The 144179-nt window shown below is 39.9% G+C and overlaps 2 protein-coding genes across 4 annotated transcripts; one reads left to right on the top strand and one right to left on the bottom strand.

The window, feature by feature from the left end:
* Positions 1–18030: 18030 nt before the first annotated feature.
* dclre1b (DNA cross-link repair 1B) lies at positions 18031–24376 on the top strand. Of its 2 annotated transcripts, XM_042491955.2 has the most exons (5): positions 18031–18469; positions 18551–18771; positions 20035–20200; positions 20400–20582; positions 21601–24376. In XM_042491955.2, exons 2-5 carry the CDS (start codon positions 18574–18576, stop codon positions 22911–22913), a joined length of 1860 nt encoding a protein of 619 aa, XP_042347889.2. In that variant the 5' UTR covers positions 18031–18469; positions 18551–18573; the 3' UTR covers positions 22914–24376. The 2 variants fall into 2 exon arrangements, with proteins under 2 accessions (XP_042347889.2, XP_042347888.2); XM_042491954.2 differs by having other exon boundaries at positions 18031–18771.
* Positions 24377–41564: 17188 nt separating this feature from the next.
* On the bottom strand, positions 41565–137661 carry cpne5a (copine Va). 2 transcript variants are annotated; one of them, XM_042491461.2, is made up of 21 exons: positions 137148–137660; positions 120789–120829; positions 119924–119970; positions 112849–112952; positions 111702–111741; positions 110729–110743; positions 110494–110570; positions 88826–88889; positions 83895–83998; positions 83541–83645; positions 79641–79682; positions 79208–79283; positions 74775–74828; positions 74105–74166; positions 61142–61188; positions 59047–59228; positions 56365–56492; positions 54325–54427; positions 49805–49862; positions 49573–49646; positions 41565–47719 (listed from the first exon to the last, which is right to left on the bottom strand). In XM_042491461.2, the coding sequence occupies exons 1-21, from the start codon at positions 137255–137257 to the stop codon at positions 47531–47533; spliced, it is 1722 nt and encodes a 573-aa protein (XP_042347395.1). In that variant the 5' UTR covers positions 137258–137660; the 3' UTR covers positions 41565–47530. The 2 variants fall into 2 exon arrangements, with proteins under 2 accessions (XP_042347395.1, XP_042347396.1); XM_042491462.2 differs by lacking the exon at positions 110729–110743 and having other exon boundaries at positions 137148–137661.
* Between the last annotated feature and the right edge of the window lie 6518 nt (positions 137662–144179).

Genomic DNA, 144179 nt, shown 5'->3' with positions numbered 1-144179 from the left:
TCCAAGATGCTTCAACACGAGAGTCAACAAACACATGGGTGACGTTTTGCTGGCTACTTCCTTTATTTTTCATACAATCTCTGTCCTTAACCTAAGCAAACCTCATCCACGGCAGTGTCAGATAAACAGTGATGGAACCGATTTAGCAGGCAGTAACAAATGGATTTGTCCTGCCAACAGGGACATCAGATCAGAAAAAGCCAGTTTGTTAAAAATAATCCCAATTAAATTATCAGACAACCTGTTCTGTTGTGTAATGCGGAGGACTCGCCTGAAACATGGCAGCAACCACAGCAGAGCAGAATTAATTGCTTATGGGCCCGATGTCATGTCATTCTGCATAATATCAGCTGTGTTCACACCAGAGCCGAGCAGTATTTAACATTTAACCCCTGTTAAACCGTGGTTGTCAGCACAGCTGTGAATCCAGGTCTGTTAACCCACATTGACCCTTTTACGTCAAGGGTAAAAATAGATTTTTATTAGGTTGTTGCTTAAGTGTGGAAAGGGTAAAAGATTTACCTAAGACAGTCCTGCCTCTTTCATTATTTAACTGATGCATTCCTAATGAAGCACAGAGTTTGGATTTTGGTCAGTAGTTTCCATCTCACAGCTTTCCAGGAAACATCTCACTTATCTAGAATAATCAAATGCTCTTCTGTCTAGCACATGTTTGACTTCCATACCCATAGGTCAAATTGAGTTAATTAGTTATTGCACTGCAGAGCACTTGAGGGAACACATGATCTAAAATCAAATCAACAGCAGTCGACAGGACCACTCCTGGATGTACCAAAGACAAAGAGCCCGGAGAGAGCACACAAACGCTCTAAAGTAAGCAACGTAACGGGACAAACCTGCTAAATTATAAATGACCTGGACAACTGAAAGTGCAAGTTCCCTTAATGGAAAACTTTTTAAGCAACACTGAGAGAGACAAGGAGAGTGGGAGAGGGGAGAGAAATCGCTCTTTAAAAACGGAGCTCAGTATCTGAGTGGAGAGTGGTGGGTTTGGAATAAATATTTCATCCCTCTCTCTCTCTCTCTCTCTCTCTCTCTCTCTATCTTTCTTTATCACTCTCTGTTTCTGACAAGACAAGTTCTGCTCGAACAGAGTGTCTGCCTTTTGCTGAGGCGTTTTGAGGCCTTGGCCACATCCTCAATCTCAGCCCCTCGCTCCCACTGAGACCAATCACAGGTCACGCCTGCCTTCAAGTCATGGCAGCCCTGCGCTGACAGCCAGCCAGTTGAATTTAAGATGTAGCTTGGTGGGGATTTCTCTCACCATTCATTTATACAGCCTCCTTTTAACCACACTACTGCATTCCCCTACCTCTTTATTTTTTAACCTTGGCTGTTTTTCTCTCTGCTGTCTCCCACAGGCACCGTATAACTTCTTTTCTTGCTTCACCTGTCCGGCTGTGTGATGTTCTTGCTTCAGTTACTCACTCCACTGACCCTTCTTTACACTTGCTCTCCATCTTTTCATTTCTATGCCAACGCTACATACAGTTCTCCACCTCCTACACCCAGCCACCCACAGACACACATTTTTGCACTTTTAATCCTGTGTTTTATGTTTCACCAGCTGCTGTCACACACTGTAAGCATTGCGCTCACGCTGGCATGAGGGCGTTGTCAATTAGAGGACGGCTGTAATGTAAAACTCTGGGGTGCTCACAACAGGAGGCTAAGCGTCATCTCAATCAGAATACAATCAGGGATGACACTTAGCTGAACCGCAAATCTGACAGCTAATCCCTGACGTGCCATCGTAGAAATGCCAATTTAATGGTGATGGTGAAATGTGAAATTCCTCACATCTTTAGAGGTGTTTCCATTTTATTTCATTTATTTTGTGTGTGAATATGTCACACACAAAATAAATGTTTAAAGTAAGTAAGTAAAAAATAAATAAAATAAATAAGTGTTTTTGTTTCCTTGCCAATATTAGCTCATTATGCCACATCCCCTTTTAATAGCCATTAGAGAGCACACATTAACATTTTCAACCCTGACACGGTGGCAGGTGTAACGAGCAGCTGTATTCCTCAGAGAGCGTTTCCTGTCTCGGCTCCATCTCTAACAGCTCCGAGAGTCACTCCGCTTGTCACACTAACCGGGAGGAACCTTGTCTTACAAAACCATCACTCTGTCTCTAGAGGGGGGAAGGGAGGCATCTCAAGGCTGATGGCACACGCTGCAGCTTTTTTCACCACAGGTTATCCAGTGGATGAGGTGACCAGCAGTTGCAGATAAAGTCTGAAAAGTTTTTTTACTTAAAAGTTAGTGAAGTGCATAAAAAAAGTGCTGCGGGAGGAGTAAAGTCAGCGAAGTAAGAAGTAGATTAAACGGATAGTTTACCCAAAAATAAAAATTCCATCATTACCTACTCACCCTCATGCCAATGGAAAGTTGGGATAAGTTTTGCAGTCCACAAAACACTGCAAGACGTTCACAGAGAAAAGGTGTTGCACTCATCTGCCAAAGAATTGAAGTAAATGGTCACCAGGATTCATAAATTAAAAAAATACGGAATAAAACCACAAAATGTCTCCATACTGCTCGTATGAAGTAATTTAATTGTGCTGTCCTGACGTACCAAGTTGTTTTGAAAAAATCACTGGTGTCTTGATTTTAGCCTTATTGTAGCCTGTAGCCTGTAGCTCTTAGGGTTGGTGATCTGTTCACATATGCGTGCTCGCTCAGCACTAACAAGGGTTCATGGTATCTGCACGCCAGTGTTCACATGCTAGCTGGAAGCCTCCCCCAAACACAGTACTTTTAAATTCAATAAATGGACTTGTCGCTTGCTGCTAACTCCACAAGTCTCTCTCTCTGTGTTAGGAGGCTTCCAGGTAGCATGAAAAAACTGGTGCACAGATACCATAAGCTTTTGCTGGTCTCGTGTTAGTGCACATATGTAAACCTTGCTCCCACGCTGGGGTACAGGCTACAACAAGGCTAAAAACATGGCACTAGTGACGTTTTTCAAAACAACTTGGCATGTTGGAGCTTCAGGACACTTGGATTACTTCAGATGAGCAGTATGGAGATATTTTGTGGTTTTATCAGTTGTTTGGGAGCTTAGCACAATGCCTTTTCCCCATGAAACTCCGGCTGTGTTTTGTGGACTATAATAATTCACCCGATTTTCCATCAGCATGACGGTGGTAATGAATGAATTTTCATATTTGGGTGAATTATCCCTTTCAGTGTGAAGTCAAATGTACTTTTTGTTTTTTATACAATAATAATTATAGTTACAAAATCCAACACATGCTGCATAGCTACAAACATGAAAAATATATATACATAAAATGCATACATACGGAGAGTGCTCTAGATCACATGAATAATGAATTCCCACTCATGCGGCTCTCAAAATGGCCTGTCAACATGGCAGCCTGGCATGCCAGTAGGAGGATGCTGAATATTGGATTGCATCTCTCATCGGTGCGATCAATAACTGGCAGGTCAACGTCTCTATGGTCTGATCTGACGCACTAAGAATCAAAAGGATATTCAAGGTTATGATAGTACACCTTCACACTAGGTGAAAGTGTCAACTGCAAAGATAAAAAAAAATAAGTGGTACAATGCTGGAGAAAGAAAACAAAGTTACAGTGAGGAAAGGAAAACACAAAAACCCTGTAGTCATTTTTTTGCACACCTAAGTGTTTCTGCTCTCTTGCTGCTCCCCTCTAGCTCTTACAATGAGAAAATTTGGCCTTAAAGGAAACATTAAAGCAAAGGCAGAGTTTTTGATTAAGTACGATTGCAGTCCTCCCTCGTGGTCTTGCCTCTGTGTGACATTAATTGTGAATGGACTCCTTAATGAGTCAAATGATGTGAGGTTATGAGAATGTGGGGGAGTTTTGTGCACCATCCTCTTTCAGATGGAATTTGATGACCTTACGTCGTGTTTCCACATGGCTCTGTGTACAGATGGAAGTCAGTCAGAAGTCCATTCATTCCTATGTGAACCTCTGTGATCTCTGACTTGCAAAACACTTTCCTTTTTTTCCCCCGGTACAGAATTTGCCTAGAGTGTGTTGAAAAAATGTTTAGTTTTGCTGCAGATTTAGGACAGACAGTATGCATTTCGCCACAGGAGGTTAGCATAGAAACGAATAAACTAACAAATTTATGAAAGTAATAAAGCTTTATATATTAAGAGTGCATACATAGTAAATTACATCTTTTAACAAAATATTTCACAAAACTGGCTACACACCTGACGGACTAATCTCCTTGCTTATTTGTTGCAATGCATTATTTGTCCTGTTTTTCATGTTTTCAACGACATAAAATACATCAGTATAACCCCCTCTCAAGAATTTTCAATCTTTAAGCTAAAAAAGGCTGCTGCTGACATGTGGCTAAATGAGACTATGGAGCGTAAACGCAAATTATGGACTCACAGCCTTGTTGTGGTGGTGACGTTGAGTCATGTGACTGTCGTGTCGTTTTTTTATAGCCTAATGCTACCTTTTAACTTCAGCCGATAGCACAGTTAAAAAAAAAATCATAAAAGTGGTGTTTATTTGTGAAGATTCACTAAAAGAACAAAACATATAAGTGTCATTAATTTGGTTTCTCACTGCTTATTTTCAACAATTACCCATAATCCAATGGGAACCAGGGTGATGCTAACTTCCATGTAAGCAAAACTGTGTGGAAACATGGCGTTAGAGAACATGTGAAGGAGATTATGTTGGTGAACATCTGCTCTGCACTTGTTATCTGGTCCTATTTGAAAATGTTGCCTCTGCAGGACTTTGCACGTCAACCTGAAAAACCAAATTCCTAAAAAGCTTATTTTCTATTACTTATGTTTGCATACAACTCTCGACCTCTGTCTATCTGCATAATAACTGGCTCAGTGAACGTCAAACAATCCACTGACGTTCTTGAGCACAGAGATAAGGTTAACAGCCCTGAAAAAGTGCTGAGGTGCTGAGTTTTCCAGACATCATTTACCACTCCGTCTTTCCCTCTCTGTTCAGTGGGCTTATCTTTTCCTGCAAGGCGAACAAGCACATCTCCCCTTCTATGATACGCTGAAAGCTTCTGATGATTTCTAAAGAATATCACCGGCATGAGTTGTCTCACTGGTGTGAGTAATTTATCCACGTAAACAACATGGCGAAGACTCTTGGCTACAACCCGATACTGAACGAGACTGTAATGAGCTGCAGCATCACAACATGCCAGGGCTTGTTTGCCATCTTTTTAAAATATATTGTTCCTTCTAGTAATTTAGTTTTAACAAGGGACACATACTGAGCCGCTGAATTTAAAATGGGCTTCAGTTTCACACTTGTATTGATTTTTCCAGCTGCAATCAATAGAAACTATCGAGGTCTTTTTTGCCTCAATAGTATCCTGATGGGGAAACAGATGTTGTGAATGAACAATTGGAAAGTTTGGCTCACTTAAAATTACCAGAGAAAAAAAGTGTGATAAAGTAAAAGTCAAATAACCTACAGACTCCCAACTTCTTGATCCCAAGCTGTTATCTGCTCTGCAGGAAAAGGCCGGAGCAGAGATTTTGGCTTTTACTGTCTGAGCTCTGGACATTCAGTCCCTGCAGTCGCAGTCTGAGAAGATACTAAAAATATCTGGGGCAAATGTCTGAATCCTGTTTTAAGTTAATTCACTCCAACAGAGTTCGAGGCGTACAGCACTCTGCCAACTGGGCCTCATAAAATGATAATGAGAACGCTGCTGTCTGCTGACAATGAGATAGACGCAGCAAACGCAGATGCACAGGCAGCAGATCGAGCTGCTTACTTCACTGTTTGAAAAATTCTGCATGCTGGAAAATGTATTTGTGAGCGTTTGTCTCTCTGACTCAATGTGTACAAAAAAAATCATATAATAATATTCCGTCAGAAGTGAGCGGTTTCTTCTGCTGACACTGAGCACCGCCGTCTGCTGGGTGATGGAGGCGTGCGCCCTACTTCCTTCTTCTGTCACATTTGACAGGAGCAAAAATCAAAGCAGCAAATTAATTTATCATAACCTGCCTATTTGGAGATGGTGTTTAAAAAACTCAAGAGCAAGTGCTCTACTAGCATTAATGACGTGAGCTCCAAAGTGTGCTTTCTGCTATTTCTGTAATCTCCTCTTCTCTCTGCTGCAGTCCCTAGTGAATAGCAAACATCTTTTGTTAACACTTTGAGCCCTGTGTTAGGACCTGAACTCTCTGGGGGCGTCTGAAGGTATTAATATTTCACTCCCTGTAGATAAGATGGATCTTAAAAGACCATCAAACTGACAGAGTGGGTTTATCTAAAGGGTCAGCTGACACAACAAATGGAGAGGGATGAACGTGGATCCAAACATTTTGATCTCAGTGGAGGAGAGTATGGAAATTTGCTGCCTTCATTCAGCAGCAAGAAAAAAAAAGGCTTCCTACTGTGTAAACTAGAGTCAGGCTGTTACTGTGACTGATTTAAAATGAGGCAAGAGCAGTATTTCAAGTAACATAATAATAAAAGGTCCTATTATCAGTACTTTTTAGAATGGGATTAACAATGGATCACATGACTCCTTGTATGTAAAAGGGGTCACCCATCTTACCAGTAGAGACAAACGCAGAGAGAGTTATCAGCTGACTCTGCAGCAGCTAAAGATATTTCCCTCAGGAACAGCAGAGGCCAAAAACAGAGTTAAACAGGAGAGTAAATATTGGACTTAACATTCATCAGGTGAAACACAAACACGACTATAAATGAATGATGATGTCGCTGTGTGTCTGCTTGATGTGCAAAGAAGCAGCTGTTTGCTAACATGTGCACCATAATAATAATAATAATAATAATAATAATAATAATAATAATAATAATATTTTCATAAAATTGGTTATGCCCTCTTTTTTCTTCATTTTAATAAGTTTTGAGTACTTATTGTTTTTTTTTGTCTGCTTTTAGAGTACTCGTCATCATGTTTCTACACTAGACACAATTTTTCCATAATAAACTTAATGACTAAAAGGGAAAGTTTGGTATATTACAACGTAAATCCATATTGTTTTGTTTCCAAGTGACTAATGGGAGCTAAGACTTTTTTAAACTAGTCCAGTATTGAATGAGAGGGGAGCAGCCCACATCTGTAAAGCAGCTGCAATGTATGCAAACCGCAGACATACAATATCAGTGTTTGTCCACTATAAATATTTGCGTTTGCCACCGACAGGCTCAGATTGTACTTACAAGTGTCTGATCATACTATGAAAATGATCCTACAGAGAGAGAACTTTTTGTTAAAGACTATAACATTGTTATTGCCTAAACCCACCAGACTCCTTTTAAATAAATAGAAATTTTATTGTAAAACACATTCGAAGTCCACAGACACAGAATAAAACTAACAAAAGCTGTCTTGATTCTTCTTCCACAATCACAAAAATCACCTATACTGCTTTGGTAGAAATAATCTCTTAATTTTTCAAGTTAGATGGGAAAATAAGCAGGCAGCTGCTGGGGACAAATTCAAAAGGAAGATGCCCCAAATTGTGAAAACAATTAGATTCGGAAGATCCTTCCTCTCAGAGCAGAGGACGAGATCAGCCACTATATAACAGGAATGGTTAACGATTGTTATTGCCATATTATGCCACTGTTTGTGTTTTGAAAGCGCTGCTGATGTGTATGTTATATGTTACACTAGAGGCTGATGCTGTTGCGTTTAACGTCATGCCCGTCATGCCTCATTGCTCTGCTATTCTGACATGCCATCTAAAATTGCACACTGGAGCACCATGATGCCGTTTGGCTCTGTGTAAAAACACAAAGGCGGCACAAAGAGGGGACTTTGTTGTGATCTTGAAGGACGATTTCTGTGTGCATAGGACAACAGAAACAAAACCGTGGACACACAGGGCCAGGTTGAAAAATAACAAAGTTATCCTTTTAGTTGTTAACTGCACACCCTGATAATGACCTTTGATTTGCCATTTTAAACCCAAACAAAGAACGCCTTGTCGAAACACTGTGTTCTTATCCTGATAATTGAATGTATTTGAGGCTTCACTTTTTATTGAACCTGTGCGATCTGCTGTCAACTATCACACTGCTCAATGCTGCACTGCCTCAGTGGATTTTTAACTTTAGTTCAGTCTTTGAAGTCTGTTAAAACAGACAAGAGGTAATGGAGACAAATGAAGTCTTGCTGTTTAGCCTCATTATTGGAAATCACTCTTGCGAATAAATGTGCAGCTCTGTGCATTCAGACTTCAGAGGGAACGTCTGCCATGTTCTCATTTATCCTATGTACAGCGGTTTACCTCATGGTTGAGTCATTTTGGTAATTTCAGCTCATCTGAATGACAAATACTCATTTACAGCTTATTGGATACACAGTCTAATGCAATCTAGAGCAATAAAAGAACAATAAAATGCAATAAAAGATAAACTTTGCTTGAGAAGTGCATTATGTAAGAACTGAGTTTATTCACCATATTGTGGTGATGTATTGAACTGCATTTTATTTAAAGACATTTTTAATTATTTGTCCACCCCTGTTTATATAGGGGGAGGATGAGGGTCACAGAGCAGTAGACGGGCGTTACAAACTAGCATAGCCTATAAACGCTGTGGTATGTGGCATTGGTCAATGCCAATAAACATTAAATAAATTGGAAACACCTTTCAATACAGTGCAGTCCAGTACAGCATCACCACTAACTAGAGCTTTAAAAATGACCATAGTGTTGGACCATAATGTGTCTGTACACAGTGTATACAAAGACTGAACATTAAAACCTCCACCTTCAGATGCAGTGGATTCTTGCAAAAGCTGCTAGGAGAGGAGGACCAAGACAAACCGGACTTTTTCACAGATTATCCATCTCACGCACTACTGTCAGAACATAGTTACAGTTTTAGCAAATGCGACAAAAAGTAATTAAAAAAAAAAAACTTACTGCAGCAAAGGTAGGACCTTTGCAGTCATGTACAGGAAGTGCTCAGGACTGTCACAAATGAGTCTGCTCTGATTTACCCTTCCTACCTCGGCCTTTGTCAGATGAAGACCTCCCAGCACGACCTTTAAAACTGTTGTATCAGCTTTATCGGTGCACCATGAAGTCCTAACATGTGCACTGATTCACCTCAGTTTACACTGGCTGTAATTGATGTTGAGCAGGCCATCCATAAGCATTAAATATTGGCATCTGGCTGGGGCACAGGAAGAGGGAGAGAGATGAGATAAAAGAGCATTTTTCATTCACTCTCCTCTCTGTGGTGGAAGCACTCTCAGATGTTTACCTGAGCATTTTTCATTTTTCTTTTTTTTTTCCTGAGTGCACATCTGGCTCTTTCAAAATCTATCTGCACTTCACTTTGAGTTTCACCAGCATCATTTTTAAACAAATTTTAAAAGAAAAAAAAGCAAACAAACAGAATTTAAAACAGGTAATCAAATATGAAGGTCCATGTATCATGCTAAAATGTAATACTCAAAAAAATATATACTATATATTTCTCTTGAAAACAATAATTCTCTTTAATATAACCCCCAATGCCAATCTCCGTTTGTGCAATTTTGAGCCTGCGGGATGAGACAAAGTATAATGCTATGTTTGTGTTTTCAAAACAATTAGCACTGCTATCATGAGGACATTAAAATGCATTGTATATTTTAGGATGTGTTTAAAATTAAAAAGGAAATTGTGGTCTAAGAACCAGGAAAACTGTGAAGCCAGATGAAAAAGGTTGCAGTTGGAAAAGACAACACAGACTTCTGAAAAAAAGAGAGCAAGAATAGAAGTGTCTTGGGAAAAAAGAGAGGGAGAGATGCCATAAAAGTGTCTTTTATGTCAGCCCAACTGGAGCTGCATGAATAATTTCAACCATTCTCTATTGCACTGTGTGAATCCACAGTTTTGTAAATGATAACTACAGCATAACAAAAAAGTAGGTTAGCCAGAAAGCCAAGTAAGAGGAAATTCAGAGGTATCATCCTGTTATTTATGTGCTGAAAACCCTGCCATCACTCGTTTTAGTTTGCCCACAGCCATTTCATAGCACCCAAAATAAATAGCAACCACTCGTCTATGAAGCCAAAGAGCTGCAGCACATATTCACACTTTGACTGAAGACTCTATTTAACCCGTATTTTCAAATCTATTGCCCATCAGAGACAGAGTGCATTAGACTGCACTTAAACCATGACTGACTTCTTTCTCCGTCTTTCTGTGCAAATATACTCAGCAGCCTAATCCTGGCGGGCTGAGAAGAGTTAAACTGCTATCAAAGCGAGTAGTGCTGAGCTTATATTTGATATTTACTGACTTTACTTTGCCTTTAAGTGATTGCAAACTGCACAGACAAAAGGTCATGCTGATCTCTTTAGCAGCACATTTAGAATAAAAGGCGGTGAATCTCTGGAGCCTAAAAGGCCCTGTGACAAATTAAACATCCCTGTTTCTGCAGTGCTTGTTATTGCTGTAATATGTTCTTTCATTGATTATGTTGATTATGTATGAAATATATGAAATGATCCTGTAACTGTTCTTACACAGTAAATTAATACTAAAGAGACAGTGCATTGATTGTCTCATGGTCCCACGTGAGTACTGCTACTGTTTAATTTACTGCAAATCAATCTTTAGCTGCAGGTACGTGGGAGCATCAGCTAGAATGGCTGTTTTTGCCACACAGTGTTTATAATGAGTCAGCTAATGAGGAGTTGTTACCTTCAGCCTTGCACCAATTGATACACTGATACCTGGATTTTCACCAACCTGCTGTTTTGCCCCATTAATATACTATACAGCAGGGGATACTCGCATTGACTTAATACACTTAGACTGGGCTTCAAGCTTAATGCGTGCGTGCGTGCGTGTGTGTGTGTGCGCGCGTGTGTGTGTGTGTGTGTGTGTGTGTGTGTGTGTGTGTGTATGCGTGTGTGACCTGGTGCCTCATTAGCAGCCGGCAAAAGTGTTGTTCTGGTGGTTTTCTGCTTAACCCATCAGACTCTAATAGGCCTAAACAAGGTTACCCCCATTTTTCTGCAGCTACTCAGTCCCAGTTCCTTCAAGGATGCCGTCAGCAACTCACCAACAAAACACACCACACCTCCACAGTCACCTTCAATAGCAACACAACATTTCCCCATAACTATTCCCATAGGGCGATATTACAGGGAACATGTGGAGCGAGAAAGGTAGCAGCCACAGTTGAGTTTTCTGGCCGCCTCTTGAGGCTCATGACAGTGTTGGGAGGCGATCGAACCGCTCTTCTGCAGTAAATGCAGAGCCTGTTCCATACGTGCATTATGCACATGGGGAGCACTTTGCTAAATCATGAGCAAACGCATAATTTGTCATGCACAGTGATACAGTGAAGCATATTGCCGCCCTGCGAGTACAGTTTCTCAGGGGCCCTTATCAATTATTTATCATGTCTTTTATTACAGTTTAGTGTACAGGGGACCACTGGCACGAACAAGCACTTCTCTAGATCTGTGGCATCTGTAAGGAGTAAAAGCAAAATTACAGTAGTCACATCCGATAAATCGGAATTACACAAACTCTGAACGTTGGTCTTTCAACTTCCCTTAGACACTGATGTTCTTTGACATAACTACCTCACATAAAGATGTGTCAGCGCAGCAGTCTAATAAAGCCCTTTTCTTAACCATGTTCACCCATCCTGTGCTTTCACTTGAGCCTGGCAGGCAGACTTAGAGCTACTTGAAAACCCATTTTTCACGACTGAATGAGTGTCTCTCTTCCGAGCGAATGATGCTCTCGCTGCAGATTTTCTTTTTTTTCAATCTCTGGGCCATTGCAGTAATGCACCTACAATATTAGCTCTTTGTTGAAGAGAGTAAAGTTACTGAAAAGCCTTTGAGTGCTTAACTCCTTTGAATCAATGTATTTAAATGTGATCGCGGGGTGATCAGTCACTCCTCACTCGTGGAAAAATAAATGATTCACAGCTGATGTCCTTGTTGGTATTGACAGTACATTTGTGAGGAGTTGTCAGCTTGTTGTGATGCGAGCAACAACAAGAACTTCATTCAATAAACTAATCTGTCTGCTTCAGAAAAACAAACAAACAAAATCTTGGAACTCGACTCAGATTTTTGCACAAAAGCTTTTACCTATTGCTCAGGGCAGGATAATTAGTTATGTCTGTGCCAGAGAGAAATGGAGTATTACACACAACATTACACAACTCAATACAGCACAAGAAACAGACTGGCCGTGTCAGTCTAGTAAACATTACTATAATCACCGTTATACACCCCGACCTTCAACCTATTTGAGTTTTTAGTCCAATGCAGAACAAATGATTTTGTTGTGCATGTTTTAACATTTAAAGGTCCAGTATGTAGGATTTAGGGTGATACACTGACAGAAATGGAACATAATGAAATAAGTATGTTTTCTTTAGTGTATAACCACTTGATGATAATAACTGTTGTGTTTTTGTTACCTTACAATGATCCCTTCATATTTACGTAGGGAACAAGTCCTCATCCACGGAGTCCACCACGGACAAACGGACACTCACTCTAGATGGAGTCATTTGTATTTCTGTGTCGGCTGCTGTAATCACAAGGCCATTGAAGAACAAAAGAAGAACAAAGTCGGCATACACTGATTTTTAACGTGAAACTGCTTTACTCAGGGTTTTTACCGGTTTAAATGACCAGTCTGTTTATTTCTTTTTAGGATCAGAGACCTCTGTGGATAATTCAGCTCCTGTTAAAAAAATCTCCTGAACAATGAAACTGAAGGAATTCTAAGCAGGAGAAGTTTCAGCTGTTTGCAATCTGCAATCCTCACTACTAGATGCCACTAAATCTTTTACTCTGCTCCCTTTAAGCAAAGACACCACCCATCGGTAAAGCAAAAGAGGACTACATGTTTCTTGTGCAATTTTCCAATAGTTCATTGTTATTCTTTCTCATGAGCCTGAGGATCAATATCAATATGTTTACTTCCCCCTTCAGGAGCACAGGTTACATCTGTTTTGATTAAAGTCTGACATGGCTGATAAATTGGCCAAAGCTCAGCTCCTGCTCATAGATAGAGAGAATTAATGACCGTCTCCAGCACCACTCAGCATCTATGATGCTGATGAGGATGGCACAGTCTAAAGAGCTTTCAGCCCTCGTTGGCTGTGATTTTTTTTTTCAACACATGCGTCCTACCAAGAGAAATTCAAAAAGACTTGTAGCCTCCAGGAAGACAATTAGAGTCATCTTCCTCTCAGTATGCAGCGTTGCCGTGACAGCAAGCTACGAGTACATTCCTCTGCATAATGTAGCCCTGAAAAACTGCACCCTCCGCTGGTCGTCAGGGATCCTCAGCAGGCTGACAGCCTGCAACACCACCCAGCCCACTCCTAAAAGTCTAATGAACTGAGCTAATCAAATCAGAGGAGCGAGGGAACCAACTGGCTCTCATAACCCACAGTATATAGTGGTGCGGCATGGCTCGAAGCCTGGACACAAACAGCAGCTCCTCCACCTCTGACACCAGGTGTAACAGCAGTGAGGAGAAGACGTCTGTAATGTCTGTAAAAAAGGGTTAACAGCAGTCATGCTGCTGTGCTGTAAGTGTGAGTGCCAAAGTGTCAACATGACAAAAAACAAAAGCACAGAAAGAGATCTCATGAAAACCCTACTGAGGATGACAGAGTAGAAGGGGATCAAGTCAGAGAAAACAAAAAACAGAGAGAGAGAGAGACACTGGTGGAACAACAGAGTGACAGAGAGACAAACGGAGAGAGACAGATGGAATAAGTGATAGCGTGAGCCAAAACGAGAATGTGTGTTCTCACCAGCTCATTTTGGCCGGCAGCATGCTCTTAGCGCCCAGAGGGCTTCTCACACGTGTCCATAAATATCTCCGCAGGAATGTGTATACAGCATCACTGCATCATCCCCGGGGATGTGAGAAATAAAGCTGCCACTGCTTCCGACTGTACATATGTGTTGACTCAGATGAATGAGGGCAATGGAAATAATTCATGTTGCTCATTATTCACGTGTGATCAATGAATAATGGCACAGAAGAAAAGAGAATCCACAGAAAATCTTGTGGAGAAAATGTTTAAATTTCACCATAATTAACTTGGTCATCAATGCAGCTGCGGAGAACCTCAAAAAATTTCATGCCCAAAGTGCCTTAAACTCATTTAAAGAAACACTGTGTAAGATTTATGGGGATTTAGAGGCATGGCAGTGAAAACTGCAGATTGCCACCAGCTGAAACTTTTACCAGTTAGAATTCCTTCAGTTTTCATTGTTCAAGAGATTTTTACTGACAGCTGAATTATCCGCCAAGGTCTCTTCCTTTCTAAAATAAACAGACCGATTGATTCAAGCAGCTAAAAACACTGATTAAAGCTTTGTTTTACTTTCTTTTGTTATATTGCCTAAGTATACATTTGCTTTGCTTATCAATTACTTTGTATATTCTGTTTTTAAAGGAACAATATAAATAAAGTTAATATTTTATTATCATTATTATTATCATAGTTATTATAAAGCAATTTCACAATAAAAAAATGTGTGTTCTTCATATGATACTTGTCACAGAGAGGCTGCTTACTACTGCCGCTGACACAACAATGCTAATATGAGACTGAACAAGAGCGTGCAACGTGGCTGATGGTGGGGTTGAGGACATTCTCCTTATGTACATATAAGCAGCTCATTCTAAGGTAATGGAAACATGACAATTCTTATTTTCAGGTGATTATACACTAAAGAACACTTGTTATATCATAGTAAATTTCTGCAAATATATTCCCCTAAATCCTACACACTGTACTTTTAAACAAGTTTCGGTAACATGGAGGAAAGAAGAGAAAAGGTCACATTGACTTATGAGGTCAGTAAAAGTGTATCGGATGTAAAGCATTGCTGTTGGTAACAGCAGTGTCAGATCACAGACTGTGCAGCCATCTGCCTCCATAGCATCACTGCTGCTGTCTGACAGCACTTTTGTTTTTCTCTGCATAACAACATGACAGAGAAGACAACTCATCCTCCTGACCTCAGCAACCTTTGGCTTGACGAATGTAAACACTGCCGCTTTTTTTTTCTTTTTCAGTCTTACCGCTGTGTTGAAATTCGTATCATTCTGAAGAATAAAGTACTGATGCACCTTGGTTTTGTGCATTCTGGTATATAAAAAAAAAAACATGAGTTGGTGCTAAGATTTTACATGTTAATGAGGATGCTAAATCATTTGTGGGAGTGTTGCTGACTGATAACATATGTGGTACACATTTTGTTTTCCTTGGTGTATTATGATTTATCCTCAAAGCCTTCAGAGTCTGGGCTCATGGATATACAGTATATCGGGAATATTTTCCATATGATCAATATTTTACTCAAACTGCAGCACTGCCCCTACACTGCAGCTGTTTTTACTGTATGCTCCAAATATAACTCTGCTCATTATTCACATGCCAAAATGTAAAATGTATGAAGGTAAAAAAAAAAGAATCCATTAACTAAATTGCAGCACAAGAATGGAGGGAAATAACTGACAAATACTGCTGGGTTATTACTCTAAAAATCAACTCTAGTATCACTTGGGAGTAAAACTGTAATCAATCACCCACTGACTCACTTGTCTCATGACTGTATAAAGTTGTCTCACACAGTGTGCAATAATCTAAAGGGCACCAAGTTGTGCAACTTATCACAGAGCATAAGATGGGAATAGTAACAGGCGCTCCCCTGACTGAGCTCGACCCACTCCTGTTCAGTTAATCACCCTATATCTCTGACATAGGGTTTCCATGGGGTGCAAGTGTGTGTGTGTGTGTGTGTGTGTGTGTCTGTTGGGTAGATAGATAATTAACTGTAAAGCAGAGTATGATTAATGTGCCTCTGGATACGAGCTGAGGACGCACGCTGTGTGATAACAGGAATGTGCTGCAGCAATCCCAGGTATAATCCTGAAAAGTGAGTAGTGTGCGAACGGGGGTGGGGGGGTGCTACAATGGGTCGCTGTCACCATAGCAACGCCCCCATTTAGCAGTAACCACCCTTTAGTATATTGGAAAATAATTACAAATAAACAAATGTTACAGATAGTTGGACGTGATGATGCACAGGACAATTACACGCAGGATTATATGTGTTCATAAAAGCATCTCACCAGATGAGTCAGCCAAGGTTTTAGAGTGGAAGCAATCCATCATCTGATATCACAATCAGATAAAAACACTAGTTTATACAACGTAATGCTTTGTGTTTATTTTCCATAACAGAGGAGAAAAAAAGCTCCCATATATGTGATACAGAGTCACAATTTGTCATCCTATGGATGAAAAAAGACAGTGTTATGTAGAGCTTAACCATGTATTAAAGGTATGTTTGTGTTTTGAAAACTAATACAAGTATAAATCAAAATGAGCATGGAAGCCAACTGAATGGATGAATTTGTTGCACAAATAATATTTTCAGTTCTTTCAGATTCTATCACGATGTGAGCATCTTGAAAATAAATATCCAACAGACTAATTTTCTGTTTAAAAAACATCAAGTCAAAACTTTTTCCTATCTTATGGCGCCATCTTCTGGAAAGTTATCTACAATTCAATCAATTTCAGGGTGATGCTCCTTTATGTACATTTACAATCAAACCACCTTTTTGAACATCAGTAAAGTCAGTCTTAATAAAGTGCCTCGAGAGAGTCAATCGATTCTTAATTTGAACAGTTGGCTTTTACTGATTTGAGGAAAGGACTTTAAAAAAGTGTGTTACTGTAGTCAAAAAAAGTTTACCTGAAAATCTTTCTAAATTAGAAACCAGATAAATAAAGGTGTAATCTGTCAATGTTCATTTCTTTTGTGTTTCTTTTCCTTTCCTGCAGCAGTTTGTACAGGCTTTTCCTTGGTCTTTGCAAAGATATTAGTGGTTTTGTTGTATATAACACCTCTTGGCGAGTCAAAACACTAAAGTTAACGGTAACAATGTTGGGGAACTTACTTTGAGAGCACAGCTCCGCAAGCTACCAATTACTTCACACTGGAAGAAACTGAACCTCAGCAAAGCTTTCCTCAAGAGCAATATATTTTTGATTACAATAGTAGTTTAAACTACATTGCAAAAAAAATCTAATTAGCATTATATATGTGATGTGATATTAAAAATATATAAATATTATGCAAAAAAGTTACATGCCACAAAAAAGCCTAAAAAAGAGAGAAAAAAAATAGCCACTCAACTGAGTTTACTGCAAAAGCACCCACTTTTCCTGAGGTCATAAATAAACTGAAAATAGTCCTTATTCAGGGGAAAATGCAAACGTCAGCCTTGGTTTCATTAACAATGTCCATCAGAAACTGCCTTTCAGAAACCAGAGTCCAAGTGGAAGTATTGTACCAAGCAGAATTACTCAGTTAACCAGGTAACTTCTAAAATACCATACAACAACTTATTTGAATTTGTAATAAATAGCTAAAATAAATACATGTGAATAATCATGGTCAAAGGGTTTAATAACAGATAAATTAAGGTAAAAAATAATTCCTTTTATTTTATTACCCCAAACTGTCTTTTCAGCAGTTGGCACACACACACACACACACGCACACACACACACACACACACACACACACACACACACACACACACACACACACACACACGCACACAATTTAACTGTACCAGGATGAAAATATGAACTTGATCTACCAGCAAGTTACAGCAAAATATAAACTACTTACTACTTTTAAGATATATGAAAACTATGTTTTAATCCTGACTTATTGTATAGAATTGACTTAATACTGCAATCACTAAATTTCATAAACTTGAATCAATTTGACTCACTGTAAATTTGAGTTTATAGTGAGTCATAATTTTGTCAAAATGTATGTTTTTTGATTTACTTTGAGTCAATATGTCACTTAATATGAGTTTTTCTAGTCATTCTTAGTAACTGTTTCTGACGAAAATGTGCTCCCAATTCAATGTCTTTAAAGTAAATTAGGCTTCTAAATGCTGATGTTTTCATCGCGGACAGAGGAGGACCTACCTGTCCGCTGACCTCCAGGCGGCAGCAACAACGTCCAGGATGGCAGCTACAGCACAGCACCATAGAAGAAGTAGTACGGGAAGAGGCGTTGAGCGCTGAATTGAAAATAGCCGCGGGTTTCGTTAGCCGCTGTTAGCGCCGTAACTGTGAACATGAAACGACAACCAGCTGCTTGTTATGTCTAAAGTTGGACAGGATATTTTTCAGCGGCAAAATAATGGCGTCGCGAGACAATAATGAAGGAGTATTTGGCCGGATAATGCTAACTAGCTAACGTTAGCCGCAGCCTGGAGTCCCCTTTTTGGCTAGCAAACAGAATTTCTTTATTATTGCCAACGGTGCCCTTAAATAAACACAAAATGTGTAATGTACGCGGAAACACTATTAACTTTACAAAGTGGATACCTTAGTTTGTGAGTCTCCAACTAACGGACACACAGCAGGTAGCGTGGATCTGTGGACGGTATCATCAGTCTGTTGACAGCTGTTCATGGTGAGCTCACCTGTTAAACCGCTGATTGTAGGATATCCAGCGAAACCTCGGACAATGTCGGTAAACGGGAAAGTCATCCCGCACACCCCGCTGGCAGTGGACTTCTGGTACGTACGGAAGTGTCCAGGCACTCGGCTCTTTTTCCTGTCCCACATGCACAGCGACCACACGATGGGTTTGACCTCCACCTGGAGCAACCGGCCCATCTACTGCTCCCCAATCACCGCCACGCTGCTCAGACTCAAACTGCAGGTGAGGAGAGCGACAGCAAACACAAATGTGTGATCTATGGGTGTAATTAACATGTCACCCAACTAAAATGTATCACTTTTCCCCCCTTATCCAAGGTAGTTGACTCTACCTGTTAACCTGACTCAATTCTTCAATTATAATTCCGCAATTAATTTATTCTATTTCATATGTGCAATCGTTTTTTAAGGTGTAATAATTCTTTATACACTGTCCTTACTGTGATAATTGCTGTAATATTTCAACTACAGCAATCCTCTGTGCAATTCAAATGTGCAATATTCTTTTAACTCTTGAATGTAGGCTATATTTAACATGTTGCACATATTGTAAGTATGTAAAACTTTATTTATATAGCACTTTTTAAAACGTGTTGTTTTAAAAAGCACTTAAACAAAATAGTTAATTGAGTTTCAATAAATTACAATACAGGAGACAGTAAAATGAGGGACCGACGAGACCAAAACAAACAAATTAAAACATTAAAAATGGAGTTGCTACAGGAAGGCTTGCCTTTAAAAGTGGTTTTTAGCAGACCTTGAAAACAGTCCAAGGACTCTGCAAATCTAATGGACTGGGGAAGATTGTTCTAGAGGGTCGGGGCTAAAACAGCAAATGCACAATCACCTTTTGTTTTGCAGACGTAGCAGAGGAATATAATTGTTCGTCCAACTCTTGAATATATCTGTTGTACATTAAAAAACAAACACTGACCGAAGTGCTTAACAAAGAGATCAAATAAAAGAAGTCATAATATAAGTGCATTAATAACGGCATACAGTATCTTCATAAAAATCAGAACACAAAACATACTAAGACAGGCATAAAATACAAAAATAAAAGTTACAGCGCAGTGAAAGAAATTAATATTTACTTTAATACAAGTTAGTGGCAAAGAGGAAAGTCTTAAGCCTTGATTTAAAAGAACAGCGTGCAGCAGACCTGTAGTTTTATTGGACTTTGGAGATTTGTGGTGCATATAAACTAATGCTGCTTCCCCATGTTTAGTCTTGACTCTTTCGACACAAAGCAGACCTCAGAAGATCAGAAAATTGAGTCTGACAGAACTTTTTCTTGGGCTCAAGTATAATTTTCAGTACCCTGCATCTCTTTTACTTTGTCAACATATTTATTATGACAAACAGTATTACAAACTCGTGTCACGCGCTGAAAATTGGGATGATTAGGGTTGAAGTGGTGTTTAACACCAGTAGACACATTGCTGCATATAGTTATCTTCTGCTAACAGTTTCTATTTCTGCTCAGGTGAAAGAACAGTGGATTCATCCGTTAGAGTTGGATGAGCCGTACTTGTTGCCACTGGATGACATCGGCAAGGAGAGGCTGACAGTCACATTGATAGATGCCAACCACTGTCCAGGGGCTGTCATGTTTCTCTTCGAAGGCTACTTTGGCTCTATACTGTACACTGGTCAGTGTCTGCATGCATGGGCAAAATACTTTATCTGATGCTTCTATGGTGTGGGGAGTATTTCTTAAACTAAGGCTTGTTTCTTTTTACTTGTGTTTTCCAGCAATACTATTGGTATCACACAATGTAAGAAATGCAGGTACTTTGTCTATTACAGAATCATGGGAAGTAACAGTCAGCACTGACACGTTAATTTCAGGTGACTTCAGATATACACCCTCCATGCTGCGTCAGCCGTGCTTGAGGAACAACACCACTATAGATGTCCTGTACCTGGACAACACCAACTGTGACCCCAACCGCACCCTACCCTCCAGACAGCGAGCCACCCAACAAGTCAAAGAGATCATCCGCAGCCACCCAAACCACAATGTTGTCATCGGTAACTTTATTCAGACTTTTTAAAAACACACCTTGTGTACTTGTGTACTGTGCTCTATTAAGTCTGGGACTCTGTGATTTAAAACATTAAGTATGTGACAGTTATTTTTTATTTCACTGTGGCTCTGTGTGCTGTCTTTGATAAATCTTGTTATCCTCACACACTTGCACGTTATGAAAAGTGGCTACAGTTACATGCACACCAGTATTCCCTTATAATTCCAAATATGACATTATTCTGAATTTCATGAGGGTCATATAAACAGCGTTTTCAGTTTAAGTATTCTGAATTTTTACTGTTGTTTGCAACACACAGCCTCCCGTCTGTTTGCAGGAGGCTCTGTGCATTGTCGTGGATACACAAACCAACTCGCCGACAGTTTGCAAATCTGTGGGGTAGAGACGCATGCAAAAGAAAGTCCACATCCCACGTTTCTGGACGGAAGGAAAAACACACTAGCTTTTTAAATATATGAAAGAGGGAGTCCAACAAGTCCACCACTGATAGAAAACAGTGAAAAAAATCATATTTAGATGCAAAAAGAGCAAATGAAATGAAGCTCCAGCTATTCTACTTCTCCATATTTTGGTTTGATAAGCGGCATATTCTGGCACGTTAATCAGATTATGCATGGTTGCATGTAAACAGGAGTGTTGGTGGAATTTTCATCTTCATTAGCCTTGTGAATGGCTCAGTAGGAATATTGTCTTCTTATGAATACGGGCAAAAAGCAGACTATTTTGTTCTGTTGCTTTGCCAGTTAGAATTTTGTGACCCTAAGTCAATAAACAATTTATATTCTGTGTAGCCATCTGACAAAAAAAACAAGGCCCAAACTGTAATGAGGTACAGGGGTCAATGTGAATGTATGTGAGTTACAATACAAAGTCATTAGGTGTTTAGAAACCACAAAACACCCTCTCCACACGCTCACTCTCTCTGCTCTGCTCTGTGACCTTGCACTCTATTGCACTCTGCTGAGGCACAGACCCTCATGCTCTCTTGCGCTGCCTTGCAGGCCTGTATGCGCTGGGTAAGGAGTCCCTGCTGGTGGAGCTGGCGATGGAGTTTAAAACCTGGATCGAGGTGAGCTTTGAGAGGATGGAGACCCTCAGAGCCCTGGAGCTGCCTGACGTCTTTACCACTGACCCAGGAGCCGGTCGTATCCGAGCCGTGGAGCAGTCAGAGATCTGCTCTGCCACTTTAACCCAGTGGAACAAAGAGGATCCCACTCTGGCCATCTTTCCCACCAGCAGGCCCCTGGTCTCCTTTAACCCCAACGTCTATGTGGTGCCCTACTCCGACCACTCCTCTTACCAAGAGCTGGAGGATTTTGTCTCTGCACTTAAACCTACCACCCTTGTACCCATCATAGGAAAAAATGTACCTGGAAGCTTCTCTGCCTTACTGCCCAACAAAAAGCGCCATGATATCCTGGTGCCTGAGTCAGTCCGACACTACATGTTACGACAGCCTGAGGCTGAGAGCCATCTCAGCTCATCAGCATACACCAGCCTGAGGCGCAGACATTTTCAACCTCTTGCTCCCAAAGGGGTGGTATTTGAATCTCCTGTAAGGGGATCAAGAAATTCATGTCAAGAAGCCTGGGAGGCAGAGTGTCTGGAGCAGGACGTGTCTGAGGAAGAGATGGACACAGAAAGTAGTGAAAAGGACTCTGACTGCATCTTTGTTGACCTGAGCAAGAAGCTCAGCCCTGACAAAAACAGAAGAGGGGCTGGAGACATGTGGAGCCTCAACATTGTCCAGACAGTGCCTGAAGAGATGGTGATGGCAGAGTCGGTGCCATTCAGTCGACTCAGCCAGAGCGACTTTGCTCCAGTAGACATCCCGACAAACACCAAGGCCTGCGTGAAATCTGTCAAGACCACAAGAAGGCCTTTAGAGAGTAATGCCAAAATAATAAACAAGATGGCTTCATATAAAAATTTCAGCAGCCAGCATAGCAGACATGGAAATGTTCAGAAGAGCGACACATTGTCAGTCGGTGAAAGCATGTATCATCAGAGCGGACAGGGAATTGATCAGGATGGTTACATAATGTCAGATAACAACACGAGTCAGCACAACGAACATGGAGCAGATCAGAGCAACAGCGAGAGCAGCTTTGAAAACGATTCCTGCTCTTCATCGTGCTCGCAGACTGTGCTGCGGCAGGAGTACTTAGAGGAACTTGAGGACAGTATTTTAAAGAACTGCCCTTTCACGAGGGAGGACTTTGAGGTGTGTGGCCTCGTGCAGCAGAGCTCGGTGAAACTGCTTCCCCTCTCTTCTGTATGTGATGAAAGAGAAGATGACTTCTCCGACAAATAATGTGGCCTGACATTTTTGCCTTGCTTTAGAGGCCTTTTTGTATTGTTTGTGTGAAAATGAGCACTTTAAAGCCAATGTACCATTTTCTTATTGTGACCGTACCCATTTATGTCATTTCTGTCTGTGGTGCCTCCATTTTGTGTTTTGTGGCCTGGAGTTTAGAAAAGCAGACTTGACTGGACCTGTGAAGTGACTGACGGACTTCTGCCCTCAAACTTCATCACTATAGCCTTGGCCTCCTGGACATGTAAGCTAAGAGAGTTTTCAGTGGTTAAACAACCCAGTTTTCCTTTCTGTAATGAAAAAAAAATAATCACTGAATTGCACATTTGGACAGGGTTTTGAAGTAATCTGTAATTGATGTTTTCTTATGAAACATTAGACTAATAAGCAGATTACTTTTTTTGCCTTGAGAACCAACTGTCTTTAAGCACTGGTAACTCTTCATTCTCAAGCATTTGAAAGTGAAAGTCAGGATTTTTTTTTGAGTATTCTGAAATACCAATGAATGGGAAAAAAATGCTGCCAAGTGAGTCAAACTTCAACATCTAAATTCAGTTTTGTCTAAAAGCTAAAATAAAATGAGAAAAAGCACAAAAGCAGCCATGTTCCTGCCAAAGGTTATATCTGCCTTTTTCACTAAAACTTTTATCTGTATGTTTACCACTGTTTGTAAGAAATAGCCTGTTAATGAAAAGTTTAAATTGTCAAGACGGCTGTCAGTTGTTACACTTTTTACTGAGAATCACAGTGTTAAAGATTGGTATTTTGCAGTTTTGACTCAAGAAATTTATAATGGGAAAACACACTCCTTTCTGTGATTGTCTTTGTAATTGTACACCTGTCTAAGGTCTGTGAAATATGATATTGTTAAAAATAAAGTATTTATTTCCTATATATCCACAAGCAGCTGTTGCAGTGTTCTATTTTTATTAGTCCACTTCATTAGTGTGAAAACATTTTTTGGTAACTGCACATTAACATTTCATCCATAGTATATAATTGGAAAAAGTAGTTGCATGCATGTGTATTAAAAAGCACAGTTGCTTCTGACTGTATTCCTACAACAGTTTAAAGTGTGTTTTCATTGGTGTTTTTGTTCCCCATGACCGCATTTGTCAACTGCAGAAAAGCAGCTATTTTTTTCCATGTTTTGATAAGAGGTGACATGAACCAGTGGTGTGCAGCTCAGCTGCTCTCTGTGGGGATTTAATAGCTGGCAGTGCTGAAACCAAATCCATTAGACCACAGTTCACTGTAACTCTTATAGACCTGTGAACATTGTAAAGCAATACTTTGCCTTTTTACCTTCAGCTGTATTCTATTTACAACAAGAAAAATGTGCTTCCTCAGGAGGCCTGATCTCCTGTGAAATGGAAAAAAAATCTGTGATTTGTGTTCAATACAGGCTCCTTATGTGTGAATTGTTTCCTCAATAAATTACACTTCAATATGCAAATGAATGTTGCTTTGGTGTCCCTTTTTTATACATTCACTTTTTACACCTGATAACTAAAGAACTCCACTACAGCACAGATTTTTGTCAGCATCTATTGTTCACGTGTGCTCTCGAGGAGTTACTGCTGCCTCCTGTTGCAATGCTGGTATTCCTCCCTAAGATGGCAGTAGTTTGTTAAAAATACCAGCAGATGCTTTAATTTTATGTCTTGCTTCTCATTTACTTTTGGGTTTCTGCAGCATGTCCAATTGCTGCAAAAGAAGAATCATGTATATTTGGTAGAGAATACCATGCTGAGCAGTAATGACTCAGCTCTCAACAAAATCCCATCCTCCCTCCACAGCTTCTGTATTAACATCATATTGCAAATGAAGATCATAAAAATGTTATATGACAGCAATTAGCACACACTGAAGTGGACCAATTCCATCTGAAAATGAACATGAAGCCTGCTATGCTCTTAATTTGACGGCCTTACTGCATTTGTGCAAAAACTGCATATTTCTAGGATCTCAATATGGAGGCATGCATGCTGCACTACCAGACTACAAAGCAGGACCAGCTGCCACTCATTTTGGCCATCACGGAGAGGTAGTCGAAGGTCTGCATGCTTCCTGGTGCCCTGAGCAACAACCACATCCACTAATGAAACATGTCTGTTTCCTTTTAGAGACCAGAGTCCACACTCCAATACTGAAGATAATAAGTAAGGCAAGAAAAAACTGAACAACAGCTTGTTTTGGAGCACAGTATGTTCTCAGAGCTCTTATACTCAGTGGCCAACAAGGTCAAACTGCTTCAACGACCCAAACATTTTAATTAGGAGAAATGTGTAGCTTAAGGTGCCAATGCCAATTCAGAAACAACAAACGGAAATCCAGAACAAACACAACATTGGAAATGTGCAACACTAAAAAAGCATACTGCAGAAAGCCATAGCAAATACATTTACAGCAAACGCATGCAAATACCTAAACAATGCAAAGTCAAAAACAAATCCAACAGAAAAACACTGCATATTCAGTCAACACAATGGAAGCCCTTCACTCCATGTCGCTATGGTTCTCCTAATGGAAATGTTTTGGGCCACTGGGGCGGTTTTGCGCTTGTCGGCCACAGTACTAATAGCAATGCCGAGGGCTTACTAGGAACAAGCAGCAACCTCTGAGACTGAAAAATAAGGCCACTCAAACTGCCATTGCAGGCTGGCTCCAAAACTGCATCAATCCCCTCAGACATCCATGTTAAAATGCCTAATTTTACAACACAAATAAACATCTTTACAGCCTAACTCCAAAACACAAGAAGGCAACAGCCAAAATACCAAACTCAAGGCTTCAAAACAGCAGTCCACAAACCAGTGGGTCACTTCATGGTTGTTACCTCCCATTATTTTTGCAGTCTATGACCAGCACTCAGTCATTTGCTCTTGTACATTCCCCCTTCATCACCTCCCTACAACTCCAGCTCTACACAAACAGTACATTAGATCCAGCTGTATACACATCTTTAGCTGGCCCTGATCCTGGTGCATCCCATCAGACTGCACTTTGACACAGTACCTTATATAAAGTGGTCTGTTTAGTTCAGAAATCTCAGAAGCACCATGCTGAAACATCAGTCAGCATCAGTGGGTCGTCAGATTGACAGGACCGCAAGCTTGTGCTCATAAGGGATGAATGACCAGCTGCTGCATGGTTTACCCTGCATGTAGGAGGAGGGACATCTGAGGTCACCTACGGGTTCAGAGTAAAAATACTGATCATGAGCAGTGCTCGAGGAAGTTCCTTAAATAAAAGTGCTAATATCACACTTCAAAAATACTCCATTACAAGAAGGTCCTAAATTGTAAGTGATACGTTGTCAATAGTATGTAAGGGTCCAATGTGTAGGATTTAGTGGCATCTTGTGGTGAGGTTGCATATTGCAACAAACTGGAACTACAGTGGCCAACGCAAAAACCTGAAGAACCAGTGTCTGGTTTGTCTTTTCTGGGCTACTGTAGAACAACATGGTGGATGCTGAGGATGAGGACTGGGTCTATTTAAAGACATAAACAGCTCTTTCTAAGGTAACGAACACAACATTCTTTGTTTCAGGTGATAATAAACTAAAAAAAAACAAAAGTACACAAAATTGAATATTTTGACAATAACCGATATGCCACTATATAACAAGTCATTTGGCTGATAACCTATACCGATATCAAAATATACACCTTTTTCCCCACCTAACTTTAGTGATCAAGTATCGTCTGTAGTGGAATTAACATCATATTACACATAATCTTACTGTGAGGGCCCACCAGCAGATAGAGACGTAAAATACAATGTTTTTCAATGTGTGTAATATTCATTCGTTGTGCAAAATAAGAAAAACACTGCCACTTAGGGTTGATTTTTTTTTGTACATGTTCACTTTGGCAATTGAAAAAATAGGCTATATATACGGTGTATTGCTTTGTGATATCAGCAGAAATCATCATGTTGGCCAATTCCAATATTTCATTTTTAAGCCAATATCTGCCGGTACTGATGATGTGCCGATATTATCATGCATCTCTAAAACCCTTTAAGTATGCACACTGGACCTTTAAGTATCCTATTCAGAGTATTTTAAGCAAAAGCATTAAATACAGAAAAATGTAATGTTATACTATTATATAGAATTGGATTAATATTACTGATGTAATAATGTGCAAACAGCATTTTTGCAGTTGTTGCTGCTCAAAGTGGCACTAAGGTTGAAGTATTTTACATAATGACTGTTTTCCTCAATGAATTAATCTCCTGCTTATTTCCTCAATACATTTTCTGAATTTCTTACATTGTCCCAAACATTGTCCAATCAATAGTCCAAACTTAATAAAAATTACTGTGGAAAAAAAAAATATATATATATATATATGTAACAGAATATATAAAAAACAAATGAGCAGCAAATTCTCACATTTGAGGAGCTGAGACTATGAAATGCATTTTTGAGAGAAAATCATAGCCATGGGGAGAAAGGCACCGTCCAATGTTGGAACAAAACCTGCAGCCTCAGAGTTAAAGGGGTGCAGTATTTTCTCTGATTGTTATTGTGTATAATTATAAAGTGGCATGAAAAGAACATACTCAAATCAAGCATAAATACCTCAAACCGTACTGAAATATAGTACTTGTGTAAATGTACCTACAGTAGTTATATTCCACTACTGATGGCTGAGTATTACAGAGGAGGCTCACCAACATAAACCACCTGCTCTACAGGGAATCCTGGTAATATGACTCTGGGATTTAAGGAGCACAAGCATAGATTGTTTGAGTTCCCTGCTATCGTGTCTCAGATTATTATCAGTTGTAATCTTTCTTGACAGCAGAGGGGGGCGGACTCTTGTACTCCTGAGATTGGTTGAATTGTAATCAGGACAAGGCAGCGCCCAAGATTGAATTTGCATTAAGATTCCTGCATATTTTACACAAGCCTGCTTTTCCCCCTGCAGTCCCAAATTCTATTTTCAGGCAGTGCACTCTTTCTGCAAAAACAGAAAACATGTTTGTGACAAAAAAAAACGATGAGTTTGGGAGGAAAAATGCATTTTCTATGAGAGAATATGAAGCCCTGACAGTGAGGCCAGGAAATGAGAGGAAATGGAGTGTCGCATACCCCCACAAGCATCGCAGCAGGGTGTTAGGGCTAAAGTAATGGATTCCTCACACACGCCATTACTTCAAAGTGGAAATCATGAGGATGCTGCTACCTGCGAGGCCAAGCCCTTTCAACAGGAGTAAAACTGCTGTGAGAATTAGGTGACTTGCAATTCACACAACTCTCTCTTCAAATTAATATTTCCATTAAGTTTGGTGGTCTGATTAACAAGGACTCTGCTGACCTCCTCGTGTATATGACAGATTACAATAAGTGCTGGGCAAGGTGTACAGCATTTTAACAACGAAATGCACCCAGGATCACAGTGTGCTTTTGGCTTGGTTTCTTTTCTCCTTGTGTTGTAAAGAAAAATGGAGGATCCTGCTGTGCAATTTACAGCGCTGTTCCAGCAAGAGCTCACAATTCATTCTTCAACTGTTAGTGGGGACTAAAATTTGGTTCCTCTCAAGACCCACAAATAAAAAAGTTAAAGCAAATGACAGCTTAACACAGTAAGCTTCTGTTCCGGGTGCTGAGGCACTTCATCACAGGGAGACTGTAGTTTCACTGTTTCAAGCAACTTAACAAGACATGGCCCACAAAATAAGCACAAAAAAGGCAAGATAAAAAGGGAAATTACTTAAAAAGTGCACATATATATATATATATATATATATATATATATATATATATATATATATATATAAGAATGTATTGAAATCAAATAAACAGCAAATTCTCTCATATGAGGAGCTGAGACTATATATATATATATAAAGATATATATATATACATACATACATGTGTATTTATGTTAGATATTCTATTATTTTTTATTATTTTTCTCTGTAACATAATTTTAAGTATAATTCATTGATTCATTGTCCGTAACTGCTTGTCCTCGTAAGGGTTGCAGTGGGGCTGAAGCCTATCGGAGCTCTCATTAAGCGAGAGGCGGGGTATATCATGGACAGGTCCCCAGAGTATCACAGGGTGTCACCAATTAACTACCTTTGGAACGTGGGATGAAGCTGGAGAACCCCGCGAAAACCCACGCAGACACGTGGAGAACATAGAAACTCCGCACAGAGGCCACCCCCGCCCAACGTCCAAACCTCACCCCAATCCGAGATCGATCCGGGAACAGTGAGCTGTGACTGTGAGGCAACAGTGCTAACCACTACACCACCAAACCAAATTGTAAGTACAAAATTATCATAAATATTGATAGAATTTTCTGGACTTTTTCCCTTTTTTGATAATTTTGTAATTATCATCCCCTCTTTTTTTAAATTAATTTTTAGGTAATTTTCTTTTCTTTTTTTTTGCAATTTGTGGAAAATTCCTTGCCAAGTTGGTCATTGCCTTTCCCCCATGTTTTTAGAAAGAAATCAAACCAAATTGATAAGGTTTCAAAGGGTTAAATAGCTTGTGAAAGGCATCTGAACATAGCACAAGAAAACTGATATTGATCCGGGTTTCAAAGGGTTAATACAGAAAACCCTAAACAGGACAGCAGCATCTGTTCATAATTTCTTTGAGATCTGAGTGTCGATGTAACAACAACTGTATACTTTAAGAACTGACTGTCAGCTTTAAAGGGTATTTTTCCATGTTTTCGTGTCCAAATGACTAAAGGGAGCAACAATGAAAGTGATCCAGAGTGAGAGACACCGCTGCAGCTGACAGCAGCAAAACAGACCGCAACGTAACACGTCGGGTAATTGTGCACCCTCAATGTTCGTCCACTAAAAGTGCTTTTTTTTTTTTTTTCAAGAAAAGACTTGAACTGTTATTACAAGTGTCCGACAATTAATACACATAACTAAATTGACCCTAAAGAAATAGACCTTAATGTTAAAGAGTAAAATCGTTTTTCTTTAAACAGCTCTGAAGTTGACATTGCCAAACCCACAAGACTTGATTTAAGTAAACAGTAATTTTATTACAGTAAAACTCATCTCATTAGAAATTGGTAGAAACAAGACAAAACTCACAAAAACAATCTTGGTTTGTCTTTTTACGGTTTCAAAAATCACTGACTCTGGTTTGGCTAAAATTAACCCTTAAATTGACAGATGTGAAATGTGTGGCTCTATATGAGCTAAATTACTGTTTATTTAATATATTATATTATTAATATATTATATCAGTACCTCCACATTTATACAATTTGTAGGTCATTCTGATAGATATTTGTACCTGACAAACTGACCAACTCGATACTTGACTACATTTATACAGGCTGTAGTTTGTTCTGGTAGATATTTGTACCTGAGAGAATGACTTACTCCACATTTAACTACATTTAAACAGATTGTAGGTACTATGCAAAACCACCAACGACAGGTTAAGTAAAAATAACCTACCTGTTGTTGTTTTTTTGTCTTTACTTAAATTATAAAATGCATGACTTCTGCTTGTAATGGAGTATTTTAATGTTGACATATTGCTAATTGCACTCAAGACAATAATCTCCATACTTCCTTAACAACTGCATGTACTCCTGGTTGTTATCTGCCAGAGAAAACCTTAGCATGAGTGTGGCTTTTCAGCACCATGGAGAGCACCCAGCAAACTTCATAACCACAAATCTTCCCTGACCAGAAAATGAATCTAAAGTATTGTAACCTGGGGCATTTTAATGGTGGGTTAAAAAAAAATACTGTTAACATGAAAATGAATGCATTTCTACAAGGTTGGGTTTTGAATGTAAGGAGAAACATTCATCTACGAAGCAGATGGAGTCCTCACCCCAGTGAGGCATTAAATGCCGACTCCACTGGTCTGAAGAAAAGGACGATAGGACGAGTTAAATCGAATGCATCAGGTTGATACAGCCAAAATAAGGACATTCCTGGAGGCAAAACCAATGAGCAACAGAGCAGTTTTTTTTTTTTTAAATTCAGGCCACATAGAAAACCTTAATCCTTATTTCATTTCCACTTAAACGTCTCAAAATGCCTAGTCAGTCTGCTCTTTCAGCTTCAAAGACGACGCATTTCTGCGTGGGAGACGAGCTCTGGCTCAGACGCTCAGTACAGGTGATAGCAGAGGAGCAGCGCTGGGACTGACAATAAGAAAGCCACTGGTTTCTGCACTTTGTAGTGGTTTTCTCTCAGTCCCTCTTTTCCACACTGTCGCAGGGAGTTGGAACGATGAAGCTGAGCTGTGTCACACCCACACAGCAGCAGAGGCTGTTATCTTTTTGCTCACAGTCTATTGCTATTTCTGTTGCCTCTGCCAGTGTTTTTGCGCGAGGGGTGACACACACACATATGGCGATGTATGTGCTTGTGCGTAAACACGAGGATGAGAAGGAGTAAGAGGGATGAGACTGAGCGCGGCAGTCACAAAACATCTCTGGTGACTGGAGAGACAATCAGAAAAGGAAGGATTTGGGGAGCAGAGGTAAAAGCTGCCAAACTCCAGCAAAAAAGCAATTATGCTGAGGACTGTAGCTGTTGCTTTGAGACTTTCAAAGAATAATTTTTGTCTTTCCCAAAAACCGTCATTAAAAAAATGCTTTCTACAAAGCTCAGCCTCAGACTGGAAACATCAGATTTGTGCATTTATGAAGCTTTTGAGCGTCACAAGAAACGACAGCGCCGCAGTGAACGGGCTAACTCATTCATCACGTTCTTTCACATCAAAAGCGCCTCAATCACACAGCCTTGAATTCTCCAGGAGATTTTTTCCTGTATTTTCTCTGTATAAAAGAAGCAGTCATTCATCACTCTCTCTTTGTTAATATCCCACAAGACCTTAGGAGGGAGTCTACACAGGGCCCAGATCCAGCTGCTTGTGGCTGACTCACAGGACAGTGCTTCCCTATGGGGGGCTCCTCTTTTCTCCTACTGTACTCTTCATGCTCTCTCCTGCTGTGTCTCCTCGCTTCACTCCTTCTCCCTCCTCTGTGCTCTCTCTAATCTCCTTTGCTTCTCGTTCCAGCCTCCCACCCTCTCTTACCTCTCTCTCCGCATGCCAGCTTTTCTCTCTCTCTTTCATTTTTGGAATCACCACTCGCCTTCATCATCAACTTCCTCTCACATATTCTCTTTTGCTCGCCTCCTCTTCTCCTTCCCCTCCAGCCACAGAGATTACAGTCCTGGCTCTGAGTCACTCAGGAGGTAATCTAAGGTGTATAGTAAATACATGCAGAGGGCGCAGCAGCGAGAGCAGCAGAAAGAGCAGCTGTCAGTGTAGGAAGTATTATCTGAGCACTACGTGATACTACCACCTACTTTCACTTATTTGAAATCTCCAAAGCCTTTTTACTGCCTGAAAGGGCTGGTCATGCCGGGCATTCTGTGCACTTTTCAGCTTGTTGGTAAATGGCACACATCAACCAGGGAACGGTTCTCACCGCCGAAATCGTTCATGGCTGCTGGCAGCATCAGTACTCCGAGATGTAACCGCCATTTGATTTGCATGAGATTGAGCCAGCGTGGAGGTCCTTACAGACCTAGGGGGAAACATTATTGAAGGGGGGAGGGGGTGGTATTGTAATTTTGATTTTAGCTGAAGGGAGGGTAGGGGGGTCCATCATTTATTTCTGTCATTGTTGTACTTTAACAGGTTTATCAAAGATTTATTATTGCCTGATATCTGACAAAAAAAACTCTGTTTTCATCTTCAGACTGACACTGCCACCACTGTAAACGATTTCCTTGAGGGATGGGGATTTGATTTTACGTAGCCAGTCACTAGAGATTAACGTCTCCGCCTGAATTTAACGTCATATTAAGTCCACACTGCTGCACACATTTTTACTGGGATTTAAGAGTGGTTAGTAAAACAAACTACAATGTCGGGCGAAGCTGAGAAAAAAAAAGTCAATTTAGAGCAGCCTCCATAGCAGCGTTTACCTCATAATAGCGCTTGCTATTGTTGTTATTACTCCCCTACTGGTAGGAAGGCATCATTTTCTGTGCCTCACAAAACCATTATGTGCCAACAGTAAGGTTAAGGTTTGGTTAGGTTTAGGTACAAAAACAACTTGGTGGTGTTAAGGAAACATAATCTCCATAGTCTACTTACTGGTCACATGGCAGTGAGACCAGAGTGCAAGCTCACAGTACAAACAAAATAAAAGTACAGACAAAATTAGAAGCTTGAGCCGGAGGGTAGGGAATCAAAAACTGATTTAAACCCCTTTTTTTTGGGAAAAAATAAAAATATTACAACCTATGACCTTTCAACAAGGTAAAAGTCAATGTTATTGTCAATTCAGCCATATGTACAGGACGTATAGATGCCGTTTTTCTCAGACCACAAGGGTTTCAATTACTAAGATATGCTGGCGGCCGTACTGCTGCTCAGGCTACTGACACTAAGTCACTAAGTCATGCTGAGAGACGCTGAGTCATGACAGTCAGACAGGTTTGGCAAAGAAGAACATGCTCAGTTTGATACTTCGGTTTATTAACAGCAGTTTTCTAAAAAAACAAACAGTTGAGTTGGGTTTTAAAGATAACAAATAAAGTGCAATTAAAGATGAAAGTTATATGCCGTCCACAGAATACGTCATTAGAGGTAGTTTCCAGTACTGAGCGTGGACACGTAGATGTTTGTATAAAGGCGGCTCTTATGGCTTGTCACGTGGCTTACGGTCCAGACTTTTTGGAGGCAGAGGGGAGACTTGAGCATCCTAAAAAGCCTGATGTATGAAGCTGTTACAGAGTATTTTGGAGCAGGCATGGAGGCTCCGGCTTCTTCTCCCAGATGGCAGGAGACTGAGGAGGCAATGCTGGTGGCTTTGCAGGTTAGGTGGGCGTTGAAAAAGTCCAAGAGGGAGGAGAGTGAGGAGGCGGCGGTGATCTTCCCAGCTGCGTTCACTATGTGCTGCAGGGTCTTGCAGTTGGAGGCAGTGCAGCTCCCAAACCACGCTGATGCAGCTGGTCAGGATGCTCTCAATGATGTTTCGGTAGATGGAGCACATGATGGGTGCCGGGCCTCTTGCTCTCTTCAGGGGAATGAAGGACACTGCTGGGCTTTTTTGGCCACTGATGCAGTATTATTTGTCCAGGAGAGGTCATCCGTGATGTTCACACCCAGAAATTTGGGGCTGATCACCCGCTCCACAGCAGCAACATTCAATAAAACAATACCCTATCTAGTGCACCTAATTTATTTAACAGGAGGCTAAAGCATAAACCGTTCATACTCAATATATCAGTATTTATAACATACTGTATAAACCATATGAAAAATTGTAAAACTTTGACCACTTCAACCTCCCAATAAACACTTTCCGATGTTGAATGTTCATTTTAAAGGAAGAGCTCCTTAAATGAGACACAGTTTAGTTCCTCCCCTGATATGTTTATGATTTCCTCAGTTGTTATTTTAGTCAGTTAATTTCAAGTTTGAGTCAAGTCAGTGAGTTTTGGACTCAATTTGAGTTCTGAGGTCAGTAATCGTTCTTGGTCAGTTTTAAATCTGGGTGCACCATAATAATAAAAGCAAAGGGAATGTGGATTTGTAGCAGTCTTACCGTGATATGGTGTCATCGAAATGAGAAAGTGAAGGACGAGATGTTTCCATCCTCAAGAATGAGGAATGATGACGTCCCAGGGAGGCTGGCAAGCTCCTTCGTCAAGAGGAGAATCAAGAATCAATGGTCCACTTCAGCGTCTCACAAACCTTACCGGTATAAAAAAGCGCTATTACTTTCTGTCATGTCATTGAACTATATGTTTCACCAATCAATGATTTATCACATCATCAAAATCCTCAGTATGATACTTAACATATAGCAATTATATGAATTACATGGTTTTAAAACAGCACAGCATCTGTTTTGTATACAAAGACTTATTATTTTAAACCTTTCAAAGATGAACTATGTTTGAACTGATGTATCATGCACAGAATTCATTTCTTACACACCAATTTTATGACAAATGTAACATTTTATATTTTTCAAATCGTCTCCCTATGCTAAAAAAAAAAAAAGTGTTTTTATGTAACTAGAGCAGCCAGGCTGCAGTGAACACGTTTTCAACACCACACTGTAATAGTTCAAAAGTACTCAACTGACAGAAAAATGAAGGAAATGAACCACAAAGTACATTCGGTTTTCTTTTTCAGTCAGTGTAGGTTGTAAGGCATTTTCTATCAACTTTACCTGTAACATCCCACAGCTGTAAAATTTAACACACACACACACACACACACACACACACACACACACACACACACACACACACACACACACTCTGCCTGCAGTACCGCGTGCCGGCTGTCACACGCAGACTGTCGCGTGCTTCGCTAGTTTAGCTCACACTTTACTCACCAGGACGGAAACTGCAAAAACTATCCGACGGCACACAGCTCCACTGCTCCTGTCTGCTGCCCCTAATACTGATTCATTTCACACACAAATCCATCACAGTTACACGCTGCGAGCTCACTTTCTCATGGGGCCTCACTGTTTTTAGCATCGCCCGCTACAGCTACCTGTTTTGCTTTTTCTCTGCACTGTTGAACGTGCTACCTGCAGGGGCGGGACTTAACTCACTTCCTCCAACAGGTGACTTTACTCATCCAATCAATTAAGAGGCTACTTCAGACAAAATGTAAACGAATTAAGTCTGGCAGGCATTTTAGTTAAACATTTTTTTTGTTTTGGTTTTCTTTAACAACAGCTAAATAAATAAATAAATAAATAAAAATAGAATAACCCTATGTAAAGTAGCTCCCCTGGGTTACAGAAACATGGTCTCATGCCATGGTGACAATAATAAACACTTGGCTAAAACAATAGTTCAACACAAAAAATATAAATTGTATATTACAGATAAACTACCGCTTAACAGTACCTGCACACACCTCAGGGAAGGATAATGTAAAAATACTTAGTTTAGCAATGGTGTTCCGTAAATAGTTATGTTTTGATTTCCATGCCCATGATTGAATAAAAGACCCTTAAAAAATGCTGCACAGGAGTTTTCAAGTCTTTTCAGTAAAGAACATTTTATAAAGTTTGGCTGTCTGTCGTTTGACCTCTGTCAAAGTCTGTTTGCACTAACATGCTTTCATTTGTCGGGCGCTCCACTCTTGTCAAAGCCATTCAATAGAAAACCTTTTTCTGGGACTATAGAGAAACTAATGAGGTGAGTACTACATAAAATTTATATTGGTTTTTGGTGAACAATTCCTTTCAGGTGATGGAACTCTGACTGCCAGCTGTAGAGATGAAGGGAGCAGCAGTCTCCCCAATTTTTTTCAAGCTCAATAATTTAAATTTTGTTGGGGGGTTTGGGGGGGTCTTGCTTTTGAAAAATCCAAAACATAACCATCAGTCCCCCTCCCCATCCCAGTAATTCTCATACAGTCCCTTAAACATTAATGTTCTTTCTTTTTAGAATAGGTTTGTGATTCTCCCTCTTTTCCACAACAGAATTTTTAGAAATTCATAAATATTCAATAACTGTGCGGAAACTTTGTAGTCAAACAGTGACTAATAAATCAGCCAAGAAAGAAAAAAACATATCTCCATCCCTTTTCTATTTTTTATTCAGTGGCTCTACTTTATTTTGTATAAAATAATAGATTTTATTTCAGTTTCATTAAAAGCTTGTGTGAAGCAGTACTGGCCTTATCTCTCTCTCCCCCTCATATGAGTTTCTGCTGTTGTTATCTGCTGTTTTTACAACTGGGGATAAGAAATATAAAAATGTACACCTTTGGTAAGTGGGGACAGCAACTGATAACTACCAGAGGAAAACAAAAGCGCTATCCTCTTCCTGTTTTGAATGTGCAATGGCTGACACGCTTCCTCTGTGCTGTTTATCGAGGCTTCATTTAGCCAGGAGATCGTACTCGGTGGCAAACAAAATTGCAAAGTGACAGTGAGGCTTGTAGGGAACCATCTGATGGTGCCATTATTTTCAAGCCAGTACAATCTGTAATAAACATTTACTTCATTACAATAAGTTAAAACAAAAAAAGATGTTGATCACCACTTTAATTGGTGTTCTAAAATGCCAGAAAACTGTAAAATATGTCCATCACAATTTCCGCAGTGAAATTTTGTCCAAACAATCCAGTACCCAAAACTATTTGGTTTAGTATCAGAGAAGATTAAAACAAAAACCAAAAAAACAGCAAATATTCATGTTAGTGAAGCTGGAGCCAGATTATTTTTGGGCATTTTTGCCAAAAATATGACTGAAACAATTAGTAAGTCATCACCTAGTTGATTAATTGTCAACTAGTTACACCTCTAAATATTTTCTAGCATAGTTTAGGCAGCTGTCTGTCCAGTTTGCAGGCAATTAAACCTGCATTAGCATTCAGACTGGGTGATTTACCCTCTCTGTGTTCTCCTGTTTTGTGCTGGCATGTAGAATCACATAAAATCACCAAACTATCTCTGACATTTTCAAATTCAGAGTTGTTTCTGCTCATAATGGCAATGCATTTTCATGGAGAACAGGCTGTTCCAGCATGCAGCAAACAGTAAATAAGGCTCACTCTGCCAGGATGTAATGATGCTCAGCATGTCCGACTCCCCCCTGAGAACTCAGCACTCTCATACTGTAGGTATTCAGCTCTTCTCCATTTAGTATTTGTGTTGATGTTTTTAATGTGTGTTGTTAGTTAACCCTTTGAAACCTGGATTGACATGCCACATTCAGATGCCTTCATTTAAACCACTGAAACCCAAGCACACTGGTTTGATTTCTTTCAAAAACACTGGTAAAATATCAATCAGCAACTTGGCATGAAACATCCTGCAAAATGCTGAAAAAAACCCAAACAAACAGTGACAAAAAATGACTGGAAAATAAGCTTTTGAGAATCATTATAAAATTATCAAATAACTAGGAAAAGTATCAACAAAACTATCACTATAATTATTATATATTTAAAAATAGCTTACAGGAAAAAAAAATATTATTTATATTTATTTTTTTGTTTTATTTTTTTCAGGTCATTTTCCTGTTTTTTGTGTATTTCTGGTAATTATCCAGTAGTTTTCTTTCTAATTTATTTGCAATTTTTGTTCATTTCCTGTTAAGTTACTCATTGCCTTTTTTCCATGGTTTTGTGAGAAATGTAGCCAATTCGCCCAGGTTTACGAGGCAGAGGACATGGTATTTTTTGATATGAAAATATCTTCACCTTGGTTTATGTAAAACAAACATGTAAAAGAAATTCATGATGTTTATGTTTTAAGAATCTGAATGATGATTCTTTACAATTATTTTCCATATGAGCAGCTTTCCCAGCTGACAAATCTCCAGCACATTATCTCAGCAGTGGGTGGTAATGGGAAACCACCCACCGCTCCACTCCGGCTCCTTTACAGTGCACTGAAAAGTCACTCATTCTTCTAATATCAGTCTCTATCGGTGGCCTAATGATGATTTATAGCCAATACAACTGCGGCCAGTGAGTCGTGGTGGTGAGTGCATTTGTGCTGCTGAGAGAGACCTGTGTTGTAGCCGTGAGGTGAGCGGAGTTCAGTCTGAACAGCAGAGCAGGAAGCTTACAACAGAGCGGTGCACCACACAGTTAATGGGAGCTGTGAGGCTTTAACGAAACCTTCCATCTGTAGCTCCAAATCTAAGGAGAAATAGCTTTATGTTTCCGACCGACCTAAGCTCTGCAAATTGGTGGATGTTGTTCTACCCACAATCAGACATGAAACAGCCCACCTTTCTACTGGAGAACCTGGAGGCTGTTTTAATTGGGCATTGCTGGCAGCGCTGTGACGTACCATGAAGAGATCTGGTTCTGGTTGGTTTCCAGGTCAATAATGAAACTGCAGGTCTCTGATTAGAGCGGGAATAACTTCTGCACACCTCCCTTCCCGCCCTGTTGAACAGATTTAAAACAGACACAGAGTCCATCAAACTTCAAGCTTGCTGAGCTCATTTGAAAGGGTCGTCAGTGGCGTGTCCACACATTTTCTTTTTTTTTTTTTCTGTGTCGGCCCAAGTGGGGCCTTTAAAACATTACAGTGCAATCAAACTGATTTTGTAGCTGTTGTTCAGCTAGAGCAAATAAAACTAAAACAAATAAAGTAATACCCTCAGGTAATCTTAGTTTGTGTTTGTTAAAAAATGCACTCTTGTTATTGCTCTGCCACATTAAATGTTGCAATCTGCAGCAAATGGTTTATTAAGATGATTTAATATCTGTCTTCAGTCATTTATCAGCTCTATATTCTTGATGCAGTTGAGATGTTTTTAAAAAGGCATTAAAGAAGTAAACATTTCATAATTTACTGCTCTGCCGACTGCCCAGTCAGACATTAACCCATACAATGACATACTGCATCATATTTGAGATACTTTGTGTTTACATGGCTTGTTAAAAAAGTCGATAGTCAAATACATTTTATCACTTTTAAAATGTAATATCAGGGAGCGGTTCAACATTTTGGGATATACATTTCGCTCTCTTACTGAGTTGGTTTAAAAGACTGAATCTGAGTTAGCTTAGCACAAAAGCTGAAGATGTCTTTTAAAAAAATCTAATTTGGCTCTTGAAATGTTGCCTGCCAGAACTCCAGAGTAATTGGTGTGGTTAGTTCTTAGAAGAACTGATTTTTGCACATTATACATGTGAAGCGTTACATATAAGTAGGGTATAATTCTATGTCATTAGCTGTTGATTTTCTTCCTGGCTGCCAGTCGGTGGTTATTGTTCAGGCAGTAAGTGGGTGGGCGAGGGAGGTGTTGGCTCTATCTTAGGCTGGTAATTTATGGCTCCAGCTGCTGTCTCCTTCTCCCCAGGTGGACAGCTTGATTCGTCAGCAATGCATCTCATTAGGGGGAGAAAAAACACATTTCTGAGGGGAACACATTCTGCGAGAGGACAGCGCTCATCGCTGATTGGCCACCAAGTCTCTCGGGGGGATAGATGTGTAGATACAAATCAACCATCTTGTTGATTGTTGCATATCTGCGGTGAAAATCTCATGACAGAAGCTTTCCAAATGTATGAAAAAGGGGAAATTTCAAACACTGAAGTCTGTTCACGCAACTGTTCAACTCCAAAACAATAAATTATTCAGTTAGCTCCAAAAAACCCTAACTAAATGTAAGTTAATGTCTGTTTTTAGATGTCTGTCCTTCTGTTTCATACTATCAAACATGCCAATGACTTTAGAAGGAAGAACCCAGGCTGTAATTATAACATATAAATTATTCAAATACTGCGTGTGACTTGTGCAAGAGGTGTTGCTCAACTAATGTGGGTTAGAGAGAAAGTACACAGCAGTGTACTTTCTCTCTATATTATTACCTTTAAATGTATCACCAAGTGGAAAACTAGAATGTAACATAAGTAAGCTATGTCAATATGGATTACTATAGTTTATCCTAAAAAGTCATAGTATATGCTCATTCCCTAAAATGACAGTCATCAAAACTTTGAGAAACCCTGATCTAAGATTTCCTGTTGAGAACACACGACTCAAACAAAAAGCTTCTCTGTCTTAAAGCGTCTGTTTTCCTGCTTTTAGTCCACATTTGCTGCAGTTCTGTTACTGTAGACTGTAGCGCAATATCCCCAAATAAAATTACTTCAGTTTGCTAATTCATAATGGAACACAGATCTTTGTCAAACACACAGTATTCACCAAAGTATAACTCATTTAATTCAAACTAAATTAATCCTAAAATCAAGAATTTTGGGAAAAATTAGTTCTCAATCAGTTTTTTTTATTAATAAAAAAGGGTACAGGAAAATGGCAGATGTCATATGCTGTGTGATATTAAATCAGATTTAAAACAAACAAAAAGTGGGTTAAGTGGGTCTTAACCAGCGGTCATTGAGGGAGTTCCAGGAGGATGCAGAAAAATGGTGAATTGTTTATTTTCGCTATCTAATTCAATGTAGAGGTCAACCCAGTGTAAGTTAAAGTCATAAGACTGACTGCTATGATCAAATAGGTTTTACTTCCTCCGCTATAGTTGACAAATACAGAATTCTACTTTTAATCATATTTAACAACCAAAATCTTTTCAGATGGTTATCAAATGGGGATCTGTGACCATTTTTATTTTCAAATATTTAGGGGTCCTTGACAAGAGAAAGGTTGAACGACTGGTTTACAGTTCTAGCGGACTATTGGATATATGAAAAAAAGGTTGAATGGAGCCTTTTGTGGCTTCAGAAGGAAAATCTTGTGATCTGATGCTACGAGTTTGAAAATCTAAAGAAAAAAAATATCTAGGGGTTTGGAGTTTGACAGAAGTGATCGTACCAGAACTCCTGCTCATACCTGCTTGACACTTGCAGGCCGAGGCTACATCAGCTGCTACTCATATAACACATCATAATCTCAACTGCATTACAGTTAATGTTTTAACAAAGAAGCAAAGAAGTAAAATGCATTGAATAAACAAGAAAATAACTGGATCTGCTGCATCCATTTTCATTCTTATTAAATCAGTTAAATTTTCCACTGTAAGTCTAAATTGCTATAGCAGCCACATGTAAATTGATGGAGCACTTTATTAAAGTAAATTGTTCAAAGTTACCGTTCCATGTTACTCTCTCTATCTCATTAGTCACCAAACACACAAAAAAAACCCATCTTGCATTCTGCCAAAGTTGTCAATATTTTATTAATCTTCAGTTAAGGCAATCCATTACAAAGCATTTCACAAACCACAGTATGACGACAATATCATGTCCAACACCTGGTTTGGAAATTTTTCAGCATGCAAGTCAGAGACCAAGAGAGGTATGTAAACAACCTGGGATAAAACAGGAGCAGTGGCAAGAAGAACCCATACAGTATGTGTCTCATAGGAACAGAATGAAAAGAAACCAGAGATGCAACATGCGAGAGATGACGTTATGCCTAAATAACGCCCCAAGTAACAAAGAAGCTCATGGCAGATGCACTAATTGGGTGAAATGAAGGTAGACTAACAAACTTTCTGCCATTTTGGCACAAACATGCACATCGTCTATAGAGGCCAAGTTCAATGAGTGAACACATTTTGGCTCTGAATATTCTTAAAATGGGGCTTATGTACATAATTAGAGTTCAGCCTCAAAGAAAATTCAAAATGAAGGGATAATCAAGGCCATTTACACCGAGAGAAAAGAACTAATTGAATTGTTGGAACGACATCTTTTAGACTGAAAAATACATTTCATAATAATTTAATGTTTCACAATTGCATAAGTGTCATTACTGTGCTCATTTCATATTTATTGATTATTCATTTGCTTTTGATGGTAGTAATTTTATTATTTCCCAGTGGTGGAAATCTTACAAAAGGAAGGGAAAAAAGGGTTTAGCTTATTATACTCTTAACGGGAAAAAACATTATTTTGTTTAGTAATAATTACATCACATATGAAGACTCTTAGAAATAAAGGTTCCAAGAGGGTTCCCTCTGAAGGGCTGAGGTTCTACACCCAGAACCAGTCACTTCTAAAGAACCCCTTTTTTGAAGAAAGAATTCTTTGTAGGACTATGGGATCCATTAAGAACCCATTTTATCCAAAGAAACCTTTTTTGAAGAAAGGGTTCCTTGAGGGTTCTTTGTGAGACTGAGGGTTTCACTACCATGGTTATGGGCTGCACTAGACCACATCAGCCCTGGCCCTTTATGGTCCTCCTTTGCCTGCTGAAGGTGTTTTCCTTGGCCCCACTTTAAACTGTCAAACTAAATCTATAAGCAGTGGAATGTAAAAGGGTTCTTGGTGGAACCCCGCCTTGGTGGGTTCTAAATTTAACTGTTAGAATATGAAAGGGTTCTTGGTGAAAATCCTGGGTAGGTTCTTGTTAGTGCCCTTTTACACCCAAATTAGCATGTGAACACAGGTTTTTAAACCCACTAAAAATGGACTTCAGACTTCTTTCCCACTGCCAACAGAGCAGAGCGAGAGAGTGCAGCAGACCAGTTTGTCTTGTGTGTGTGTGGGTTGTTTTGGTGTGTCACGTCCAACGTTAAGGACAAGCCTGAAACAATAAACAGGTGAACAATAGACAGCAGCATGGAGGAGGAGCTTCATGGTGGCTACTTGTTTTTCTACGTCTTTTACTTATTAAGTTTCTCTCTCAAACTCGGTGTAGACTAAGTTGGAGTTAAGTTTTAGCACTGCTTGGTAATTTGTGTCAGCTCGTCATTGCATGTCACGGTTTAGTGGCTAAAATTTGGACCTTCATCCGAGTGTTGTGTTTCCATCAATGCCAATTGGTGGTGGAGACAATAAATATCTGTGAATACTGAAGAGTCAGTTTACCCGTTAAAAAGCCAGATGTTAGCTGCTGTTAGCATTTTTTGTTCAGTGTAAAAGAGGTTTCAGAAGGTGAAAAAATTCAGAATAAAACCGCAGAGAGGGTTCTGGGTTGAATCATTACAAGACAGTACGGTCCTCTGTAGAGCCTCTCATTCCTCTTTTCCACCAAATAAGCTCTGGTTCTTGAACTGCTTCCATTCAGGATTAGTTGAAGCTCAGTGCTATCTCGTGAACCTCCTTCATTTTCAGCAGCTTTGAGTTAAAACTTTGTAATTAAGGTAGTGTAATCATCGGGAAGGCACTGAACAATTTAAAAACTAATAAACACTAGTGGCAAAATGGCAGATGGCATTTTTCACTTGCGAGCTTTCGTTCTGTTATTACAAATATTTGTTTATATCCAAAAAACTTGCATGTTGCAGCTGTTGATGGGACCACTGCACACTCTTTTTTCTGACAATGTCTTGCTTTAAGTCTCGATTCATGCCTTCTTCATAATCTTTTTCCATTCTGTGGAATATGACACATCTTCCGATGTTATCACAGTTTGCACCTCAGGTCAAGAAAAACATGCGATTGTTTGGTTCCAGTTGAGAACCAACTTGTCAGGTTCTGAACCAATTTATTTCAGGTCAAAATGCTGCAAACTGTTCAAAATTAGGTGCGAGAACCAGAACAGAACCTGTTCAGTGTTGGTGGAAAAGTTCTTTGTGGAACCTTTAAGAATTGGTTCTAGGTATATATCCCTTTATGTTTGATTCTAGGTAGAACTCCATACCACTTTTCCACTAACATGGTTCTGGTTCTGTCTGCTTCCTGCATCCAATTTTGAACTGCATTTCGACCAAAAATAATTGGCTCAGAACCTGAAAAGTTCAGCTGAAGCCAAAAAATATGAGGTTTTCCTTGACCTGAAGTACAAACCACGACGACATCAGAGGCACGTCATGATCTACGAATTGGAAAGAGAGGACGGAGAAGGCAACAATGGAGAAATCAAGTAATCCTCAGAAAAATAAGAGCATGCAGTGGTCCCAGTAATAGTTGGTTCATGCTTGACTTTTGGTTAAAAATAAATATCTTTAATAACGAAACAAAAGCTCAGAGGTGAGCAATCTCATCCACAATGTTGCGACTACTGTTTACTTTTGCTGCGCACGTTGTAATGCCATCCTCTGATGTCACATCCTTGATTACAATGATTCTACTCATAACTGGTGGAAAAGCAGGCTGGCTATAGATAGCACCAAGGATTTCAAGAATCCTGAACAGAACTGGTTCAAGAACCACAGCTAATTTGTTAGAAAAGAGGTAGAAAAGAGTTCAGTGTCGAGCATATATAAATGTTCTATCAGGAACCAGAGAGGACTCTCAATTAGGAGCAAGCTGAAGAACCCTACGTGGCACTTTTATTTCTAAGAGTGTATGAAAAAAAGTGCACACAACATACGGCCCCAACTCTTCGTTTTCATTTTATCTCACAGACATTAAAAATCACACTCACAGTATATGAACTGCATGCGGACGCTGACTTAACATGCCTGCCTAATAACAAACTGTACTCTTCCTCATTCATTTTCTGTGAGTATAACTTTTAAAAAATAAAATGTGAAAATAAACCACTTTGAGAGCAAGGTTACTTGCACAGTAAATCTATCAGCTATATAAGTTAATAATCCATAATACTTCTTTAAATATATTTCATAACAATGTATATATTCATGATATCCTTTTAGCTTGAATGGCTTTCCATAGAGGTAATCTGGCATTTGTGTGTGTGTGTGTGTGTGTATGTGTGTGTTATGTAACTAAACTTAATGGCCTCATTTAATTTCTGATGAACAAGTGAATCCGGCAGCAGATTAAACACTGCTTTGTCTTCTGAGGGAAAAAAAGTCATCACTAATGAAAAAAAAAAAAAGAAGAAGTAAAAAAAAAAACAGCTGAATATGGATCGGGGCCTGTGACAGAAGGAGTTCACTGCCTCTGGACTGAGTTTCTGCAGTATCATCACACAATATCTTCTCTCAGAGAGCACTAAAGCAATGGGAGTCAGAGAACATTATGCAGCTAACACAGACCGTAAAGCAACATGAGTTACGTAAACACATTTGCTCTCAACACAAAACAAAATATAACAGCTTCACATTCTCCGAGAACAACACAACAACTCTTTGTAAACGTTAGTTCTCCGATGTCATTCAACGAAACTCTCCTAAAGTAGCAAACAAGACTGAATAATGTACGAACACAACGAATCCGAAATAAACTCACTTCTTAATGAAACCCATGAATGTTTACTTTTTTCCTTGAGGCAATGTTAGTAGCCACAGTTGAGTTGTAAACAAGTCTTGACTTTGAATATTGTACAACAAGGCTCAGTGACACTCTCATTATTTCAAAGATCATTAGTGAAGAGCTGTAAGTATAAAAAGTACAGGACACTGGCTGAGACAGCGTGTAATAGTCTTGTAATCTCGCAACAGTTTTATCACCAACAACATTTTCTGTGTGTACGTCTTAAACACGAGACCTGCTGCTGCTGGCAGAATAACACCTGGGTAACTGAATTTGGATATGTTTCCATATAATAGGCACATTTGGATCGAGATATTGAGTGACTGAGAGATACTAATGGAAATAATGGCCATTATAAATTGATAAGATGTACACAACTGGGCCACAGCTGTCTTTAAAATGTTTACACAGTCACTGAAACGAAATGCAGAGGACAAATGTGATTATATGAGATATACATATACATATATATATATATATATATATATATATATATATATATATATGATTGTTAAACTGTATCCCATGTAGTAAAATGGCATTCCAATGTTTTGTTATAAAACAGGGCTGTTGTGCATTAGTGTAAAACAATTCTATCTGGGAACACTCAATTATTTTTAAAGAGTGAAAACAAAACATTTATAAGACACTGAATGAATCAGAGAAAATTGACTTGTATTGTTTTGTGCAATCCGTTATTGTTTTCCTTAAAAAATGTTTTTAAAAATTCAACACCAAAATATCTCATTGCGAGATTTGTGATTGTTCCATTTTCATTCAGGGGAAGCAAATCAATTTAAGGAGGAAGAAAAGAAAGTGAATATTGGTTGACATCAATCTTTCAAAAGTCTGTCTCTAAGGTCAGAGCGAAATCCCAGACAATAAGCTGTAACCACAAGAAATATAATCGAAAGAAACACAAACAGCGAGATGACGAACAAGATATGGCAGCATGACTTATAGTTTATCTCTCTGCATACTAACAGGGAACACAAGTATGTGCTTTGAATTATTCATCCGTTTCTCTAAACATACTGTTTTTATGCTAAATATAAGTTATTTTGAATATATCAGGACAGTCGTTTCCTTGTAAACATTGTTCCTGCTGTTTAAAATAATGTTAAAGCTGCGTTGAAAAGACGACGTGGGGTGCTTTCCATTATTTTCATCGTGGCAGCTGTTCCTTTAAAATATGGTTTTGAGCTTATTATCACTATAACCTTTGTGCTTTTTATTTGGACACTAGTGCATTCTGTTATTATAAATATTAGAAAGACGTATAAGACATGGTGCTGGAAAATCAGTATGGCAACAGCTCACAGCAGGTCCTCTACATAACTGCTTGCAATCAAAAATTATCCATCAGTGAAAATTAGTCATAAACTGTTGAATAGTTTTTATCACATGCTTTTATATTACAGTCCTTATCAAAGTAGAAATGGGGATTTCTTTTTTTTTCATGACACTGGTCACAAAATATAAGATGGAAAACTACAGGGAAAATATGACTTTAATCCCCCTCCCTTTAAACCCCTCTCAAAGGAATAAATCATTTCTGCAATAATTAAATAAATAAATAAGTATACACATGATTTCCTAGTTTATGCACACCGATTTCCAAAAGGTATCACAAACATGATACACACTGTCACATTCTAATATATTTATGCCCTCAAACAGGCTCTTTCTACGGGTTTACTTGTTATCCATTACATCACCACTTTGACAGGTTTGACAGCGAACAACTAAAGGCTCCTTCTACACCGGGCTCCCCTCAGCGCTCTCATCCTCGAGCTCTCCAAGAGAAAAAAAAAAGACTCCCTGATCATCAGCAGGTTCACCCAAAGCAGCTACATTTCTCCAAAACAAAATGGAGTCTCATCATCTTTTTGTTTAGCCGAATTAACATTTATGAAAGGGCCTCATTTCCGTTTTCCCAAAGTGGAGGCAGGTTCCCGCCATTCTTACGACGCTGCCCCAACCCTCACAAAGCTGTGTGTGGGGCTCAGACGGGGTTGGTGTGCGGGTGGTCGCCAGGTGAGTAAGCCGGTGGGACAAGGTTAGGTTTAATACCTCTGCTCTTCATGGAGGAGATCAGCTGGTCAGGGATCTCGGCCAGGACGTCTTTAGCCAGCCGCGCCATGCTCAGCACGTGGTTGCCTGTGCGGTCCATGTAGTCTCTGAACGGGACAAACTGTAAGACATGTGTGACTTTAAGAGGAGAACGCATCATGTTTTAGGGTTTCAACACATTTTCATGGACAAAATTTTAAAAGTTTTCCATGACTTTTCAAGAACCCACACTTCAAAAGTAAAAACAAAATCTTGCCCCTTTGCGCAGCATTTTTTAAACATATCAGATTTGAATTCTATTCAAACATATGAAAAAGAAATGGTGGTGTGCTCGACGACTGTCGTTAACATATGAAAGTCTATGAAAACACGCAGGTGCTCTTGAAGAAAAGGGTCAGCACGTGGGAGGAAAAAACAAACTTCAGGGCGATTCAAATTACAGCTGGCTGGCATGAATAAAAGGAGTGATGGAGCATGGGAAGAAAAATGAAGAAATGTTTGTGATAATAAACAAAATGTCACACATCGATGCCTATTATTGCTAAGTTATGTCCACAGTGCTATTTTACATTATCCCGTTATGTTACATTACTTGGAGGGTTATTCATGGTAGATCACTGTGACAATACATTGCACACAGCAAAATTCCTTCATTTTTCCAAAACTTTGATGTTTTTGACTAATTTAATTACTTTTCCAGGCCTAGAAAATGTGATTGTCAAATTCTATGATTTTTCCAGGTTTTCCATGACTGTGGAAAGTCTGATGTTTGCAACAAGTCTAACAGCCTAAGGACCTTCTGTAGCCTCATTACACATGACAATATAATAATATCATGATATTGTCTTATATTTTGGAAATCGTGATATTGTAAGTGTTGTCTTTTCCTGATTTTAAAGGCTGCAGTCTGAACTTAACCAGACTGTTCTGTTATTTGCCTTAATCCACTTAGTCATTACATCCACATTACTGATTATTATTTATCAAAAATCACAGTCTAAATATTTTGTCAAGGCACCACTAATCAACCCTACCATATTGCTGCAATATTGATATTGAGGTATTTGGTCAAAAATATTGTGATAGTTGATTTTTTTGGATCACGGAAAAATGAACTGAACACAATATGGACTGACAAATCACAATTTCAAACTATTCAATCTAACCGCTGAGTAAAGATGTATGTAGCCACCATAAACCTGATATACAGTTACATTTTTAAGGAGGTACACATAGTATAGAGATATATGCATGGGCTCTGTACCTACGTCATGGCCCCTAGATGTTAACGCACTATAATTCAACCAGTTTTTACCAGTACTGAAGCTACCCAGAGCATGCTAAAGCTTCCCAGGCACTGGTGCTGGAGAAAAGACCAGAGTTATTAAAAACTCAGGGGTTAGTTTTCCCTCTTTTCAGCATCAATGTGTTCATCTAACTTTGCACTTTGCAAATAGATTATGAGAATTCATGTTGGAAAGGTTAACATGTTATCCTGACTGTGGTGCACAATTTAAGACACACTGTCACTGAGGTACAGTGGTTCTTCCTATGTAAATGAAGAAATATGCACAGTAAATGTTTTGAAATCCATTTATTTGCTTTCTTGTGTACAAAGTTGAATTTTGGATTTCAGTGTGGGTTGTAGATTAAAAAAAAACAACCTCATAAATTAGGTTCATCCTCTGGAGAGCACGAATGTGTCCAGTAAATTTAATTGTGATGTGCTAATTGGATATGTGTTTATGTTTATGTTTTGATACTCAATGTGTACGAGTAAAGATTTGTCAGAATCTGAACTACAACATATATTTCAAGACTATCTGGCCACCAGCTGGTAAAATATCTTGATAATAAAAACAAACATCGCCTCAATAAGCATGGCCACTAATGGCGCAAAAATGACTTTTTAACCACTGTGCCTTTAGAAAATGATCCGTGTCCCCCAAATGACAAGCATTAGAAAGGTCTCACCTGCACAATGTCTCTCTCTGCCAACTTTCCCCGCGAGGAAATCCTGATGTCATCACCATCCAGCTCAACCATAGCTACAGAGAAAAGGTTTTTAAAATAATCTCATAAAAAAAGGTGTATTTTCATACCGATGATACTGTGCGATAATTGTTATGGTTAGGAGGGGGACGCCTAAAAAAGAACATTTGACTAAAACAGACCACAAACTGGTTTCTTTAATTACTGTTCTTACCATCAAATTCAGCTTGGCCGACTCCGACAATGATGATAGACATGGGGAGTTTAGCTGCCTGTCGTGAACAAGAAGAACAAACAGTCAGTCAAGGTGACAATACCAGTTATTTGTATTTTTCTCTCATTCTGCAAGTCACTATTAATCTGCCCGCACATTTATCCAGAGAACAGAAACAACAATGGGGAAGATAAAACAAGATAAACATAAGTGATACATTGCATGTTTTCAATTCACTTTCACATTATGTTGTATAGTTTCGGTTGCCAGGGACTGAGAGTAAATACAAAATACATTAATATGCTCACGAGCCCCGAGGTTCTCACAACAGCCAGCATGTAATAGAACATTTTAGCAAACTACTACACAGTGGACACATTTTACAGACAGCTTTTACAATGTGGAATACCAAATAAGTCAAAGAACACAATGTTCTTCACTTTATGTTAACAATGAAAATAAAACAGTGCAGATAACCTGCACAAACATGAAAAAAGTCAAACACTTAATCCATTAAACATCATCCTACACACACATCATTTAGTCTAACACTATCTATGAATCATCTTTGCATATAGAAATGTTTGACACACTGTTAACATCAGCAGATAAGTTCACACGTCCTCCTTATTTAAAGGGACAGTTCACTCCAAAATAAAAAAAAATAAAAAAAATTTTCCTCATACCTGTAGGGGTTTTTATCTATCTTCATTGTTTTGATGCGAGTTGCAGGGTTGGTATTTGGAGATATCAGCTGTAGTGATGTCTACCTTTTTAAATATAATGGAATTAGATGGCATTTGGCTTGTGGTACTCAAAGAACAAAATAGATCTGAAAAACTCAACAACAGAGTCTCTCTCCAGAACTCATGACTCAGTCTTACAAGATAATCCACAGACCTTGTTGTGAGCAGTTTCATTTGCTTTCTACCAAATTACACCCACCAACTGTTCAAAGTGTGCATATTCCTAGCTCACCTAGAACCACTGAACTAGCATAAGTTACAACTCTCAATGTTTACATCCTGCACTGTCACGAGCATGAGCCTCTTGTCCATGAGTAGATTCCTTCTGTGTGAGGGGGAACAGATTGGTGGAATAAAAAAGTTCCCTCAACAGCTCACAACAAGGTCTATGAAATATCTTGAGGAACCAGGGCATGATTTTTGGAAGGAGACACTGCTGCTGAGTTTTTCAAATGTATTTTTTTGGCCCTGTGAGCACCACAAGCAGAGTGCCATCTTCCATTTTGTTGGAGAGAACGCAGACTTCTCTACAGCTAATATCTTTGACACTATGACTCACATCAAAAAGATCTAGACTGATAAGTAGCCCTAAAGGTGAGAGGAAAAATATATATATTTGATTTTAGCACCATTCTGAACAAAACCTTAACCAACATAATAAAGATTTAGTAAGACTTACTTTCCACACTGTTTGTGGTGCACAGGTTTGTCCACTGCATGAGTCTGAACCACAGTCCTGGTGTGGAGAATGTGAGCACTCTGGCATGAATGAATGATATATGCTTGTGGTAGAAATGCATTTACAGGGGTAAAAGTAGGTCAGCTTTCCTGGAAAAACCTCCCGAGGGTAGAGGCCTGTCACAGATAGGAGTAAATAGACTGAGGAGGACCATCCTTTCCATGTTCTCTATCATTATTCTCCGTCCATCCCCTTCCTTGTGACCTCTTGCTCTCACACTAAATATATACATTCTGTTTGCCCATTTCCAGCACCAGAACACTACACAAGCACATACCTATAAATGCCAGATCAGATTCTGTATCCAGAACTGAATTATTCAGTCTACACAATTTGTTACTTTTCTTGTACTGTAAAGTCACTCAGGGGATCTCACTCCATCAATCTGCAGGAGCAAATCCTCCTCTCACTGCACAAAAATACAATACAGACAGACACCTGTTCTCATAACAAACTATTGACTGAGTTTTTAAAAGCACAATACCAACTTTTTACACATCGCATTAAAGGGATAGCTTGGATTATCAGTTTGTATGAGGTCTGTGTATTGCATTCAGAAGATGTCAGTTGGCATACCTACAGGTTTAGAGAAGCAGGCAGGAGTACCTATACATGGAGGCTTAATGTACTGCTGTGGATGGGGGCAGCAGCCCTCTACTTTCCTTAAGAAAATCAATATCAGCTCAAGTGTACACTATATTTAGAATTTTCTCACTGTTTCATTTTGCTGTCAGACAGTGTTTTCCAATGGGGAATTGAAGTTGTTATATCACTCTCTTCAAAACCAGACTCCATTAAGAAAAAACAGCAATTTAACATCCCTAAACAAAGGAGCTGTTCATCTATAGCCGCCTCCATCAGTTGTTTGTTTGTATTATTTGGGTATTTGGGTAAGACTTTTATGAGACTTTGGAGTCACCAAAGTCACAAACCATATAAGCAAACTAATCGATTGAGTCAGTGGTAGACCAGCAACTCCCATATTCAGCAAACTAAAATTACTGTTTTTATCAATAGAGTCTGGTGGCTTTGACAAAAAGCATAGATGGGGGACTGCGGCCACTGATGTTTTCCCAATCAGAAAGGTCTGTCTGATGGAAAGTTTAAGCGCTGAAAATACTCAAAACATAGCATACACTAAAACCTTGGTTTTTTTGGTGGCTAAAATGCATTTTGCTGTTGCCCTCATTTTCCATGGTGGTACTTCCGTGGTGTCTGTTTCTCCAAACTGGGGGCATGTTGACTGCCATCTACTGTATGTAATACACTGATAATGCATATGCACCTCATACAACAAATTCAAAAGGTCCTTAATATCCCTTTAACCAAGAGGAGAGCGGATTGACTCTAGATTGTTAGATAGATGTTTCCAGTGCAAGTACTAAAACTTCAGCAGTGAGGTTGCTCAGTGCTGGTATTTAACTTCTTAAAATCCATCCATTAATTGGGGAAACAGAATTAGAAACTTGGAAATAAAATTTTCATGTCTTTAGGTAACTTGAAAAAAAGTGAGCGAGAAAAAAATCAGTCGAAGCAGTTTGAAAGAACTGATGTCTCAAGTATCATTTTATACACACTTCCCCCAATCAAGCTGAGCATATGTAACCTCTGGGTTCTTTTAGGTTCAAGCAAAGTTTGGCGGTACGGCAAAGGTTGGTAGTGACTGCAGGTCAATTATGAGAACAGTGTGAAAAAGAAAAGTTATTGCAGCTGTAAGACAGAATTGAGTTAACTTTGATAACAGACATCTAAACCTGCTGACTTGATTCGGATTTTGGTCAAATAAGAAATAATATGAGATAAAATAAGTACGTTCAGTAGCAGAGTATCTCTTCTTATTGCAATCTGTAAATAACCTGCAGGTTATTTTTGGTCAGTAAGTGTCTGAAGTCAGACAAACAGGTGAAATGTTTGCTGTGTTGATTCTGAGTGGACAGATTAACTACGACAAGTGCAGCTCTTAAAGCGTCTCTAAATTTTGAAATATTAATGGGTTTTATGGAGTTACTGGTTGAGGCAGCGTCCTATCTAGACAACTAATTGACACCTGGAGACATATTCCAATACCTGGGCACAAATCAACTTTTTTTTTTTTTGGCCTGCCAGGTCAGAGAGAGACTCTCTTTTATTATTTAAAATCCTGAAATGAAATTTAGAGCTTAAATGGAAAACATCAAAGGAAAGATTTCCCCAGAAGCAGAGGCTGTCCTGTTAGAAGTCTGGACACATTAGTCACTGAAGGCTATGATGTGCTGGTTTGGCTTAGTCAGCAGCAGTATTTGTAACATCATCAAAAGATATCTGCTTTGTGTAATCTTTAAAGATATTTGTAAAGATACACCACAGCATCAGAGAGCACAAATAAGAAACAAAAAGTGCAGAGATGTTGCTTGTAACTCTTTGGTTATGATTCATCTCTGCGGGGCAAAGGCTAAATGCCAAACGAAGCAGGTCATTCAGTCCTTTGCACTGTGGGCAGAGGAAAGTGTAGCCAGGTCCAGACCGCGAGGCGAGAGGTGGCAGCAGGACACAGCAGGTTCGGGCCAAGCAGTGCAGAGCAGCAGACAAGATCTTAAAAGGAAGGTGTGGCTGTTCGAATGGTTTGATTAACAGTCGCAAATTCCCTTTAAACCCAGTCTGCTGGGGGTCAGAGCAGTGTGCTGCTGTGCCTCAGATGGTGTGCCGGGTAAGACCATTGCTTCTAATAAAGCAAACCTGTTGACCTGAGAGTGAATCTCAGCTGAGACCCTCAGCCTCCTGAGGGTCTCAATAAAAAGGAAACCTATTGGACAAACAGAGCATCCGAGCACAGGGGGTGAGACAAGTGGAGCAGAAAACATCCCATAAATCCTCAAATCCGGAGCTACAGGCTGATAAACCTTTAAAAGTAACAGAAAGTCTGGGAGAAGCGACAGAGCGAGCTAAAAGCACCTGCAATGCTGATGCAGAGGCAGACAGAGAGAGAGAGAGAGAGAGAGAGAGAGAGAGAGAGATAAAGGTGAACATGCTGCGGGTTGTGTTGAAGCAGTACTTACATTCACGATAGCCTCCTTGGTCTGAGCCATGTCTGATATGACGCCATCAGTGATGATGAGCAGAACAAAGTACTGAGACCCGTCCTGCACTGCAGCTGCATACCTGCAACAGAGGAGTCATCAGCTTGGAGCGGTTTACGACCACACAGACTGTGTTAAAGTGAAGCAAGGTAGAAAACAGCAGACAACAAGTTCATTGATTTACATAAAACTCTGAGATTGGTTTGAACTGCCACTGAGAGAGTCTAAGAGCAGCAGAGCGCCAACCACTGTGTCAGAGATTAAAAACAAAAAAGCATGTTTTTCAGACACAAAGCTGCCCCCTGCCATCCGTGCAACACAAAAGCTTAATATAGACATGTAAAGAAGTGCAATACGTTGTATAGCTCTTCATGTCTCAGAGGTCTATCCAGACACGATTACGAAACCCATCAGAGACAGCACAGCGAGTATGGCCTAGTTTCAATCGCCCATCGCTGGCTGCTCTATGAATAATTTATTAAACTGTTTATGCAGTGCTGCAGTCTTATTCTTTCAGAGCATTATTGATTGCCTTGCACCCGATTGACCACACTTGATGAGCGAGATGAGGAAAAACATGGCAGATCATCGTGAAAGCCAAGGACAGGTCAGAGGTCAGCCCGCGCTCTCGCTTTCAAATCGGTAAATTGAACTTTGAGGCGCTGGCATTTTAATCAAAGAGTGTGGCCGATCAGTGACAGGGGCAAGAGTGATGACTGGTGTTGAGGAGATTAAATAGACCTTTGTCTTCCTTGCCTGCTGTACAACAATGTGGGCCGTGCTCACTGGAGGCACTGGACCACATTAGCAGAGTAATACAGTAATTCAGCACCTAAAACAATACTGGTTTATGGAGAGTCTATATTTTAAAGATTAAAAATCGACTAAAACCGTAGGACATTTAACCTATTAACATCATACTGTATATCTCATATACAGTTCCCATTTTGCATCAACACCTTTATCCATTTAAGCTCATTGTCTGTCTCCATGAACACACCAGTTTTCTGCCTGTGCTGCAAATTCTACACTGAATGTAAACATCAAACTCCATCTCCCAAAAAAAACTGCATATTCTGCTCAATAGCTAATGTTAAGATCTGTTTCTGGTAAGGCCAAGAATCATTTCAATCTTTTCATCGTTGGTTTCCTGGAGGACCTATTTCACCTGTTCTGAATATCAAAACACTGCAGTAATCTTTGTGAATACTCATCAGTATTTGAGTTTTACTGCACACTTTATGTAAAGAGAGGCTGTACAAAGAGTCATCTTTTAGTCTCAACCGTGACTATTCAAACCCATAATGTGCCACTTTTTTATTGAGCATGAAAATCTTCCTTAGAGTTAACTATTAACTTGATCTTCTCTTTGTCACAAACCTGTTGGCTGATGAAGGTTTAGAAGTGAAAAGTATTTTGTAAGCTGTGTGTGGGGGTTTGTCTACAATAGTTTAAAAAAAACAACAAAAAAATAACTGAAATACAAGTAAATGCTAGAAGACTAATCAAAAATTCAAGTTCAGGTCTGCAGTGTACAAACCTGAGTCCAAGTGTGAGTCATGAATATTCAAGTCAGAGCCAATTCATGAGTCAGCACTACTGAGACCTAAATCCAAGCTTGAGTCCAAGAGTCCAGTATCAAAACACAGACTGGGGGTGAGACAGTGTACACCTGTGCCTTATGGTAATTTCACCACTGTTTCAATCTGGAGAAGACCACATAAATCATGTGGTGCAGCCCCCCTGCCACGCTCAACATCCAAAAACCAATGTAGCACCTGCACTCTGAAATACCTAGTCCCACACACACCTGATTACCATTTCTGTTCATCTCCGCTTGGCAGCAGATTGTTTATTTTCCCTTCATTAGTTCTGCCCAAATCACAGAGAAACCATCACTCACTGTCCTAATACGTCTGATGGCGTGTCTACCTGTCGAGGATTATTTACAGACTGACTTTCAAAGAGAGGACGGTGGTGCTCTGTGATGTTCACTGGGACTGATGTTTGTTCTGGTACCTTGCCACATGATTAACGACAGGAGCAAAGTTGGTGGGTCCATACAGCTGAACTGTCTTAAGGCTTTGATGGTAAGCTTCGAGAATCCCCTCCATGCCGTTACAGTATGGGTTTTCAATGTTGCCATTCTGGGAAAAACAAAAACAAAACATGAGCAATACAGAAATCACAATCAGAATGGAGTACAATACTTTTTGCCTTCACTAGGGTTGGGTAACATTTACATTTGAGTTAAAAATGGAACCAGTTCCAGTGCCTGTAATAAGGTAGCAGTTTCCAGCGGTATCTTTTGTCTATATACTTTATTTTGCTTGTAATAGCAAAAATATAATTTATGAACAAGCTGCAGGGGTGACAAAGTACATTAAAATGCACTTCTGCTCCTCTGCTCTTTTCCAATCATGGATCGCTTTTTCACCTGAATTGGTACTACTGACATAATCCGGTTGGTACCCTTTAAAGTAGCCATTTCGGTACCCAACGCTGTTCGATATAGATATGAATCTTGAACATGTGTCGCTTAGCAAAGCTCAAAGATCAGATATATTAGATATTCAATACATAGTCAACCATATAGTGTGCTTTGTAGTGTTTTCTGAATCTCTAGTTATTATACCCTTTATTTTGCACTCAGATTATCCCAAAACGTACCCTAAAAAGTTGTGTTCAATCTATGCTCACTAACTGCAGGAAAACCACCATCATGCATTGAACAGACATTTTTAAAAAAGACAAATATAGACTAAAAAAAGTCAAAAAATACATCCAACATCCAGTTTTCAGTTTCCACATGTATTAAATACAAAACAAACAGGGTGTAAATAAGACTGCTTTGAAGTTTGTCACTTAATATTTAGGAGCTTTTCCTGTATGGGGTCATGTTCAAAGAGCGGCAGGCATCAATATTCAGTGTCATGGATTAATTATGCAATATGAAAGTGTTTGAATCTTATCATTAAGGTTGCAATGATATACCGGTTTTATGCTGTACTGTAATATAAAAGTTGACAATTATCATACCGTGTACATTAGCTTATAATAGTAACTTAATAGTAACTGTATGAAGGTATGATTCATCCATGGTCATGGTTTAGGAACTTTTGGTGGTTTAGTGGCCTTAACTGTCTACATGCAGGCATGTGAGGAGGCTCCAGGATGTCTGGACGATAAGACACTGCAAGATTGTGAATTACACTATGAATCATTGCTCTTTTTCTTTGGTTGGTCTTTGTCCATGTACGTGTTGAACCAAGAGCTTCTCTGGTCTGATTTATGTTGTCATTAAACCTATATATTCATGTGAGATCAATTGTGGCTCATAAAATTTATTTCATTATTTATCAAGATGAAGATTGACCAAGAGTGCATGTTTTTTTCCACATCATTCAATAACAGCTCTGCTGACAATTTTACAGACCCAATAAAAATTCAGGAAAAATGCCGGTATGGCTCTATTGTGAATGAAATCAGTAATGTTGCTCAAAAAACATGTAAAGGTTCACTTCCATCTGATGAAAGACACCTTACCATAGAGCAAGCCTACCAGCCATGAGACTGCACTGATGACATATTTGAATGTGCAAGTTGTTTGCAGTTTACACATATGCTATTGCAGATGACTCAATAACTACAAGCAATGAAGTTCTTTTGTTTGCAAACAAACTGTTTTACAAGAACGTCTGGAAACTTGATAGATTGAGAAATAAGGCAGCTCCTCTCAGTCCCTGCAGAGGGAGACATTGATAGGCAGCTGTCTCGAACGCTTAGAAATGTTGTATTGTACGACAGATTAGCGGTGCGTGAAAAGTTATCCTAATAATTTACAGAGAACTATGTGTGAAAGAGGCTTTAGACTGCTTTCAGTCAAAGCTAAGATAGACTAAAGACAAATCTGGGTTTCTGTACTAGATGAAAACATGCAGCGATTATGATAAAGCACACCACACCTGACCACACACAGTTGTGATCAGGAGTTTGTAGGATATATCTGACTTATTTCTTGCAACCCAAAGAGGTTCCTCTAGAAGTGAATTTCCAGCATAAAAGATGGAGTAGTGTGAAGTTACTCTTTAAGGGCTGAATGATATTTTGATAAAATTCTTTGCTTCCAGATTTGCGCTTGTCAAACTTTAGCATTCTTCACTACAAGGTACAATTCTAACCAAACATACCAAAGATAACAAAAATTTCTCCCAGGACTCCAACTTTACTTTTAAACCCACTTACAAGACTAGAGCATGAAAGAATGAGGCTTCAATTATATGGTAAGATGAGTCTTAATTTGCAAATTTTAATGGAAACATGGAGTGATGCAGACGTTACCCAGTAGACAGACTCCTCATTAGGCTGTACTATGTAGCAGCCAGAGCACATTAGCTGGCAGAGAGAAGCCAAATTGATTTAAGAATCCTTCAGCCTTACAGAACCTAATTTGCACTATAAAAGGTAAATGAAATTCACTCTGAATTATGCATGTCAGAGGTGTAGCAGCACTCATCTCAAAATGCACACATCCATATTGCACATGAAAACACGTATTATCCATACATGTTGGAGAGACTCAAAGATAAGCTCCACTGGGAGGGCAACATTCATTTTCACATTGAGTCTGATTAACTTTATCAACAACACTGATGATGAATTACAACCAAGCTGTCTGATATAACCCCATAGTTTACTCACCAGAGGGAACTCATGGGAGACCCTCCCATCAGGGGGCAGCTTAGCACCGAATCCCAGAGCAGGGAACATCTTATCACTGTCATAGTCCTGGATGATCTCTCCCACAGCCTTCAGGGCCATGGCATAGGCATTCATCTGGTACGGGTTCATGTAGTGCAGTGAAGTGGACTGGGACGGATTTCCTTCCAAGACAAGAGAAGTCAGAGTCAGTGATGCAAACCGTCAGACTGAGGCTGAACTGACAGCTGCACCCGCAGTAACACGAGTGAACTGGGACTAAATTGGATGTTCTGAATCAGATGTTGGGCTTGATGTGACGATCTCAGTTATTAGCAATACTGGAATGCAGCATTTATATTTTCCTGGTTATGCTTACATGTTCTTGTTCAAGATACAGTGATGTTTTAAAAATGTCTGGGTAAATATAAGTTTACAGGATTCTCTTTTATACTGGCATGTATCAGTGGGGGTAAAAAAAATTATATGCAGTTCAGGAAGAGCAGAGATAATAAAACACATTCAGAACTATCTGCTGAAATGTCTGAATGTACACAGAAACCACAGATTAACATTTGCAGTGGTGGAAGAAATACACTGACCTTTTACTTAAAGAAGCACATCACTAGAAAGACTTTTTATTATTATTTTTAAATAGGCTGTCTATGCAGTAGAAAGACACAGATACTTTGGAAATTGGTGCTACATGACCAGAGAAAACAGAGGCAAAGGGCTGTGCCAATCACAGGTTCAAAGGTTAGAAAACTACGAGAACGCACTGCACCACACCAGACCAATACACAGTCCCACTGGGGGGTGACGTAATACGAACTTGGAAATTTTCCCCAGGAAACAATATGGCTGCCGGCTAAGTGACCAACAATCTTGAATTACAATTAAACAGCAAGCTAAATTATATTTCTGTAAACATTTTAGCATAAAAATAGACAAAGCAGTCACAGATATAAAATTGCTGCAAAAATCAGAGTTTGGTCTGCGATAGGGGGAGAATGGTGAGTCTCTTTTTCGATGCACGTCTATACCATTTGTTTCTGTGGTGGGTTAAGTATAAACCTGCAGTTTGAGCAGCAGTCCAATAGCCAGCTAAAATTTTAGCAAAAACATAAGCAGGGAGATCTGGGAGCTGGTAAGATGGAGAGAAGTTTATTAAAGTTCATTTAAACATGCTGCCCACATTGTTGTGATTCTAAACTGTTAAAAATTAGCAAAGTATTCCTCAAAGTAAAAGGAGCACCACAGTGTTGAAATAGGTACTAGTTAGTGTGTAACAAAAGTCTGTTGAAAGTAAAAGTTCTGCACTCAAAAGTTTGGCTAAGTAGAGTAGCTATACTTGCATCAAAATATACTTAAAGTTCTCATTATGCAGAATGGTCCATTTCAGAATAATATAAAGTAGCATTATATGACTACATTGATTCTTTAATGTGCAAGAGTCATCTTAATGTTGCAGCTGTTAGACGGGGGTTAATTATAACTATTTGTTATACTGTTTGGTAGGGTAACTTAATCTATAATAATACAATAAATAATGTATTAGTATTTTACATCTTGTATTGAATGTACAATATTTGTCTCTGAGATGTAGTAGAGAAGAAGTGTAAAACTGAAAAATGAAATATAACACAGCACAGAGATGGATGTAAATGCTAGATATTCTTCCCGTTTATTTGGATTTAACTTCAATTACTCAACTGATTCTGTTTTTGTGTGTATCCCTGCATTTGCACATCCACATGTGCATATCATCTGAACTATAATTTGTATTATGCATGTCATGCCCTTAAATGCACAACCTACTGTTTGCTGTGTACTTTGCACTAGATACCTTTTTATCTTTTCTACATTCAGTTCATAACCACTGTTGCTATGTCTGCCCTCTCTTTCCACTTTTAAAAATGATTGCATGTTTTGTTTACCATTGGAACACTTCAATAAGAAAAAGTTTTACAAGCCACAAGATAAAGCATTACAGGCAGGGAGAAAACTCCAGACCCTCTCTGATTTATGGAAAATGCTGTAGTCATACATCAGATGAGAAATGGAAGCAGAACAGGGTGATGTTAGTGAAAGCACTCACCATTTGATGCGGTGAAATCAATGGCCACTGTGAAGTGAATCTGAGTCCTGAAACAGATGAATGGAGGAAAGGATGCTGTTAACAAAAGAGGGGCACGAAAACTCCGCGCTGCAGTTTAATAAGGCTCTACCAGGTTTCACTGTGCTCTCTGCTCTACCTCTCATCCGAGAAGAGCTGTGACAAAATGAAACCCAAAACAGTGTGGATAATACACCTTTATTGTCCTGGCAACATTCGAACTAATATGGTTTTTATTATTCCATTTCATGAAACAGAGAGAGCATAAATTTTCTTATGGTCAAACAACATCCAAAGCACTGTTTTTAAGCACCATTTTTATTTAAAGATTTAACAGCACAGCAGCAGAGTCAAAACCACAAACGCATCCCACAGAAAGCTACAAAAACTAATAAAGGCAGAGTAATTTCACAAATGGTCACATAATGAGTTGCTGGAGCTGGCTTAATGATCTGACTGAACATCACACAGAGGAAAGATATGACTATTAAGAAGAAACAAGAGCTGTAAAAACAAAATAATACCAATTCCTCACACGATGATTCCTCTATTTTCTGTGTTTTTTCAAGATATACTTTGATAAGATAATTTACACAACCCTGTATTCTGTGGACCTCATCATCCATTATAGATGCACCATAATCTTCATTATCACTGTAATCACCATTATTGTGTTTGTTCCACCACGGTTGCTATTGTGTGATCTTTGGAAAACTTGAGTACTTCCATCCACTGCATCAATCTGGAATAGGCAGCCTCACAAAAACTACGGGTCATGTTTTATTCATGAGCCCGTAATGATAGTCAAAACCTTGAAAAGAAACTAAACATGGCCTAACTAGTCTCTGCTGGATTTTTTCCCCAGTGAGACAAACGAAAAAAGGAAGGGGAACTGAGATCAAAGTGTGTGCTCTTTCATTGTGATTAACACTGATTGCCTTTCCTGACTTCACCTCCATTCAGAAATTCCCACAAGCGCAGTATCGGAGATAATGTCGGCTTCCTCCCCGGGAGACTCTGACCCCAGCTCATTAATCAGCATTGAGCTGGACCGCTCAGCTGACAAAGGGGAATTGTTACAAGTGCATGCTGCCTCAATTTGAAAGTCTATGCTGATTTCTTTGGTTAGTTTTGAATGTTTGGCTGGAAAAGCAAGGTGTGGAGTTAGTGCTGAGGCAGAACGCAAGACAGTAGAAATGGTCACAAGGAAACTGTCAGTCAAACTGCTAATTACAGTCGGTCATCAGCGCATTACCTGGAAGTTCATCCTCAGCTTCTACACTCTGCACTAAGTGTAAGTGTAAGTACCTACAACATGGTCTATTACTTAATATCTAATTATCTGAATGTCCATAAGACATCTACACAATTTATTGCATTAATAACCTAAACCCATTTACAGCACACAATCCTTAAAATATTAAATATAGCATTCTGAGAAACTGACCACCAATTTTTGGGCTTTGGTTGCCATCAGTAGCAACCACTTTGTACCAAAAATAAATAAATAAAATATAGCAATAATAATAATAATAATAATAATAATAATAATAATAATAATAATAATAATAATAATGATAATAATAGGTGATAAGTATAGGTGGAGGCTGCAAGAGCTGGCACATCCAGACAGGCCGATATGTGTGTGTGTGTGTGTGTGTGTGTGTGTGTGTGTGTGTGTGTGTGTGTGTGTGTGTGTGTGTGGTGGCCTAGGACTTTTGCACAGTACTATATCTATATCTTTTTAGGCATCTACATTATGCCCAGAGTCTTGTGGGAAAAAAAAGTTAAACCTCTCAGACCTTTAGTTTAATAGCTGCATTGTCTTCACACAGGGCGCATATCCCTTGTTTCCCTTTTAAGACTCTAGGGTTCGGACCGGGGTTACAGGGTCATCTCCACATTACTATCCATCTATCTCTCTCCGTACTGCAATTTTCCATAAAGATTTATTGGCTGAACATCATGGGAAATCAGGGCATCCTCAGTAGTGCCCTTTTCTATGAGAGAAAAATACAGTGAAACAAACAGGCCAGCAGACCATGGACACATGGTCCTCTGGGGATCAATATTTTCTGCTGTCTGTCTGCAGGAAGAGTTACATCTCCCATCACACATACATCTGTGTTCAGTTGACTGGTTTGGCTTTCACTACTTGTTTTTTATTTTACATGCGACACACTGGGGGGACTTGTTTAAGAACTGAGCTCACAAATTATTTTGAGACTAAAAGATCGATAAGGATTGAGGTTGACTGATGCTGCTGTATTGCCTGTTTGCTCTGTCTAGAACCAGTGGCTGGTCTGCGGTTACTATTTTTATCCTTTGCAATCCTCAAATCTATAGTCCTTGAGAACGGGCAATTTTTCAGTGATCTCTCAACTTTCAGTCTCTTCTTTGAGTGACAAATTGCTCCGTGGACAAATTAATGTCCGATCATCTGTTCCTACATTTGATCAAGAGTTCATACATCTGACTCCAGCATTTTAAATGGCCTCTCACGACCTGATTCAGGACAAATCCTTCAGAACAGATAGTCCAATAATTCCCTTTGGGCTTCACTCTGTCCTTTCACGTTGTCATTAACTCGCTCAGCTTCTCATCTTCTCTCTGTTTTGTTCTCAGCTAAAATGACAGCTCCTCAGCCAGTGTGCGCTTCACCTTGAATTACTGCAATAGTTTAAAATAGGTACAAACGTATCTGTGTCATATTGACTTTCTCCTTCCAGTTAGACAAACACCATATGGCAGGAGTGTTCGTAATGTGAAATCCCTGAAGTCTTGGCACTCTGGGATGGCTGGGATATTGTATGTAATGTAAAACAGTGCGACAAAGAAAGCTGCTACAGTACACTGACAATCTCATCAGTATGTGCTGTAAATTGGCCAACTCAAACTACATCATTTGCAGACTGGCACAGTGCTGTGCTCTTGTATGAAATGCAGCCAGATATACACAAGGGAACAGGTTTGGTTGTTTTTTTTCTCCTTTTGTAATAAGACATATATGCTTTTACTATATATAGTATAGAAGGCAGCAGAGCTGTGTAAACCAGCATTTATGCTATAACCTTACTCAAAGTCATTTTCAGTTTCATTGGAGACCTGATAAGTCCTGATAGACATTTTTATTACCAAAACACTGCACTTTACTGTCTTATCTGATATAAAAATACAGGTTAAATTATTCAACATAAAATGGAAACAGCATTTGCAGGTGGTAACATCATCATAATGATAAGTTAAAGCTAAAACTTGCAAATCCACAAAACTAAAACAGTGTGTAACAAAGTTGTTCCAGGCCTGAGCAAACTCTGCAGGTATTCCTTTCAAGGCTGCATACAGCCCAAACAACCAACAACAATAAGGTAGAGCATCCTGTGTGAGTGTTTTTAGTGGCTTAGATCCTCTCTCGTCTAGACTAAGGTGGGTGGACAGTAAGGCAACAATGCTCAGAGAGATTTTAGGAAGAAAATCAACCTGAAACTATAAAAGTGGGGATTAAAGTGGGATTTTGAAAAGTGAGGGGGATGTTTCAACCCATCCCCAGTGGAAATTATGCCCATGGATATTAAGTGTGAGGCAGTTAAAGTGGCTGTAAAATGAAGTAAAAGAAAGGTCAAAGAGGTCTACAGCGGCAAGACTCAAACAGCAGAAAACTGTCATGACAATTTCTGTTGCGGGGGTCCCCAGACAAAACTGAACACAACGGTGCCATACATAAATTTTAAGTGAAGTGTACTGCCTCCGCTTTCCTGTAAACTCAAACATGAACACGATCAGCAGTGGCCAGATGTCAGAATGAAACACCAACGCAGCACAAAACAGAATCTTTAACATCAATACAACCATACACACCTTTCCTGTATTTTTGCAAAGTGAATAGATAACAAACCACTATGCATGCAGTAAAATATAAAGTGGCAAGAGAATGACAGCTGAAAAGATCCCTATTTTCAAGAACGTAAAAGAGCAGTAAAAGAAAAAAGCAAAGATGAAAACCTATAAAAACAGCACACTGCACTCTGACCACAAAGCAAACCTAAATGAAATGAAAGAAAAACGCATTACTTTCTCCCATTTCAGGACAACAAGATATTTTGGGATGAAACTATTAAACCTTAATAAGATCTCCACACAACAGAGACTCCACACGAGTCATTACACGGCCGATCTCACTGCAGATTTAATTTAAAAAGAAACATTCCAACATGCGATGAAAAAAAATATAAATCTTTCATTAGCCCCTCAGAATCAGAGCAGCGTGTGGCTTTTGGACTTTAATTACCTCTGTTTGACTATATCTCTGTCCCCATTGAACATTAATGAAAATTTATGAAAAACCAATTCACTGTGAAACCAGTCAGGATGTGATGGTGCGTCTGGAGAAGAAATTGCTTTTTTTCCCCCTCCGCTTCAGAAAATCATCTAAAATGCACCATGTTAGTTATCACCTGTTAGAAAGGGAGCGGTAAAGCAAACATTTATGAAAGGACAGAAATCAATAGCAGCACTCTTAAGAGATCAAATTCGGGTCTTTGGAGCAGATGTATACAGCCTGATGCAGGCTTCTGCTCACATTTCTCATCATCTCTCTGAAAGGCAGGGTTGGCAGACATTCTGCTTCATCTTTTTTTCCAGTTTTTTTATACATTTACATGTTTTGAAAAAAGCCATCTCGGTCAACCAGCTACAGCAGCGCAGATGCCAAATCCAAATCAAGTGATCCATTGGACAAACACTGACTGTGCCAGAGCCCGTAGATTGCAAATGTCTGATTCAAAAATATTTAGCAACTTCTGATTGTCTGAAAACATCTGTGAATCAGGAGGAACTTTCCTATTGCACATCCATTTCAAATTGCAAGGTCCTGTGTGTGAGAATTTAGGGGGAAATGTTGTGCGAAATAATAAGTATGCTTTCATTAGTGTATAATCACCTGAAAATAGCAATCATTGTGCTTTTGTTATCTTAGAATGAGCTGTGTTCTACATGGGGAGCGGGTCCATTTCTATGAATTCTGCCATGCTGCAGTGCCATGTTTCCACAGTGGCCCATAACACACAAACCCAACACTGCCTCTAGATAGGGCCATTCACATTTTTGCGTCAGACATTGTAGCAAGTTAGTAGCCCCTCCGCAACCAAGGCGTCTTTAGAAAACACTGATTTTTTTTTTTTTTTACACGTGAAACTGCTTTGTTAAGTGTTTCACTGCTTTAAATCACCAGGTACGTGTGTTTTGGAGATACCTCGGTAGATAATCTGACTCTCGGTAAAAATTTCATCAACATCTAAATCATAAGTTATTAGAGATAAAATCTGAGCACACATCAGGGTCTAGGCGAACGGCCCTTCTCTGACATGCTGACCAGCATCAAAGAAACACCGAATTGAAACGAGAAAGTGCTTTATTTCTTGTAACTACCAGTTTAAATCACCTGGTCCGTTTGTTTTGTAGAGGAGAGCTCTGCAGATAATTCAGCTCCTGGTAAAAACCTCCTAAACAATGAAAACCGAAGGAATCCAAACCAGAAGTTTATGCTTGGCATGTTGGAGAAGCTTCAGCTGGCTGCAATCTGCAGTCCTCACCACATCATGTCACCAAACACCCCTGAATCTTACACGCTGCTCCTTTAGGTTAGATAACCTTTTTAAAGATTAATTACAGTGAAAATGTGTTTATGTGTCAGTGAGTTGTTAGAATAAGTGTTTTCTCAGATAGCTAACAATAATTTTTCTATCTTTTTCAATGTGGGCTGTTTCCTCGAATGCGATTTAGCCAATTAAACCAGAATACATTTCATGATGAGATGAGACATACTTTTAATCTTCATTAGCTTGTTTTCAGCACGACTGCATGTCTGACCGTCTCAGCGGGGCAAATCTAATGAGGTTTTGTTAGTTTTTCTACTCTTCAGTCGAAGGGTTAAGGTAGGGGTGTTGCGAAACCCTTTGAGACAGTAACAGTTATTACGGGTTACGCAAATAATCTGACCTCTCTTCATGAATGCTCAGTGGAGAAAAGGCACTAACTATATAAAGACTAATAAGACTTCAAAGTTGCCTTAAGGTTTACCAGTTTAATTGATCAAAACCACAGTGACGTTTACTTTGAACTCCCCTCAGTTAAACACTGCAAGTCTGGTGTTTCATTTTCCATGGATACAGTTAATCTGGATCCCATCATGGATAAGCAGCACACTCATTGTTTCACTGCCAGCAGTGGTAATCTTATTTATTTTCCTCATCAGTCTGTCATGCAATCTGCTACAAGCAGAGAATCTGTTTAATGGTTTTATTTTGCTTTTCCTACATCATATTCAGTTATTTTTTATTGTGGAGATTTGATTAGAGGAAGTTAGATCTTTGCAGTTCTGTCAAAAACCTTTTTATCATTTCACCAATAGAGACTATGATGATCTATTGGATAAAAGCAGTACACAAGTAATATCTTAAGATATTTTGGCTTGTATATCAAAAATGTCCATATAATGGCACAAAGATGAAAGAACATAACAGCTCTTAACACAGACATCAAAGAAAAGAAGAGAAAGCCACGCACTCACTCACTCACTCACTCACTCATACATATATATATATATATATATATATATATATATATATATATATATATATATATATATTATTGGGTATATAGATTGTTTTTTATTTCTTGCTTTTTCTTTGTTGGATTATTCTATTATGTCATCATGTTGTCATGTTGTTATCAAAATGAATGTGTGAGTAAATTTTTAATTTAAAAAACAAGTACGGGTGCTGTGGGTGTAGGTCAATTAATTAACATAATGAGTAAAAGTTAATGTTGCCTTAAATCTTCCGCATGTAGAATATTGCATCAATATATCATTCTGAAATTCATTTTGACATCACTAGCTGGTGGCTACAATAAAAGCATATCTACTGCATGCTGCCCACAGTAACAAGTTGATACAAAAACCAGATTGACAAGAAAAAAAGACAGAGCATCAATCAAAACACAAACACACAAAAGGTAGAAACAGATATTCTTGACTTGCAGCACAAAGAGAGCAGGAGATGGGACTGAGTATTATTGACCCTTTCTGCATCCCCCATAACTGTCACATTTCTGATGGTATCTTCCAGGCAATTCTTATCTCACAAGGACTTCCATTATTGAGAGCACTTCTCAAAGAAAACATTAGGGAGAAAATGACAACATCAGGCACAGAGGCTGCAGAGAGTTTTTCATGATGATTTAAAAAGACCTCAAGAGAGAATATCAGAACACAGATGCTGGAGCGATTTTCTTTCAGGGATTTCTTTTTTTTTGCAATTCCCAAAGTGTTTTTAAAGTAATAATCGGTGTCATCAGCCCTCTTCGAAGCACGACACCGAAACCATACAAAAGAACCTGATGAGCTTTTAACATCAGTAAATGTCTGAACAAAGAGATGAAGTACCACTCTACGCAATGCACGCCGGGTAACATTAATTAAGGGGGTAATCTCCGACTGAAACGGTTTCATGTGAAGATTACCACTTTTCACTTAACAAGATCCATAAAAAGCTGTTTCAAACTTAAAACTGATGTCTTTATTAAGAGTTTGATTTAAAGCTAATTTTTGAATACTGACATTAAGAATCAAATGAATGTCCTTTAAAGGGACAGTTCACCCCAAAATAAAAAATACATATCTTTACTTCTCCTCTCACCTCATCTCTCTGTAAATGTGAAAAAATAAATAAATACATACATTTAAAAAATTCAACAGGAATGTCTCTTTCCAGAAATCAGTTATTTAAGATAATCCGCAGACCTTGTTATGAGCAGTTTTGTGTAGGAACTATTTTCTTTCTACCAAACTACACCCGCCAATCACTGTGCAGAAGGACGAGTGCATCTGCTCATATGGGTAAGAGCCTCATGCTTGTGACAACACAAGATTGAAACATTAATGGCATCCTCCTCAGCTGAGCTGTGACATTAGCTGGCTCAGGGGTGCTAGGTGAGCTAGCAGTAGATTTGTATCTCCTGCGCAGTGATACAGATGGCTGGTGGAGTTCAGCAGAAAGAAAATAGTTCCTACATGAAACTGCTCACAACAATGTCTGTGTAGTGACCAGGTCATGATATCTGGAAAGAGACATTGCAGCTTAGTTTTTTTTCTTTTGGCACATTGAGCACCACAAACAGAGTGCCATCTAGTTCCACTATATTGAAGAGAGGGCAGACATCTCTACGACCGACATCTCCAACACTCTGTAACTCACATCAGATTGATATTTAGCTCTAAAAGTAAGAAGAAATATCTATTTTTGATTTAGGGCTGAACTGTCACTTTAACAAGAGATATGAGTGAATGCGAATGCAGCCTTGGACAGTAGCTTCAGTTACATTTAGTCTAAAAATAATCAGAATCAGATTCCCATCAACAGCATCAGAATAAAGTGGCTCTAAGTAGGATGTAGGCTGAACCTTTCAGAACCATTCAAAAGATAAACATTTGTTATATAAGTACTTTTTTGATTACTCTCTATTTTGGGAAACCTGCACTCTTCCTACTCATGTTCAAGCACTTGTCCAAGTTGTTCTCCTGGGAAGAGCCTTTCTCCGGGGAATTATCTCTGACTACACAACGTTAAATAGTTTACTATTGAACAGAAGGCAAGCCATCTGTTAAATAACTCGGCAGTAGTATATTCTAATAAGGACTCCTTCCTGAATTTCCCCCCTGGAGATCAATAAAGGATTATCTTATCTTAAAACATTTATTTCAATGGAAACATGAAGCCAACAAGAGTTATTAGCCTTTGAAAAAGGAACATCTTTATGTTTCCTTTTGGTGGAGTGCTGAATACATTGTGCATATTAAGAGTATTTTTTGTCTGATATAAATGAAGCCATCTGCCAGGTATTTTGGGCAGGACTTTTGTTGGTAACATCTTTGATCAACAGGTTATGCTGGCCTCACACCAAACAACTTCTTATATCGTTTGATAGCCCTGTTGAAATACACATTTCCAGTGTCAGAATGAAACCATTACAGTTGCTCTGGTGTTGCTGCTCCTGTGATCTCTAATTTAGTGGAAGAGGGTCATAAGACTCTGTCCGAGCTGTTTTATGTCATACTTTTTCCCGTCTTGACATTTTGACAAAATCAAACATGTTAAATATTATTGCAATATTTTAGTCTTGGTTCATGTGAATAGTGAAGTTCGATAATGTGACCAATGTAAACAACCAACGGCTGCACCAAACCAGGGCTGCGCTAAAACATCGAGGGGACTCCGGGGCGCAAGAACATAAACAAGTCTCGGTTATATTGGACTGTGGAAAAGGAAGAGAAACTGGTGGAGTTGTGGAGTGAACAAACATGGCTTTTTAACGTGTCCTCCTATTTGTACCATGATAGACTGGAGAAAGAAAAAAGTGGACAGAAATTGCAGCAGCCCTGTCTCTGAAAGACTAAACTCTGACACCCTATCACAGAGTCAGTCCTTTAAAAGTCTTTTCAAAGCTCTCTGACCTGTGGTACGCATTAGTGGTTGTATTTTTCTCACTATATTTGAGAAGCATGATTTTGCCTTCTGAGGAAAAGAATTCAATACTCTTAATGTCGTGATGATTCTTTTGATTAAATTTGACTTTCTGTAGATATTAATCACTTAAAAAATCATTTTATATACCAAAGCAAAATCTGATAAAATGGCACAATGTGGTCTTAAAACATTTTTAAACAACTAATCGACAATTTGATGTTCATCTTACTTTAAAATCACATATGGGACAGACTCCACTAAATTTCTTATTTTCTACATATTTGTCCAATGTTGAAAATTTCTGTTCCATTTTTTACATTTCATATGTAGCAGATATATTAAAGGGGACCTATTCTGCTTATCAGTATTTTGTGATATATATATAGTGTTGCAATAAAGGATGTTTATATTAAATGTTGCCAAAGTTTTAAATCTGTTCCAGACACACTACTGCTACATGTAAACTACATGCTATCATTAGGGAAATGTAAATTTTGTTCCTGATGTTGTTAAATTCTCCTGATTTTTAATCATATTCTCCTTGGAACACGTCGAGTTGTGTTTAGAGGCCTTTATTGTTGATTTTTTGCAATAAAAGTGCCACTATAGACCACTATATGCCACTATAGACCTGGAAACGCTGACCAATCAGAGCAGACTGGGCTTTTTTGGGTGAGGGGCTTAAAGAGAGAGGTGCGTTACCTTGGAAATGTTGATATACTTGTGAAACATAGAAATCTAACCTATCCGTGGTTTTCATAAACACACAATGCCAACATTTTATTCTGACTACCAGGCTGCCAAAGTCATTCAGAATTATGCCAGCCCCAATTAAAGCAAGTACAACGATGGGAATACCATGTGTTCGTGCCCCAGTATCAACAAATCCCAGTGCTCAAATTTAGGTTATACAGTACTTGGATAAGTGTTTACTGGGGTCTTGAGAATATGAAATTATGTCAAGATGCACCAACATAATGAAGAGAAAGCCCATTAATTGAAATACGAATCTAAATGCAGCACATTTTGATTTTGAGCTACAGTGTTTAAGTACTTTTTTTTTCAGTTTTACTTCTCCCTCCGTTTTCATAAAGTGTCTCAAGGACCGACTAAATCAAATGCGAACAGGTAGTAAAGCTAAGGACAAAAACACTGTTACTTTGAGTGCCTGTGTGTGCGTCCATTTGTGTGAGCTGGAGGGAGACCAACAGGACAGATCTGGGACACTCAGCCATCAGTAGCAAAGCAGCAGAAAACTAAAACCAGGGCAGCCACTGATCCACTGAGAAACATTTCCATATGTGACAGGTTGTACGCCTTTAATTAAGCTCTCAGATCTTCTCCATATTTTATCATAGTCATTCATATTCATTTACACTATAGTTGTGGATATGGGCAACATCGTCTCCTTGGGGGCCCACTCTTTACTCACATGTGGAAACTTCCAGGCCACTGAGTAACTGCAGTCAATAATAATACTGAAGAAAATGTGGATGGGTGCTACTGCTGCAGTGGGCAGCAGGGGAGATGGGAAACAGGATGAGTCAGGGGAGCCAAAGTAATGCATTTAAATCTACTGTATTAAATCTCACAGCACTGATTCTCCACCTTATTTCCATGCATTAGTCACAGCGATGACATGTTTACAATGCCCATAACAGTCTGTATAGGTGTTATAGGTTTTAGCAATCTAGTTAACTCCCACTTTTGACTGATAAGTTAATAATGCATCTATGTAAGGTGAAACTACTACAGAGTTCATTTAAGTGTGTTTTTTTCCTCTTATTGCCCCCAGGTATACAGTTTTTTTCCAGTGTTGCACTATTTCAGCTGCTAGTGGCGTTTTTTGTCAACCACAATGATTTCCCCAGGCAATCAATGAAAAGACTGTGTCATATTGTTTATATTGTTTGTGCACAACATGTACACAGTAAAATCTGTTCTGCATTTGCTGAAATGCTCAATAGCTGGCGCATCATAAAATATGGAGATGACTGATTTGTTTCACTGAGGCATCCACATGGCCATCGCTCAGAATATAGACAAAAAATAAAGAATTACATTGTTAGAATTACAATTATGCCGCTACTGAAAAGATCTTAACCCTCTGAAACCTAGTGCAACATTACTTTTCGAGTGCTCCTTTCAAACGCCTACCACAGGTATTTGAACCGTTGAACCCTTAGCAAATTGGTGTGTTTTTATTCAAAGATATGGGGGAAAAAAGGATAAAAAACTTACAAGAAATGTTCCACAAATTGCAAGAAATTTGTAAATCTAGAAAATTATTTTTTTTAAAAAACTAGGGAAAAATGTCTTGGGAAAAGAAGGGGAAAAAATCTAGGGAAAAACTATATTTATAATCATCATAATTTTATATTTCAAATTCTGTTACAAATGTATTATTTTTTTCTTTGTCTTTTTGTTTTGCTCCATTTCATATTGTTTTAATAATTTTTCAGAAAATTTTCACTACTACTTTTTAGTAATTTCTTGCAAATAGTTGGGTCATGTCGTCATGTTTAGGAAAAAAAAATCAATTTGCTCAGGTATTAAATGAAATAAAGACTTAAGTATAACCAAAATGGAAGAAAAAAACATTAACCCACAACAACTACTACGAGTTAGGGCCAATTTTGCCCAAATGTTAACTGTAACATAAAGCATGACTTTTGGCAGTGACGAATGTAGAACAACACTGGGAAAATACCTGGCATTCACTGGTGGGTTTTCTAGGCGATTCTGTGTCTTTCACTCTGCATTTGGGATTCCAGAGCCTCAATTCCCAACGTGCTGAGTTTGAAAAACTTTTTCCATAAAATAAACCAAGCCTCATATGCATTGCCTTGTATTGGTGTCAGCCATGCTGCTTGGTTTATTAGCTATTTTTTCTTGAACTTGCAATTCCCCATATCCTCCAGGGTACAGTGACAACTCGCTAGCAGTCAGTTTTGTTGGTTCCACTATCCCGCTCTGCATAATGCTACTGCTAGAGGCATTCGGTAAATTATTTGTAAACATAGATGTTGCCAATTATTTTGAGATTTTACAATGCAACGTCAAAGAAATACAACCTTTTTAAGGATCTGCAGGAACCCTGGTTATTGGTTCGGGGCTACACACCAGTGCCCAAAGGTTGTAGCCCCAAAACATCCCAATTATGGCAAAATAAGAAGAAAATTTTAAAAACACACCGCACTCACTTCTTGACTCATAAAAGATGACTGAGCGATTGAAGACTTTTTGTATGACTCCATACATTGTTGTTTTGGGAACATCCTGTATAGTATACCTTTAAGAAAACTAATAATATGTTGTTAGACTTTCTTTGTTGTTGCCCTAAGGAGCCTGGCACAAAGGTGATATATAAATAAACTATGCATGCATATAAACATCATTACCAGACAAACATTAGACTCACCCTCCTTTGATGTAATCCAGGAAGGTGTGCTCCGACTCCACATTGAATGACAACAAGGACACCTGTGCAAAAAAAAAAAAAAAAAATCCAAATTGATTATCTCATGCTTGGTAATTAAGGAAAGCCAAATCTACCAATCTACACATTAACACTGACCTCTGAGCTAACCACCCACAAAATGACTTATCCACGCAAAGTGATTTTGACGCCTGGGCAGCATATTAGTATTACAATCACTGAGAGAACATCAGTGTGGCTGTGCACTGACGGATGATTCGTGTGATGGATAACTAGCCACGGATTTTAATTACAGAGTCACCGCATACAGCAGGAGCAGCAAGAGTGCTCAGGCAGTGACAAAAGCTCTGGCTCATTTATAAACATCCATCACTTCTCTTCACTAATACGACACAGACAAGAGTGCCTTTATGCATCACTATGGACTGTGTTATTCACTCGGTTTCAGATCACGAGAATGTTTTCCCATCTACTTAAATTCACTGTCTGGATCATAAGGCCAGAGACTGGGAATGGAACAAAAACATTTAACAGAGCTGAACAGCCTCATGCAATCTACTTAGAGGAAACTTCCTGATGAATACAAAAGCAAAGGAGGGCAGGGGTGTGAGTGCAGCAGGGGGTTTTCTCTTATCTCAGAACTAAGCCTCACCGTCCCAGAGTTGATGTATCTCTTTTTCTTTATTTTCTTCTTGGCATTCACCACCTGGTATGAGGGCAGAATAGAACAGAGGGGATGATGATAATGTAACCTTGAAGCACAATTCTTTTTATCCACCCATGGGCAAGTAATAAAAACATCTTTGTCCTCCTACTCCATGTCTGTAAGGGTAATGGAGCATGGGGACTGAATCCAATAACTGCAGTAGGTGAGAATGAGATAGCATTGATCATGCCTCGCAGCAAGATACAGATTATTCAGGGGGATTTTTATAAGCACCTACATTGTGCTGTACATTTCACATGCACATGACCAAGCTTGGGGATGGCTGAACACATATCTCTGTCCCAATCCATTAACTTGTAATAAGCAGAATGATAACAACATACAGAATGCATTACATGGTGCACAAATTTACCAGTGCAGAATCATGTGTAATGTGGGCAAAAGTACACAAATCTCAGGGCGATAAGCAAGGCAAACTGATTGTGAGCGATTACAGAACTCCTTTCCTTAAAATTAATGCTACATTTAGAGCTCGCAGGCAAAAACATGAGTGCAACAGTAAGCTATCATGGCCCAATATCTCTACTGCTCATTCTATGGGTCTGCACACCAACATAAAGAACAAGCCTGGAGCAAACTGTGCTGTATAATAAAAGTAAAAGGTATCCCACTCTCTCCATTTCTCCTCCGTTCTGCCTCTGTGGTTTCTGATGCTACTTCTCAGCTCCTCCAACACAGATGATGCCTCATAGCACCGCAGCCATCACTCAGTCACTGCCAGGGTTAAATTCTGTGACACAGACATCACCCTCAGTTACACCATCCTCTGCTGTCATCTAAACTCACAGAGCTAATGTTTGCAGGTCTTGTGCATGTCAGGTTTAGGCCAAATCTGCAAAGAGTCAAACACCGAGGCCTGTGAACTATTCATATTCTTTCACCCTGTTTAGACCTGGCATCAACATGCACCTCGGGTGATCTGATCACAACTGAGTAGTGCTAAATACAGGTATAAATGGCCACCAGGATGCATTTCCTATTCGATGACTCAAACCACTTGCTGGTGGTGGTTGTAGTATAAACACCTCATGTGTCACCAATAAGGACTACATTATCAAGACGTGGTGGTTGTTTTGGTGACAGTGCACTAATGTTCTGTAACCTACATGTTTTATGATGAGTTGGATGAACTAGCAAAAATGTGCACATCTGGCGCAAGCTCTACCAGGTGAGCTACTGGGTGCCCCCTGTTTGACCAAATCTTGAAGCTGATTCAAGGGCACTGACTTGGCAAAGAGTTCATACTTTTAGAAATAAAGGTGCTAACTAGAACCACATAGAGCTATAAGCTTTTCTAAAAGTTCCACTTGCAACTCTGTCAAAAGGTTCCACCTAAAATCCAACACTGATGGTTAAACCTAGAACCATCTGTTAAAGGCTACACCCCAAACCCTATGAGAGGTTCCACAGAGAACACTTCTATGGTGTAATGGTTCCATCCATAACCTGTCCCCCTTCTCAAAGTGCTGACAAAAACCCACCCAGGGGGTTCCACTGAGAACCATTTATATTCAAAGGGTTTCATTAGGAACCCACCAAGGGGGCTTTAAAAATAGCAATAGTCTACATCACCCATAGATCTCCCTTACACTTATTATGGTTTTAGTTTAACTGGTTAGACTGGGGCAAGGGGAATCATGTCCAGCAGCATTGGGTTCGCAAGGCTCCTAAATCCCACTTTAAACTAACTATTCACAATGAGAAAAGTTTAAACTTGCAATTTCTTGCAATGAACTGGCCTGCGATGTTCTGAAAACCTGCCAATTTACATCAATGCCACTTGATGAGATGGTGTATCTTCTCCATAGCAACAACTCTCTATACTTCTGTTTTGATTTCCAGCTTTTCAGGCATATTTTGTGGCTAAATATAATTTGCAGCTTCATAAAATATGAATAAGGATAGCACTGGTGAGACATCTGGCTGAAATGTTGCAGTTCACACCACTGCACCTTTTCTCTTCAAAGTTTGAAAGCAATTTTTTCTCATTGCAAATCCTTGGTTTAAACTGGACCTAAAGAGCCAGGGCTGATGTAGTACCGCACAACCAACCAAAGTCACTACTTTTGCATCCTTTACTATTTCAAAGGTGCAGTACAGATTACAAAATGACAAGTAGTGGGTACTTTGGCAGACCATGTGGTCCTGTATGGCAAGAAATGATGGTAAAGATATCAACTATGACTAAACACAAGTAAAATGAATTGATTAAGGAGGTCACAGAAACATCTACACTGGCAAACATTTTAATATATATATATTTTTTTAAAAAACAGCCGTTTAAACTGTTAATGCCCCCTCTCCACCTCTCTTTTATCCTTACTAGGTGCAGACAGCATGCCGATTAAATATGTATTCCTTATTTAATTATTATTTAATTTGATATGCCTGTTGTCCCTATTGAGTAAACTGAATTTAAATTCTGTTTAAATAAACTTGGCTTTTCTAAACCAAGATTCATTTTTAATGGTGCACCAGAGTTCCGCCTAATTTTCAATCTGGATTTTCTCATTTTAAATCTAGTTTTGCTAAACTGTGATTACAACTAATCTCAGATTAAATGAATTCTTGTAACCCAGCCATAGTCTTACAAAGAACCCTTTCTTGGGTTGTTGAAGAGGAAAAGGATTCTTAAGAAGTAAATGGTTCGGGGCAGAACCTCAGCCCTTCAGGAAGAACCTATCTTGAACCCTTATTTCTAAGAGTGCATGAAGAAACTGCTGTGTTTCAGTTTCTAATTAAAATCCAGAAAGGTGAAGGGTAATGGATGCACTTTCTTCTGCCATGTCAGCCATGTGAAAGGGCAACTCTGCATGCCACTCACTAATTCTGTCTCTTCCTCACTCTGTCTTCTTACCTGTCCTCATCTACCCTCCACCATCTCACTCTCTTCATTGGCCCTGTTCTCGCCTAAGCCACCTCCATGACTAATTCAGAGGCTAATGTAACATGGCAAGTGTTTTAATGAGCAGGGACCAAGAGGAGCCTCTCAGTGCCTTACAGTAATACCCTATCTGACCCTCTAAGGACCGTCCAATAAAACTCTAATCAGCAGCAGAGTTTTGTTGTGTTCCCATTTGTATTCTCCCCGTAGACACACCTTTCGTCATCTGGTCAGCTGCACCATTTACCCTCTCAGATGCTTAATGCCTTGTAGGGTGAGGGGAGACAGCGGAGGCTAGCTGTTAATATAAAATAGCCACAGCTTTGGCTCAAAGAACCACAACCTCCTAAAGTCATTAAACTTTGGAGAGCAAGACCTTGCTGAGCCAGAGGGTGCACTGATTTGGTCTCAAATCGAAGTTGGTTTCTCACACTTGTTCCAAGAACTGGACCTGAGGTTTGTTTTTGTGCCAAAGATGCATCCCACACTTCATTCAGTAACAGGTTGCTTACAGCTCTGTCCAGCTGCAGAATGCTCCACATGCTTCACTTGACTTGAAACACATTAAAGGAATGCTTGAACCCCCAAATGACCACTTGTATATTAATTACTCATCCTGTGTTAAGCTGAATTCATTTAAGTCAACTTGCTTGTCTCGTATGCCTCCAGGGTGAACAAAGAATCCGAAAACAAAGAAAATTCTTGATGACTGATTGAAGTCGTAGGTGTTAGTGTGTAACAACAGCAAAATTACATTAAAACATCTGTTTACAAACTCTCACACAACTAGTGCAGTATAATCTAATTCTTATTCATCCAGCCGTATCCAGCTCAGTACTTCCCAGAAAGATGCATTTTTGCTAAAAACGTACTTTTCAAAACTAAACTGAAAGTGAAACTCATCTATGCTCTCTTTAAAGCCAGTCTTCACAAACATGAGAGTTGCTGGTCTATTTGGTAAATGTTAAGCATACGACTAGATAATTGGGACTTGGATTATACTGCAAAAGTTATGTTACACATTGTTAACAGATGTTTAATATAGCTCTGCTTTATTTGTCTTCAATTCATCAATAATTTTCTCTGTTTTGGATTCTTCATTCACTGTGGAGGCAGTCTTCAGGAATTCCTTGTAACACAGGATGAGTTATTAAGGTACTTTTGGAGTTTAAGTATTTCTTAAAGTAACAGTTGTGGATGAAAGAAAACTCTTATATGCAGAAACAGATAAAAGGCCTTGAGGTTTACATTGTGACCTTGATTCGTCTTTCAAGTAGTTTAGCGAGACCAAAGATGAACTGCAGCAGAAAGTAACATATAAACAAGATTTTGAACAACTAAACACAGTGCTGTGCCCTTAAAAATGTTTTTAATAGAGGCCAACTATTAGTCAAGTGCAATCAGTGTTTTAAAAAAGGTACTTTGCTCTGAGGCTAACAAAGAGGGTGATAAGACTGTCTTTATCTTCACTCACCTCGTAGACGTTTAACTGGCTCTGGCCTCGACATAGCTCTTTGTAGCTTGTGGTAAATTCACCGATGAAATCGTGGCTGGAAAAAAGAGACAAAAACTGCATGATAAAGAATACATGAGGCACAATCCTAAAAGGTAGAAGATAAAAGTAGCTGGAGGCATTACACAACAGCCACTGACACACAGATGGAATCTAATAATCAATAGTTAAAAAAATTAATGGCAATTAGGTGAAGATTGTTAATGTGATGTAATTTATGAAGGAGTTTAGGGGAAACATGTAGACAGAGTGCAAGACATGGGAATTTCAGAAATGTAATGAATTTAGTTGTTTAAGTGCTGTCTGTGTGTGTGTGTGTGTGTGTGTGTGTGTGTGTGTGTGTGTGTGTGTGTGTGTGTCTGTGTGTGTGTGTGTGTGTGTGTGTATCCATTACCTCCCGTCTCTGTCCCAGTCATACACCTCTATTTTGATTGTCCTGTAAAACACATCAAAAAGAGAGAAAAAGTGTTGGGCATATTTATGTAACTCGTGAGCCACTTCTCAGTGTAAATGACCTTGAGAAGATAGTTCATGAAGAACATTTCTGAAATGACGCAGCAAAAAGAAAAAGCTATTAAAGTTCATTAACCAAAAGCGATGTCTGAATTAAAATCAATCAAAGAGAGACTACTCTGTGTTTTGCAAGCCAAAGATGCTTTCTGAGGAGCTGATAAGGGTGCTAAAAATTAGTCACTTGTTTTGTCAGTTTTTAACATTCATTAGGTAATGACAATTCATTTAACGTAGACTGAGACCAACACAAACCCACACAGCTTTGTTTCTGTTAGTGTTGCATCCAAGCAAAGCCAATAAAAGTCTTTTAGGAGCATATTGGTTAAACACCATCAAGCATTTTAATGGAATTGTTTCTAGTGAATTTGTGTCGCTCACAGAAGAGAGTTTCAGGTAAAGGTAAAGCTTTTCTTGGCACACACTAAAGACAGAAAACTAACCTCTTAGAGGGCAGCATATTTTGCAAGTTTCCAAAATAAGTAAGACGTCAAGAAACCAAATAAGTAGTCTGAGATAATTCACTGAGAATGAGGAAAGTGCTTCCTCTTTTTGTCTTTATCTGATGGAAAGATCAGTGGGCTGCCCCCCTTTTACCATCAGCTGCTGTCAGTCATGTGTCTCTAGGTCCTGGAGGAAGCAAGGTGATGGAGGGCTGCCCTGTTATCCTGACCTGAACTCATTCTGTCTGCTCAACAGATTTCCCCTTCTACAACAAACGTCTATAATCCACGGAGTGCAAGGACAGATAAGGTGAATACTGAATACCGAAACAACACAAAACACAGCAACATATTCAGAGTCAGAGTCAGAGTGGGAGAACGTTTATTCTTCCTTGTACACCTTGTACGTACTAAAAAAAACCAAATGTGTTTTGTGTTTTGACACTCAGGGCAGATGATTTCTCAGTGATGCGTCCGTCAACATCAATTTTCTCCCATGTAATTTTCTTAAAACTAATGACCAGGGTCAGGAGCAGCATTACAGCACAATTATATGGTGAAGATACAGAGAATTAGTTACTGGCTCAATCTTATGTTGGTTCCTGCACACACTGCATGTTTGAGTGTAAATTGGAGAGATTTCCCTTTCTGATTACTATTAAAGCCAGATGATTACAAGAGATTGAATAGATCCACATGAGGCCCAAAGACGTGACTCAGGAGAGAGTGTAAACACAATCATCCATGCTTTAGATTTAATTGTGAAAGATTGGCTCGGTGGAAGTATAAAGAGCAGGACATGAGGCTTATTTTGCACTGGAGCATCTGCCAACCTGGGACTTCTGTCATCTATCTCCTCACCTTCTTCCAGAAGGCTCAGATCTGGATCTTTGTCCTCCAGAGCCCACTTGTTCAAATCATTTTATCTGCACCAGAAAAAAACAGATTTGGAAATCCCATGTTTTGCTGTCCAGAATTAGCAAAACAAAGCAACGTGAATGGATCACCCTGATTCAGATACAAGCATTTCAAGAATACCACATCTGGATAACCAGAGCACTCAATGGGACTACATATCACGATGTTGATATTCCACTAACAAACACACTGCAATTACCATTTATCAACATGGGTGACGCCAAAGAGACCGAAACTCAGATCTTTGTGATTATAACTTTAAATAGTGCTAGTTTGATTGTGACTGCAGTTTCGGGGATTATTTCAGACGGACAACATCCTTCTTCTCTGTAAAAAAAAAAAAGAAAAAAGAATGAAACATTTTTGTACTAAAATACTTATTAGGTAGACTTATGTCAACTTTATCACAAATCAAGTGCAAGATGTAAATAAATATATATACAATTTGATCAATTTACAAGTTTTATTACATTTTGCTCCTAAAATAAACCCTGGATTCAGCCTTCTGCTGGGATCAGGAAAATCCTGTTTATTTATTTATTTATTTATTTTTATCAAAGGAGTCCCAGTGCCACTAAAACCTTTTGAACAGCATTTACTGAAGGTTTGATCTAGATCAAAACAAAGACCGGACTACATGATCTAATCCGATTTCAGAACCCTTTATTTCTTGTAAAAAACCCATTTTCAAGGTTTGATCCCGTTCCAAAGCCAAAAGCCGATCAAATTCTTTCTGAACAACTGAGCCCAGGAGACCAAACTCTTGTCTCTTCTAACAAGTGGCCATTAATATCGATTGATCGATATTCTAAAATATTTGACAACAGTTTTAATTGTCATGTTAATACTCATTTTGTGCAGTATCAATACACTTTCACTTACTGTCTCACTCTCTCGTTTGTTATATGTTCTTTATGCAACATTCAGAACATAAATATAAACGCAAACAACTATTTGCCATGTCAAAATATAGTCAAGCATACACATCAGGAGCAGAGAATGAAGTCACGGTCCTGCTGTGTGTGTTGTTATCCGAGCTTCTCTGTTCTTTGTCGTGGTAGTTGGTCGAGCTGAGCAAGCACATTAATACGTGAGTCCCTGTGAGTGTGTTGCACTGGCTAGCTAATCGCCACTGTGCTCATACTGACAACCACTAATATCTGGATGGCGTTGTCGCAGAAGCATAGCATCCACCCTTCAGTTCTGCCCAGTATTAGCTCTATCAGCACAGTTGCAATTTATTGACTTAGTACCGTTGACCTCTTGTATTTAGTCTAGTAGAATCTATCAAATATTATAATTCTGTTTCGCATAGTGTAATTTTACTAATGTTATTTCTCTGCACATTAAATTCACTGCGTGTCTGTGGCTCAATCTTTGAAGTCTGCATTAACTGTAAAGGGCTGAGTGTTTGAGAAGTGTCTGAGTCAAAGATATTCAAAGCCTCAGAATCATTGCACATACTGTGGGTCAAAACCAGGCCAACTGCAATTATTAAAGAGCCATTATATTTTTAAAATAATTTAAAATTTGATTTGCTGAAGAGCAGTGAATCAAACGGCTGAAAACTGCAGGAGCTCTGCTATGAATTTCTTGGAAATAGAGCACGTCCAAAAAAGCAAACTGTAGATATTTCACAGGAAACATCGGGAGACCCTAATCGGCATAGATTTCTCTTGCCATCAAAATCCTCAAAAGGGTATCAGGCTTCTTTCATGCCTCCACTCCATCTGTCTGACCCAATTAGCTCCTGCAGGCAGGTGAGCAGAGACAAGATCGAAGCGAAGAACCTCGGTTGACACCCAGCGTGGTGGTGAGGGCGAGGTTTGACATATTCTTTGACGACTTCTAGACACACTCTTGGCTGTCTGGGTCTACACACTTTCATGCTTAGGCACGCGCACACACACACGCACACACACACACACACACACACACACACACACGCACACTCAGAAACAGCAGGGCTCCCCTCTGTTGATCCAGCCACCTGTCAACATCCATAGAACGACAAGAACAGCCATTCTTCCTCCCTCTTTCACTGTCTTTCTCTCTCCTCTTATTTTCCTGCCAAAATTCCTCCTGCTCCTCAGGTATCCCACGAGGCCCTTTGCTCTGAAGAGATTCAGATAAGATAGGAGATGCCACTGGAGCAGCCAATCAGAAACTTAAAATGCAGTGAAATGTCGCTTATGGGCAAATCGATGAGCAGCCAGATAGCATGTAGTCAGAGATAGGCCTTTAATAATTCTCTATTACAGCAGCAGATAAAATAACGATGGAAAATCAATGGTGTCTAAATGTGATGCACCCAAAACCATTTTGAAATAAGTACACAGCGTATTGAAACTCTGCATGGCTTTGATTTCCCCTGGAAAATCACATCAGTGCTCAGTGCTCTTGTACATCATCATTCATCTTACCTGTCGTAGTCTCCGTTGCAGAGCGCTCTGACAGGGATGGAGAAGGGCTGCCACACAGGGTTCAGCGTGCTCTTCACCACTTCAGTCTTGTGGCAGATGGTGAACCTGGAGATGCAGGTCGACAGGGTTTTAAAATCCTAAAAGACACATCTTTTTTTTTAAAAATAAAAAAGCCCACTGACAGAATCTTCCTGCTATACTTTGCTTGGAGACCATGCCTGCATGCCGCTGAGTTCAAGGGATTTCTATCTAATTTTCTCGACCTTGGTTCACTTCCTCTTTGATCTCCACGCCCTCCTACCTGTCTTTGATAGGCTAAAATTAGATACCCACTGAGAAGGAAGACAAACTCACGTGCCATCCTCGTTGCTTCTGTAGAAGACCATAAAGGGGTCTGACTTTCCAAAGAAGTCTTTTTTATCTAGTTTGTTGGCACAGAACTGCATGGTGGCGTAGTCCTACAGACAAGAGAGTGAGAGAAATGAGAAGACAAAAAAGTAAAGGGCATTGTAAATCCACGCTTCTGCCTCTGTTTCCCTCCTGTTGTTTGTTTATACATGCTGTGTGCCAAGATATAAAAGCACTGAAGCACCAAATAAAAGCAAAGTGCTGACTGAATCCTAATAAGAGCAGAGCGAAGCCAGCCAGTGGGTGCTCATTTCCAAAACCTGCAAATGCATTCATTACCGTTTCTTTATTATGCAACTCCTGCATAACAACAGTGGATGGGATAAGGGGTATCAAATTGAAAATACCTTGTTGTGCTGAATATCATCATAGTAACAGTATGACAGACCATGCAGAGGCACAGAAATGGATTCTAAAACCCAGCATATGGAGGAGGTGGGGGCTGTGTACAAAAAGGATGTGGAGGGTGTGAGTGCAGCTAATGATACATTAGAAAGGCTGGTATTAACATAATTATACTCATTTAGGCAGCATTTCAATGTGCGCTGCCATTACAAGGACAATGAACATATCCCGTAATGCTCTTGGTTCCAGATAGTCTCCCTGTGGTCAAGGTATTAGTCTGCACTGTAGAATATTCAGGTGGCTTAGTGGGCACAGACTGGACAGGTAAACATCCACATCAGCGGAAACTCTGCAAAATGTTCTCTATAACTGACAGCCTTTCTCTCAAGCTGTATGAGACCTTTTTGAAGCTTTTTAGCCACAGGACATACCACATATGCAAGTCAAGTCACTGGTAATCATTTCTTAAATTATGATATGTGATGCCAGAACACATTCAGAGCCTTCAACTGGCAGAAAAGAATTGTTTTTACCCTGCTGGTCTCCTGAGCCTTTTGAAGTGCAGCTATTAGATCTGAATCAGCATGGTGCCGGGATGGGCCTCCATTGATTGCTGTGACCCACATCAGTATGGTGCTCTCTGCCTCTGACCTGCCTCTCACTAACCCCCATCACATCACTTGACAGGACACCGACCAGCCTCTGAGGCAACCGCTGAGAGAAAGATGGATGCCAGTACATAGATATTTAGTTAAAAAAAAAAAACTAATGAAAATATTAATTAATCATAGTTTATGCTTCCAGTCCCAACTCAGGAAATGTTGAGGTAGATGCAAAGTCAAGAGTAAATTAAAACAGCCAGTGGTGGCTAAATGAATTAGGGCTGGTGTATACCTAACGTATTTTCATTAGCCATTGTTATTTTCCCATTATTATCCAGCCCAGCGGCTGGAGGAAAATGTTGGCACTGTTTGTTTCTGCAAACCACCGACACCTTATATTTGCATATTATATTATATGCATATTATAGTTTCATATGAGTGATATCAACATTTCTAAAGTGAGTTCTGATGACACAGGAGCTGATTTTGTCATTAGTAGGTGGAGGATATGGTGGATAAAGACATTGGCAGTGCTTCCAGCTGCAACTGTGCTTCCCAGACTGGGTGTCTATTGACTAGACATCAACAGCAACTCTAGCAGCAATTGTGCTTCCAAAATCAGTTGCATTTTAGCCAAACATCTGTAGCATTTCATCAGCATTTCCATCATAGCCAACTCAGCAACTGAGAGAGAGAGAGAACAGGCATTTCCAGCAGCAACTGTGCCACTGAAACTAGGTGTTTTTTAGCGAGACATCAGTGGCAACTCCAGTGGCATCAAAAGCAGATGTTTTAAAGCAAGACATCTGCAGCATTTCCAGCTGCAGCTGTGTCACCAAAACCTGGTGACTTTTAGTGAGGCACCTGCAGCATTTCCAGCAGAGATTTTGTTACCAAAAGTGGGTATTTATTTAGCCAGACGTCAGCATCATTTCAAGTTATGATTGTGCCACCAAAACCAGCTGATTTTAGAGAAATCAGTGGCATTCCAGCAGCAATCACACTACCGAAGCCAGGTGTTTTTTAGCAAGGCATCTCCGGCATTTCCAGCAGCACTTCTACCACAAAAGTAAGTAAGCCAAAACATGATCCTTTTGTAACTACAACCAAGGTTTTTTGTCCCTAAACATAACCACATTTTAGTCCCAGCATTGTTAGAATGTTAAGTTTCAACATAGCAGCTACAGAATAATTTGCAAATGCTACATATCCTTGGTTTGCAGAAACATACACTGCCAGCATTTATTTTTGACTTATTCTATGAATTCTACAAAACAAAGCACTTTTCTGATTTGTACAGCTGGACACAGATCAGCCATGTTTTAGAGTCATCCACTGCGCAGTTTGTGCCTGAAGTGTGGTTCCTCACAAGAACATTCAATTTCCCAACTTCCCACCGAGGCTTTTTTTGTGGATTTGAAGTTTGCTTAGGTCAGTTATCCATACACTTTTAAATAGAGGCATCCTAAAACTGTCCTGCTTAACTCTGACACAGCCTCTACAATTACACTATCATGGCAACACGGAGCCTTAAGCCTTCATTAGGCACAGATAACACATACCCACTTTGGTGCCTAGCAGTGTTCTCTCATTAAGTGGGGAAAAAAGCAGAACATTCATTTCAACCACTGAGGTTTAAGAGCAGCAGGGGAATACTGAGTGTAGTCTGCATCATTCTCTCCATTTCTCTGCTCCACCAAGATATCGCTGCATGGGGTAAGTGGTAGAGCAATGTACACTGTCACTTTCAGAATATGGGACTGATCTTTGAAAGGAATGCAAAGCAATGCAGACAACACATTAAATGATGTTGGATACGCTTATGACCTCGACAGGATCCCACACTGCAGTGAATCAAGAAATGATTCATGAACCAGAGGATTAAATGAATCATAAATGAACACATTTCTTTTGTATGCTTCTTGCATGACGTCATTTGTTTGGGTGTTTGTCTTCTATGACCGTATGCCAGCCAATGTAAGGAGCTGTATTACATATGCACAAAAAAGCATGGAAAAAAGAACAAAGAAAAACACAAAACTCAATTCAATTTTACGACTACAGTGATAAATTGAAGAATACTTGCTTGAGGGGAATACATCATAAATTCCAAAATGTCAATGGTAATTGGGCTTTTTGGTGATGAAGTTTACAGGAATGGGAATGGATGGCTATAATCTGAGCATAAGTGAATAGTGAGTACATGCTCAAGACAAATACATGGAAGAGCAACGTTTATCTTCATATGCTCTGGACAGGCAGAAATAAACACTCTGTGGCTAACTGCTGTCATAAGTAAAGTGTTGCGGTTTACTGAGATTTAAATCAGCCAGAGCTGCTGCTGGACTGTGAGGAGGATCTGAGAGCGAGCCAGCCGCTGCTCAGCATGTCCTATGTGCCAGAGTTAACGACAGCCAAGAGGAAGCCTTTGATCCACGCAGAGGCTGTTGCTCTGTCTAATGATACCTGGCAAATCCACCAGCAAGGTGAGAGCCAACCCACCTCTCGGTTAACAGTCCCAGCAGAACTTCCACAGTCGATTCCCACTCTGCTGGTTTCCCAAACAAGAGTTGCAGTGTTTACCTTCAGGCAAAGCAGCAACTCAGCTGCCTCTATTTATCGGTCACAGGTGGATTATAGAATAAACACCATCCAGATGGATGATAGCAATTCCAAACTGTGATAATTCACAGGTGTGGGACTTGTACTGACAGCAGGGTCTTCAGATTATTCAACGATGCGTTTCTTCTTGGTTCCCTGTTTTTTACTCAGTCACGAAGTATTTTCATTCAGGGTCAAATTCTGCGTAAACAGAATAGGTCTGGAGTGACATGTCAAGTCTGTGTCTCTCTAATTGAGTCTGGGAGAAAGAAAACGGTCATTTGTACCAGTAACAATCATTTGCATTTATATTACAAAACCGCTTCTTGAAGTGGTGCTCTGCAATGATTATGCTTGCTTCCATCATGGCAGATCCTCTGCACCTGATGACTCACAGCAGCCCTTCAATGTCTGCACTTGCTTCAATCAAGCAAGAACCAAATCAGTAAAAGTTATCATGGCAGTTTTATTATCAGCATGGCTTATCTGTCTCATTCTAATCGCAGACTGTTTATTTGTCAGGAAATAAATGGTGCTATTAGAAAAACTTCCTCAAAGTCAGGAAACATTACTGTGAAACCAGCGGCTTTTTACTCAACATGTCTGACATGAACACTTTTTTACCATAAGATGCTTACATGTATTAGGATATCATAAAAAGGTTATAGAGTAGTTGCAGCTCAATGGCTTGCTTTACAGCCTGTGAGGGAGGCCAGTTGTTCTGGCCAATAAGTCTTGTTACTTTGCAGCACTGGCAGCAGCATAATGTGGTTATTTACTGTCTTCATTTAGCAATGCAGAGAGAAAGTCAATTGGCATTAGCGGACACAGGTTATTAACGCAGATTCATGGATTAACACACCTCACATTAGAAGAAATGCCTGTTTTTGTGATAGGAATGAAGGCGAGCTCATTAAATAGCCATTCAAACTCATAGCATATTCACTATGTACACAATTTTCAAATGACAAATGCAAGTGCAAAGAGACATGGTGTATCCTGCTGGTTTAATGGGGGGAGTTATGACGCAATAAATCTTACTGAAGTCAAGGCTATTAAACAACTCACTTCCCCTCAGCAGGTTTGCTACATTTCTGCATTATGTGACTTACACAACATGCACCATTTCCCTACAGTGTGTCACATACATTTTCACAGTGACATGGCGTACTCTATCAGCGACAGTCAATGCATTCAATTAAACTCTAATGTACCGCTGTTAAAGGGCCCGTTTCAAATTAGATCAGTGAACAATGCAAAACATTTATTATAAAAACCTCCATTGTAAGCGCAGTAAAAAATGTATGTGTTAAAACCGTTTAGACTTACTCTGCAGTTCCCCAGCTCCTCCGCAGACAGAATAATGGTCCCACATTTCTTCCCAGGTATGCCACTGTGAAAACAAATACAAATCATTAACTCTTAAAGCAAAAATTGTTCACACCACAAAGTTAGAAATCGACTTGATCATTTTGTTTTTGGGATAATTCAGAATTTACTGAAATTGGGTTTTATGAGGTACTCATTCATAGCCTGTGTATTACATAGAGATGACTGTCAGCACAACCCCATTTTGGAGAAGCAGACAGGAGTAATGCCAAGGCAGCTAAGTGGTGCACTGCTGTGGACAGGTATGTTAGCTAACTAAAAAAAAGAATCAATATCAACTTAAGTGTACACTATATTTAGAATAATTTTATCATTTTATCTTGCCTTCAGACAGCCCTTTGACAAAAACAGTAATTGTACAATGCAGAAGACAAGAGTTGCTGGTCTGCCACTCCCTCAGTCAGTTGTGTGACTTTGGTGAATCAAAACTAACCCTTTAAAAAGTAAAAGTCATACAATACACAAGCAGCTCCAGTGTTCAGCAAGGTAACTGTTTTTGTCAATGGAGTCTAGCATTTTGGACACATAAGATAAGCTCGAGGGCTGTCAGATGGCAAAGGAAAACAGTAAAAATATCCTAAATATAGTATACATTTTTTAGGTAGCTAAAATAAATTTTGTTGCCTTTTACTGTATGTAATACACTGATAAGAACCTCATACAACAAACTTCAAAAAATTCCAAACGATCTCTCTATCGTGATGGGGATGAAGATTGTAGCAGCAGTATTTCAGCAGCATTGCTGCTGAATCTTGTTATCTTTTGGAAGAATGCTTCCACTAATTACATGTACGGAGCAGGGACCAATTTTTATTCCATAGTTTTTATTGTTTTTATTTTCCACCAAAGAATATACCACACACTTAAGTAAAAATAATTATAAAGATTAACATTCATAAGGCTTTTTTTGCAGTCACATTTTTCACGTGGGGCTTATAATGCAGGTGTATTCTTTACATAAAATTATTGCTTAAAGTCATAATGCACTAGAGTGACAGTCTGACAGGTCTAATAAGCACATGATTCTGTTTCATCATTTTAACTGAATCAAAATCCAAGTTATAAATAATTGTGAGTTTTTCAGTACAATGTGGAAAAAAAACTGCTGAGACACAAAACTCCTCTGATCCCTGTTTGCCGGCATTACACCGAGACTTTAAAGCTCTGCAGGTCTGCAGTTGTTTACCGCTGATTCCCGCTCCAGCAGATGATCAAGACATATTGTAGCACAAGAGAGGTTTCCTGCGTGTCTCTGTTTCTACGCTTCACCTCTTCAGTAGTTTGCCAACTCAATGGCGCGAGCAAAAATAGAGACAGAGTTGCTCCAGAGTTTGTCCTAAATGTTTTTTGGGCTGTATTTTTTGAAGGTGAACAAAATGAGAGGTTTTTTTTATATCCAATCTCCCCAACTCCCTGCATCCACTGAAGCTGAGAAAAAAGGGCAGAGCCCATTCCTCCCAGCACAAAGAAAGATAGCTGATATCTACTTTTCCATCATACAGGAGCACTCCAGCTGCTGGCACTCCTGTCATCTTTTTGGATAAAGAAGGAAATTACACAGGAGTCCTGCTGTGGCCTTAGCTGGAGAGCAATCATTAGAAGGTCATACTTTCTGCAGATCCTCATCAAGCTGTGACAGTTGATCTGGCCGACAGTAATACTGGATTTCATACTGCTAAATGGGAGGCAGCCGTTGACTACAGCAGCAGAAGTTTGCATTATTTACAAGACAATCTAAAACACAAACTTGCAATGACTAAACATACAGCACTGTGTATGCCAGGGGACCTATTAAGAGATAGAGAGTCGTTTCCTCCCGCTTATCTGCCCGTGTAGGAAGTGTTTGTAGTGTTTTTAAGAGATACTGAGCAGGGTGTTTCCATTAACCTTTACTGGCCTCTCTCATGTTTCCCAGGTCCATAGTACATGCACTTCAATGCTCAATAAAAGCAACTCAGCTCTGATCAATACCTTAATATAAAGCCACTGAGCAAAAGCGTCCGACTGAAAACGCTGCACGTCTACCACTTTGTGTAAACAACTAACATAAGGTGTGTTTACATGGACCCTAATAATGCACAAAGTATCAGAATAATAGTCCATCTGAATAAAACTGCCTCATGTTACTGCCTCAATCGGGAGAGACTGGGCTGATGATAAGGAATTTTAAACTGGGTTGAGACTGGTGGTGCAAACCTTGGATAGCCTGTTTAATGGGAGAATATTAGCATCTAATAACCATGTCAACACTTTATCTAATCCTTTTTCTCTTAAAGGAATAAATATGTTCTGTCTGTGCGTTTTTTGCCCCCGTTGGGGTAATATTAAGCTGAGTTCAAACCAAAGATTTGCAACGAGACAAAGCCCTTTAAGCACATTCCTGAGAAAAGCTGAAGCGTTGTGAACTGGCCAGTCTCAGCTTGACTCAGGAGGGCTTAAGGTGTCACCTGCGACTCAGCTTGTCAAGTCTCCAGCAGCTGGTTTTAGAACATTCTCATGTCACCTGTTTCAACAGCCAGTCAGCCTGTAGTGAGGTAAGCCAGCCAAGTCAATTACAAATTGTCTGCAGATGCCGCGTTTGCTTGCTGTGGTAGTCTCTGACAAAAGCCCTCCGTCCCCGCTCATCCCACAATGTTATTTATGCTGCTCGCATGTCATACACATACTCATTGACTGAATGATTGGCACTGTTTATTTAAATGATTTTGGTGTAGTTATTATAAATACTTCTAAATCTGAAGCTGAGGTCATTTTACGCTATATCATCTCTACTACAAATGCAACTAAAGCAAGGATTTCACTATAATTGTCATATTTTTAGAAAAGCTACAATTTATATTCAGCTACAAAACAAACTTCAAAAGCTGAAAATTAGAACAGAAGAACATTTATTCATATATGGAGATGATACACCATCTCGTTTGGTTATTTTGATTTAAATCTCTCGTCTTGTCACAAATATTTCGCCTGAACTGGGCTTTAGATGACGTAGAGGGTGTGAACGCCACACACGACATGCCACAACACCTGCATATGAGACATTTACGGGCCTCTGGTAAACTGTAAGGATTGCCTATAGTCTGCATGTGAGGGTACCCCGGTTACACTTAAGTTATTTATTACTAAATCTGTATTAATAGGCAGAACCGCTTCTTCTCCTTCTATACTTAATGTGTTGGATAAATTGAGTTTTCTCAATAGGTTTGGGGAAAAAACTTCTTCTTATCCTTCTGCTGTCATATTTGCAGCAGTTTTGATGTTTTACAGAAGGTGGAACCACTTGCTGCGAGTCGAAAAAGTTATATTCTGATTAAATGCTTTGGGGCATGTAAAAGAAGAGGAAATACTGTTCACGTAACTGCAGCTTTATTCTTAGCCCTTAATGAGGCGAAATGTAAAGCGAAGCTATCACACTCTGAGAGGGCCGACACACTTCATACTCAGGCTCTATGATCAAGCTCCATGGAGACCAATCTCAAGGTGAATTAACCGCCCTTGAATTATTGATGTTTCACTTCAAGTCGCCACCCAGCAGTTTGATGACGCCTCAAAGAACCAGTAAAGCCCTCACCCCTGAGGCCAGTAAACCCTGCACACTCTGCAGGTCAAGTTATCTCAGTGGGGCCACAATAATGACCAATACTCCTTTCAAACTTGAAAATGAAATCCATTGATTGGTATAATATCAGCTCCAGAACAAGTGAAGATGTGTCACCCTGCTCTAATCTCTGCTGCTGAGGCGAGAGCAGGTACCAAAAGGGCAATGGTCTTTTAAATCAGGCATGCATTATTGAGAGGTGGCATTTTCTCTGACAATGACTAGTTAACTTGAAGAGCAAGCAAGCAGTGAATGGATAAATACAGTTCCTGTCATTAATCCGTGGGACAAGAGTTCCTTTTTATTGCACACACTGACAATTTTTCTGCTCCCTCTAACTGCTTCTGCACTGAAATGTGACTGCTGGTGATATGAAGTGTCCTGCATCAAGAGGCCTCATTCACTCAGCACTCATTCACTGATGGTTCCTCAGTGGGAAAACGCTTTGATGATGAAATTATGTGAAATGCACCGCTGGTCTGCAAGGCCTACAGTCTGACTGCAGTGAGGAACTGACAGGCTTTAATCAGTTGGTCATGTAAATGTGTGTCATATTTGTCTCCACTGATTCTGCTGCTGTTCAAACATTTGAATATTCAAATTACAACAGTTAAACACTATGAGGGTGTTTTGTGATGTTTAACAGTCGGGCAATCCTCAGTTAGCCAACTCATGTCAACAAAACGATGTGACAGCATCAGTGTTTCAGGTTACATAGTCATGCATATCTAAACACAGAATAATGCAGAATGTCAATTATATATATATTAAATTGTTTTTCTCTTTTCTGTATTTCACTTTAACCTTGTCACATAGGGCAGTGCACAACATATCCTCATCCAGCAGCTCTATGAAGAAAAAAAAGTTATGTACCCAATGTAAAGTTATGTAGGTCAGGTTTAAAAGAACAAATATGGTGATAACATACTTTAAATTGACTTGTAGTCCCAGACAGGACATGAAAACTATTGTCCTGGGGAAGAGTCCTGCATTTGTTTGACCCATCAACCACCCCAACCTAACTTGCTTTACTGATTACACGGGTAATATATGAATTTGAGGCATTACTTTTTGTAGGTATACACAGAAAGCATGAGAACAGGCTATTGTGTGTTATGGTATCTTCTCGTCTGGAGGTCATAATGTAATGTGCGTGACTGCGGCCATAGGATGGGCAGTTGGGGAGGCGGATAGGTCCCACAAACAGCTTACTTCCATGCAGGAGTCCAGAGTTCAATTCCCATGTGAATGTGTGTTTCTTTTCTACACCTTAACATGTGCCTCTTTTGCCTAAACCTGACCGACCGTGACTTTGTTGCCTAATCCCAACCATCATGACAGTCACATCAGTTGCCATGTGCTGTTGTGTAAATATAAGGACCGTGCTGCTTCATTCAACCATGTGTATTTGTTGATATCATGGTAACAGCACCCCAGAGCATACACATGATGGATACCTAAAACATCATAAGTTGACGTAGAAGCTCACCAGAGCGACACCGTGTGACAAGTTGGGATGAGAAAGTGTTCGAATATTACCTGCCTGAGGGGATTTTGATACATTTTTCTACACATATACATTTTCAAGTGAGGAATCTTAAGGTGTTTTTCAGCAGTCCTTTGCCATGCTCTCCCACACGTCCCTGTGCACTTAATATTACGTAGCACCACTTAACAAGCAAGGCAGCAGGTTAGAGGGAGCGGAAGATGTTTAAAAAAAAGAATGGCTCTTGCCCTTATCTGCAGACAAACTCCACAAAGTGACATTAAAGTTGATTTTATCAACTGAATTACTCGACCCCTCGAGATGCATGCTGGGTAGTAAGCATAACTTGAGTCTACATTATTGTTCACTCATCCCTCAAACGTTCTCACAGAAGTCCTCTTGAGTTTTCACAGTGTTGGAAGTTAATGAGAGCTTGTTAAACCACTATTAAAATGCATAGCTTATATTTTTGGTGACCCCCTGAGCTTTCCTGCGCTCCAAGTATCAGGGAAAAAGGCCCACTTGAACAGATGAAATATCAAAGTCTAACAGACATATTGCATGAAATCTACCAAGCAAATTAATGCTTTCCATTTTGCATACAGCTTGGACTCTCTGTAATTTCCACCTTTAGCCAATATGGCTATAAATGATACTAGATATGCTGTGTGAATTGCAAAATCGTCAGTATATTGTATATCAGTATTTTGTACATCGCAGCCAAAACGTCCTAATTGTGCTACAGTGATGAAATATCTCTATTTTATTTGATTTAAAACAACATATGGTTGACACTCACACTGCACACCATGCTTCCATGAGGTTCACCACTAAGTGTAAAGCTCTGACTCACCACTGGGAGCTTCATTTCCACTAAGCAGCCTGGTTCAGTTCAATGCAGTTTGCTACACATTAGCACAGTTATTGTAACATTTCCATTATCAAAATTTGTGGATGGTATGGTACCAACACAACCTTTCCATTCTCTACGGCTTTTTCATCACCCTACTGTTAAGGTACGCAGCACACTGACCAATAAAACACTTCAGCCTGTTGAATAGTCGAGAGAGAGAATCTTCACTCTTGATCAGCAAGGACACAATGCACAAACCTGGCATATTTTAAATATCCCATCAATTGACACACTCTCAACACTCCAGACTTTTCATTTTGGTTTGGAGATGGTCGACACCAAGCAGCAACCTCCAAGACTGAAAAACTAAAACCAACGCAAAAGTGCAAACGATATAAACATATTTACAGCCTGGTAAAAAAAAAACATTTTTTTGTTACGATAGATAGTTTCAACATTCTTGACAACTGTCAGCGGGGTTAATTTTTATAAAAATAGCGTCTTTACATTTTATTAAGGCCCAAAGTAACATATATTTAAGGGCCAGCCATCTGAGTGACAGGCTGTCTGCTGATTGTGTCCTTGTTTTCCAGTCAGATCCACCCCTTGCTCCTCCACAGCTCTAGCATCTCCTCCGAATACGGACGTCTAGCTTCAAAAACACAAGATGGCTACGACCAAAAAGCCAAAATCAAGGCTTCAAAATGACAGTCCACAAACCAACGGGTGACATCAGAGTAGCTACTTCCATTATTTATACAGTCTATGGTATGGCAAAGTTCAGACATTCAGAGTTAAGGGCAATTCTTGGACCGGTCCGATACTGTCTATGTGTTTTTATCAAGCAGAAGAGTACCAGCAAAGATAAAGAAAATGTTTTGTATTCTCAGGATTTCTTTATGCTTTCTGATCCAAATGCCTGTACGGAAATTTGAAAAAGGGGTGTTTGTGTGTTATATACCCTTGGCATGTATCATGATGAATAATGACTTCAACCTCAATTAATTAATCTTGTGAAATGCTTTTCAAACTCAAGATGAAAGAAGTAGAGGCAAATTCAATAAAATGTCACTGTTTTCAATCTACTTGTTTACAAAAGTAAACCTTTTAAAGTCCTCTTTTAAGATGTGAGTTCTTTTTGCCAGATTTTTACCTTCTGTCTATTTACTCTCTATTTGTGTTCCTGTAACTATGTGTTTATTTATGCTGCTGCCGGTCTTGGCCAGGTTTCTCTTGAAAAAGAGATTCTTATTTCAGTGGGACACTACTGGTAAAATACAAGTTAAATAAAAATAAATAAATAAAGGACTGAAACATGTTTTTCTTTTAAATCAAACAGATTAACTCTCTCTGTGTCATGTCACATACATTTAAAGGTAAAATAACTACCCCAAAACTTTCATTCCCTTGAAACTTTGTGGAGCCCATCCACAAAGTAACTGCCATTGGCTTTTGCTCAAAAAGTAGAAAACCTACAACTACTGAAATGAACAGCACTGCACTGGACCAATAAATGCTCCCACTGGTGGGTGTTGTACCGTGAGCTCATCCATTGTAACACAGGAAAAAAATATGGTGGCCATCTGGTAACACAATCTTGAATTACAGTTAAACAGTGCACTAAAATATGTTTCTGAAAATATTATAGGTGAGAAGGTGAGCAACACAGCAAGAGAATCTTGGTGGATCAGCACTGCTTCGTTTTCCCACTTGATCATATTTCTTCAAGCCTCAGTTTTCACAACACAAAAAAACAGTATGGCACAAACTTCTTTTTCACATACTTCCATATTAAAGCCAAGAAGTGCACTAAAATTTGTTTCTGAAAACAAGAAACAGGGGACTCAATAGCAGAACTGTGCTTTCTATTTGATCAACACTGCGTAGTTTTATTGTTTGATCTGAGAGTGAGAAAGAGAAGGGCGTCTCTCTCTCTCTCGTTTTTCTCCTGTAATCTTTATGTCCGCGGTGGCAGGCAAACCAAAATGCAGAAGTACAATCTACAGCTTGATCAATAGCCCAAGAGCATGCAAAATGTTTCATCCAGCGGATTTGAGCCAGGAGAAGAGCAGGGAGAACTGGGCGCTGATAAGATGGAGGGAAGTTTACCTGGTTTACTAATGCATATTGCCCACATTGTTATGATACAAGGCTGGTTTAAAATCAGCAAAGTATCCCTTTTAGATTTTTTGAAGAACAGAAATTTAAGCACGTATAACATCATATAATTTAACTAGCTTCAAGATGTAATGCAATTTACTGTTAAGAGGAACAATAGTAACGAAATGATCATTGTGCAGAAGTAATAATGGCATTTAAATTCAGTGACTGAAGTGCAGGCAGGTGAAAAGAGTTTTGATAAGGTGGTCCTGTTCAGAGAAGAGTGATGACAGCCTTTTATCGTCCATGGCTTCTGTGCTTCCAGTAAATGATAAATGTGATATAATAATGGCATTCGGGCTTCCAGCATCTGAGCAATGCAGGTGAGTAGTGACTGTACTAACCGCATGCTGAGTAGCCATGATACTTGACACCATTTACTATTTCTGCATAATTAAAACAGTCACTAACAGGCTTCCCTTGGCACTAAACAGACAGCATGCCATATGGTGCTGGCCAGTCCAATGCCAGTCTGTGATGTGTATCAGTGTTGTATGAAGATCTCAGTGGGCCTAATATTTACAGACAGATTAGCATCATGTCAGCGAGGCTACTTCCTTAGCTGCCCCTCTGATTCAACGGAAACCCAGAGGATCAAACAAAACTTCATGAAGAAAACAAACAAGTAGAGACAGAAAAGAAGCAAGGCCTTGTAGCAGAGTGGCTTTCATTACAGAGAAAGAAATGAAAGGAAGAAGTGCCACATGCTCTTAGCTCACACCAAAACAGAGAGTTAGCCATAGCTGTCCTGACAGATCCGCTGCTTGATCAGCTGAATGGAAAGAGATCAAGCAGCATATTTAATCATCACTACAATTACTTGGCCAAAGTTACTGATACTGCTTTCCTGCAGAATACCAATGCGAAATCACATTAAAGTCATGTATTCCTCTAAAAAAGAAGCATCAAAGATTATTGCAAATGACGTATTATATCATAGATATTCAGCCTCAATGTATGGCCGATATAATTTCCCATGTAGAGGCAGTTGCTGTCGGAAAATGATGATTCACAATGCCTGTATTCCCCATTACCTATCGGTGCAGAGGTGGGGTGGATGGAGGGTGGTGAGATTAAAGTCCGAAGAGGGAGAAGGAAGCAATTGTTGATGCTGTTCACATTAGGTCATTAGGATGAGGAATGGTCTTGATATTTAACAACGCTGCAACGTGTCACGCATATGAGAGTGGGGGAGGGTTATCTGCCCAACAATATGAGTGAGAGCCCAAGAAGAAGAAAATTATTTTGTTCACACTGCAGCTGTTACAGGGTGGGTCCACATATTTTCCAACCAGGCAAAATGACTGCAGTGTTATCACGTTAAAAAAGATTTTTACTTAGCAATTTCACACCTGGGTATAAGAAAATTAAAACATATTATTTGGGAAGGTGGAGTGCAACAAGACAAGAAATCAGTTTCACTGCACGAAAGAGTGATTTAAGTGAGATCACCGCGGTTAGTGAATCCAATGAATCTCTCTGGTTAACAGGCAGATAAGGGTAAGTGAACAAATCGAACTAACTTTGAGTCCAACAGTGATGGAGGATAGAGATAATCTGACTTTGTGCCACTGTAAACGTTCTGGGCAGTGGGCAGATCATAGTTGAACAGAATTAGACAAGGTTGCCAAAACACCATGTGGGTTCAAATGGGATTATACCCCTAATCCCCTTGATCTTCATACACCGATAAGCATCCCATAATCCTTCACCTCACCAGGATTAAAAAAAAGAGGATGAAATGTGCAGCGGCTAATTCAAAAGGACACCAAAATACCTCACTGTAGTTCTCAGGGAGGAAAAAAAAAAGAGAGCAGCTTCCGACTGGCGCTGCAAGAGGAGCTGGTGTTTGTGTTTAAAGCAGGTAGCTACAGGCAACCTGTGCTAAGCTCTTTGAAGCTTTGTAAGAATGAGCACAAAGCCAGTAAATAGGGCAAAAAAATGCAGTGCGGATAATGTCAGATGGGTATACAGAACAACCCAGAGTGAAGAATGTGTTTGCTTTTTTTTCTCAGTGGAAACGATGTACCAGGCATGAAACCACATTGTACTCAGCATGCCATCCTTTCTTTTGTTGTGTAACATATTTGCTGGATTCCTCAGGTCTCCCAATGATGCACAATGACCATTATCACAACCCCAATGAATGAAAATAATCCTGTTATTTTATGAGAAATCTATTCGCTGTAATGCACTCCATCGTTGTATTGATGTAATGAGACAGTTGTTGACATTGTGATTACATAAATTACTGCGCAGGCTTTAATCGCTATAACAATGTTTGATTTATTGTTATTCCAAATAAATGAGGCATTCATCAACCACCTGCAAGCTAACAATTGCTTGTTTTGATAGAGAATGAGAGGATTAGGAGACATTGTCAATCAGAAACTTTCTCTCTCGTTATTAAGGCAAAAACTACTCAAAGTCATGACAGCGAGTTCAATTCCCTTCTTCTGCTCTCTCCTGCCAGCAAGAAAAGCCTTCTCTAGAGGACACAACGATCCCATTTCAATTCTCCGCTGGCAAGAACAGAACATCCCTCTCTAGCAGAGACCGAAAGAGATGCCAAATTCTCTTTGTTAATACAGCAGTACACATATGATGTATTTTATCCCACTCTGGGTGCTTGACATTAAACACAGCTAATTCTCGTCTCCCATGTCTCTGCTGTGTCAGAGGGCCACTGACCCCGTCACCTGGTGCTGGGCGGCAAGTAATGAAATTCATACCATGTTACACCACGCCGCCCTGACCTCCTCTGCGGCGGTTACTGCTGACTGTAGATTGCAATCTGCTTGCCGACAGATCGTTTTCGGCTGCTGAATAGATTAACAACACGGGAGAGTTAAAATGGGGCAGAGGAGCGCTCGTTCAGACGCTCTTGAGGTGCTTTCTCACCTTTTCAGCCGATGACAGAAATTAACACTGTCTGCTCTAAGTGCAAAACAAATCAGCTGAGCCTATCCGTAGAGTAAAAACCTCCGCTGCCCTTGCCTGCTCTTGCGCTTGAGGCCGACACTTGTTAGCCACAGAGCTTTAAAAAACAATATTAAATGAACTCTTTCTTTTCAAGGTGGAAAAAAGAGGGGATTTTCAGATTTTGTGTGATGCCAGTGTCCTTGAAGAGTCATAAACAGAGCAATTTGACTTGATGCCAGAGTGAGAAGGCTGGGGAAAAAACTGTTTGTAACAAGAGCAGTGCTGCTGAGAGAAGAGGCTTTTCGCCTCACACGGAGCCACAAAGGTACCTAATAAATCCCAGTTTCACCGGACAAGAAGGGTTCTTGTAGTATCAGCACGGTTGGGCTTTTCCTCACCTAAGCAGGAATACACATTATTAAAGTGGGACCCTTGTTAGTGCTCAGCCTTGGAGCCCAAATTGGCATTTAGCAAGGCAGCAGAATGCTCTAATTGTGTGTGATGTCCCACAGCAGAGGACGCTGATTACCGTAAGCCGTCTAAAACACTTCACCTACCAGTTAAGTAATACAGAAAAACACGAGCAAGGAGGCGCAGCACCTGCTCTCTATACAGTATTAAGACTACTCAAGGATTTTTAGTTTCACCAAAAAATGAACTTCTCACACTCCCACTCATTATTTAAATCTGCAGCATGGTTTTTTCTTTTTACATCTCGGAGGAACTGCTGCTGCGTCGCCCCGAGTCAGTCAGCCAGCTACATTAACCATCAACTTTAAAAGCACTGTGAGTCTCTGAAGTCGAGATGAGACAAGCGATGCCCTCTGCTTCAGTTTTCTCTGAGTAAAGTTCTGTTGAGTCATACAGATCTGCTACTTGGCTCAGTAGTTTGACATCAAGTGTGCGTGACATTATAAAGACACACTTGACCTTTTTATATACAATTTGATTATTTATTTAGATTGTTGTGTGGTGCTGCATTTTGGATTTAAGGTAGATAAAAGATGCATCTCTGAAACTGTATTTTATATCAGTACTATCAAGGTCTAACCATAGACTCTGTACAAAGTAAAAGAAGTAGACATAGTCACCATGACATCACACAGTAGTTTGTGGACCGCTGTTTTGAAACCCTGAGTTATGCATTTTTGGTTGTGACCATGCTGGGTTTTTTTGTTTGTTTGTTTATTTTTTTTGGAACCAGAAGCAACCAAATTCGGGCAATGCCTGGAGCTGGGGAGGAATGAGAGGTGGAAATGACTGGATACGCATTGCTATGCCTTTATCCAGATTGACAGGTCACTGTGACAAAAGGTAGCACAAAAGCATGCCCTGCTTTATCATCCATCTTACTGTAAATGGGGCCTTAACTGACAAAATTAACACCATTGAAGAAGACTTGAAACTAGCAAAGGGTTTCCGTTACAAAAATGTGGTGCTGGTCCACTTGTTCTGGAAGATCTTGATGTCCCGGACAAATGGGAATAATATATAAAATAAATATCTATCTGTGTTTATTGAGATCAGAGATCAGATGCAAAACAACTGATAGTACAGTTATTAGCAATGGTCAGTTACCAGAAACTTTCAGCTCCCGAGTAATTTCCATCCAGAAAGCTGCCACCTTATTTAAGTTTTTGTAGTGAGATGCAAAGGTATCATATACGAATCAGCCACCCCTCATCTACTGCAGTGCTTTCAGGCACTGGAGGCAGGGAATAAGAGGAATTAGAAACAAGGTGTTAGACAATGGTTTAGCTCAAACGGCAGCACTGTGCTGCTTGTGGCCAGTTAGGAAATTCCAGTAGAAAACAAAGCAATGAAACTGATTTTGACGTTCACTTGCACCACATTCAGGACCCAGAGCGACTTATTTCCACTTGACATCATCATGACTGGAGAGATTAAAATATGTCTAACGTCAACAAATTTTCCACATTAAAAAACGGTAATTACAGGATAACAAAGACCCTGACCTAGCGACTGAAAGCAGAAATTCAATAGGAAGATGTTTAATGAGGTAATTCATCAAGTGAAAATTAGGGTCATTTTCTCATTGACTTCTATACAATCTGACTTCTTTTTGTGACCAGTGAAGTCGCCCCCCACTGGCCGGTGGAAAGACTGCAGTTTAAGTCACTTCTGCATTGGCTTCACTTTTCACACCCAGAAGCGACATCCATTATTTTACACAGTCTACGAGTCTAACTGACAGCTTGTTAAACCCCCTCCCCAAAACAGACCGTCCAATCGTAGCATAGCGATGGTCACTGTACTGCAGGCTTGTTAAATGTTGTTATACGTTTGTGAGGTTACAAAGTATATAAAAAAAAAGTCTCATTCACAGCAAGCGCAGGGATGGTGATGGATGCTACCAGAGTTTAGGGCAACATTAGCAGCTCTCTGCTCTTTATTTGAATTGGGGTAATTTCCACTCCAGCAACTCCAGCTTATTACTTGAGGCAGCATTATGTATGACAAACACATTGGTTAGTCCTCATCCTAAAACAATTTGAAAAATATATATATATACTGTTTGAAAATATGAACAATTATCTAAACTCAGCAGCCAAACTACAGCTTATTTAACTTGCCAACAGTTGTTATTTAAGATGGCAAAATTGATGCTCATCTGCTAGAAAAAAGATGCTGCTTTGAGAGACATCAAGGACCATTGTCTAAGAAACTACAATGACTTTCAATGGCAACTGTCTGTGCACCAATGGAAGGGCGTAGCAAGTTATTAAGGTGTGCAGGGCTCAGCATATGGTAGATACAAACTTCGTAGTTTCCTCTGACAACCTGTATGAAAAATTTTCTGAGAGTACGTTATGATAGTTTTCCACCTTTTCTTGACAGTACTGAAGGCAAAGTGAGGATTTTTAGCACAATGAAATCTGATCGATTGAACTACTATAAAAATCTTTATTTTTTGTATCCTCTAATGGACTAAGAGCTGCAGAAACATGGGGTACAAGAGAAAAAGTGAAACAGCTACAGTGCATGAATGAGAACAGTACAGTGCAGATTTGTACTACAATGTACTGTAAGTGCAACCTAAACATGTAAAATGCAATCTAACAAATCACCAGAAACTGCACAGAGTCCAGTCAACACCTCTGACTCAATGTCAACAAATATGAAACACTGTAGGTTTCTCAGATGCAATATTTATTGCATTGCTGTTGTGTTAGATTGTATTACATTGTTTTGCTGCTGTTGCTGCTGCTGCTATAGTCAACACTTAGTCTTAAACTCGATTAAAGGGAGCAAAAAGGATACTTAGAGATATACTGTTTGAGTGCAGAGACAGTATTGAAATTACGTCTAGTCCTCTGATGAGAGCTTCAGGGAGTATAATAAAATAATTCATGTCTACACTAAAACACCAGAATTGATTTAATTTAAGGCAATGTTGAGTCCCAGAGATATCATACATTTCGACATGTTTGGGTAGGACTGATTCAATCAATTAAAACATGGCTGATCTGATGAAAGCAGAATAAGCTTCATTTTAAGAACGTCATTATCATTCATCACGCAGTTCTCGGTTTATCATTCACCATCTGCACTGGTGTGAACACTTATCATTTTACATTGGCACTGGCCAACATGTCAATCAAAAATTAATTATGGAAAGTCAGAGCTGATTGTTCTGACTTCATATTCCCAGAGGCCTCGTCACATTGTGAATGTGACAGTCTGGTTTGGAGCCATTTGGAGCTCCGCTCTGCACCAACAGTGTGAGGTGGACCTTTTTTTTACTTTTCTCTCGAGGCCCAGCAAATATATTTATTGATCGTGATCATTTCAAACGGATGTAATTATTATCATCAAAAAGCAGGTTGGATACTATTACTGCAGCCTGTGACACATTGGCCACAGCACATATTAAGCTGCAAATTCCCAGAGAGAAAACAAATAATTAACAGCAAAGCTCTGATTAAGAAAAAAAGATGTTTATCAAATCAAGCTTCTTGTGATTTTGATCAAATATTGGCTCTTCTCTGATTAAATCTGGCGTGTGTTAATCAAATTATGTCTGGATCAAAACATCTAAAAATTCAGGAGATAATTTATGAGTTTAACTGCACTTTCATCTTGTCTGTTTTAATCATTTAATTTTTTAGTTTCACCCCTGGGCTCATTTAAATCTAATTTCTGTTTGGCCTTTGACTTTAAAGTTTTGCTTTCACACTCTGGTGGAGGCTCTGTGGAGCTACAGATACACATTTCAACAGTTTATAGTTAAGGCTTTAAAAAAGAAAGAAACTGGCAATATGATACATAGCATGATTGAAGGGTTAAAATTTTGTATATTGCAATATTGTAAGCAAGGCAATATCTTACAATTTTTTTAAATCTAATCTAATAAACAAACCACCATATGCATTACATTTGAGTAAAAAATGTTCTTTTTAATGTAAAACATGTTTTGTAAAGTCAAAGTGATCTTTGACAACCAAATTCTGATCAGTTCATTGTTGAGTCTAAGTGGACGTTTGTGTCAAATTTGAAGAAATTTCCTAGAGGTTAACATAACGTCTGAAGTTATGACTACTGCAACCAATACAGTGTTTTTTGAGAATTGATACGGTAATACAAAACATTATATCCCAATACTTCCGTGTGTCAGTATTTTCTTTCACCCTTAGTAGAATGTGGACGTCAGACTACAGAAAATACCTGCAGCTTATTGTGTGGATGGAGCTCTTACATCCTTCCTTGTAAATGCAACTTAAGACAGTAGCTGACCTTTTACATGAGCTAAAAACTAGAAGGTGCTGCTTTACTCTATATGGAGTATTGTAGAGACAACTGAAAAACAAGATTATTCCTTTAAAAGATGGTTTAGTTCCCACAAGTGTGACACAGTTCAGATGAGCCTTTGATGTGAGCTACAGCTCTCAATTTATACAATTCAGAATTCACATTTTATGTTATTTTCTGTATTTCTACAAATGTCTTTCCTCCCTAGCCTCCTATGGGTGCAGCCAGCAATCACACCCACAGCAGTCCTTGTAGTTTTGCATATGGTTCATTTCCTGCTTCAAGCATACAGCAGGAGGGCACAGTTACAGTAGGCTAATAGGTTTAACATGCTAATGTTGTGCTGCATTCATATGCTCTAGAGTGCGGTATAATTTACCATACCAACAGCAAAGGTTATTGCCATTTGTATAATGAAATTTATGAACATGTTACCTATACAACCATGTTGTGATTCCCTCCCACAGGCTATGATCACAGCTGCAATGGCAGCCAACATGTTTTTTACTGTATAAGATGACATTCACCTGCATCAGTCAATCATTTAGCCTTGCATTTCCTAAGCTACCAATAACGGTGATACATGCTTCTCATTAAAACCAGCTTATAAAAAGAAAGGATCTGAACCACCGTGTCAGTTCAGTGCTTAATAGCTCACGCTCCTTCCACAGGCATACAGTTATGTCTTAATAAAGGCATGTGGGGAAATCCATACATCTCATCTGACCTGTTATTTTCCGCAAGAAAAATAATTTGCTTTGAAGCGAATGGCAGACATTACGTTTGGCCCCATGTGCACAGAACATAGAAATTCAGAAATGATTGAACCAAGCCTGAGTAGCTGGTTATGTTTCTTCTTATATGAAAGGGTAAAAGTGTGTGTGTGTGTGTGTGTGTGTGTGTGTGTGTGTGTGTGTGTGTGTGTGTGTGTTTTAGAGTAAAGACTTAATTTTTAAAGACTTTTAAAGTCTTTTTCCCTTATTATCTGACTGTAATCTGTGTATAAAGGCTAAAAGGCCAAACAGAAAAAAACATTTCTTGGTTTGGGATATATGCCTGCAAACCAAGCAGCAACCTCAAGGGCTGAAAATTAAAGCCAACACAAATGTGCCAAAAAACTGCAGTTCATAGAATGGTCACTTGAGGCTGGCTCCAAAAGCCCGTCAATCCCCATAGATCCACATTTTTGCCCCCAATTTGCCCAACTTCACAGCAGAAATAAACATGTTTACAGCTTGGTACAGAAAAACAAACAAAAAACGTTTTGATCTCAAAAGCACATTTCAACATTTATGACATCTGTCTGAGGATGAATTTTTTTTTTTTTAAATTAAGAGCCAAAGTTACACACATTTAAGTGTGGGGGCACTCTGAGTGACAGGTTGTCATTGCTACAGTGTATGAGTCAGATCCCGCCCTCGCTCCTCCAGATCTTGCACCTCCCATCTGGCTCCAAAAAAAACAAGATGGCGACAGCCAATGCCGCACTTGAGGCTTCACAATGCAAGTCAACAAACCAATAGGTTATATCACAGTAGCTAAGTTTACCATTTTTAGTCTATGCCACAACCGTGTATCAGCAATTACGATTCTCCAACATGTATTTGCAACAGCAGTTTGTACTGTACAACTGCAATCTGTAGGAGGCAGGGTTGAAGCTACCTTCTTTTCATCTAAGGAAAATAGTTTGCTCAATGGAAAAAAAAAAAAGCAGACAGAACGGTTGAGACTGAGATCCAGGTAAGAATCATGACTGGGTTCATTTTTGGCCAGAGTTTGGGAGATGTAGACTGGTTATGGTTAATATTACTGTAAGACTAGGATAAGTCAGTAAAATGTCCTCAAGTAGCAGTACACATTTGTGTGCGTATGCTGGTTGGAGGAGGGAGAGAAATGAATGCAGAACGAGAGAAAGAGGGAAAGAGGGTGGTTTGGAGGAACAAAAAGAAATCAAAAACACAATGAGGAGAAAGGGGGTCAGGCTAGAAAAAAAGAATCTGGTGGATGGAAGGAGGGAGAATAAATGAGAGATGAAGTGTGGAAAATAGGGAAAGGGCTGCTGATGTGCTTCTTAAGCAGGTCATTGGAGGCAGTGTGCCTTAGGAGGGCTTGTTTAAGCATGGCTAACAGATTTCCTCAGTCCCTGCGGGAGCCGTTCCTCAAAGCTCCGGTCCAGAGAGGCACTGTCACATCAGGACGCATGACAAGAAATTGGAGCACATAGCCATTAAACAACTTCTGAGCTATCGCCTATCACAGGAGGCGCGGAAAACTCCATTACCCATGGATGCCGTTTGGCTTTTCAAACAGGACAGGGCTGAACAAAACTGTACCCTTAACTGAATGTCATTAGCATCAGAAAATCAAAAGAAACCTACTAAGTGCTTTTCCTGTGTTACTGAATTGCTCCTCCCTGATAAAGGCTGTTGGTGCAGTTTGTAGCAACAGAAGTGAATGTTTCCATGAGGTCTGATTTCTATTGATTTAAAACTGTGGGGCTATGTGATTGATGATAGTGAGAATCACAATGTTTTTGTAAGACTTGAGATCAGGGGGCTATTGCACACAAGCAGAATTCAGAAATCTAGGATAACAAAGCAACGCTTGACCTATTCTCATCAGTGCCTTCTGGCTTAATCCATTACACCTTTACCAAGTCAGAATGAGGAGGTGCGACTGTGTCAAGCCAGGTGTATTTCATATTTCGAATAAATGCACGTTTATGACTTTCGTCAATAGACCACAGTGTCGATCACAGATTTTCCTGATGCAGACATGGAGAAGATGCATGCGGTGTAGTTTTCAGCAAGAGAGCAGCAGCTTCTCATGGAAATGTATGAGGAGGTAAAGCATATCATTTGCGAAAAAAGGAAATAGCTATAATATAATAAGAAAATAGCTATAATTAAACACAGAAAAAAAGCCTGGCAGACAATAGCGGTCTGAATAAATGCGTAAGTAGTAAAAGAAATATACAGTTAATAATTCAACATTGTGGGTAAAACGGTGTAATGGTTAATGATGCAGACTTACAATTAAGGGACTTGGGTGTAAGTGCCCTTTGATTCGACCTATGTCTCTTTAGATAAAAACTTCTTTTTATGACTCATTAACTTTAACTTCAGCTGCACTGACACATTGTAATTACCACGCAAGGAGATACTTGTTATTATTACAAATCGTTGGACACTTTGACGAAAAGATAGTAGTGGAAATGAATGTTCCGTAAATATACTATGAAGACTTATTACGAAGACTTATAAAGGTAACGAGTATAAAGCAGATGCTTTTATCCAAAGCGACATTTGTCACCTCCATCACACTCGTCCACAACACCACACAGACCATCTGTGTGATAGTGAGGGTGTCAGTGATTAAGACTTTACTGAAAGCACCTTTGCAACTTCATTAGCCATTTCTAATCACCTCAACAATTGCAATAATAGCCTTCTGGTATATGCTACATATTCATCCAACTTCTGAGAGCAATATGAATTGGAGAATAGGAGTGCTGCCCTTTAACTGATTGGCCCAGGTTTGAATCTCACTCATGGCGCACATATTACCTTTAACTTTTCATAAAAATGATAACAGTAGGCCTTCTATACAGAATTACACTGTAGAAGCCTTTTTTTATGCAGGCTTATAAAAATGAATAAAAATACATAGGTCAAGAAGACCAAGAAATAATCATAATCAAAAAAAGGCTGGCTGTGTCATGGTCATTTGGGTACTTCTGCTTTCGTGCAACTGAGTCACAGCTAAATTCAGCATGGACACCTGGAAAATCCTGGCCTAAATGAGTATGATCTCCTGAAAAAATGAAGACTCAATTTACAACCAAAACAGGAAGTGGATAGCAGTTTTGTTTTCCCTCGTAGCTATCAGTAGCAATCCCCAGTTACCAAAGAGTATGAAGTTCTTTGCAGTTACCATCCCCAGTAGCAGAAATGGCAGATGGTAGATCAACTGTGGTATTAGTTAGACTCTGAAGAAGAAGAAAACCAATCCGGTAGTCTTCCCCACAGCGGCGCCAAAACCAGGGTAGAGAAGTTGACTGTTTGCACTTTAACGTAACAACACCAAGTACAGCTTAGGCTAATTAGTTTACGGAAGTTCCACAAACAAAGCCAGACTGTCGAGCCATTCTACATATAGTAACATCATCATTTTATCAGTGCTTTTCAGTACACTCTTAATCCGACATCCTAACAGGATGACTGGTAGATCATTTGCTCACACCAGCGATATTATGTGACATTACTGCTTTATACTAGTAGGGCTAGTATACTTTTCAAGTCAACTAAATTATTTCCAGTTCAGTGAGATTAAAACCTTTCAGGTAGCACTTACAGTGATTGGTTCAAGACAACATTTGGCTGACAAAAGTTCACTTATGAAGAAGGTTTGGCTGCTCCACTGTGGTGAATAATGCCAGCTGCTTTGGATATCTTATATTTCTGCCTCGTGCTTCAGCTCCCAACATTGTTTTTGTGTTCATAAAGCTTGGACTTGGCACAAAAACGCTTAGGCGCTGTGCCTAAGCCATATAATGGTAGGAAAACCTTGAATATTTCTGGTAGAGTTGACATACAGTACATTTACAGTACGGTTTGTGCCGGTTAGAAAAGCAGCAGACTAGGCTTGTGTCTCCATCTCATGTAACTGCCACCAAAGATCGGACACTCATAGCTGTGACTTAGCCTGACCTCAGAGATAACTTTGTGGCTAATTTGATTGGTTGGTGAAGTGGTGGGCTCAGGAAGAGTCTGTCAGCCTTGAAGCCTATTTTTGCATGCCGCAGTGTGGACAAATGATCCACAGCAATCGTAAACTACGGTCTGTAACGACAACCACATCACCATCATCACCCTCTGCTGCAGCTAAAATTGGGTGTTGCATCAGTGCAGAGTCTCTGCGGTGATCAAGGTGCCCTGCTGAAGCTGCAGAATCAATACTTTTGTCCATCATGTCTGCCTGGGGCTCCTGAGCCTTCTGAGCCTGTCTCTGATGTGGGGTGTGAAGCCTAGTTTACAGCATACATGAACACTCTCTCTTGATCCTGCTCATCCTCTTATTCAGCACTGAAGGGCACAGAGCTCTGTAATCCACCGCCACCAGTCCCTGGCAGAGTTCATGGTCGACACCAAAGCCCTGTTATTCACACAAACCCCCCACTGCCAGGGCCAGCACCGCATCATACTTCAAATAGAGCGATCCAGGCTGCACTTCACAGACTCACACACAAACACACGCTTCGTAGTTTGTCGAACTCTCCTTCTCAATCCCAAAAAGACCCACAAAACTCAAAGCACACCGCACAGGTCCGCAGGTGCTAATGGCTTCAGGGCTTCATATTTTCCAATTTATGTTGAAGCGGAGTAGATAGTGCCATGTGTCTCACGCTGACTTCAATTCACTCTCCGTGCTAGATCGCCTCCCTAATGAGAGTAATTGCATTGAGGAAGCCCCCGGTCGTGTTCAATTACCCATCCCCATCCAAGCACACCGGTCTAATCTTGCAGTGTAATGTACGATACAGATGGCTCCAGAAGGCAGACATATTCATCACCGCCTCATCTTTGCTGCAACGAGTGAGATCCAGCAGGAGAGCCATGTCACAATTGAATGGGATGAGAGGTGGCACTGACTTTTCATTATCTGATAATATCTAAAAACTTGTGCTTGAAAAGGTAGAATTCTTCTGTTTGTCCTCTTGAGAGGATAAGTAAAGGGAAAAACCTCTTCCCAGCTTTGAGTGGCTCTTATTTTAACCACACAAAAAATCAGAGCGTGAACACACTAAAATGAACACTCACCCCAGGGGTTTCTCCAGGCGGCTGGCAGGTGAGCCAACAATCTCTCCCAGTGTACAGAAGACTTGTCCCAGGAAGTCCTGCCATTAGGGGGGAGCACAAAGTGGGATGGAGAGAGACGAAGGATGGGGGCATTCAGATGGATCAACGGGGGGTAACAAGGAGAGTCGGTGAGGAGTTAAGCATTGTTATATGCATTGTACGGTTATGAATTAGGACATCTGAGGCAGACACGTACGTTAAAGTCGGTTGGCTTCCGGGGTGGAGGAGGAGGAGGAAGAGGAGGAGGAAGAGAGAGAGACCAGGCAGCAGCAGTGACACAACAGAGCATATCATGGAACAGAAGGCACACAACTCAAATACCAGACTGTCATCAACCAAGTGCAAGAAAGAAGAGCAAAAGTGGCTTTGTGAAAGAGCAGAAGAGGGCAAAGAGTCACAGTCTCAGAGGGAGAGAAAAGCAAAGTGAAAGAGTACAGGAGATGGAAAAGCAACGGAGGCTGAGAGTTTCATTCAAAGTGCAGTTGTTTCCAGAGCATGCTGCACAACAATAAAAGCATCACAGTGACAGAGGCAATCAATGGTGAACATTTTGGCAGTATGCAAACCAAGTGCTGCAAATACATTCTTTATGTATAGAATGAGTAGGAGTTTAATTATCAAAGCTTCCAGCATAAATGATGACACCAACATACATTCACCTAAATGTTTACGTGAATGTATGTTCTACAATTAAGTGCTGTCATTTTCAGACAAACACGCCATTTAAATAAATGTATATTATTCTTAAAAAAAAACAATGCGTGCTGTCTTGGAAATGATAATTTAAATTGCAAATGACACTGCAGAGCACGCAGGGAAATGTGTTGAAAAGCTTTGATAACGATGTGCAATGCTTCATTTCTCATTTTTTAAAAAACAAAGTAATGAGGGGTATGCCAGATGCAAATGAAACTCTGATTATTATAGCTCCAGAGGAATAAAATACCTCATTTACACACTGAAATAGGTGGTAGGTAAAGACATACAGGAATATTTTGGCAGATGAAGCATCATTTACTCATTATTCTAAAAACATATTTGAGCATTTAGATGCCACATACTTCGGTTTGCATAAAACCTAAATATTAGAGACGAGCACTAATAACAATTCTAATGTCAGGATAAAATATAAAGTTAAACTCCTGGGAAAGAAAACAATTTTTACTTACATGTTTTGCCAGATCTGGACTTTTAGAATCAATATCATACCTGAAACAACAGAGAGGCCACAAATCACAGGTGCAAAACATCAAGAGACCTTACACATTACTACTTATAAATGACACTTGCTGCAGCGTGGACGTTTTCTGCCTGTCAATCACACGCCTGGGTCAGTTAGGGAGCAAACGGGAACGACCGGTGAGGAAAAAAAAGCGTAAGCAGTAATGTGACAGATAATTAAGGAAGTCATTCTATAGTTTATGAATGTAATTTCAGTACCATGCCAAGGGGATCGTACTGAAACAATCTACCAATGCAGAGAAAGTTTCCAGCATTTGCCAGTCAAACTTAATGTAAAAGTAATTAAACCTCAGCATGCCCTGGTTCCCACCTCTGTGATAAAAGAAAGATGTAAATGAGTAACACTAATTGTGAGGGGATGCACTCACGCCTTTCCTGTTACAGAGTCAAATCATGATACCACCAAATGAATTCATTAAGTGTCTAAAAATCCTCAGAGACCCGCAGCTCAGTCCTGGATACATCACCGAAGTCCGCTGGGGACGTCATGCTCGAAGGGAGGACAAAAAACAAAGGATGAATATTTGGAAGCATATCTGTTCTCTTAGAGGAGGTTGTGGGGGGGGGAGAAAATGATCCTGACTCTGTTCTGGGAGATCTCAAAATGAAACCGCACCTTCCTGACCCTCTCACTAGTCTGGCCTTTTCAAGAGGAGGAATGTGAAAGAGGGGAGGACAGGGGTCTTTGTGAGTTTTATGGGACTTGGTTTCAGACATTTGCTTTGCTTAGCAGCAGGAAGATTAAGGATAAAACTTTATATGAAATATTTATCACCCTTATACCAATCTCCCTTCAAAGAATGACTACAGAGACACTGCACCTATGAATAATTCCTAGGAGAGAGCCGAGCTGGTGACAAGGGAGGAAAATGAGAGACAGGAAAGACAGAGCGAGGATGAAGAGATAGATGAGGGAGAGTGAATGAGGGAGAAGATGTTAAGCTTGTGGTGGAAACAAAAGGAAGAATTGGAGGACTTGGATAGAAGACGGACGGCACATCTGAAACACACAAACACACACACACCCACTGAGGTGTGTGTCCTCAGAAGACCGGATCAAACAGAATAACTCACACGTCAAAGCGCAGGTTCTGCTTCTCCTCAAAGAAGTAGTCCAGGATGTACTTCCTGACAAAGTCTGGGTTTAGCGTGTTGTCTATCACCTCTGTTCTCCCAAACTAGATCAGCACCAGGAGAGAAGGGGGGGAAAAAAGACAGAAGAGTAAGAAGTGAGCTCAGAGCTTTGAGAGCTACATATCATGCAGTCACTCAGAAACCACATCTACTGCTCTATTACCTCACCCCACCCCCACTATCTTCCCCCAGCAACCATGTGAATTCATGGCTTCAGATAAGCTCAGATTTGATTAACACAAGTCAGTGATCGCACGGTGTCAGCTCTTCTTCTCCACCTCTTCACATTGTGCTGGAGTTGAGCAAGCCTGAGGAAAACACTTTATGGAGTCCAATTACACTCATTTAATTAATACCACATTCACGCCTCTGTCGCTCGCACAGCCACTTCAAAACAAGGGGCAGAGGATGAGGGAGGTGATGAAACAAAGGCAGAGAAAAACAGCGACTTTAGCATATTTTCTTTAAACAAGGGAACAGTTGCAAATGCTGGAAAGATGGCAAACTATGTGCTGTGCCTTGGCGTTAAAGAGACAGCTCACACCAACATCAAAAACACATATTTTCCTCTTAACTATAGCACTATTTAACAATCTAGATTTTTTTGGTGTGAGTTGCTGAGTGTTGGAGATAACAGCGTAGAGATGTCTGCCTTCTCTCCATTACAATGGAATTAGATGGCGCTCGGCTTGTGGTGCTCAAAGTGCCAAAAGAAAAAAAAAACTTGAAAAACTCAATAGTAATGTCTCTTTCCAGAAATAATGACCCGGTCACTCAAGATAATCCACCGACCTTGTTGTGAGCAGATTCACATAAGAACTGTCTTCTTTCTATCGAACTACACACACCAACCACATCCCAGCGGAGAAGGAAGTCTGCATCTACTGCTAGCTCACCTCGCTCATCTGAGCTAGCTAACATTACAGCTCAGCCACAGAGGACACTCTTAATGTTTTAGTCTCACCTTGTCATGAGCATGGGCCTTTCCTCCATGAGTAGATGCACACTTCCTCCTGCAAGGTGCAAGGTTGATGGGTGTAGTTTGATAGAGAGAAAATAGTTCCTATATGAAACTGCTCACAGCAAGGTCTGTAGATAATCTTGAGTAAACTAATCATGATTTCTGCAAAGAGACATTTCTGTTGAGATTTTCAAATGTATTTTTTTGGCGCTTTGAGCACCACAAGCCGCGTGCAACCGAGTTTCATTATTTTGGAGAGAAAGCAGAAATCTCTACAGCTGATGGCTCCAACATTCTGCAACTCACACCAGAACAATCTAGATTGTTAAATAGCAAAACAGGTAAGAGGAAAAATAAGCATTTTTCGTCTTGGAGTGCACTGTTCCTGTTCCATCCTGATATCCTGATATCCTGATATCGTGAGTACAACATTCTATTTCACTCTGCGCAGCAATCTGGAGTTGCAGCTGCCCAATCCTATCAGGGCCAAGAATGCATATACAAATATATGCCTTTCTCCCTTCTCTCTTTCCCTCTATCTCTCTCTTGTCTCTCTCTTCATCTTTCTGTCCTGTCTTTCCTGGCACTTTCCTCTTGAAATAATGTACTTTCTCCAAAGAATTTTGATTTAATTTCAAAAGGTTGAATGAGCTCTGTTGTCAAGGAAGGTTCAATTGTATGTGATCAATGTTTCCTCCTGATACTGAATAAAATAAGTTCAAAACACCATACAATCGGGGCCAATCATGGATCTGCACTGTGGTTGATAACATGAGCAGCCAATCTGGGACAGCGTTTTAGTTGATGACGTAACATGCAGGCTGTTACTTGCAAAACGCTAATGGATGCTCCCAAAGCAACAAAGCGCTTTCTATAACGTTAGCAGAGTAAACACAGCAATAAGTGTAGTTAAATCAATAACTGAGTAGATAACAGCAATTAAACAACAACAACAGGATGAACTTGCAGGGTTTCTTAGAGGAAAATATATTTTTACAGTTTCCCTGACTAGATCTGGCAGCCCAGAGGCAGCTGGTTGCTGAATGAGAAATGGCGAAATATGCTGGCAATGCCAGTGTATCACGAAAAAAACCTCATGGGGATTGTTATTGACAAGGAACACATCACATACAAAGCGTAAATACAAATAAATTGTGTTTTTTAGATCTACTGTCACCAGCTGCATTTACACTGCCTGTTCAAGGTGTGAATATCACGCTGTTATGCTGCCATTCTGTATATAATGTCCCATTGCAGAAAGGGGAAACAGAGTGGTCTTGGCTGTGAGCCGGGACTTGAGGTAGTAAAAGCGCCGTAACAATGTCTGTGTCTGATCTAAAGCCAAAAACATGTGACAATGTGCGGCACAAGGGTGAGGTTTCAACAACAAGTTTATGTGCGCAATGCACAGCAAGAGATCGAAAAAGCAGCTGTAGCAATAAGCGGATATTCAAAGAAGAAAAACAGCAGCCAATAAAGTCCACAAATAGTGAAAACAGTGAGGCTACAGCGCAAAGGACAGGATCAGTCATTGAAGGTTAATGATTATTACTGACATGTTATGCCCTTGTTATTATTTAGAGAGCACTACTGATATATTTTGTGTTACACTAGCGACCGATGCTATCGTGTAACATATCACACCTGTCATGCCTCTTTTCATTGCGAGATGCTACGCCACAGTGTACAATATAATCACACAGTGGAGTGGAATAATGCCACAGTTGTTTGGTTCTGTGTAAAACTGCGAGGGGGACAAGAGGGGACTTTGTTGCGGCCTTATAGTGCAATCTCTGTAAAAGCTGCCACTGTCTAAGGTAACAAGGTATGTGTGCAGTAGAGACTAGAAAAGCAGCAGCCACACACTGATTGGCTGGAGAAGTTTGTCTTTTAGTGAACGTGTTTGGGGCAGCAGCGAGTCCAGACTGATACAGAGAGTGAATCAAAATGTTGAGCTCACGTCATCAGGATGATCTCACCAGGCTAGTGAGCTGTCCCCTTAAGAAGAAAATGGGAACCTGTCAGCAAAGACACTGAAAAGAGATTAGTCTGTGTTACAGAGTAAGACCTTCTGATGAGGCAATGTGCAGATAAACAAATCAAAAGACACACAAAGTGCTGCACCCCCTGCACACAAGCACACACACATTAATTGTATCCAAAATGAATAATTCAAAGTCAGAGAACTGATGTTGAGCTGCATAAATAAAAGATCCTCAGTAGAAAGTGTAACCATAAAGTGACACAGTGAATTAATAATAACAGTGTTAGGGCTTAATGTTGAGATAAAACAGCAGGATTACAGGCTCACACTTTTGTGATTACATCCAGTGGGGGTAAAATTCACAGTGAGACTTAACAAGGGAGCTACCGAGAGTAACGTTACAGCAGCAGAATACTCTTAACGGATGGACAGCTATGCTAATGCAAAGACAGTCTAACTGGATTGTGTGTAAAATATGACAGTTTGAGAGAATGGGCCTGCTCAAGTGTAACCTGCCATCAAACATGAAAGTGTGTCTAAGCCCATAAAAGTTTAACTGCTGTGTGGCAGCGCCTCTCCTCTCCTCTCCCTGTCAAAAAGTGTGAGCGCTCTCTTCCAGCAGATGCAAAGGAGGTGAAATCTTCACCGAGCAAACGCCGGTCTATTCCAATGATCGGAGCTGAATGTGGCAGCAGGGGGGCAATAGCATATTCAATTTGGTCGCAGGCCAAACTCAACAGCGGAAAAAGAATCAGCACCAGAGAAAAGAACAGCCACTCGAGGAAATAACAGAACTCCCGCTCCATATATTATTCCTACCTTGGCAAGTATATAGTCGGCCTGTAAAGCCAGGGTTGCAAAGCACTACAATTAACTGTCAAACCACTCTGAAAAAAGAATCCTGCTACAGGGATATCTGGGCATTTGCAGTGTGCACTTCCTCATCTTCAATAACACTAACTAGGATAAATTGTGGGCTGCAATGTCAGAAAATACATCTTGGCAAAAAGATTAACGTGTCGGATTTTACCAGAAGTGGGAAGGCCAGGCTTTGCTTGAATTTAGGGAGGTTATATTGTGTCAGCCGCTTGGTTAAGTGAAAGTGGTAGCAAGAGAAAAACCTGTCATGCACTAGAAGTAATTACAGACGAGAGAGTTGAAGATTAAGACTTTAAAGTCATGTAGTAACAGAACGATGGGCTGCAGCTTCGGTTTTTTATATTTGCCTCGAGATGCTGGCAGGAATACAGGTCTCAAGAGGAGGTGATGAAGCAACCATCCTGGAATCAAAACACTATTTATCCATAAGTATTTGTTTTCATATTCTTCTTTTGATAGATGACTGTGAATTGCTCACAGCCGATGGCAGAGTTTGTCCCACTGAAAAGTAATTGGATTACAGACGGTTGGTGGCACAATGAAAGGTGCTCCGACCAACCATGTCTACTCTGGGGAGAACAAAAACGCATTAAATGACAGAGGGGCAAAAGAGGCGCTTAGCTTTATCAATACTGCACAGCTTGACTGTGCCGCTCACAAAGCCAGCTGTCGTCTGCGCTGAAAACACGAGCCTATATCTCTTTCAGGGAGCGACGTTCAGGCTGCACCCACAGTTTGTAAGCTCGAAGCGGGGCGGTGTAGCCAGAGGTGACAGGTGTAGGAGGCTCTTCCCGCCTGAACACTGCACTTGATGCTTGTCTACATTTGCATGTTAATCACTAAAACTACTCTCTGGCTTTACTGAAAGAGCATCACTGTGTTGCAGGGTACAAAATAAGCACCATCCACCTGCCAAATGATTGTGAAATATGCAAGTGACTGGAAAATCTGCTTCACTCTCCAGCAAAAATCTGAACATTCATTATCTATTTGGTTGGTGGACAAAAAGTTAATTTTGCACGCTGCACCAAGGTTTGCTTTACTGTGAGCCAAAGCCAGCTGACCGCTCTTGAAGGACATGCGAGCAAAACTTCTAATCATCCACCAAGTTCAAGTATTATTTGCTCTGAGTGATTAAAGTAAAGCAATTAAACACTCAGCTCACTCACCTAATCAGCAGATCAATTAAACAATTGATAAAATACCCACCATCATTGAGTCAATCCATCATTGAGTCAATCACTCATGTTAATTGTCCCTGCTGGGAAATGTATTATGCAGTCAAGCAAGTAGAAATGACAATGACAGACACATAACACACACAAGACGTGACAAGTAACGGCCACACACACATACAGATGACCCAAAAGAAAAAAGCAACACTATCCTGTGAGCCCAATCATGATTGTAGTTTAAATGTGGCTCACTTTGTGTGTGTGCTTGCGTACGTGTGTGCATGTGTTGTTGCATTTCAATCCTTGAAAGGATTAGTTGTTTGAGTTATAAACCTTGAGGACATTTTTTGAAGCCAGGTTAAGACTGGTCCACTCTTTATCCGTAACCGGCAGAGACTCCACAAAGTTACAGCTCCCAGTCACGAAAAACCTGGCACATAACAACCCCCCCCCAAAAAAAATATTCACTCAACATGATACTGAGTGCAGTGCTTCTCACGGAATAAAAATTATATGTGTGGTGAGGAAGGCGCAGATGGGTCCGTTGTCAATGGGTGTATCTGTAAATCAAATCCAACGTTCTGCACTAAAATGTAAGTGCTGTTCAAAGAAGCAGTGTTTTATTTTACATAAAGTAACAAATAGTAAAGTCCAACACTTTCACTGCGCTTGGTGTCCTGCTGTTCTGTGGTGTGCTGTGGTGTGCTGCGGTGCTCTATATAACCTGTAATATATTCTCAAGGTGCTCCAAAGTAAGAAAGTTGAGTTTGTGCCAGGGTGCACTCTGGTGCTCGGAGTGACAATTACCAGTGTGTTTTCAAGTGGGCGCAAAAGAGGGCGTAAGAGGGCACAAGAGGAACCACAAATAAATGAATGTGTGGGGAAACCCCGAAGTGAGCTTTAGGTGCTGGTGGGCAGAATGTCAAATCATACCTTAAGGTAAGCCTTAGGTTTAAAGTTTTTAATAATGTTTGATTTAAGGCAATAGTTACGATTATGGTTAGGCAATATGTTATGTCAGTGTCAGTCCTCACAAGTATAGCAGTCAAACATTGTTGTGTGTGTGTTTGTGTGTGTGTGTGTGTGTGTGTGTGTGTGTGTGTGTGTGTGTGTGTGTGTGTGTTGTTTTGGCATGTAAAGGTGAGAATAAGTGTCTCTCATCTATGTTGAAATCCACTGTTTTCAACAGGTGCTGTACCATTTTAAACCTTCCGCCCTTTTTAAAAGGCAAATGCAGATTATAACTGAAACCTTTATATCTTGGAGCCAAGTGTCTCCCACTCTTTAATCTGTCGTGTCACACCACTGTGCACCAGCATGACACCAAGGTCTCCGTGGAGTCAATAAACACAACAGTCCTATTCAGTCAAAAAGGATTGGAGCGTGAAAGTAGAGGCAAAATATTTTGAGCTCTCATAGTATCTGTCTTCTTGTTCTGTAGCATGTATACACAGTATTGATTCTGTTGTATATTTCTGTCTTGGCTAGCTTTTAGCTTTTGTAAAAAGTGATTCATGTTCACAAAGAATGGTTGGTTGCCCTAGACCAACACAATATCAGAGCGTGAAAAAAATCTTGAAAAGAACAAGTATTCCCCTTTGAGATGTAATTTAAATTGCCAATTCTCTGTATATCAATCCCCTGAGATTACAGGGACAAATAATCCCAGAGGGATCCACTGTGTTGCCACAACCTCTGCCCTCCTCTACTTTATTTGCCTCTCTGGTCTAATTAAGGTCCAGTGGCCAACTGCCAGGGGAGACTCTGACTCAGAGGCAAATCTTTATCAATACAAGTAGGCGCCACATTAATCAGCCAATCAGTCACAGCTAACACAGTGCTGACCAGCGTACGGATATTCACAGGGTCAATCAATGGCAAATGATTGGCACTCACAGCATTTACCTTGAGGGAGAGGAGGGGAGGAGGGGGGGTTGTAAACAGAGAGCAGGCTGTCATGGAGAGGAGACAGGCTGATTGAGTTGTGTTGACAGAGGGACGGCTGTGATCTCTTACCTCTCTCCACTGTTTAGACTCGACGCCCTGCGTGTACAGCACCACCACTGAGAGGAGAGGAGGCGAAGGGAGAAGGAGAGAGCAGAGGAAAACACAGTCACTCTACAATCTTAATCAAGCATCCTGCCTCTTTAAATGGTGTTTGTTTTGTGCCTTCATTGCTGACATTCATCATTAATTATCCTGCCACGCCCTGACAGCATAATGAAGTGCCAAGCTTGATGATGCTGCGCTGCATCAAATTCCGGGTGTGATGTCCACAGCTCTAAAGCAGGAAGCTCCAGGAGCACAATTTAAGCCATGCAATCAAAACACAATTTCTCAACGGAAGGATTCTCCTGATTCATATTCGATTTTGCAACTTCAAATGAAGCTCAGGCTAGGAAAGACGACGTGACCTGTCACATATCCCAGGGTTCATCTTCAGGCGAATACAAAACAGGGCGAGTGTGATTTTTTTCCCTGTAGCTTATTTACACAAAGGGCTTGAACCTCCTCCCTATTATGATAAATGTCTCCTTCATTCTCTTTCCTTCAGGGAGTATCAAAGAAAATGCCTTTATGGCTGTTCCCCATGTGTCTCACCAAAAGATACCCATTTGTATTCAAAGGCTGGCGTTTATACCCTGCATGCATTAAGGTACTTTCTGTAGCTCTCGGTGAGGAAAGGTTGTCACATTACTGTGCAAATGATATGCAGTTATTGAAGGAACACTGTGAAATAGCAGAGTAAACTGAATCAAAGTTAAGCTCAGCAAAAGTAAAAAAGTAAAGCTATGTGAAAAGAGAGGAGGTGTCAATGAACCGTATTTTTAGAAAGGAAAAGCTAAGCTGCAATTAGCATCATAAAAGGCTGAGAACTTACATGGGTCGGATTTGGAGAAAGTGTCGCGGTCCAGGAGATTCCTGCAAGAGAAAGACACAGTAACAGTTTAAAATTGGGGTCCGGCACATGTTTATGTTAGTCCAATTAATTTCACTGAATTATAAGACTTCTGTATAACAGTTGGGAAGTTCCGTCTTATTTTGTGCTAGTACTATATGTAAATGTTATCTCAATTTAAAAATACCATATGCAAAGAGCTACAAGATAATTGGATGGTAATTCATAACCACACTTAACTTCACATAAACCATGCTGTCCTTAAGTTTTCATTTCCAAGTGAGCAGCACAATGAGCACATTAAATCTCAATGAGAGGACACAGACACTCAGATACAAGTGAAAACATAGCCACTACGTACGAAAAACAGATTGCCACTACAAAGCTGTCAGTGTGCGCATACTTTCACCAAAGCTACACAACCCTCTACATTAATTCTAATGAGATAAAGTATTTATAAAAAAAACACATAGGACAGACAATTGCACATGTCAGAATTATTTTTTATTGTAGAATAATATAAAAATATAAAAATCGGCCAATGGAAACACATCTTAGAAAAAACTCATTTATTGCAAAAAAGTTTTTATGCTCATGTGAGGTGGTATTTCAGGCAATTTTTAAAAAGCCATATTTTGTAGAACTGCAATGGAAACACTTTTTTTCCTCTTTTATTGGTCACATGATGCTATGGCTATGTGTTTGTCGGTAGGACCTGGCTCCCATGGGCATGATGCAGCAGGCACTACAAGAGGTGCATCATATAACAATTAATTCAGTACCAGTTAAATATAGCCTACGCTTAAAAATCCTGCATAACTAACTGCAATATTACTTGTCAAAACAAAAAATGCACTCAGTAAAGTTGGCACACAATCACACACTACAATGAGTCTGTAACAGGTAGAAATCTCGCTTTGCCTTGTACGTGACAAATCCCGTCTGTGTCCTTTGTATTTCATATGTAAGAATAGGTGGCAAAATGAACGCTGCTGCAGAGTGAGGCTGAGGCGTTGAGCTCTTTTTGCCCTAATGACAGTGGCCCCGGGGCAAGGAGCAGCAGGCAACAACACAGCATTATATATGAGGATTTATTTCCACATTCACAGCATGCAGCTATCAATACATTGAACAGGTCCATCAGTATTCATACATGAGCTACAGGTTAGATTGTAAGTCTGATCCAGTCCTTGTACAGCAGTATGGGTACGCACGCAGTTCCCATTCAGTCTCCCTCAGTTTGAACCACAATCAAAGAAAACAGGAAACTAATGCAAGTCAGAATGCCTAAAACGGCATTTCCCACACCCTAAATCCTCTGAACCTTAAAATAAAGCACAGCCTGGCTCGCTGCGGAGGGGCTATCCAGTTCCTTGACACTGATCATCATCCAACACCTTTTCAAGCAGCCAGACACTCTGATTGGCTCATTGACTCATTTATGATAAGAGCTGCAATCAGTATTAATATTATTCATTCAATTTTTATTTTTAGCCTCTTCCAGACTGGATATAGTGTGTTTTTTATGGGAGACAGAAGGAAGTTTCCCTGAATTTTAGTCATTCCCTTTTGTATTCCATTTTGTCAACATACAACATCTAATAAAGCAGAAACCACATTTAAAACATAAGACAGCACTATAATCAATCACTTTATGAAACATCTTAGATGGGAGGCATTTTCGAGATGGTTTCAATTATATCATTAGCACATCAGTGTAATGCAAAGGCCTATAAATATGTCTTGTTTCCTCATCCTGGTTGTGAGCATTGTCAATAAATAACTTCGTGCAGTTCAGAGCCATCCTCATCCCTTTAGGGTGCAGCAGGATTTCAATGAATATAGATGAGATTTCAGGACTGAATCCAAGGAACGGGGCATCATTCACGTAATGCTGCATTCCTGGACACAAAATCTTCTGTCACAGTGATACGTGGGGGGATAATAGATGCAGCTTTGTTGGGTATTAGCCTTGGGCTGACCTGACTACAGTTGGAACATTGTCAGTGTAATTATCATTGGAGATAACAAAGCCATCCGTGACTAACTGCCTCTTTGTATCCCACCTGTAACCGTCTGGCATCCATTTACTTCCGACAATTAGCTTGTCCATCACCACATCCATCTCTCAGTGCAGGAGAGCAAATGGGAAAAAAGAAAAGTGGGAAACAACACATCCTATTTCACATTTCTACAATGTGGAAAACAAGCCTTTGTTTAAGTTGCTGAACACCACTTTACTCTTGCAGAACATTTCTGTCCCAAGAAGAAATTGTTAGTATACAGATTTATAACATCAATGCTAATTAATCCACCATCTTTTGGTGCACATGGCCAAAGAACACAATGGTGCCGCAGGATGGGTATTAACATCTCTGATAATCCGTTTGCTTTCACTGAAGTAATGCTGCCTATTTCAAAAGTTAACTCCTTCCCGCTACCAATCTCAGTGGGATAAGAGAAGATCATTATCCCGAAAGCTGATGTAGAACAAGTTTGTTGATGAAGATGAAGTTCATTGAAAGTAGGACAAAAGTAATTAGATCCAACTACTTTTTATCCACACCACATTTCATCTTTCTTCCGCACTGAAGTGCTTTTGTGATCGCTATGACCATCTCACTTGAAACATGTGAATCAAGATGGCAAACATGACTTTTCCTATTCCTCTTGATCTCACCACCTTCATTAAAACTCCAAGTGTAATAATCTCCTCTACTCACTGGGGCTTTTAATATTTAATCACATTTGAGGTAAGAGTCTGGAGTGCATTATTAGCCGTAGAACAAACAAAACAATGAAAAATTTAATTCCACTTGAGAAAAAAAAATACATATATCCTTTTTAATAGCTTTCTGTCTCTGTCTAATCATTCCCAACAAAGTAATGTGTTCATTCATCAGTGAAGCGCAGTTATTGGTTGTGCACACTTTAATTAATAAGTACAGCAGTACCAGGAAAGTCTGCAAACAGTGAATTTGTTTCACCCAACCAATGCATTTACTCAAAGGCCCAATTCTCATATCAAAGTTACAAGTGGTAGTGAAAGAAAACTTTCTATATTAAGTGGAACAATCCTTTAAGATCCTAATACATCATTGGTATGCTGATATTTATATGAGCCAATGCGATGAGTTTTCAGACATTGCAAATATGCCATTGTCTGCAGTTTGGTTTCTCCTGCCTTGGCTACAGGGAGCATTTTCCAGGTTTCAGGATGTTCGTGATTTGTTCACAACTTGAGTTTCAAGCTATGAATTGATCAAAGCCGTAATCAAATTTTAAAGAAAAAAGAAAAAAGAACGCTGCTTCATTACCAGGCCAGTAGATGTGCTCTGTAGGTTAATGTTAACAACCCGTGCTCCTACAGTCAGTCTATAATGTCATTAGTGGAGTCGTAACGAGAGCAGTATCTTCTCTGCTGGACTTACATTAAATTTTTGGGCATCAAACTAGGGAGAATACAACATGGTCAAATGTGTCAAAATGTGCGACTGTCATGCACAGATCAGCAATGCCAATGTAACATGGGTTTTATAGTTACTTTGCTTCTGAGACATTGGCATACTACCGGCGATTTTGTTTTTTATGCTTGTTATAAAGAAAGGACCATAATACATTGAACTGATGTTAAAGTAAGATAAAACCATGGTTTTTGTTATAAAATCTTTAGTTACTCGTACAGCCATCTTGTCAATGTTTTCTCATAACATTGGGTTTAAAGTGTTCCTCTGAAAAAGCTCTGTGTGAAGGGTCATGTAGCCCTTTAGCCCCTGACAAACGAAACCAACATCAGAGAACTTGCATCGAGGAAAGCCCTTTGCTAAGTCGCCTCACAGCGCCATGTCTCGCTAAAAAGGTTTCACATGAACACACCAAACCAACAGCCAACCAGCATGATGGCTGTCGGTTTGGTGTTTCAGGGCCTTTAACACCTCACCCTGCCCCTCTATCCCAACAAGAATCGAGACACTCTAACCTGAGATGTGAACACAGAAAAAGAAGGGCAAAGTGGTTAGGGCAAGGGGTGCATTGGGATTGGGCCCGGATCTGCAAATTCCCTCTGGCTGAATAAATGTATAAAAAAAAAAAAAAATTGTTTGGCTGAAATATTGAGAAACGTTTCCACTACAGTTCAAGAGCAAATGAAATTTGACCTCTGAAACATGGTTGGCTGCTGAACTCTAATTTAAAAAGAATATATTAGAAACACACACTCCCTCTTGGTCAGATCCCTGGAGATATTTTAGCAGCTCCCTGGTCCATGTGGCTGATTGTTAAAGTGAGAAATGTGAGAATTAATTCCTGCACCCACAGTGCCTTATTGTCAGCAGTCCCTTAATTCTCCTCTACTGTCTTAGAGCTGTCGAAATCATAATTGGCACCTCGGAGAAACAGCATCTAATTCAGTGGAAAGCTGTTTTAAATAGTCTTGAATCTGGCTGGCCAATTCCGGTATGAGCTGCTGGCTCATTGGTTCTTAAAAGGACACGACAAATGCAGGCTTGAAAGTCAAGTCTCTAACAGGGTTAGAGGAAGGAAAGTCTCTATATCACATTAGAGGCAATGGGAGATGGCTGGGAGGAGACAGTGAAGGATGGTTTGCATTTTCAAGTCTACTCCTCTGTCGCTTCACTGTCACAGCTGCCCTATGGCCCTCTCTCTCATGACTGAAGACAGACATTTTCTTTCTACTCGCACACCATGGGGTTATAGGTCTACTTTTTGCCTAACACAGTACGCCCTTAAGCAGTATCTCAGGAATCAAAGGGTCAGAAACCCACACAGAGGTGATATATGCTGCTGCAGAGGTCGGCCGACCCTCAACTAACTGGAGGAATCCCATTATTTAGACTGAAATATTCAGTTTTCATTGTAGGTGTTTTTTTATTTCAGGAATAGAAATATTTCAAATATACTATGCAGGAAAGATCATCAGAAAAAAAAAAGTAGTAAATTAGTAAAGTAAATCAAAATCCAGAATGTTGCCATATTGGCACACTTTTAGTTTTCTTTGATATCTTATGGAGTTTTTTTTTACCTTAGGTACAATTAATTTGTACCCCGTCGTCACGCCCCCACCGCTCAGCTTTCACATTAGTGATGTTGTTCAGTATCTGAGTACACTTGTTTCATCAACTATGCAACATTTTTGTTGTGCTACATTGTGCTACCAGGGGACCATCAACAGCAGTGGAGCAGGCATGAGGAGGAGCCATTACTGTCAGGTAGAGAGCTCTCCGCCTCCTGCTGGTGCTCCAAATGCAGATCGAAGGTGGCAGCAAAGCCGTATGTGAGTCTGTCCGCGGCGGGCTGCACTGCCATCTGATATACGGGCACCAGAATGTTTCACAACTGGTTAGTCCACTGGTAGAGTCAGTGTTCACACTGGAAGAGTACCTCAGACGTGTACACTTGAGACGGTACTCGAGACCACCTTTTCAAGTGGACTGGGGCACAGATTGGTGTACTGTGCCTGGGCATGGTACACAGTGTTCACAAACCAATCAAACAAAATGGGCTTTGGGGTTAGGTGTACTCCGATCTGGGCCTGGATCCCTGATGTGAAAGCCCACTAACTCGTCATTGCGTCAGCCCAAAAAGCAGAGCAAGTTTTTAATCAACAAACAAAATGTGAGGGGCGACCTCTAGCTCATTGGGTTGTCCTTTGCAGCGGCCTGGGTTTGATTCTGAGCTGTGGGCTTTTGCTGTGTGTCATGCCTCTCTCTCTCCAACATTTCCTGCTCCTGTCCAGCAATATACCGTTTTTAAAGGTATACCATGATATGAGAGTTTAAGATTATCATACTGTGTACATTTGCTTAGTTATGATATTAAAGAAAAAAAAGTTTCAATTATAGTAATAAAATGTTTGTTGTACCAAATCTAGCACTTCTGTTTTCATTCCTTTTCCCCTTCTAAATGATACTTATAATAATAATTTTGTAATACTGTAATACTGTGAACCTGCGATATTTTCTGATACAGGTATTGTACAGTAAAAATCACATTCCGTTACAACCCTACTGTTAATAAAGGTGACACCCCCCACCCTCAAAAAAGAAATGATAAAAGAACTAACAAAAAAAATGCCACATATGTACCCCCCCCCCGGCAGAGGGGGAAGATCTTCCTCATGTTGCCAGTGTTGTGTCAAAGTCTGTTCCCCCGTCAAACTGTTTTTTCGCTTCTATTAAAACGTGCAGCGTTCGGCTTGGCAGCAAATTATACACAGCATGTCAGACACTAGTGCCTCTGTTAGTCCGCTGTCACATTGCTTATTACTGGTGCAATACAGGTCAGATTTAGCACTGCCATGCCGTCAGCATAGGTTACTGATGTAGGGAACTTTTTAATTTGCCAGAACGTGTCATAATGACAAACATTGGTTTAGCCAGTTTACGCCCCTACACCAGACCACACCAGAAAATTCAGAAATCGACCCAACTCTATTAAAGAGTATTTACTCTGAAATTAAAACAAATAAAACAACAGATAAAATCTCATGCACTCCTGCATTTTATTACAGGTAATGATCTGTGCCTGCGTTGCATAACTGAATCCCCTTAATCGTGACAGATGATCCACAGTAATGTTGCTTTTGTCTGGATCACAAAAACTCCCCTCAATTTCATTCAGTGTGCAATCTGGTCCCTTTATTAGTGACAGACCCATCTGCTGACCTTCACTGTGATGGCACCAGGTGTCTTCTCCTCCTCCATCTGTTTAATTATTCAGTTTCTGTTCAACCTGGGATCTCTGCAGGTTGACAATACCTGCAGCAGAGCACTCCCTGGGCGGCCATCCCGCGGGCAGCGACAGAATCTCAGTCATAAAACTGCTAGTATAATAAATGAGAATGCACGTACGCTGTGACTCCCTGTTTCGGAGTGGCTTTTGGTGTGTGACTAATGTCCGACCAGGGAATAATATCACTGCTAATTGCACAATGTGACAGCTCGGGGTTTGTGCAGAGAAAGGTCTTATTTTTGAGAGAAGCAGAGGGAGATGCACACACACTGATACTAGATGGCTGTTATAACCCTGGCAGAGCACTTTGCCTTTAGCGAATTCACGCCAATTTCCCTTCATCTCTTCGTTCCATCTGAAACACCCCAGGCTTCAAATATCTGCAGGCACACACTTACCATATACTTCACAGACCTGTGACGTAAACCACATTAAATTGTACACTAGGAGCCAAATCAGGCACAGTGAAGCATTTCTAAGCTCATACATATTTTGGCTTTGAAAGACAGTAACTGATCATTAAGTCGAGAAAGAAAAAAGAAGCCATGCGTGGATTCAGTCAAATGTGGAGTGCAAAGAGCAGAGTCAGTGTGTTCATGATAATAAGGCATACAAAGGAACTCTCTCAGAGGATAACACTAATTGATGTTAGTGAGGGATGAGAGAGCGGTGAGCGCACTGTAATAGGGTGGAGACAGAGAAATGCAGCTGTCCAACTGGTGGTGGACTCGTGTTGAGTCTAAATGGGTGAAAGCAGCAAACAGCAGATAAGGAGGTGGTGGATCGTAATGAGCATGAACTGACAGACACCGACTAGAACTGCGAGTACTCAGAGGTATGACCTCACACACATATTCACTCATACACTAATCACCTGAGATGTAAACACTGGGCTGGAGATTAATGTCCCCACCAGTTTAACAACAGATAGCATAATTAGACTGAACTGCCATTTTTTAAATTTAGAAACATGGAACAGAAGTGGTTCCTCGCAGCACATTTAGGTTTTTACATTGTTCAAAGAGTAGACTTACAACAACTTGAACAGCAGTACTTCATATATTCGCTGTGTCACAGTCCAGTGAAACTAAAATAAAGAAAAACTAAAATAATTCCAGCTTAACTGGGAGAAACAGAGATCACTGAGCACAACATGAGCTATTTAAAAAAAAAATTGTCAGAAATTTCTGCTACAAGGCTTATAAGGAGAGTTAAACCAACCACTTAAGGGATAACACTTGAACTACGACATTTGGCAGGTTATTAATTTCACTAGGTATGCAAGGCGACTTGGTGCGTAACATGCCACGGAGAGCAGTGTTTTTTTTGGACCCCATCTAGTGTTAAGTTCTTAATAATACTAACATTGAAATGTAAGTAGCTTTTAGGAACTTTTAGACAGAAGTCACAGAAGTTCAGAAATTATTCTAATTTTTACATTTCTTGTTTATTTCCTCTGGTATAGCTAATCTTGTCTATCTCATTCACTTGTTCACTAATCCCTATATAACAGCCACTCAATAGTTCGTAGTATATGTAGTTTACTCCACAGTTGTGCAATGATAGTTATTTAATCAGAAAAATGCAGAGCATTGCATTGTGGGATTGTTAGCAGAGAGCAGTGTAACATGTATGGATGCTATTTTTTTATTTCAATTGAGGATTTTTTAATGGCACTACATTACATTGCACACATGTATATCTACACACACAATTCAGGCTCTCAATTAAAATGGTGGAGGATTAATATAGTGCATTATCGGGGGGACTTCAGACACAGCTTGTCTGCATGTATGGGGTAGATTTTCACAGTGTCACCCGATTGATCTCCACTGTGTGATCAATAAAGGCTTTCAACCGAAAGCCTTTAAAAATGTTCACCGCAAGGTCTGTGTATTATCTTGAGTAATTGGGTCATGATTTCTGGAAAGAGATATTGCTGTTGAGTCTTTCAAATGTATTTGTGGGTGTTTTGAGTGCCATCTAGTTCCATTATATTAGAGAGAAGGCAGATATCTCCTCAGCTGATATCTCCAACACTCAGCAACTCACACCAAAACGATTTAAAATTATAAAAAGTGCTACAGGTGAGGGAATTTTTATTTTTTGGGGTGTGAACTGTCCCTTTAAACCAAACTGGGAATTAGACTAATTGTCAGTATCTTCACAATCCTATAATCACCTCACAGTTTTGTAGCTTTTGGTTAAGTTTAGCTCATACAGTTCACACATTTTGACTGATAATCCATTTCCCCACAGTGAAAATTAAATTGTATTTGCACTTATCAAATATTTCAGCCACATACACAGCTTTTTGGCAAAAGCATACACACACATTCACACCCACACAGCCAGAAATGTCCCTCTGGGCTACTTTGTAACGTACCCATTTAAATGTATCTAACAGAAAAATTACTATCTCAGACAAGTCGGCAGAAATGACAAAAACCTGACAATGAGTAGCTTGTTTAGGCCTGTAGCTAAGACTGTCAATGAGAGAGAGAGAGGAGAGAGAGACCTTCAACATATGCAACATAATGTGGTAAAATCTTCACAGAGCAACCTGTCATACTTTGTACAAATCTGCCATCAGCTCACACATTTCCCAGACAAGCTGTGATGTAAGGTCAAATATCCCTCAACACAGAAATGCACTAACATACTCTGCTGACCCTTAAGGTTCTCTGAAAATGGTGACAAAAGCAGCTTGAGACTTCTGAGCCAAAAGGGACTTGCTTTGACTTCTTATTGCTGCACCACCCTCTTGACTTTTCCTGTCAATCCAATCAACACTTTTAGATGACACAGGCAACATGCAGAGTTCTGGCATGGAACCACAACTGTGTATCCATGGGATCCCCCTCTGCTGTCATATATCCCAGATGAGAATATATTAATAATACTGACACCACCACAAGCCAAGTGTCTGGGATCCAAACTCATTTTCACTGTGTGTCAGGGGTTCATGCATAATCATCCGCTTCATCGACCTGCGAGACTCACCCGCTGCAATCTTAACATCCCCAAATTGGGATAAAAAAATCTGCCTCCTCTTGGCACCCTCGTGTCTCTCAGCCTTGATCCCCAAAACACATGTGACACATCACTCACACAGACACACACATACACACAAGCCATCCTGTAAGATAAAAGCTGCAAGCTAGCCCCAGGTCAGTCTTAACCCAGAACACGATACGAAAAGAGCGGCACAGTAAAAACATGGCAAATTGAAATTTCTCTCTTACTCAAAGAGATGTTTTATTAATATTTTATGTTCTTGCACAATGCAAAGTAGTTCAATTCAAAGTTGCTTTCTGCCAGAGAAAAACAAAAAGATGCTTCAGCCAGAAAAACAGGTCACAGGGTTTGATTAATGGGTAACGACGACTAAATGAGATCAACAGTTACAACAGCATTTAACACAACAACAGCAGCAGCAACAGCAGCAGAGTTACAGGCCATGACAAGGCATACGAATAAACAAAAGGTTTTCACACAGCTTGAATCCTAATTGCTCAGCTCAGGCAATTGTTTTTGACAGATCGAGCAGCGACGCCACACATCCTAATCGCCCTGATGATTTCATTAGGCTTCCCCCCTCTGCTACAATGATTGCCTCAGGAAAGGTTCGGATCAAGAAGCATGCCACATGTTTTTAGAGTGACCCCAGGGAGCCGCAATCAGTGGCCCCTTGCACCCAGGATCCTCTCCTGCAAGCATATGTCACAGGATGCCGGCAGTCATGTGACCTCTTGTGTGTTTCACCAGGTAATGAATCCCTTGGGAGCGGAGTGGCCTGGTTGATTTGGATCCCCCCAGTGCTGGGGCGCATTGATTGGATGCAGTTCTACTCTAACTAATCTATCGCAGCAAACGAACAGTTACAGCGAGACCCAAAGCAGCAGCAGAGAGCAGGAGGAGATGGACAAGTTGCATTGACTCTATCTTGATGAAATGGGCAACAGGGGATGATAAAGTTCGATGTTCGCGCTCGGCGCAGAGGAAGGAAGGGTGGCTTTGTCAGCCAATTTCAGGAGGAGGAGGAGAATGTGAACGCGGTCAAGACTGAGGAAAAGAGGCCAGCTTGGCGTGTCAATGCTGCAGCGGGAGCTCGAAGTATTAGCATCTACTTGCTTTTAGAGCCAGTGTCACGCTGGTCAGTGTGTCATTTCATGCTGCATTTCTGTTGGTTGGTCAGTAGACGTAGGTCACAATAGCAGTCACACAGATGGTCATCCAAATTTTGTGACAGTGTCAGAATTTTATCGCAGGCTGTCTTTGATCGCAAGACTATGGCAACAGCCATCCTTGAACCTCTCACTATGCGATGTAGGACCACCGTTTCAGAGCCACGACCAAAGATATTGCCACTTTTCTTTTACACTGGTCATCTTTCGTGTGGGACAGCCCAAAATCTCACCTAAAAGACGCTAAAAAAAGACGCGAAATTCCGCTAATTTCTGTAGTCCTACAATTAACAGACTGATGTCCTACGAACAGTTACAATACAGAACACACGAAAAACAGATACTTCACATAACAAAGGACAGCAGGCACACACCCAACAGCACAAAACACAACATGATATACACAATAACCACATCTGTTAAGTCACAAAGTTTCTTGTGCAAACAATACGCACTGTGCAATTCAGAAGTCGGCACGAAATACACAACAACCACAATTAAAGTGACCGATGCAAATATCTTGCACTATAAAAAAGTATCAACAAACTGCACAATAAATACAAGTTTATTTCATACCCACAGTATGAAATACACAATATCTAGAGATAACCAGTGGCTCTCAACTGGTCCAGCCAGGGGGTACACATTTCTCCTTAGATATTAGTTCAAGGTCCACACATTCGAAGAATTACCATATATTCCATTTATTCTTCATAAAATGTAAACAACACATTGGTTTAGAAAACAAAGAAATAAAAGATACTGCAGAAATTCACTGTATTTGAAAATAAAGTGTGCTTTCTTTACAACCTTGACACATTCACAACTCACTTCAGGTCCATTCAAAATGGCCCGCGACCCACTTTTGGACCACGACCTACCAATTAGGAATCACTGCCTTACACTCTATAAACAGAGTAGGTGCACATTGCACATTACAAATTACAATATAAAATACCAATAAGTACATTTTGAATTGATGAAGTGCAGATGCCTTACATAAAACCGTGAGTACACACTGCACAATACAAAGCTTGGTGGTTCAGCTGGAACATCATGTGCTCACAATGATACAGTGTCAAATCTGAGCTTTTCATCAAATGATTCTATTATTTTTTCTCCTTAAATCTCCTCTGTATGGCAACAATCTAACAAATGAGATGCCAAAAACTAATCTTTCAGGAGCAATAAGTTCTTTCCCCTCGCTCCATTCTGATAAGGGTTGTAAACCTTTTGTGAGGGTTGTCGAGCTTATCAACTCTGGTCCCTCATCCTGGTCGCAGAGGCGCTTACAGTAAACAGCGCATTTACAAATCATTACTGACATCCTGTCCATGGATCTCTCCTGTGATGAAACACAGCAAAAAAATCTATTCATTAAATGGAGATCCATGTGTCAAGCCTTTGGGGGCTTTGAGATTTTCGTCTGTGTGCGCATTTTTTCCAACATTCATTACCACAAGAGTGCTTCACAGCGAAACCGCAGAGCTGTGGCCCCAGTTTCCCTTAAGTCATTGTACATGGGAACTCTGAGCCGGTCTGGTAAGCTGAGATATAGAGGGGGCACATTTTTACAATCGGGCAGGATTCACATTTACTACTTTGCTCATAATTAAAGCATGATGTAGCAAACCGCACAGACAACTTGTGAAATATTCATCAGAGCTGCTCTGATATTTACTAATGAACACACTCACTACAGCCACGTAAGAGTTGGGATCAACCCTGTAAAGCCACCAGGGGACCACTGGCCCTAACCCACTGAACTGTATTAGCTGGCATATGTTTGGTGAGGCAGATGTAGGAATAGAGGCCACTTGAGCTTGAAGAGCCATCTTATCGCTGAGTTGGAGTATAGCCCTCGCAGCTACGAAGCAGATGCTCTGGGCTCGGCTCACTGGCTGACCTGTGAGCAAAACCAATCAGAGACAGAGAGACCAAAGACGGGGAACAATGTGCTATCACAGCGATATGCACTTGTTTTGATAAGGGGTTGTCTGCTTCAGTCCCCCTGGTTTGTCAGGGGGCTTGCTGTAATATTGGCAGAGGGTTATGAGAATGCCTGTAGGGCTGCACGCCGCAATTCAATTCCATGTGCGCTGCAATCTCAGAGCTTTCAGGCTTACCAAATCAATTACACAGAGTTGTGGAGCCTGCGCCTCTCACCCACATAACACCCATTGTTTCTGTTTGCTTCCATTGGATGGACCAAATACACACTTGCTAATAAGTGGGTGGAAAGGCTTCATGCATGGCTGTTTGTTTCAACTTTTGAGCTGTCCAGTGTTTAATCTTTGAGGCAGTCCTCAGAGGTCAGACATGAGCTACTGTAGCTAGTCACAAAGTAGAACAGGCAGGACCTGAAGTCTTTGCATCTAACGCAGACGCAGTTTCAAGGCCCAATGAAAGCAGGAATGATTTTTTTTTTCTTCTCTATCAAACTGTGTCCTGGAGCAAATCTTTGTTTGGAGAGACATTAATGACAGACAAGGGAGCTGCAGATCGACAGAGCCTGGGGGCATCAACACAGAGCCCAGCTTAAAGTATGAAGGTCTGAGAGATTAAAAAAAACATAAGAGTGTACCAAGTGGGAAACAATACAAAATGCTACTCACAACACATGCCTCAAAATGGATAAACACATATAGGCCTTGTAACAATAACGTCTTTGGTTGGACAAGATATTTTCCCAGATATAATTGTGATAATTAATATTTATGTCATTTTAAGACCATTTTATGCCAACGATATAATGATAACAGCATAACAATGCAGGTGCACCCTTTCAAATAGCAATGTGATATTAATTCAACCAGAAATGACAGCAAAACATTCGGCTTAGGCACTGAAAAAAACTTCTTTGGCACTGCGTCCAGGTCTTATCATGGTAAGGAAAACCCTGCAGTTTATCCTGGCATCATGTTGGCTAAGACTATGTAAACGAACATACATGTAAACACAGTAAACAAAATTGAATTATATGCAAGTTTCCAATACATTTTTTTGGATACAATTTTTTCATGGCTTTTCAAGCATCGATACTTCAAAAAAAAAAAATCTTTGTGCTGTTCTTTTCAAACATATCAGGTTTACACTCTATTCAAACATAATTTCAGCAAAACATCACACACAGACACATACTAGAACTATTTTATGTCAACAGCTACAAGAAGTAATATTTTTATGTTACATTACTTGGAATGTTATCCATGGACGATTACTGTAACAATTCCATCAAACACAAAATCTGACTTTTCAAAAACAAAAACTTTTCAAGATTTTTTAAGTTTTTCCATGACTGGAGAAGTGTGGATACACTGTAAAATCTGACAGTTGATTTAATTTTTAAAAAATCTAGAATACCAATTGCCTTGAAAAATGGAAGTAAATATAACTATTAATCTTAATTGATGTTACTGAGAATTGAGTTGTATGTACTTAAGTTTGTAAAGTTGTTGCAACTTAAACATTTCAGTCAACCAAGTTTACTGCGCTATTTATTTGTATACTGCCAGCTGCCTACTAGTCAATCATATTTGTATATTCGTAAACATGTTAAGAGAACAGAACTTGCAGACCTTATAAGTTCATCATTGGCAAAATCCTCTTTGTCATGATTAAGTTTAGTCAGACTAACTTGGTTTAATGAAGTTGGTAACACTTAAAAAGAACAAGGTAATTTCACTTGTCATCTTTTAAGTTGCAGCAACTTCACAAAATTAAGTAAATAAAGCTAAATTACAAGTGAACTTGAAAAATTATAGTAAACATAAATAAAGATGTATAGTCATGTTTATGCTTCTTTTTCAAGGCAACTGGTTGAAAAAGATCAACTTGTCAGATTTTACAGTGTATGGGCATGAACTCATTTGCTGACCTCGATAATTCAATAACATATTAATTGTGATAGGGCTTTACACACAACCTAAGCTCTATATGCAAACTTTACACACACTTACTCTTAGTTCACACACCATGAAATCATTTTGGTTACATAAACACAGGATGCTACAGCAGCCCTACGCAGGGTTTAATGCTGTTTGTCATCTTTACCAGCCCCCCTCTCCCCATAGCAGCACTGTCCTCCCCACCTGTCAACTCTATAAAGGTTAACAGATTCCTTCTGAAATGTGACTAATTAATTCATAAAATGGGTTATAGGGTCGCCTACATGGCAACAGCAATGTTGTGTTTGTTGAACATCTTTAAAATTTCAAAATGGATGGCATAGCAGCGTTTGCAACAAGAAACCCCTCCAGATAACTGAGTGAGTCAATGCAGATTTCAGGAAGAAGTCAGATGAGACAGAGAGTGAAGAAAACAATGACAGCAGAGTGTTTGGCTGATAAATTTCTCGCCTATGGCTTGACATACATTAATATCCGGAATCTCTATGGGATCCTTTTAAACAGAGGGGCACATGGGAGCACATCATTTACATGCATATAATAATGATGCAGCCAGGAGCTACAGAGAGATTAACTCTATGGATTATGGCAAAATGATGCAAAGCCCAAGAGGCACACAAATTAATAAAAATTTCCCTGAGAGACGTTAATTAAAACTGTACCAACTGCACTTGTCGACCTATATAAAGCCACTATGTTGCAGCAGTATACTGTATATACAGTGACTCTACCTGCAACCAGCGCCGCCCCACCCTAACCAGCCGAGGCACTTGCCATCTTCGAGGTATTTGGGGGTTTTGGAGGAGCGACATATATTCACTTAAAGCTTAATGGACAACAACAGCTAAAATATATACTTTCAATTGTTGTTTTCTGTGACATACAAGTGTCGTTTCCTCAGCATGTAAAGCGGGTTACACAGCATCACACACGACAACTTGCCTCAGGGGAAACCTCTCAGGCACGCCAACAAACTCCACGACGGTCGATATCTCCTGTGGCACGCGACTTGGCGCGCGCAAAACACAAATACACAGCGGTGTAAGCCCACGAGACACATTGGCGGAGACAGGGATTTGTCCAAATAGTCACCAAAGCGCAAATCTAATCAAACAAAAGCGTAAAAGTTTAAAAGATTGTCAGATTTACAGCGCGTTGTGCACTAACTGGGCATCACCGCAGTGTTGTGTCGTTTGTTTAATTTACAATTTCAACAAAAAGTCTATGAAATGCCAAAATATTTCAATGACGTCTTGTGTGTCTGTTCGCAATTATCTCTGCCATGATTTTACCCATAAAGCGCGATCATTTTATCTTCTGTAAAGTTTTTTTTATTCGTTTTCATGAGTAAATGACATCAAATTCAGCACCAAAATGTTAAAATGGCACGTTACGCTACAATGTCTGTTTTCTGACAGCCAAACGCACCCAAAGCGCGCGGAGCTCCCCAAACCCTGACGCAGAAAACGGCGGCATCAGCACCGGAGAGGACTCACCTGCAAGATACGGTGATCTCTACTTTGGTGGCCGGGATGCTCCCACTGATGGGGTCGAAGTCACGGACCGTCGCCGTGGCCTCCACTTTGTCCATAACGTCTCCCTCCATGTGTGCAGGAGACCCAGGCCAGCTCCCTGAGCCGCGTGAGTCCCTGTGAACCTGGAGAGCCGACGGTGGAGAGCCGGGGCGCAGCGTGCGAGCGAGCGAGCGGATACGGTCCAGACAAGCCTCCTAAGTGCTGTCCATTGAACGGGCAACAGCATGGAAAGTTTGATGAGAGGCTGCGGCAATGAGGCGATTGATTTGACTAAAGTGGAATCACATGCCAGCACGCATCAGCGCCAACTCCGCTTGTTTACCAGGCAAAGAATGAGCTCTTCTGCCAGAGCTGCGTTTGAAAAGTAAAAGCTGTGAACTCCACCCCTCCTGTCTGCATTCTCCTACATGCTGCGACTGACAACTCGTTGCAGATTCAAGCTGTATCGGTCTGTGGCTGGATGGATCGTTATTTCGCTCCAAATTGGTTTGAAGAGCCTCAAACAGAAAACAAATAAGCACCGAGGGGCATGAATACAGCCGTGGACTGCATTTCCTCTCTTAATTTAATTAGAAAACATTATTATAGGTGGAATATTTTTTAATGAACTGAACCGGGAGAGTGCAATTTTCTTTACTTGCTGTTTGATTTTATGAAAGCTCCAAAGGGAGGGGGAGGGGGTCCTTGCGGAATTAAATTACCGCCTCACATTAACGACAAAATAAAACGTTCAAGATGAACCTTGAGGTCACACGCGACGGATGAATAGTTTATTTTCACCTCATGTTAAGACTGCATCAGCTCCTCCAGAGCCACCAGCTCTTATTACTAATTGAAAGGCTTACATGGAGCTCTTTCAGCATCTGGACAGCTCCTCAAACTCCTACAGCTTCAGTCACAGCCTCCGTCCTCGTTTATCCTGACAGTAAAAAGTGACGCTTGTTTTGCCTCCACACCTACTGTATATTCATCTCTGGGAGACTGTATAGGAGACTGTGCTCTCCCAGGGGAGCTCCGTTTCTGTTTCATCACTTTCCTGATTGAACAATGCGGTGAAATGAGGAGAAATTCAACCTGTCAAACACAATTTATGGGTAAACTGCTTTACCTTAGAGTCTGTGGACATTCTTGCAGTGTGTGTGTGTGTGTGTGTGTGTGTGTGTGTGTGTGTGTGTGTGTGTGTGTGTGTGCAAACGCCTCTGTCTGTGTGGGTAATTCCCATCAGTCACAGCGACAAACTACCAGCAAATCTCCAAGGAGAGAATCACTGCACAGATTGATTGCTTCTCTCTTGCATAATGTTTTTTTAAGAAATCACTCTAAATCACTCCCCGTGTCCCCTGAAGCCATTCACACTGCTATCAGAGGCAAATAACAGCAAATAAACAGTCACCTCAAAATCAACGCTTTACACAAAGGTTACTGAGAGATGCCTCAAGTTATGATATGTGTACAGCATACTCTACATATAACTGAAACGCCAACATTCACACGTGAGTCATGCTGCCAAGGAAACTGAATGAGGTCCATGCTACAGGCTATCCATCACTCTCCACGCCTCATTTCTGAAGCATTGTGGAAGGTCTTTTCACAGCCGCAACGCACTGCTATAGTTACACCTCCACACCTGAGAGTAAGGTTTGGGCTGATGGGAGCTGCATTGCATTTCACTGACACAGAATCCCCACAGTGCAGCTTCATCATTAGTCATGTTCACTCTGTAATTAGGCCCCGTGGTGGCCCTTGGTCAGTTGATTTTGAGCTCCCTTCAGTGCACTGTTCTCCAGCCGCCTACTGTGAGGCTCTCTACTGTTCCTACCCATAGCCGCCCCACTTCCTATAGCTGAGGCAGGAGTGTAATTATGACTGTATGGACCCTCTCTGCGGGGAGAGAGAGAGTGTGTGTGTGTGTGTGTGTGTGTGTGTGTGTGTGTGTGTAGTGTAGTGTATCAGTGTGGTATCATCCAGACCTGCTAAGCATCAGCAGAAGGAGAAGGAGGCCAGTTGACGGGAGTACAAACTCTAACATCACTGGTGTTGTACAGTTACAAGTTGCCTACAGCAACAAGAGCAAAGGCTGAGTTTCTTACATGAAATCCTACCAGTCTGCCCTCAAACAAAAAGAGCATTGTTTTTGAATAATCTGAGGAATTTGACTCCCTGGATTAAATATGAGGTCACAAGTCGTAGTGTTATCGCCGATTCAGATCTGAGCTTTCAGTCCCACATTATCAAGGTGACAAAAACATCCTTTTCCCACCATAGAAACTTAGCAAAAGTATGGCCATTTATAAATCAAAAAGATGCAGAAAAACTGATTCGTGCCTTTATTTCAAGCCGACTCGCTCACTGTGATGCACTTTTTACAGGTTTACTGAAAAAATCTACTGAGAGACTTCAGCTGATCCAAAGCTCTGCGCCTCGGCTGTTAACCAGAACCAAGAGGAGAGAGCACATCGGGCCAGTTTTAGCTGCTCTGCACTGGCACGGTCCTTCTCCTTACATACAAAGCTCTTAATGGGCTAAGACCAAGTTATATTGCTAACGCTCTTGTTCCTTACTTGCCTTCACAAAGCTGGTTTATGAGAGGTTCCCCAAAACAGCCAAAAGAAAACTGGGAATGCAGTTACACCCCAAAGCTGTTGAACACACTGCCTATAGTTATCAGAGAAGCCACCTTGCTATTTCTTCACTTAAGCCTTTAACTAGCTCTGATTTAACTGCTTTGCATTTTACTTCACACTTATGCACTGCGGCACCTATTTAAAATTTTGTATTTTCCTCAAATATATGCATTTGATACAATCTATTTTTAGCTTTATTTTTATCAATATTATATCAATGGGTTTTATTTTCCATCTTATGTTATGCATTCTATGCATTCTATTTTTATCCTTATTTTTATCTTACTTTTACTAGTATTATCAAGTGGGTTTCATCCATGTGTAGATGTCTCCAATGTATTCATCCATTCCATCCAATCTTATTCTATTTTTACATGTGGGTTTTATTATGTCTTCTATGTCTTTTGATGTGAAGCATGTGGGCTGCATTTCTTGTATGATAGGTGCTATACAAATAAAGTTTATTATTATTATTATTATTATTATTATTATTATTATTATTATTATTATTATTATTGTTATTGTTATTATTATTACATTTTAATTGGGTTAACTTTGGACTGATGAACTCAACATTTTAAAGAAAAATATAGAACATTTTACTCTACTGCATTTGTCAGACAGATATTACTTTTTCGGTAAAGACTACATTTATGACAAGAACATAAAATATACTGATGTCTATAGAAATTTAGTTGTAAATTGTTTCAAATTAGAAGGGTCTGATAGCGACAAATACCCTTTTTTTGCAATATTAACAAAAGTGAAAAATTATTTGTGTGTCTGCCCAGTGATTCAGATTGACCCCAAGATTTAATGGGTTCTTCCTTGGCCCTATGATGCATCCCTCCACCAAGTTTAATGAAAATCTTGCCAGTTGTTTTTCCATAATCCTGCTGACAGACAGAAAATCCAAATCCAAAACATTACCTCCTTGGGAGAGATAATTGGTAGCTTCCTACTGTATATATGTAACACTTAGAGACCTTGGTCCTTGATATGAGCTTATAGCTGAGCACAAAGACTGGGAAGCCAGGACAACCTCACAGTGACAACAGTGACTTGAATACAGGTTCTGATATAGTGTATTTTACATGTAATGAAGTACATGTGGTGCTGATACCTCTATTTATAGCTGCATCAATCAAATTTTGGCCACCAGGGGGCAAACAAACAACAGAACAAGGGACCAGATAAAAAAGTTACTACTATATCACAGACTCAACGTAAGGTTACGCTCAAGGCAAACGTCTTCGAATACACGTCCAACCATGTCTGAATGTAAAATTTTTCATTCTGTACTCTTGCAGGTGGTGAAAAAAACCCTGTCATCATAGAGAGGGGTGAGACGCAATTATTGCTCAAACTGGGATAACAGCTCAAGGTTTCAGACAGTCTTTTCTCTAAGGTATTCATATTGTTGCACTTATCTGTAAAAATGAAAGTGACAGAAATAGTTGTGTGAAGGATGAAACAAAGAGACCTTGAGATACAAGTTTCAGTGCCGCCTACTTTCTTACCTCCACACACCTGGCCAGTTGTCTGTACCTGTCAGTTGAGACACCAGAGGCAATTCAAACGCAGCATACAGTCGCCTTCAGGCCATGTTCATGTTGACATAAGCACTGCATCAGATGATACTGCAAATACAGCAAAAACACAGTTTTAGATGAATACAAGGCTTGTAGTTCTCGGCTGCTGTAACTGATCAACGCTTAGATTGTTTACATAAACACTCACAGGCTACATGTAGTCTATGTAATGTCCTCACACTGTAAACACAACCATATGAAATGAAACAATGATACAAACATGAAACTGGCTGCCCATCCAATAACCAGTGATGGAAAGTCATTAAGTACAGTTTTGTGGTGCCTGAAATTTCTATTTTCTTCTATATTATACTTCACTTAATTTCATGTGAAAATATTGCAGGCTACTTCTTATTCCACCACACTGTATCCTACATCTGGTGTTATGGTACTTGTTACTACACAAACTGCAATTTTCTATTCAATGTACAGGAACTCATAAATATGAAGTAATGCATTAGACAAAACTCCCCAAATATATCTAAAGTAATTGAATTTTGCTTCACTTCAACCAGCTATATTAAAACGTCTCGCATATTGAGTACTCTTGTCACTTTATGTATATTTTGCTGGTAATGTTTCTTAGCTAATTATCTAGGTACAATGTGAATGCAGGAGTTTTACTTGTCACATGCTGTTTTTTTACATTGTGTTACATCTTGAAACTTCCTCTACAACTTTCAGTTACAAAATGCTTTCTACATCCATCCATAGCACCTGTAATGTAAACATAATAATCATGCTATCATTCACACCACAAGTGAAACCTACAACAAGCAGCAAAGCTAGCTAGCATGGAAGAGTTGCCCAGAAAAACTAGCCTAGAAGTTAACATAACGTAATGACTTAACCAAACTCTACCCTAATTTTCTAACACATAACATACAAAAATGCGTTGTTGTTTTTTTTTTTACTGTCTTACCTGTAAACTAAGCAGAGGCACAGTTTTAGACATAGCTATTGTAGCCTTGTAGCCCCCTGCTGCTAACGGTTGCGACTGTGAGGTTAACTCGCTGCCTCGAGATTACAGCGTCAGTCAATGATGTCACACCGCCGCTGCTGCCCCCTACTGGCGAAAACTGATAGAGCCGTTTTACATCAGCCAGGGTCTTTTAGCATCCTGAAAGTGACTTAATAATGCATTTCAAACTCTAATTTTAAGACATAATCAATTTGGGGGTCCGAGATCATTATCATGCAAACTAACACACTAATAAATAAAACTATCTGACAACTATCCAGAGTTTTAATCTGCCGTTAAGTGGTGCTGACTGTTAGCCTTGACCTCAGCACATTAACATTACACCGAGATTCTGATTGGATAACACTGGTAACAAATGTTTGAACTATGTTGTTAATTTCATTTAAATGGGGAAATTATTTATCCATAAACAAAAAACTCTAGGTTCACAACCCTCTCTCCATTTTTTCTTGATTGATTTCAACTTAACACTTTCCTCTTTTGCTCTTACAAATAACAAAAAAGCAACAGATTTTTAGGCAATTACAAAAACGTATTTGGCAAAAACCCCCCATGAATGTGAATTATTTTAGTTTGTTTGCTTTTATGTTCCTGTCCGTTCTTTTATGTATGTATGTACTGTGTGTACTGTATGTACGTACATATGTATGTATTTATTTTAACCTTTTTATTGATTTATGTATTGATATTATGATTATTTGTTATATTCCATGTAGAATGTCAATTATCTGTGCTCTCATGAATGTTTGTGTTCTTGATTATCTGGCATATTTTCTACATATTTTTTCGTAAATAAAGCTGTGGGGGGGGTGGATTAAACTATCTACCATCCCGACCTATCATCCCGACATTATCTGTGGATAGATAAGAATTAGGCGCTGCTTTCTTCCCAAGCAGACAGATGACTTTACATCTGCGGGATCAAACTACAGTGAGTGCAGAATTATTAGGCAAATGAGTATTTTGACCACATCATCCTCTTTATGCATGTTGTCTTACTCCAAGCTGTATAGGCTGGAAAGCCCACTACCAATTAAGCATATCAGGTGATGTGCATCTCTGTAATGAGAAGGGGTGTGGTCTAATGACATCAACACCCTATATCAGGTGTGCATAATTATTAGGCAACTTCCTTTCCTTTGGCAAAATGGGTCAGAAGAGGGACTTGACAGGCTCCGAAAAGTCAAAAATAGTGAGATATCTTGCAGAGGGATGCAGCACTCTTAAAACTGCCAAGCTTCTGAAGCGTGATCATCGAACAATCAAGCGTTTCATTCAAAATAGTCAACAGGATCGCAAGTAGCGTGTGGAAAAACCAAGGCGCAAAATAACTGCCCATGAACTGAGAAAAGTCAAGCGTGCAGCTGCCAAGATGCCACTTGCCACCAGTTTTGCCATATTTCAGAGCTGCAACATCACTGGAGTGCCCAAAAGCACAAGGTGTGCAATACTCAGAGACATGGCCAAGGTAAGAAAGGCTGAAAAATGACCACCACTGAACAAGACACACAAGCTGAAACGTCAAGACTGGGCCAAGAAATATCTCAAGACTGATTTTTCTAAGGTTTTATGGACTGATGAAATGAGAGTGAGTCTTGATGGGCCAGATGGATGGGCCCGTGGCTGGATCGGTAAAGGGCAGAGAGCTCCCGTCCGACTCAGGCGCCAGCAAGGTGGAGGTGGGGTACTGGTATGGGCTGGTATCATCAAAGATGAGCTTGTGGGGCCTTTTCGGGTTGAGGATGGAGTCAAGCTCAACTCCCAGTCCTACTGCCAGTTTCTGGAAGACACCTTC

The sequence above is a fragment of the Plectropomus leopardus genome, chromosome 9, assembly GCF_026936395.1.
Source record: "Plectropomus leopardus strain MGB_pleo_1.0 chromosome 9, ASM2693639v1, whole genome shotgun sequence".
In the NCBI taxonomy this organism is placed as follows: Eukaryota; Metazoa; Chordata; class Actinopteri; order Perciformes; family Serranidae; genus Plectropomus; species Plectropomus leopardus.
The sequence above is the reverse complement of the archived record's forward strand: the minus strand, read 5'-3'. Positions and strand labels throughout refer to the sequence as shown.

Excerpts from the sequence above, each read along its gene's own strand:
- dclre1b (XM_042491954.2), top strand. The coding sequence starts at position 18,517 with ATGGTGAGCTCACCTGTTAAACCGCTGATTGTAGGATATCCAGCGAAA. Across the intron at positions 18,772-20,034 it reads TGCTCAGACTCAAACTGCAG|GTGAAAGAACAGTGGATTCA; the intron begins GTGAGGAGAGCG and ends ATTTCTGCTCAG. Across the intron at positions 20,201-20,399 it reads TGGCTCTATACTGTACACTG|GTGACTTCAGATATACACCC; the intron begins GTCAGTGTCTGC and ends CGTTAATTTCAG.
- cpne5a (XM_042491461.2), bottom strand. The coding sequence starts at position 137,257 with ATGGAGGGAGACGTTATGGACAAAGTGGAGGCCACGGCGACGGTCCGT. Across the intron at positions 79,284-79,640 it reads GACTGGGACAGAGACGGGAG|CCACGATTTCATCGGTGAAT; the intron begins GTAATGGATACA and ends TCTTTTTTCCAG. Across the intron at positions 54,428-56,364 it reads GTCGTTAATCATGTGGCAAG|GTATGCAGCTGCAGTGCAGG; the intron begins GTACCAGAACAA and ends CCTCTGTTGCAG.